The 144179-nt window shown below is 42.4% G+C and overlaps 3 protein-coding genes across 11 annotated transcripts in view; 1 reads left to right on the top strand and 2 right to left on the bottom strand.

The window, feature by feature from the left end:
* The first annotated feature begins 10652 nt into the window (after window positions 1-10652).
* LOC112253121 (GDNF family receptor alpha-1) lies at window positions 10653-116323 on the top strand. 6 transcript variants are annotated; one of them, XM_024425055.2, is made up of 11 exons: window positions 10653-10798; window positions 11037-11095; window positions 26067-26369; window positions 27026-27109; window positions 41790-41921; window positions 99101-99452; window positions 101548-101657; window positions 103302-103436; window positions 109598-109797; window positions 112861-112908; window positions 113854-116323. In XM_024425055.2, exons 2-11 carry the CDS (start codon window positions 11044-11046, stop codon window positions 114007-114009), a joined length of 1572 nt encoding a protein of 523 aa, XP_024280823.1. In that variant the 5' UTR covers window positions 10653-10798; window positions 11037-11043; the 3' UTR covers window positions 114010-116323. The 6 variants fall into 6 exon arrangements, with proteins under 6 accessions (XP_024280823.1, XP_024280821.1, XP_024280822.1 ...); XM_024425053.2 differs by having other exon boundaries at window positions 10688-10798; window positions 10951-11095; XM_024425054.2 differs by having other exon boundaries at window positions 10688-10798; window positions 10954-11095.
* ccdc172 (coiled-coil domain containing 172) lies at window positions 13533-19939 on the bottom strand. Of its 3 annotated transcripts, XM_042323634.1 has the most exons (9): window positions 19582-19939; window positions 19316-19401; window positions 18289-18405; window positions 17987-18152; window positions 17698-17799; window positions 17404-17506; window positions 15473-15560; window positions 15330-15390; window positions 13533-13853 (listed from the first exon to the last, which is right to left on the bottom strand). In XM_042323634.1, the coding sequence occupies exons 1-8, from the start codon at window positions 19658-19660 to the stop codon at window positions 15346-15348; spliced, it is 786 nt and encodes a 261-aa protein (XP_042179568.1). In that variant the 5' UTR covers window positions 19661-19939; the 3' UTR covers window positions 13533-13853; window positions 15330-15345. The 3 variants fall into 3 exon arrangements, with proteins under 3 accessions (XP_042179568.1, XP_042179567.1, XP_042179569.1); XM_042323633.1 differs by having other exon boundaries at window positions 13533-15390; XM_042323635.1 differs by having other exon boundaries at window positions 13533-15390; window positions 18289-18418.
* A 9862-nt stretch (window positions 116324-126185) lies between the features above and the next one.
* The window catches only part of LOC112253122 (attractin-like protein 1), a 385056-nt gene continuing 367062 nt past the window's right edge, over window positions 126186-144179 (bottom strand). For both annotated transcript variants that reach the window (XM_024425061.2, XM_024425060.2), the window contains one exon: window positions 126186-128067. In XM_024425061.2, coding sequence (XP_024280829.1) covers window positions 127943-128067 — 125 coding nt within the window. In that variant the 3' untranslated portion in view covers window positions 126186-127942. The remainder of the gene's footprint in view (window positions 128068-144179) is intronic.

Consider the following 144179-nt stretch of genomic DNA (forward strand, 5'->3'; position numbering starts at 1 on the left):
GGTTTTTTCTTCATATAATTGTACATTAACACAGTAAGAAATAGCATGGTGCTTGTCATGACCAAACCCTAAGTAAAAGATCGAAAAACAAATATGTATCTTTGAAAGACGATACACTCCAGTGTCTATTTAATGCTCTTCTTCTTGTCACACTGCATCACTCAAGCTCCTTCATCTTCTCTCATAAAGCAGAGTTGGAATCTAATAAGGAAGAGACCTTAACAAGATCTTGGAATTTTAATGAGGCGTTGTGGTTTATTCAAATGAGTTCATGTATAGTAGTATAAAGATAAGAATTAAACCAATAACTCACACACATCCTTGGAGGTAAAACAATGCTGGGGGATTTATAGGGATTTGTTTCATCATTACAGGCTATGCACTTGACCACCCTGCTGCACAAGACTCAATGCTAACATGTGAAACATGTTGGTAATGAATACAATTAAGTATACACTTTTTATCTCACATTATCAGCCAACTGAAACACATTAAATGCATATACACTGTATTGTACAGTGATTTGAGATGTTACAAATTATTTATTTGTATAAAAAAACATGAGCTGGCGCACACCCAGAATTTTTTTAAATGTAGAGGTGCTGACTAATGGCGAATAAACTACAAGCTATATTGTCACACCCTGACCTTATTTTTTTTCTTTTTCGGTTAGGTCAGGGTGTGACATGGGTGATGTATGTTTTTTGTCTTATCTAGGGGTTTTGTATGTTTATGGGGGTGTCCCCTATCTAGGAGTTTTTGTATATCTATGGTTGCCTAGATTGGTTCTCAATTTGAGGCAGCTGTCTATCGTTGTCTCTGATTGGGAACCATATTTAGGCAGCCATATTATGTGGGTATTTTGTGGGTGATTGTTCCTGTTCCAGTGTTCCAGTGTTTAGTGTTCACGTTACGGGACTGTTTCATCTTCGTTCCTTTTGTCGGTTTGTTGTTTTTGTTCAGTGTTTAAGTATTCCCATTAAATATGGATTATCATCACGCTGCATCTTGGTCCTCCTCTCTTTCACCCGAAGACATTCGTTACATATATATAAACTTGAGGTTGTCACATCCTGATCCGTTTCACCTGTCTTGTGCTTGTCTCCACCCACTCCAGGTGTCGCCCATTTTCCCCATTATCCAGCGTGCATTTATACCTGTGTTTTCTGTTTGTCTGTTGCCAGTTCGGCTTGTCTCGTCAAGCCTACCAGCATTTTTCCCGTACTCCTGTTTTTTTCTCTAGTCCCTGTTTTCTAGTTTTCCCGGTTTTGACTATTCTGCCTGCCCTGACCCAGCCTGCCGTTCTGTACCTTGTGACACTGCCCTGGATTACTGACCTCTGCCTGGCTGCCCTGGCCCTGAGCCTGCCTGCTGTTCTGTACCTTTCGGACTCTGCTTTGGATTACTGACCTTTGCCTGCCCTTGACCTGTCATTTGCCTGCCCCCTGTTTTTGTAATAAACTTTTGTTACATCAAACGGTCTGCATCTGGGTCTTATCCTGAGGTCTGATAGTACAAACTGGCCATGACTGACCCAGCAGACTCGGACCAGCTCCACAACGTCATCTCCTCCCACCATTGGGAGACAAGAGGAGTTATCCGGACGGATTCCAGACCTTGGCAGAACGCTATGCCTTGAATACAGTGATGGAGAAATTCTGTAGATTATCTGTGAGGCCGCCGGCTGCGACAGTAGCCTCCCAGCCCCCCGGTAACATGGCTGTCAAGAATGGGTCTCTCCAGCCCACCCCGGCTTCCCGGAAATCCAGCATACCTCCTCCAGAACACTTTGCGGGCGTTTCTCTCCCAGTGTTCCCTCATCTTCGAGTTGCAGCCCTCATCCTTCCCCCCTGGACCACTCGAAGATAGCGTATCTCATATTGCTAATGTCTGGGACAGCTCTTGCCTGGGCTACTGCATTGGGGGAACAACAATCTGCGTGTGTTTCAGCCTGGAAGAGTTTGTGGCTGAGGTGAAAAAGGTTTTAGAATCTCCATTGTCCGGGAGAGAGGCTGCCGGGAAGTTACTCCAGCTTCGCCAAGACTCCCGTAGTGTGGCGGACTATGCGGTTGATTTCCACACATTGGCTGCTGAAAGTGCCTGGAATCCAGAAGCCCTGTTCGACACATTCCTTCATGGATTATCAGAGGAGGTTAAAGACAAGCTCTCAGCCCGGGAGCTGTCTACGGAACTCGATTCGCTCATCGCCTTGACCATCCGGATAAATGGGCAACTACGGGAACACAGGAGGGAAAAGAGGTCTAATTCCGGTCCCAACTGCTCGTCCAAGAATCCCACCTTGTCTCCGAGCAACTCCAGAAGGCCCCGGCATCTATGTCCCAGAGAGATTCTGAACTTACCCGAGTTCCTCAGAGAGTCTCCTAGATCTGCGAACTCACCTTTTTTGGAGCCAATGCAACTCGGAGAGCTAGGCTGTCTCCAGCCTAACGTTTACACAGACTTAACACCTAGAGTTGTCTGTATTGTGGAACTGCCGGTCATTATGTATCTACCTGTCCTTTAAAGAGACCAGGTGCATCAGTAGGGACGAGGACTCTAGTGGGCCATACGGAGAGTTTTTCTTCTCCCCTTACTCGCACCCCTCTCCATGCCATCCTGCTGTGGGGGCGACCAGTCTAAATCTCTCCAGGTTCTCATTGACTCTGGGGCCTATGGGAGTTTAATGGGCGCCACCCTGGTGTCTGAGCTGGGGATCCCCACTCATCTCCTCTCAGGTCCCCTGGATGTTAGAGCAGTGGATGGGCTCTCTATACTCAGGGTTACCCACAATACTACTCCTATCCACCTGCTTGTGTCCAGGAACCACAGTGAGTCTATACAGTTTATGCTCATCAAGTCTCCTCAGGGTCCCGTGGTATTGGGGTTTTCTTGGCTCCAGCACCACAATCCCTTTATCAAGTGGACTGCTGGTACTATCGTGGGCTGGAGCCCTTTCTGCCCCGCCCATTGCCTGAAGTCTGCTCAGCCTGCCCCGGGACGTCTTCCTGTGGGCTCAGATGAAGCCTCGGACCTCTCCGCCGTTCCCGAGGAGTACCAGGATCTCAGAGAGGTTTTCAGTATGGCCCGGTCCACTTCGCTTCCTCCACATCGACCCTATGACTGTGGGATCGACCTTCTCCCGGGCACTATACCATCCCGGGGATGGCTGTATTCACTGTCGGATCCAGAGACCAAGGATAGGGAGATGTACATCGAGGACTCCCTGGCTGCAGGGGGTATCCGTCCTTCTGCCTTCCCTGCCGATGTAGGGTTCTTCTTTGTGGAGAAGAAGGACAAAACTCTGCACCCATGCATCGACTACCGGGGCCTCAATGACATCACGGTTAAGAACCGCTACCCGCTACCACTCATCGCCTCGGCTTTCGAGCTGCTCCAGGGTGTCACTATCTTCTCTAAGTTAGACCTGCGGGATGCCTACCACCTGGTATGGCTACGGGAAGGTGACGAGTGGAAGACAGATTTCAACACTGCTAGCGGACACACTGAATACCTGGTGATGCCATTCGGTTTGACCAATGCTCCTGCTGTGTTCCAGGCCCTTAATGACGTTCTCCGGGATATGTTGACCCGGTCGTGTTCGTCTACCTCAACGACATTCTCGTCTTTTTCCGCTCGACTCAAGAACACGTCAAGAACACGTCTCCTGGAGAACCAGCTGTTTGTCAAAGCTGAAAAATGCAAGATCCATCACTCCACCATCTCCTTCCTTGAATACATCATCACTGCTGGGAATGTGCAGGTGGATCCGGGAAAGGAGAGAGCGGTGGTGGCCCCAACCCACGTCCAGAGTGCAGCTGCAACGTTTCTTAGGATTTGCCAATTTCTATTGCCATCTTATCCCGGGGTTAACCTCTTGATTCTAGCCATCCCGGATCTGGGATCGTGAATACAGCCTCAAGCTCATTACCATAACGCAACGTTAACTATTCATGAAAATCGCAAATTAAATGAAATAAATATGCTAGCTCTCAAGCTTAGCCTTTTGTTAACAACACTGTCATCTCAGATTTTCAAAATATGCTTTTCAACCATAGCAAAACAAGCATTTGTGTAAGATTATTGATAGCTAGCGTAGCATTTAGCGTAGCATTCAGCATGCAACATTTTCACAAAAACAAGAAAAGCATTCAAATAAAATCATTTACCTTTGAAGAACTTCAGATGTTTTCAATGAGGAGACTCTCAGTTAGATAGCAAATGTTCAGTTTTTCCAAAAAGATTATTTGTTTAGGACAAATCGCTCTGTTTTGTTCATCACGTTTAGCTACGAAAAAAACCTGTATCCAGGAGTGTAATTATCCCCACAGCTCATTAGCATAACACAACGTTAACTATTCATGAAAATCGCAAATTAAATGAAATTAATATGCTAGCTCTCAAGCTTAGCCTTTTGTTAACAACACTGTCATCTCAGATTTTCAAAATATGCTTCTCAACCATAGCAAAACAAGCATTTGTGTAACAGTATTGATAGCTAGCGCAGCTAGCGTAGCATTTAGCGTTAGCATCAGCAGGCAACATTTTCACAAAAACCGGAAAAACATTCAAATAAATCATTTACCTTTGAAGAACTTCGGATGTTTTCAATGAGGAGACTCTCAGTTAGATAGCAAATGTTCAGTTTTTTCTGAAAGATTATTTGTTTAGGAGAAATCGCTCTGTTTGGTGCGTCACGTTTGGCTACCAAAAAAAACCCAAAACTTTTTTCCAAATGAACTCCATAATATCGACTGAAACACGGTAAAAGTTGTTTAGAATCAATCCTCAATGTGTTTTTCACATATCTCTTCGATGATATATCGTTCGTGGAAGTGTGCGTTCTCCTCTGAATCTCAATGGAAAATGCCTCCAGTTGAAGATTACGCACCAATTTAGACAAAGGATACCGGGCGGACCCCTGGCAAATGTAGTCTTTTATGGCCAATCTTCCAATGATATGCCTACAAATACGTCACAATGCTGCAGACACCTTGGAGAAACGATAGAAAGGGCAGGCTCATTCCCGGCGCATTCACAGCCATATAAGGAGACAATGGAAAACAGAGCCTCAAAAATTCTGCCCATTTCCTGGTTGAAGTTTCATCTTGGTTTCGCCTGTAGCATGAGTTCTGTGGCTATCACAGATAATATCTTTGCAGTTTTGGAAACGTTAGAATGTCAAAGCTGCCAATTATATGCATAGTCGAGCATCTTTTCGTGACAAAATATTGCGCTTAAAACGGGCACGTTTTTTAATCCATAAATTAAAAGAGCGCCCCTATATCCGAGAAGTTAACAGCATCCTGGCTTCCCCCCTGTCAGCACTCACCTCTCCCAAGGTCCCGTTCATGTGGTCCCCAGCTGCTGACCGGGCGTACCTGGTCCTTAAGCACCGTTTTCCCACAGCTCCCATATTGATCCATCCGGATCCGTCCCGTCAGATTGTGGTGGAGGTATACATTTCGGATGCCGGAGTGGGGGCCATCCTGTCCCAGTGTTCTGACCTGGACCTTAAGCTGCATCCCTGCGCCTTCTTCTCCCATCGCCTTAACCTCTTGATCCTACTTGAGACGCAGACGTCCCAACTAGAGCTCTGGAAATGCAAATGCGCTACGCTAAACGCTAATAGTATTAGTTAAAACGCAAACGTTCATTAAAATACACATGCTTGGTATTGAATTAAAGCTACACTCGTTGTGAATCCAGGCACCAAGTCAGATTTTTAAAATGCTTTTCGGCGAAAGCATGAGAAGCTATTATCTGATAGCATGTAACACCCCAAATGACCCGTAGGGGATGTAAACAAAAGAATTAGCATAGTCGGCGCTACACAAACCGCACAATAAAATATAAAACATTCATTACCTTTGACCATCTTCTTTCTTGGCACTCCTTGATGTCCCATAATCAATACTGGGTCTTTTTTTTTCGATTAAATCGGTCCATATATAGCCTAGATATCGATCTATGAAGACTGTGTGATAAACGGAAAAAAATAGCGTTTCATAACGTAACGTCATTTTTTAAAAGTTAAAAAGTCGACGATAAACTTTCACAAAACACTTCGAAATACCTTTCTAATGCAACTTTAGGTATTAGTACACGTTAATAAGCTATAAAAATCATCAGGAGACGATGTAAATTCGATAGCTGGTCGTCTGGAAAAAATGTCCGGAAAAACACCGGGCCAATGCATCAAGTTGGTGGTCGGAGGGAATCGGTTCCCTTTTTCCCGTTCTACCAAGAATCAAATCCGAATCAAATGAGAAGACTCTATACATCCTGTGGAAGCTGTAGGTACTGCAACCTCGGCCTCATTTAATACGGTTCACCTTTAACAATGGGTTGAAGTGGCGCATGGATATTTTTTTCCATTTCCAGTGATCAGATTTTCCTGCGCTTTTCGATGAAACAGACGTTCTGTTATAGTCACAGCCTTGATTTAACCAGTTTTAGAAACGTTAGAGTGTTTTCTATACACACATACTAATCATATGCATATACTATATTCCTGGCATGAGTAGCAGGACGCCAAAATGTTGCGCGATTTTTAACAGAATGTTCGAAAAAGTAGGGGTTCGGCTTAAGAGGTTTTAACGCCACGGAGAGGAATTATGATGCTGGGAATCGAGAAATACTCGCGGTGAAGATGGCCTTGGAGGAGTGGAGACAGTGGTTAGAGGGGGCAGAACTTCCATTCATAGTGTAGACAGATCTCAAGAACCTGGAATATCTCGGCACCTCCAAACTCCAGGCAAGCTCGATGGGCCCTGTTGTTCACCCAGTTCAACTTCACCATCTCCTACCGCCCGGGGTCTAAGAATGTTAAGCAGGACGCGCTTTCACACTGCTATTGACGCTTCTAGACCCTCTGACCCCAAGATCATTCTTCCTACCTTGTGCCTGGCGGCTACCCTCGTCTGGGGAATAGAGAACCATGTCCGTGAGGCACAGCGTTCCCAGCCAGGGGTGGCCCGGCTAACCGGATGTTTGTCCCCGACGCTGCCGGCTCCCCAGTCCTGGAATGGGCTCAGACCCTGGACACTTTTGGTGGCCCACCATGGTTCCGGACATCTCCGCGTTCGTCACCGCCTACATTGTCTGTGCTCAGAACAAGTCTCCTCAGCAAGCTCCGGCTGGCCTCCTTCAACCTCTTCCTGTCTCTCACTGTCCCTGGTCACATATATCCCTGGGCTTCGTCACTGGTCTCTCACCGTCTGATGGCAACACCACTATCCTCACGGTGGTGGACAGGTTTTCCAAGCTGCCCATTTCATTCCCCTCCCTAAGCTACCTTCAGCCATGGTGCAGCACGTCTTCCAGATCCATGGACTTCCGGTGGACATGGTTTCCGACTGTGGTCCTCAGTTCACGTCCCGGTTCTGGAAGGCGTTCTGCACATTCATTTGGTCGTCGGCCAGTCTGTTCTACGGTTTTCATCCCCAATCCAACGGCCAGTCAAAGCGTGCCAATTAGGACCTGGAGACGACTCTTCGGTGCCTCGTCTCAGCCATCCCCACCACCTGGAGCCAGCAACTCGTGTGGGTGGAGTCCTGAGGTCTGATAGCTGTCATTTATTGGGTAAATCACCAACGCTTCTTCAAGGTCATTAATCATCCAACATAAACTTTAACTGCAAAGCTAACATTGGCATTAACTTTGTAGGTTTCCCCATTCAGCTAAAATAAATATTTCTAAAGCCAACTTTAGGACTAGTGCTACCCTCCAGCCACACTGCAGGGAGGGTAGGGTGTCAGCTATATAAGATACTTTTCCATTCTGAAAAGCCTTTTAGTCCCCCATTAGCATAAACATTCTCATGGATATTAGCCAATGAAACGCTCTTATTGCACTGACATGATAGAAGACCCATTATCATGAGCCAGTAGATGCTTGGCAATCCCCAACACCAGGTAAACAAGGATAGACTACACGTTGTATCAATCCACAAACTACTGATCTGGACACATATTCCATGAACGAGACAAGGTTCTGCCACAGTTGACGTCACTAACATTATCTCATGCACAAACAAACATGAAGACATACTGTGCAATGAAATGTCTGTACAAACCTTGAATTATGGCAGCAGTAGTAGCTATATGACTGTGGAAAACAATGAACTCCTCTAACATTTCCGCCATTGGCAATGACATATGCTGCATAAAGTCAACTCTCTACAGCAAGTACTTGACATGAAGACAATGGATGCGGGTTCAATGTGAACAGCTATGGCAGAAGGCCTCTGTCAGTCAGTCTGGTCTCGATGGATAGCTGTGCCTACCAGTGCCTGCCAGTGTTCACACTGAAAAATTGAGATATTTCCTTTTATCTTGTCTTTCTTTCTTTGCTTCCAGGACTGTAATTATATAGGATTTGGAGTGCTTGTACGTTTGTAAAGTGCATGTTTCTGAAGTGATTACTAATCTTCTGCATACTGGTGACTAACTGTATGTGCTGAGTGTTTGCTGAGAAAAAAGCTGAAGACAAGTCTCTTCTTTTTCAATGTGTTATTTCCCCTTCACCTTAAGTGGATTCTGTGATGAGTCAATTTGTGGAAACAAAACAGAAAAACAGATGAGTATAGCCTACTTACAAGTTGCCTTTACAAAGCTCTGAGAAAACTGCCTCAAAAGCATGGTCAGGCAATTTTCCCCTCCTTAATTCCAGTCATGAACAGAGAGGCTTTTATTAAAGGGTAATCAATTTTGTAGACATGATAGACTATAGATATTTACGTACTGTATATTTTGGGGATGAAAAAGCGCACTGTGACTTTTGACTGTGTGGAAGAAATCAATCTTAAAATAAAACGGAAGAACGATTAAAAGGAATATTCATTATTATCGAATAATGTGTTACCACTTGCCGCAACACATAATCTCAACCATAGGTGTCAGCAGCTTGAATGTCAATTAGCTCAGTCTCGGAAACAGGAATTCATCCTTGTGAATGATTTGACAACTGAGCTGCATTTTCTCACACTTCGGTAATTTAATACAATAAATATGAAGGAGGAGTAGAATCCAGGTAGAATGTCATTGGTATTTGGAAAAGGTTCAACCCTGTTATCGCCAACCATTCATCACAGCACTGACACCGGTCATAGGGGCATAGCAGTTTGTGCAATGGATGATCAGATTTTTATGACAATAACCCTTTTTTTGTCTATCCAGCCTGCCTCTTTTCATAGAATGGGCCAACCATATAATTTGAATTCTAATTATATGTGTGCTACAGTCACTGTCTGCAGTGATTCACAGTTTATTTTTGCATTTGTTATCATAAATGTGGTACACACTATACTGATTGCAATTTACAAGACAACAAAAGTATGCCATGAAACAAAGATTAATGCATTGCATTGCCAGTAAATGCAGTAAATATATTGTCAAATAGTAAACTGTCAAAAGATGATAGTTTGTGTGACAAAGACGACAGCTTGTATGTTGCATTTGAATAATTTCATTTTTTTCTAAAATCAAAGAAAACCCCTTTTCTGTCTTAATGAGCTCAATTTATTTTCCAAAACTCTAAATAATTCACGTTTCTCTGATCATCTCCATACATAATGAATGCCACCCATAATGAATTATTTAGCCAGTCATGCTTTTGGACTCAACCGATCCCTTTGGCCATGTGCAGGCAGAGACACAAATGGGTCTTTGATATCTAAAGTAACATGCCGGGGTCTATGCATCATTGCCGGAAAAAGAAAGGCAACATTTACTCAACTGAAGCAAAATAACTAATTGTCTAGAGGGTGAACCTGCGACATTGTTGTCCCAAGTTCTACATAGAATCACTGTGTCTTGTTTTTCATAGATGTGTATGTACACCTTTGTCATGTACACCTTTGTACACCTTATTATGCTGTCTCTTCGTCAACTCCCTTTTCATTGGGGTCAACATGTTCATGGGACAAGCCACAAGCACTCAATACATGTTACGAGTACTTTATGCTACACATTATAATCCACCCACTGTCAGTATTACACCAATAAACCACTAAATAATTTTAGTGCTTGTATTGAGCAATGTGAACAATGTGGAATGCAACTCCTTCAATTCCAGTAAATATGAAAAAAAGTCCAACTGATATTGCAAACAACATGAATATACCCTAACAACAATTCACTCATCCCTGAGGAACAGTATTAGCAGCATAATTAACCTGTAGTTAAGCAAAGATCTACGTTGCTTGTTCTTACTGGTAATTACAGTGATACAGTTTAATCATGTTTACTTGATATATTGTAACACAGAAATGATAGTATTTTCAAGTCAAATGTACAAGTGGTCTCTTCTAAAAAGAATGAAGCATTATCATACATTTAAACATTTTAATGGCAACTTCCAGCATTGACAAATGTAAAGTGATCGGTTGACAATGTTTTAAAATACATGCAGTAACAGTGCCCCCATGGGCTCAGTTAAGGAATTGACTCTAACGTACAGTGTAAAGTGAATATAACTCATGTTCAGTAAATATCTGCCAAAAACAAAATCCAAAACCAACATAATGTCATCTCTGTGAGAAATTGTTCCAGTATTAACAAAAATGAATACATTCTGACTCAAATAAAATAGCTTACTGGTTGTTACAAAATTTCAGAACAAGGCCATGACTGGGAAATTGGTCAGCTGCTACATCAACTCTGAACCCTCCCCAAAGTCCAGTCAGTCATTTAATACACCAACAGCGGTTACAACTCAGGCTGCGGAAAGAAACACAACATCGACAACATGGCAAAAACTACAACAAGACGAGTCCTACTTTGCTTTTGCTCACTGACAGGTAAGAAGGCAAGCCATGATGGGAGTAGAAACTGAATTGAGCCTTCATATTCATTATATGTGTTTGAGTTTATGGTAACAACGTACTGAAACACAGTAGGCTTACATGCCGAGTATTAACCTGTTACATCATGGTACTCATTCTCCCATCAGCAGAACAACTATGGCAGAGACTAGCTTGACACGGTTGTGTAATACCGAATGGTCTGCCAGCTGCCTTCTCATACACTGTTTCTCAGGAGGAAGATGTTGGGAGCAACAGCTGCTCCTCATCCAAACAGCTCTCACTCAGCTTCAGGTATGGAAACCTTCATCATTCATTGAATTGTGTGTAAAATTCTATTAAATATATACAATCAAGGAAACTTGGGCACCATGGTCCACTTTTACCAATGTTGCAATGTTGATCAATTGCTCCAGGTAAATCTAGCTTGACGATGACATGTTTTGATACTTGGATTTCAAACAGATGAATGACATCTCTTTCCATCTGACATCTCTCTCTCCACATGACATATCTTTCCACTATATCTAAAAAGCACAATGTGCTGAAAACGTTACTAGCCAGTGGAGCGATAACTAGACTGCTGTTGTGCTGAACTCGCTGCGAGCACTGACAGACATTCTACAGAAAAAAACAGTTAAGAGTCCCGAGCAAAACACAGATCTGCAATAATAATTATGCTGCTGATAAAGACTTTATTGGCTACGAATAAGCTATGGCAGAGCGAATGGCCTCATTTTGCTCAACCCATAATTACATTGGCTTTACTTTGTGTCTTTCTAAAGGTATTGTGTAAGTAGTTATTGTGTTACTGTATATGTTTTCCTCATATAGTTTGCAAGGAGGTTGAGCACAAGCAGTGTCCAGCTGCAGTAGCCCAGAGTAAAGGAGGAAGCGTTAATGTAAACCCATGAGCAATGAGGTACTCTTTCCTGTAACATCACATCCCTATGAGCTAAAACCTCTGGCACAAATATTCAGTATGCTACAATAGGCTATGCCTTTACATAAAACACAAACAGTTTCAACAAAAAATAGTTTCTACAGAAAAAACTTTAAGGAATAAGAAATTAAAATATAAATGTTTGGTTCTTAAATCATTATTTGCCATATTTCATTATAATTCATTACACAGGCCTATGATTTTGTGTTCTTCAGGAGAAGTTGTCTGTATGAGAAGTGCAGTACAGACACCAGACACAAATGGACAACCCATTACATTGGCGGGAACAAGCTGGCCTTTTGCAACAGCAAGTCCCCTCTGTAAATCTTTTGTAAAGGTTCTCTTTAACTCCACAGAAAGGCGATGGTGCACAGCTTGTACAGGTGGAATATTTAACACTAAAACATCCTCTAATTCTGTTGTAAGGTTTTAAAAGGCACAGGGCAGTCAAAAATGTGATTTTCCTGTGTTTTATATACATTTCCACACTATAGGGTTGGAATATTATTATAAAAAATATATATATTTTATTGTAAGAGCTTTTTGAAAATACTTTTGGCGTGTCTGGTGACATCACCATGCAGTAAATTAGTTAATAGCCCAATACGAAGATTCCAAACCACTCTGCCAATAACAGCTAATTTTCAGTTTTCCCCTCCCAACTCAGACCACTCCCAGACAATCCTAGCAAAATTCTTGCTTGAGAAATTGCCCTTTGCTAAGAAGCTATTTTTGTTTGAAAACAATCAAAGTAAGGTACTTAACTGTCACCCAGAAATTATTTGATATCGAGATAAAAATGGCTGCATTGGACCTTTAAGTCATATTGAAATAAGGACGATGTTTCAAAGTCAATGCTTTTGAAAACTCCTAAGAATGTGTGTCCCTTTGTCTATGCAGAATCCTTAAGAATCCTTACATTCCAACGGACCAGGAATGCCTGACGACCAAGAGTTGCAATGATTTTGAGGCTAAGCTCATTAAGCAGTTCATCAATGAGCTGAAGAGCAAAAAGGCATTGACAGAGACCCAGAATACACCTGTCTCATCTGTGGATAACCATAACAGAGAAGAGTGAGACCAGAGGGGAAAGCTTCAGAGTTAGTCGTTCAATTTGCCAGAGATAAGATTAATTTTCCTCTGCTACGATAATCTTTGCACTATCACTAGTTGCTAACACTCAACATTAATGAGAATAACGAAGAAGCTTGATATCATTGTGCTCAGCAGAACTGAAGTATGGAAGAAATGTTAATGAAATGAGGAGATTAATTGCTTGATGTCAAATGCACTTATTTTCCTCACCACTTTATTTTTCTGACTTGTTTTTCTAATACATGTTTCTGTAGCAACATTACTTTGTGTGTCAATATTTCTCTAATAACCAGCACCTCAGGTTTAAGTGTCAGAGTGGGTGGATTCGTTGCATACATATTCACTTCTACTTTATTTCTTATCTGATGTGCTTCAAATTCAAATAAAAAATGCAGTTGTTAAATGGTCAGACAACTGCAATCTCAAAGGATATAAAATAAGCATTTTCAAATCCCAGGTGATGTGAGGATTATGTTAGCAGAATACTGCCAGTACAGAAGCTGCAAACCACTTAGTCAAATGGCCTGATTTGAAATAATCCGGGTCATGCTCTGAAGTCAACAGAACAAAGACTCAAACGGGATTTGAACTCATTAACTATTACATCATAAGTCAATCAACTGACGGTCAATCAAATTCAGGGATAACATGAAAATGATCTGGAGAAAATACATGCCGGATCCCATAATCGTCAATTATTTTAATGAGTCATTGTGCTGGTACTAGAGTACTACATGAACAAGAACATCCTGGTTGGCCACCATGTGTGGTGTAAAATGGCCCCTAGAGGGCAGCAAAGAATACAACAAGCAATCTGCAAACATTTACAGTTTTAATAGTCTTCTCTCTCTATGGAGATTAATGACATTTAATGAAATGTATAGCCAGGGATCACATTGGAATTTTGTAGGTGGTGTAAAAGTAACTCATGCTATATTTTCTATACATTCAAAATGACATTTCAAGAAATATCACTGACACTGGCGGTTTTGAGGTTGAACACTGCTTCTGTACCTGGAAACAGAGACCATTGACCAGCATCACATTAAAAACATGTTCACCACACCTTAGGCTGACACCATCATCTGATTCATTTGTATTCTCATGGAAAAACAACCAGAAAAGTCCACTTTACAGTGGAGTTCTGGATTTCTGTTCTCTGATTCTACCTGCTATGTTATTTCTTTCGTATTCTTTTCATAGTCCATATATACATATTTTATTGTCAACCTGGTTCAGTCAGATTTTGCAGTACAATGTGATACTGCAACTTCGATAATTTCCACTAGAGGGCAGTTTTCAGGGGTAAAGAATTACAGTTTTTGACAATTGCTTACACATGATTTCTGAAACTATGGCTCCTTTTCTCTAGACTCTACACACAAAACCCCAAAACACACACACAACATGCAAAACGTCACACATCTCTTGCAAAACCAAATACTTCATTCAAAATTATTTTAACTCTTCTCAAAATTGTGTTTTTCCAATAAAACTCTACACACAAACCAGCAAATGATTAGCTCTTGTACACGCCAACTATACACGGATGTGACAAATATAAAACACTACAATCTTGTGTCTTTTGCATGTTCCGTGTGCAGTGGGGTCCACGGCAGTTTGTCATAGCACTCACACGTATGTGTGCACAAATATATACATTATGTATGCATATTCAGTATATATTTACACTATAAACAGAAATGCAAGGGGGGGAAATTAAAATGTATTTCTTTCTCAAAACATTGTATTTTCATCAAGATTACAGGATGAACAGTAACAGACAAAACAAATACAGTAGAAGGTAAACAAAAGGCTTTTCCTTTTCGTCGTCCTCGTCCCCCTCTTACTCTCACTCCTCTTCCTCTAAAATTGGCCTCCATTGTTGTCCAAACCAAGAAAGCCAACATGAAGCCTATTTATAGTGCTCAAGCTCTGATTTCTAAGTGAAGAAATTAGCTATGTGTTTTCACACGTGAGCACTGGGTGTAGGTAATCGGTAAATGAGTGTGGTATTTGGAATGGCAGTGTTTTCCAAATGAAACACAAGACCTGTTAGTTTTGAATGATGTGTCTAATGTAGAGAACTGTGTTTAGTTTTACAATTGCAAACTGAGTGTAAAGCAGATAATATGCTTGCAGTTTTGCAGACTTGGTCTGAAGATTAGGTACATGAGGTAATGGTTTCACTGAGTATGCCTCACGTACCACTTATAGTGTGTAAGCGATTGTAAAAAACTGTAATATACGTTTTAAACAAATGCATGGGATTTGCTCTTGTTCTCTTGATCACTATAACCATATCATCCCGTCTCAACACCCTAGTTCTATGGCTAAAATCTTATCATGTTTTGGTAACGATATGTTCGGTGGGTAAAGCCAAGACCTTCAATGAGCTGACAGTAAAGTAACACAAAATAAGTACTTAGTAAAATACACAGTTTTTAAGACTGCTGGTATAATCAATCTCTCTCCTAACCTCTAACATACCTCTGGAATTTGGACACTATGTGAATTTCCTTGAGTATTGGGGAGTCTTCTGAGACAGTTTCTGCAATAAAAAATTTAATGTTACAATAAGAGCTATTGACATAATTTGAGGCTAATAGATTTGAATAGCTCAGAGTGATTACCGATTGCAGGAACAGGATTTCAGAGCTAAGGGCTTCTCTCAGCAGCTCCAGCTCTCCTTCTTTGTGCATCTCCAGCTCCTTTTTAAGTCTATGACACATTTGAAATGTTAAGTGTCTGAAAAGCTAGTCTCTCATTACACACACGTCAAATGTAACATAAAACAATTATCTAACATGAATTTAAGAGTTGGAGCAAATAGTACAACCAAAAGTTTACCCTACCAGCAAATTGGATCTAGAGATATTATACAATGGGTGGTTCTAATCTTGAATGCTGATTGGTTAAAACCGCATTCCAGCCAGCGTCTATTCCACAAGTTACCACTGGCTAAGTCTATGACATTAAAATTGTATGGTTTGCACACTTACACTTTTAAAAAGACAGCACTAATTAAATGGACATGCATTCAATTTCAAACAATCAATAGCTGAGTAAAAAGCGTGATTAATGAACACACTCAAGAGGAATTATCATAACAGTGAGTGGGCCTCAGCTTCCCCAAAAGCCCCACCCTCAGCACATCCTGTGGACTAATCAGGCCGTCAGTAATGAAGGAGATTTGTGGAACAGAGGGACAGAACATGCTTCCCCCACGTATGATTTAAGAGCAGGAGGAGGCAAACACTTCCTCCCTGGGCCAGATTCTGTATCGATCCATCCTTTTCATTAAGTTCCTAACATGAGAATCGTAGGATATTCTTTTTTGACCAGATAATACAGGCAGCAGATCAAAGCCTTAATTCAAGAGATTGGGGTAATGTTGCTTTATTTAAGCATCCTGATTTGAAGAGTACAAGAATGGCAGGATGGGTGCAGGTCCTTTCAGCACATTTCAAGCAGGATCATTAGCAGGATGAGACAGGAAGACAATAAATGTGCAATGATTTGTGACCCACACACCAAATACCCAGAGTCTTGCTGTTCTGTCAGAATTGACGATAGGATCCTTGTTATGTCTGTAAAACTCAGTCCTCACGTATTTATTGTATATGCTTCCGAGCACATTTTTGCTCTAACTTCTGACTCTATACACACCCCAGGATAAGCCTTGATCTAGCCATAACGGACCACTCTCCTGACACAAACGCTATCCACGAAATTGAACTAGTCAGTGAGGCTCTCCGCAGGCCCCGGACTGGGACCCTCGCCGCGGGCCCCGGACTGGGAACCCTCGTTGCGGGCCCCGGACTGGGAACCCTCGTTGCGGGCCCCGGACTGGGGACCGTCGCTGGAGGCCCCGGACTGGAGACCGTCGCTGGAGGCTCCGTGCCATGACTCATCACTGGGGGCTTCGTGCCCTGGATCATCACTGGATGCTTCGTGCCATGGATCATCACTGGAGGCTTCGTGCCATGGATCATCACTGGAGGCTTTGTGCCATGGATCATCACTGGAGGCTGCGTGCCATGGATCATCACTGGAGGCTTCGTGCCATGGATCATCACTGGAGGCTTTGTGCCATGGATCATCACTGGACTGGAGAGACACTCAGGAGGCCTGGTTCGTGGAGCTGGCACAGGATATACTGGGCCGTGGAGATGCACTGGAGGTCTGGAGAGCAGAGCTGGCACAACCCGTCCTGGCTGGATGCTCACCCTAGCCCGGCAACTGCGGGGCTAGGGTGAGCGTACATTTCTTTATTTATAATGTCGCCAACAAAAACAAGAAACAACAACACGACCGTGAAGCTTACGAGGGCTACAGTGTCAGTAATAAAGACAACTTCCCACAATAACAAAAGGGAAAAAGGCTGCCTAAGTATGATTCCCAATCAGAGACAACAATAGACAGCTGTCCCTGATTGAGAACCATACCAGCCAAAACATAGAAACCTAAAACATAGAAATAAAGAACATAGAACGCCTGACCAACCCAAATAGAGACATAAAAAGGCTCTCTAAGGTCAGGGCGTGACAGCGCAGAAGATTACCTTAAGCAAGTGCTGTCTGTGAGGGGCTTCTGGGTGACCATCAGACTCTCTGCACTTAAGGACTCGGTCATTGATTTAGCCTCACTCAGCTGGCTCTCCAGGTCTGAAATGAACAACTCTTAATGTAAACATTACCTCCACATACCAGTCTGTTTTTCTCTGAAGAAAATGACACTAGGGGATGGATTCAGTTTAGTCTGCACGTTTTACTGTACGCTGTCTTTAGGATTGTTTGTTTTATCTGGTGGCGAGCATTCAAACGTCTGCCTGACAACAGAGTTGGATCAAATCTACCTTTCATAATATGTTCCAGTCCTTGTAGCTCCAAATGGAGACCTCTCTTTTCTTCTTGCATAGACTTCATCTGAGTATTCGTCCGGCCCATGGAATCCATCTCTAAGACAGGATGGAAAAAACAGTACAAGGGGTCACCATAAAGCCTCAGTGTTGGTCAGAACAGCTCATGGTTAGTGTAGCATCAGGTTATATAATGTAAATATATTATCCATTAATAAACTAGCAATACCCAATGAATATAAAATGACCCTACTTCACATGTTAATATAAACAGTGGCTTCTCTACCTTTGTTTAAAGAGCTAACCTCCTCCCCCAAGTTACGTATCTCAGATTGGGTTTGGCTCTCAAACACAGTCTCCCTGTTATTCAAAAGGCTAAAGTCGCTGTTGAAAGTCATGATTTCATTCATGAAATTCTCCTGTTCCTCCTTCGACGACTTCTTTATTTTCTCCTTCAAACATATGAGCACAGCAAAAAAAAGGTAAATAGATTAATGTAGCCTAGATCTATTGAATAACAATGTACTGTCATGTGGTATTTGTTTAACGTTTGAGTGTGCTTGAATGCCCTTGACAAGAATCACTCACCAAGTGTTTCCTGAGATCCCTCTGCTGTCTCAGAAGCTCCCCTGCCTGCTTTTCAACTTGTACTTGATGCTTTTTCATTAGGTCATACTGCAGCTTTGTCTCTGATAGATGCTGAGCCTGGAAGGACACACTTTTAGCAGTTCCATAAAACAAAACAAAAATGATATTTTTGTTAGCCTGTCCCATTCCATGAAGTTTGATACTTGATTGAACAGTTAATATATTGAAATCAAGGGAAAATATGTTCTCATTTTAGTAGCTATACTATAGGCACACTGTATCGCCTAGCCTCAACATTCCCCTCACAATATTTAGGTTTGAGCTGTTTCATAAAGATAGTGTGCTTAAAACACTTAGTGTGCTTAAAACACTTTATCAAACACGTATATGTATGCTATTAACCTACAGCGGCTCAATTTAGCATAATCTTAAATATCAGTAAAATAGATGGAACATATTGGCTGAATGTATATGTGATATTCAGCAGCAGCCTATAGTTCAGAGGTTATTGCATCTCATCTCAATGAATTACTCTTTTGATTTGACCCCTGTAATTGGCAATCTTGTTATGTTCCTTTTTGACATGTACAGGAAGTGCTCAACAATATTATGAAAATTTAATGAATCTATCTTCCACACATAATTCATTTCAAGCATGTTAAAACGTTGCTTGCTATAATGCTAATGTAATCCTGCGGAAACTAGGAATTGATTTTGTAGTGCCATTTGCAATTGATCCACAGTCTCTGATGAGGGCTCTAATAGATTAAGGGTTTTAATCATACAATTAATCACCTCTTTAATGTGTCTCAATATGTATCAATATACTGCACTTAATCTGTCAACACACTCTCTCGGGACTAATTCATGTAGCTATTTGACTGTACAATCACTGTACAACTCTATAGCCTACATTCACTGTTCAATGAAATGTCTGTTCTTATCTCTGTCACTTCAACAATATTGTGTCAGATCATGCTTTGAGGTTCTCTCTCTCATACATAGGTAATGATAACAGCAGATTCACCTGTTCATCAAGTTCCTTGGAGAGACATTCTGATTTTGCTGTCAATGTCTTGACCCTGTCTTGACATCTTGCAATAGCAGCCTTGACTGACAGAACATTGAATAGGGAAACACAACAGTGACCTTCATGACAAACACAACCAGTCACATTCTTTCCCCCAATTCCTGCAAAAGTCAATTGAAAATGAAAAGTAGTATAATTTAGCTAACATTGTGTCAATAACAGCTAGCTTGATATTAGAAAGGAAATTATGGTTGGCAGCTCACCCTCTTGAGATTGTCGCGTTTTCTCCGATATTTGCTGTTCGGTTAGTAGAATTTGTTGAAACAGAGTATCCAAACTCATATCTTTATCGGATAAATATGCTATCTAGCTGTATTAACTTTTTAATTGTTTATTAAATATGACACCAGGACAGCAGTAAAACATACAAGTGTGTTGAGATTCCAGTCGAATTCCCGCCAACAAATGTGCACGTGTTCTATAGCGCGCATGTAGTCCTATGCGCGAGCCTATTTGTAGGCATGAGAGGTCAGTTTACTTTTACCAGAAAACCTTCTAATATCGTGTAACATTTCAAATGATCCTCACCCAAGCGGATGTGTTTCTTAAACCCACAGAAATATGTTGAACCTGGGGGTAGCCTAGGGGGCTTTTCATTGTAGCCTACCACAATGAATACATTATGTAGGCCTAAACATACTGAGAAATGTACCAGTGCAGCCATTCTCTCAAGATCGCTTTCATTCATCACAGTTCTGCTTCAATGAACTATTAGTTCTGCCATCCACAGTATTGTTTGACGTTTGTAAGCACAGTTGGCAATCAATAGCTTTAATTCAGTGTCATTTGCTCCTTCAAGATTTGTCACATAGGCCTATAGAGGCTAATTCTTTACTTTACCCAATTTTCTCCTGAGCACTGCTAGAAAGAATGGTTTGAGCCAGTGCCATGAAGAACATTAAAGTGTGAATGCCTGCCTCCTTATATGACCAGGACTATATCATTCGGACATTCATTTGCTAAATTAATAGTAAATATTGATTGAGGCTTTTCATAAATCCCAGATTGATGTTGCTCACCTTCATGAGGTTGGCAACCTTCCCTTTGAAATTAAAATAGCCAAGTCACCAAATGATATAGGTTTTCCAGACAATTAACTAACACTATATTTTTCCTTCTCAACATGCTTGTAATTTGGTCAAGGAGGATACATATTTTATTTTATTTGAACAAAACTATCATTTGAAAGCTCCCCTTGAAAAAGCCAATTAATTGTAAACTTCATTTACTTTTGGGACGAGTCTATGCGGTTTTGCAATTTAGGACTAGGCCTATTTGTGTTCCCCTTATACATTCACTGAATTTATGTTGCTATTGTCCAGTATAATTACCCTAAACTGTCAAAAAGACCAGGAAAAGATGTTTAAAAAATCCTGTTGTCTTTACCCGTGACTTACTGACAGTGAGTCACTGTAAAAATGTACATTATGTTCCAAAGAAAAATTTGGTTTAACAGTACCCTACTGTAAACTTTACAGTAATGTACTTTTAAACCAAGTTTATTTGGAATATATATATATATTTTTTTACTATAGTTACTATAAAAACAACAGGATATTTTTACATAATTTTCTGGGCTACCTAATAAACTCAGCAAAAAAAGAAACGTCCCTTTTTCAGGACCCTGTCTTTCAAAGATAATTCATAAAAATACAAATAACTTCACAGATCTTCATTGTAAACGGGTTTAAACACTGTTTCCCATGCCTGTTCAATGAACCAAATACAATTAATGAACATGCACCTGTGGAATGGTCATTAAGACACTACTTACAGACGGTAGGCAATTAAGGTCACAGTTATGAAAACGTAGGACACTAAAGAGGCCTTTCTACTGACTGGACAGAACGGACAGCTGATCGTCCTCGCAGTGGCAGACCACTTGTAACAACACCTGCACACGATCGGTACATCCAAACATCACACCTGCGGGACAGGTACAGGATGGCAACAACAACTGCCCGAGTTACACCAGGTACGCACAATCCCTCCATCAGTGCTCAGACTGTCCACAATAGGCTGAGACAGGCTTGACTGAGGGCTTGTAGGCCTGTTGTAAGGCAGGTCCTCACCAGACATCACCGGCAAAAACATCGCCCTGGACCCGACAGAACAAACCCTGGACCCGACAGAACTGGCAAAAAGTGCTCTTCACTGACGAGTCGGGGTTTCGTCTCAGCAGGGGTGATGGTCAGATTTGCGTTTATCGTCAGGGGAATGAGCGTTACACTGAGGCCTGTACTCTAGAGTGGGATCGATTTGGAGGTGGAGGGTCTGTCATGGTCTGGGGCGGTGTGTCACAGCATCATCGGACTGAGCTTGTTGTCATTGCAGGCAATCTCAACGCTGTTTTTTACAGGGAAGACATCCTCCTCCCTCATGTGGTACCCTTCCTGCAGGCTCATCCTGACATGACCCTCCAGAATGACAATGCCACCAGCCATACTGCTCGTTCTGTACGTGATTTCCTGCAAGACAGGAATGTCAGTGTTCTGCCATGGCCAGCGAAAAGCTTGGATCTCAATCCCATTGAGCACGTCTGGGACCTGTTGGATCGGAGGGTGAGGGCTAGGGCCATTCCCCCCAGAAATGTCCAGGAACTTGCAGGTGCCTTGGTGGAAGAGTGGGGTAACATTTCACAGCAAGAACTGGCCAATCTGGTGCAGTCCATGAGGAGGAGATGCAATGCAGTACTTAATGCAGCTGGTGGCCACACCAGATACTGACTGTTACTTTTGATTTTGACCCCCCCCTTTGTTCAGGGACACATTGTTCCATTTCTGTTAGTCACATGTCTGTGGAACTTGTTCAGTTTATGTCTCAGTTATTGAATCTTGTTATGTTCATATCAATGTTTACACATGTTAAGTTTGCTGAAAATAAACGCAGTTGACAGTGAGAGGACGTTTCTTTTTTTGCTGAGTTTACAAGAAGGTAGGCCTTTGCACACTTAGCTTGCTTCTGTGTTTGTTAAATCATCATCTAAGCCTACTCTCGGACAAGCATTTGGTTTATGGAATTTTATTCAGCAGATTACATGGTCGGTTAATAGTTATGCATTATGCAGTCCTTAAACATCTTTTATTAGGCTTACTTAATTCAGAAATGTTACTCGCCAGCTCATTCATGTGCTTCATTGTTTGCACTCCGGCCGACATGCATTTCCTGTTCCTAGGAGTAGATGACGCACCTGATTGGTGCCAATTCATGCCCCGTTTAGAGGAGCCAATTTTGCCTCATGGGTTTAGTTTCTCCCTATTTGTTATTTTGAGATTACATAAATATATAGTCTTTGTGTCATTTGAGTTTATAAGGCCATGGCTATGATGATTAATTTATTAATGTTATTTTACAGATGTAGGCTGAGAGGTTGATGTGCCTAATGTTACCTCTCTAGAGTAGTGAGTTGGTATGACCCAATCCAGGAGGGCTGTCAACAGGTATGTTGTCTTTTTCAGACTTTCAGTTGGGCGTGTTCCCCTGCTCAAACGTTGAATGCATTAACCAATGGTTGCGTGCAACGTAATTGACTGTGTCATCGACTGACAGATTGCTATAACATATGATGTGGTTAGCTGATATGTAAAATATCTATCCAGAAATTGGCAAATCTGGCAGGTGTCAACAACACCTGGGCAGAGGAATGTGCCCATTGTCTTCTGATAGTCGCCTGCCTGTCTGGCAGCCATAATGTTAAACGACATGCTTGTTGCGAGGCCTTATTAAGTGCAGCTTTATGGTTAAAAGCTGTAGTTCACAGTAAAAGTTTTTGCAAAGACAGTTTATTCTACATCCTTTCCAGTTTTTTTTTGGATCCCTTTTGTTGGCACATTAATTGGGGAGGATGGGCTCGTGGTAATGGCTGGAGCGGAATTAATACAATGGTATCAAATACATGAAACACATGGTTTGATACCATTCCATTTGCTCCATTTCAGACATTATTATGAGCCATCCTCCCCTCAGCAGCCTCCATTGCTTTGTAGGCCTATATATTCGAAAGATAGTGGATAAATCATGATAGTTCACTCAGGCCGTTTATTGTTGGAAAAATTCTCCGTTTTGGTTTGCTTAACGGGGTAGCCCATAGACACCAATGTGATAGCATCTGGGTCTGGTCTGCTTAGTTCATTGACTTCAATTGTACCTTAAATAATTAGTGGGTGAGATGTCTCGCTTCCTTTTCCGTGTCTGACACAAAGCTTGCGTTCCCCTGCTTAGATGTTGCATGCATCAACCAATGATTGCAAGCCACGTCATTGACTGTGCAGCTGGGCACTAGATTGCTATAATATGTGGTATCATGTAAACTACCTATCCAGGTGTTGTAAGATCTAACATGCGTCAGCAACGTCTGAGCAGGGGAACACAACCACAAGCAGGGGAACATTCATTAATTGTTGATTGTTTCGGTCAACAGTCGATTGGGTCTAACCATAGAAAATTCCTTTAAATTCCTTCTGTATTTAGCCTAGTGAAGGACTGAAAACGAATCAATAGGGCATGTTTTACATCTCACGTAATAGGATGTGTATCTGTGTTGTTATATGGTCAACGTTAAAAGTGTAGGCCTAATATAGAAACATATGTCAAATGAACCTAATAGGCCTAATGAAATATGTTAAAATGTTCATTATCATAAACCACTCCATTTTTGTGATTTGTATAGCCTCCAATTAATTCAGAGAGTTTCATATTACATTCGCCACGTCTAGGCTATAGTGATTGCATTATTTAGCCTATAATCAGATGCATGTTGAAGTTTTTTAAACCAACAGATGGCGATATTCACCCATGTTCACGTTTTATAGCCGATGTCAAGAGTGGATAGAAGGAGCGCACAGCTGGCTCTACACTCAGCTCTGGTACTGTATGGTACTGTATGGTTTGCACTACAATCACCAGCACGCATCAGATAGACAATTTAGGCTCCGTCTCCTTTTTCATTACACGCTCCAAATGGGTGGCGAAAGCGCATCCTGAGCATAGCAAACACTAAGTCAGCATTAATACACGACGATCTGAATAGATTTTTCAATGTGAAAAAGGAACAGTGACAGGTTTCCGTCGAATTGGTGGGATAGCGTCGCACGTCAACACAGATATTCAATCGATAGTGTACTTGTAGGCTACAGCATATTATCTGTGCGCATGGGGTTGTCTCTTGCTAAAATTTGAGTGTGCTGTTTTGAACGGCCATAGCAGCTTTGGTTTTGACTAAGGTATTGGGTATAGTCACTTAACACGTTGTTTAACCTCTACATGTTGTGAACTCTCTGTAACCCCATGAATAATAGAATATTGTAAATTATAATGGTGTAGCCTTGTCCTAGGGAATGAATCAAGACACTATCATATTTTGATACAATTTAATACAGAATCAACAATCAAAACGTTTGCAAATAGTTTCATACGATATTTTTTCACAAATAAGATATTGCGTATGTATTTAGCCTCACATCGACACTGTATTCCAGAAATAAAATGTGTCTGAAAGTTTGAATTGATCTACTTGTCATCACCGAAATCCACGTTGAAACGCAGAAGTTCCACTGCCTTGCCGCTGCTGCCGGTTTGGGGTTACTGCACTATTGAGCAGTGGGCTACAGCATCCTCGCGCGCTAAGACACACGCGGACATCCTACGAGCTGGAGTTCTGAGAGCACTCACCGGTTCGTTTTGTCTCCTTGTGATCTCTCATCCAAGTCTTTTATTTCGTTTTTAAACGGAATCATTCTGTGGTTCATGGTATCGGTTGTCTGTCGCAAAACATTGGAGTACTTTTGGGTCGGAATGTTTTACGCATGAAGTCAGCTGGATGTGTTCTGTAGCCTATGTCGGACCTCATCCACCCGATATTTTCAATGGATTTGAATAGAGTGGAAATGCCTTGGGAATAAAATCACAAAGTTTTTTTCTATATGTTCTATAAATTCCATTGTAACAAGGCATCACACGGATACAAACGCAATGATTTTCATCACACTTTATGTCGTGCTGCCTCTTTTAGGTAAGTTTTAGTTTCTCAAGGCCTATTACTTATGAATATGACTAATATATGCTATACATGCCTAGTATGTGCATTTTTAAATGGACAATAATAAGAAATCAGAGGGCAGCTGAGATGAGTACATGGGAAACCTATAGTGATCTTTGTGGAGAGAGATGAGCCACCATAATGCGGACCATGCACATTGACTACCGAAAAATCAAATTCGAGCTCATGTAGCCTAATCGAAGTGAACTGAGTTCTAATTCTGTAATAGACACAACTAAACACAGTGGCAATTCATTATCCGTCTCTCATGTATAGCCTATATACACTACTATAGCCTACATTGAAAAATAAAAAGCATAACATGTTTGACCCGTTTCATATTTAATAACTTTACTTGTCCTCAGCTGATTTTTTAAATATTTCACAAATGTATAGGGTATGCGATGCATTGATCACTATGTCAGTGACGAGTAGCCTATATGAGATGTTTTTGTTGTTGTTATTGTCACGGAGTTGCGCACTAAAATACGCTCAGTACAGCGTTAATACAGTATGTTAATCTGTAAAGAAGCTTTCATTTGGTTAATCTCTGAATGTGTATTGTGACTAAATCCCGTATAGCCTACAATATTTAACATTTAAACGACAGAAACATTATTAGTATTATCACTATTTATTCTCCCCAAACAGATGTATTGTATGCCCAGGAGAATGTCCTTTCTGGTCCCAACCGCCTCGACTGTGTCAAGGCGAGTGAGCAGTGTATGAAGGAGCAAGGATGCAGCACCAAGTATCGGACAATGAGACAGTGCGTTGCTGGAGGGAAGGAGAGAAACTTTAGCATGGTGGCTGGACTGGAGGCGCAGGACGAATGTCGGAGCGCCATGGATGCGCTCAAGCAGAGCCCCCTGTATAACTGCAGATGTAAAAGGGGTATGAAGAAAGAGAAGAACTGCCTTCGCATCTATTGGGGAATCTACCAGACTTTGCAGGGTATGCACTTTAGTATCATTGCAGTAGGCTACAACACAGCAATCACACATTGTCAGAAGTCAATCTGATGTTAATCAATGGTTTAAAAAAAAAACATTTCCCAGACCTGCTGTATGAGTAATGTATTAACGGACCATGTAAACTGCTAAAGCAATACCGTTTCAGGGAGAAAACAACACATTATTGGGTGCGTAACTTTCCCGCCCGTGCGTAATGGGAAAGGAGTGGGGTAATGACCTTAAACAAATCTCTGAGAATGAATCGAGTGTAAAGCCCTTTGGCACACGTCATCTTGCAGTAGATCGTACACAAAAAATGTACTGCCTAATGCCAGTGGGGCAGTAGGGGTTCTCAGTTGCTGACCAATATGCCTAATCAACCGTAGCCTAACGAGTAGTAGGGCGTCATGGAAATTGACTGACCTAGATACCCATCTCATGTGTATGCGCATGTGAAGAAATGGCAAGCCATGTTAGCTTACAAACATTTAGTGAAAACAATAACCCACGTGCATGCTCTTTAAATAACCTCTATATATCTTTATGTATGTGTGTATGTATGTATGTCTGTCTAGCTGGTTGTCTGCAACATGTACATGCCTATTAACACTACAAGAGTATGTTAAAAATCACATTGTATTTCAATATTCCTTTCAGGGAACGATTTCCTCGAGGACTCTCCTTATGAGACCATGAATAGCAGGCTGTCTGACATATTCCGGCTGGCCCCCATTATTTCAGGTAAGGGCATGGATTTATTAAGAGTTTACTATGGTGCAACTTATTTAAAAGTTCACATACGGACACTTGGCTTCTTTGTGAAAGTATACAGATGAAATGCTGGCTGTGCATGTTCTTAGTGAAATTGTGTTTCGATTTTTTTTTACAATCCTCACACTTTCCCTCTTTCGCCCCAATGAAATGCATGCCCATTGTTAGTGAATTTGCACGGGGAGCTATAGTTCTGAGTGTTCACTGAGAGCTCAACACGGAGTGTGGTGGTGTGGAGTTGTAAAAATGTAAAAATGCGTCAGGTTGTAGCATAGTTTATTGAGCTTTGTTTAAATTGTACATTGAATTGTGATGGTCATATCAAATCGATCATGAATGCGGGGAGGGGGTATCACATAGGACACCGTTACACGCATTGGTGGAGTGAGTTTATGTTCAATTATGAGCTGCCTCTAGATGGCAATATTTTCCCTTGTTTACGATCGCACAGGTGCTATCCATGGAAGCTATAGCGGCCTTTGACTTTACCTTGGTCTTTGTTGTGAGAAACTACAATCCGGTGCTGGTGAGGTGCCATGTTGTGTGGCTGGTGATGGAGAATAAGAGAGGTTGAGATGAGTTTAATAAGCACATAGAAATGTAACACAGAGATTTGGCTCTATTTAGATTTGCAATCGGATTGTGAATATGAAGGGGAGCTAATCTTTTCATACATATCCTGTCCTAATTTAAATGGCCAAGACTGTAACACTGAGCAAAAGTATTGTTCTTGCCTGCAAAAGGAATCACCTGTTATTATGTCACTTGTGGACATGTGTAAATAATGTAGTAGGCCTACATTTCTCAATTACACTAATCTGACCAAAGGTATTTTTTATTTTTTTATTTTACCTTTATTTAACTAGGCAAGTCAGTTAAGATCAAATTCTTATTTTCAATGACGACCTAGGAACAGTGGGTTAACTGCCTGTTCAGGGGCAGAACGACAGATTTGTATGCTGCGGGGACTTGCTTCCATTCAGCAACAAGAGCATTAGTGAGGTCGGGCACTGATGTTGGGCGATTAGGCCTGGCTCGCAGTCTGCGTTCCAATTCATCCAAAAGGTTTTTGATGGGGTTGAGGTCCGGGCTCTTGCAGGCCAGTCAAGTTCTTCCACATCGATTTTGACAAACCATTTCTGTATGGACCTCGCTTTGTGCACAGGGGCATTGTCATGCTGGAACAGGAAAGGGCCTTACGCAACTGTTGACACAAATTTGGAAGCACAGAGTCGTCTAGAATGTCATTGTATACTGTAGCGTTAAGATTTCCCTTCACTGGAACTAAGGGGCCTAGTCCGAACCATGAAAAACAGCCCCGACCATTATTCCTCCTCCACAAAACTGTACAGTTGCGCTATGTATTCGGGCAGGTAGCATTCTCCTGGCATCCGACAAACCCAGAGTCGTCCGTCAGACTGCCAGATGGTTTAGTGTTATTCATCACTCCAGAGAACATGTTTCCACTGCTCCAGAGTCCAATGGCGGCGAGATTTACACCATTCCAGACAAAGTTTGGCATTGCGCATGGTGAACTTAGGCTTGTGTGGGCTGCTCGGCCATGGAAACACATTTCCCTAAGCTCCCGATGCACAGTTCTTGTGACGTTACTTGCTGACGTTTACTTCCAGGGGCAGTTTTGAACTCGGTAGTGAACTCGGTGGTCCCGTTTTGTGAGCTTGTGTGGCCTACCACTTCGTGGCTGAGCTGTTGTTGCTCCTAGAAATTTCCACTTCACAATAACAGCAGTTAAAGTTGACCAAGGCAGCTCAAGCAGGGCAGAAATTTGACAAACTGACTTGTTGCAAAGATGGCATCCTATGACAGTGCCATGTTGAAAGTCACAGAGCTCACTGGCCATTCTACTGCCAGTGTTTGTCTTGGAGATTACATGGCTGTGTGCTCGATTTTATACACCTGTCAGCAACGGGTGTGGCTAAAATAGCCAAATCCACTATTGGCCATGTAGTGTATATAACCTGGAAGCATAGACAATTATGGTTGTTCCTTTAGTTAATTATTCTTTGTATATTGATCACTAAACAGACAAAATCAAGGGGCAATTTCGTTAAATCATCAATGGCGATAGAGAGACATAAACTGCAGCAACATGATGTGTCCTTGGGCAAAGACCCACATAATGTTTCCAGGACAAATACTCTAATTTCATAAAAGTGGAAATTACACATCAGTCATTATAGATGCCTGTCAGAATACAGCCAAACATCAAAGCTACATTTCTAGCTTCTTAGGAGCATAGTTCATATCAAGGCAAATAACAGCCCCAGATATTTCCCCCTCTGAGCTACCAGAACAGAAAGATTTATAGGAAAGCGCTCAGCATTTGAAGGTGCTCCTTATTCCCCTTTGAAAAGCTTTTTATGTTGATTGACGGTTGCACATTTCTCTCTTAGCTACGTGTCCCACAGATCATCCGTACTTGCTTATCATGGGGAATTTATGGGCCAGGCAGGGTGAGAGGGACACCTTATGGGTGAGAGGGGTGACAGGACGGGTGTCAGGGAGGTTTAGGTCAACACAGTGCCTCCCACAGGCCCTACTTCCAGGCAGCCCTATAAAATGGCTGTCTCTGTAAGGCTGAGAGGACTCATAGATCAGCTGACTGATTCATAGTGGGGAACAAAGGGAGGCATTGTGAGATGTAATTAATCTGTAATAGGCCCCTGCTTTGGCCCTGAGCCTCATAATCTCCAGTGACACTCTGGCCATTCTCCTCAGACCCTTCCTGATTATAGTGAGGTTTATTCCTGATCTTTCCTACACACTGACCCCCAGGTCCCACTGTCCCCATTCCCACCTCCACTCTGGGTACTGTAGGCCTCTGATGGACTGAACCAGACATAAAGCTGGAACAATATCAGTGAAGCTTATACTGTAGGGTACACAGCTGCCTTAAAGCACACTGGCTGTCCTTTATTAAGTCACATGAGAATAGAATAGAGTAGCATTAGAACAGCAGCTCAAATGTGTGAAGAGGATGTGGAAATCCCAGAGCGTGATTGCATGGACACACACACATTTGCCCATACATACACACACACATACTTGCGCACAGCGCGGACATGTGCGTACTGACAGTCACACACACCCTATCAACGATTTTTAATGGAAGAGCTCCACAGGTAAGCAGGCAGGAGCCATCCAGGGTAGTCAATAGCTCAGGAATAAGGCTATATTCCATAATGTCTGGGACAGGGCCAAAGACTCATACTACACACAAGTACACAGACACACACACATATGCACACACACACACACACACACACACACACACACACACACACACACACACACACACACACACACACACACACACACACACACACACACACACACACACACACACACACACACACACACACACACACACACACATTCACTGAGTGTACAAAACATGACATAGACTGACCAGATGAATCCAGGTGAAACCTATGATCCCTCATTGATTTCACTTGTTAAATCCACTTCAATCAGTGTAGATGAAGGGGAGGAGAAAGGTTGTGTAGGTGTGCCATTCAGAGGTTGAATGGGCAAGACAAAGGATTTAAGAGCTTTTGAATGGAGTATAGTGGTAGGTGCCAGGTGCACCGGTTTGAGTGTGTCAAGAACTGCAACGCTACTGGGTTTTTCACACTCAACAGTTTCCCGTGTGTATCAAGAATGGTCCTCCACCTAAAGGACATCCAGCCAATTTGACACAACTGTGGGAAGCATTGGATTCAACATGGGTCAACATCCCTGTGGAACGCTTTCGCCACCTTGTAGAATCCATGCCCAGACAAATTGAGGCTGTTCTGAGGGCAAAAGCGTGTGCAACTCAATATTAGGGAGGTGTTCCTCATGTTTTATACACTCAGTGTACATCCAGTTCTAAGTTAATTACATTATTTTCAAATATTTTCTCCAGGCAGGTAGAATGCTTTTAGCCTTATGTTGAGTCAGGGTGAGTCACTTCCCACTGGGCAAAAACTGGTTGAATCAACGTTGTTGTCATGTCATTTCAAGCAAAAAATCAATGTGATGACTCTGAATTAATGTGGAAAACTGATTGGATTTGCAAAAAGTCATCAATGTAAGGGAATTTCTTTTTTCACCCAACTTTTAAACTTAATCCAATGACATGGTGATATCTTTTTTAATTTAATGTTGAATTCACGTAAATTGACAACTCAACCAAATGTAAATCAAAACTAAACAATGAAATGACATCTGTTCCCAGTAAGTCAGTCTCTTAAAATCTCCTAAATATAATAGCAAAATGTAGATTTCTGCCTAAATAGACATACCCTAAAGTAACTGTTACTCATGTGTAATTACATGACTCTGTATATTTGGAAAGAAAACATCTGGTAGAAGTTACATAGTTCAGAATACACAAGCACACACAAAATAACCTTTTTTGATTTTTTTATGTTAAAAGTCATCTTTCATTGACAAGCTATAAGTGAATGATTGATACCCAGAGCTGGAAACAAATCAGATGGCTTCTACAATATTTGAACAACATCCTAAAAAAATGGGATTGATAGACCTAACAACTAGAAATGAGCAGATGTTTTAGTAAGTGGTGTCAGGTGTGGTCACAGGACGTTTCCAAGTGTCCCTGAACCTCTCCAAAGTGGCTTATGTCTGTAAATTAGATAATTCCAGTGCTATTACATATTTGCAATCCCTACATGCTATTTGTTCAATATAAAAACACAATTTCTACCATTTCAACCTCTCCAAAGTACCTGAACTTTTAGTCTAGGCATATCCACTGTATTGATCCCACATACAAATTACAGTTTTACAAAAACAGTGTAAAAGCAACAGGTATACATAAAAAATATATATAAAAATGTCTTATCAAACCCCAAACTTGGTTACACACGTGTCATTCAGATGTAAAATAGGTGTAAAAATAGAAAAAAGCTGAACTATTTACAAATTGCATTTGTGTTCGTTTTACATCCCAGGTGTAGATGATTGGATTTCACTATCACCGTAGCTTGTGCATATCGTGATAGTCTTTGAAGCAGTCCCTCTCTGCCAGGAAACAAAAAGCAAATTGGCATTTTGGACAGAAGATCTGGCATTTCCCCCTTTTTCCCCCGTGTTTTGTGCAATGCTTGCAGTTCTTCCTTTTGTCTTTTGGCATATGTGTTGGATAGTGGCGCTCACCTTGAGTGGGGGTGTCTTGTGATGGTTGTGAGGTTGCTTTGGGCCCCCAATTCAGCCATTTCCAACACCAGCTGCTCTCTGAAGGCCAACTGGGAGAGAGGGGTTTGACCTTTTGCTTTGGCCATCTGCTTGTGGAGAATGAAAGCATTTACTGTAGCAATGTCCACAAAGTGGTAAGGAAAAGTCTTATACCACTTCCTGGTCTGGTGGAGGACCTGGTAGTAGCCTATCAGAGCATCAGATAGGTTGACACCCCCCATGTTGGCGTTGTAGTCCTTCACAGAAATGGGGACATTCTTCCTTTTCACCCTCCTTGAGACATGGTCGTTATTGAATGCCTTATGCTGTGTGGTGAGCATGGTTCCTTTCCTAGTGTCCTTCCATTTCACAAAAAGCAGCTTGTTAGTCCTGATCAAACCTATGGTCCCCCTCTCGGCTGTCTTTACCTTGTTGTTTACCTTGATCTTCGGGAAACCAATTCTGTTAGGAGGAATGGTGCCACAAGCCCCAATTTTATTTTTTCAAGAGGTCTATGAAAAGTGGATATCGAACCATCAGACAGGGTGATTGACATAGCAGTGGGGGGTGAAGACCTTGACTGGCGGGCGCGCTTGCTGGGGAGGGGTGGCTCCCAAACGTCATCATCCAAATCCTCTGCATCTTCCACTCTGTAGTGAATAAAATACAGGGATATGTTGTTATAAGACACACAGAATTTCAGTTGACTAAATTTACAAAACAACATTAGTGTAAAGTAAAAACACCAGGCCTAAACTTTATCTGTACAGTGACTCACATAGAAGGTGTCAAGCACACACACAATGCAAAAAGTAACACTTTGGAGACAAAGGCAGAGGTCAGAACCACAAATTAACAATGGCCATAAGAGTTCAGTGGTCTCTCCAAAGTTACAAGGATGAAACCTAGAACAGCAAACAGTGAACTAATTTGAAACATAGACAATAACTACTTTGGAATTATATAACATTAAAATGACTTGTTACATAGGTCTATGTAAATTAAATCAAAATCCTCGTAGTCCAAATCGCTCCCCTAATCCGAGTCTGACCAGTATTTTATTCAATGTTTCTATGTCGGTATACTTATTCATAGCTGTCGGTATACTTAATCATAGCTGTCTTCTTTTTAGCTTCCTGTTCAATATTCTTAGTTTTGACCTTTATTTCCCCCCATGAGAAGCCATATTTTATGCTGAAGCTATGAAATTAAAGCCATTAAATCTGTTTACAATGTAATGTAGCGTGCTTGGTGCGTCTCGTCTCTGAGCCAGTTAGCAATAGTTCACATTATGCATAAAAGGTTCTTGGCCTTGCTTAGTCCCACCCAGGTCAACTACATATCCCTGGAAAGCTTATCTCATTGGCTACAAGACTGTCAAGGTGCCATAGTAGCCAATACCCTGTGTAAGCAGGCAAAATCATATTTTTCATGCGCAGCGATATCGTCACTCGGTAGACATTCAATGTTGCCATTAAGTCACACATCATCAGATAGCATTGGCAATAGGCTCATTTCATACTCGCCATGTAGCTTTAGCTCAAACACAGACCAAATCGAAGTTAACCTAGTAAGATGTTTCCTGTTTGGTGTTAACGTTATGTAAAATAAATATTTTGACTCTCTGGGCTGGTGATCAGTAACGGTAGGTCACAGGCAGACATCCTCATGATCTGTGGAGTCCCAGCTTTTGGTGTGTATCAATGTGTTCTGTGTTTATTTCATTTATGTTTCACAACGCTAACCAGAATGTAGCTAGCAGCCATCTTGAAATTAGGTCATCGGCTCGGCCTGTCCTTATACATTTGTTTCCCCATATATTGTAGTAGGTCACACCAAAGATTTTAAGGCACAGATCAATAGCCAAGATACTCAGATTTCTGCAGACACCCTGCTTTTGCAGATAGGAGCTACCGTTCACATTTCAGACTGAATTGAATAAAAAACATCTAATAGGGTCCCCAAATATGGGGACTTTACATTCAAGAGGTTAATGTGGTAGAAGTTGCCACATGAGAAACTTAATCTGAAGAACAGAACAATCAAATTTTTGATTTGATTTCGATTTTCCATTTCAGTCACATTGACAAAAAATACTTTAATAACATCTCGACACACAAATGAATAAAATCAGCAGATAGCGAATTGGGCCTTTTTTGATGCAACACTCATTTACCACATCAGTGACCACATCATGCTTTGAGGCTGTAGCTGAGTTATGTGTTTCTTCTTCTTCTTCTTCTTCTAATACAAGTGGTGCAGCTTGTTTCTTTCCCCTCCATTTCCTTACAGAAATCCTAAGTCTCTCTCAGGGAGAACTACCTGTATTGATGTCTGTGTTTCTACTCGATTAAATGGATCATTAAATGCTTCTGGGTTTCCGGTGTCTGCAGAGCTCATTGCTTCTTATTAGCAAGAAGTGCCATGCTGTTGTCTGTGTGCCAGGTTAGGGTATCGGTAAAACATACTTAGTTTGGAGTGGTTCATGGGTAAAGGGTCACAAAAGCCACAACTGCTTTCATAAGACAGACAAGGTAGGTCATTTCAATCAAGGGAAATGGTTAACTCACACAGAGGTGGAATGCTCATGGATGAAGTACCAGACCATTGAATTTGTTTTGTACACTAATTTGTATGTTGGCATGTTTGCATGTGTGTATGGGTGTATGGGTGTATGTGTGTATGTGTGTATGTGTGTATGTGTGTATGTGTGTATGGGTGTATGGGTGTATGTGTATATGGGTGTATGGGTGTATGTGTGTATGGGTGTATGTGTGTATGGGTGTATGTGTGTATGTGTGTATGGGTGTATGGGTGTATGTGTATATGGGTGTATGGGTGTATGTGTGTATGGGTGTATGTGTGTATGGGTGTATGTGTGTATGTGTGTATGGGTGTATGTGTGTATATGTGTATGTGTGTATGGGTGTATGGGTGTATGTGTGTATGGGTGTATGTGTGTATGGGTGTATGTGTGTATGGGTGTATGGGTGTATGGGTGTATGTGTGTATGGGTGTATATGTGTATGGGTGTATGGGTGTATGGGTGTATGGGTGTATGTGTGTATGGGTGTATGTGTGTATGCATGAGCGAAAAAGCAAACAAGGAATAGAGGACGAGCATTCAATGAAATGGTTCCTTTTCCGCCCACCAGTTTGCCATCGTGTGATGCACTGATCCATAGAGAAGGCAGTAAGAACCAATTTCTCACAGATTCAAGTGGACTTCCATTATTCCCAGGCCATTTGCCCCTGCCCAAGAGGCAAGCAGTGGAGTAAATGGATGAATACACAGCAGAGTTACATATGAACATATTCAGGAACACTCACTGGCCTGGAGCCTTTCATACTGACCTATGTGCATACTTTTCTTTTCCTCGATCTTGAGAACTAGAATAACTAAAGGTTTGTTTGCTGTATGCGTGGCATAACACTGGAGGTTGACTCGTGAAAGTGTAAACTCATTGGAGGTTGACTCGTGAAAGTGTAAACTCATTGGAGGTTGACTCGTGAAAGTGTAAACTCATTGGAGGTTGACTCGTGGAAGTGTAAACTCATTGGAGGTTGACTCGTGGAAGTGTAAACTCATTGGAGGTTGACTCGTGGAAGTGTAAACTCATTGAAGGTTGACTCATGGAAGTGTAAACTCATTGGAGGTTGACTCGTGGAAGTGTAAACTCATTGGAGGTTGACTCGTGGAAGTGTAAACTCATTGGAGGTTGACTCGTGGAAGTGTACTGTAGCTTTAAACTGAAGAAAACTCAAATATGTTATTAAATGGTCTGGCTTATCGCCATGGAGATATAGCTACGGTACAATCACTCTGTTTGTAGATAAAGCCCCTTTAAATGTCAGACTATTGTCATTTAATGTTCAGTGCGCCAATGAGAAAAATGAAACCGGGGGAAAAATGTGACACAAAATGGAATAGTGAGTCTGGTGTGCAGGCGAGACTGGCTGGACTGAAATTGCCTAAATGATGAGGTAGTGGTGAAAAATCAACAAATCTGTGAAGTACTACTATGAATGAAGATGAGTTTCTATATCACTCCATTATTTTCTGAGACCTGTAGATGACCTTTCCCTGTTAAGTTTTGTGGTCTGAGCTGATGTTGTATCAGGATGATGATTGTGAGCTCAGCACATGAACACACAACTTGGCATTTCAATTATTTTAATCGAAGGGTGGCTGTATTTGGGATAAAAGACGATTCTGACATTGTCTCCTAATTTCCTTGTCCTTCTTCTCCCTACTTTTCCCTCTTTCCATGTTTTCTTTTCCTTCAGCATAAATCGTTAGAAACGGTGCTAAGGAAAATACTACAAGTGTCATTCGCTGCTCAGAAGCAATATTTTGTCTGATTCTGTCAAACTGGAGCCAATCCTGTGCTCTCTCTCTCTCTCTGAAGTCCTCGACCTTGAGCTGTGTATGTGTGAAAACATCAGTAGTAGTCCCAACCTTGCAAACAGACCACACAACACCTTAAATCCCCGTACTGACATGATGCTGAGAGCCTGTCAACACAGGTCACTACTGTTGGAATGCCACTCTAATAATGAACTCAGATCCCAGCGGTGTATGAGAACAGACTGCTGCTAGGTGTTCTTACAGAGTGAGAGGAGGGAGAGCCCACTGGGCACACACTGGTTAAATCAACTTTGTTTCCAAATCATTTCAATAAATTAATTAGAACCAACTTGGAATAGACGTTTAATTGATGTCTGTGCCCAGTGGGAGGAATGGGAAAGAGAATAGCATATGTTGGTTGGACCCGGGAGTACCTCTGCTCTTAATGGGGCTCCCGAGTGGCGCAGCGGTCTAAGGCACTGCATCTCAGTGCTTGAGGCATCACTACAGACACCCTGGTTTGAATCCAGGCTATATCCCAACCGGCTGTGATTGGGAGTCCCATAGGGCGGTGCACAATTGACCCAGCGTCGTCCGGGTATGGCCAGTGTAGGCCATCATTTTAAATAAGAATTTGTTGTTAACTGACTTGCCTAGTTAAATTATTATATATATATTTTAAATGGTGTGTTTGGACCCGGGAGTAGCTCTGCTCTTGATGGTGTGGTTGGACCCGAGTAGCTCTGCTCTTGATAGTGTGGTTGGACCCAGGAGTAGCTCTGCATTTAATAGTGTGGTTGGACCCGGGAGTAGCTCTGAAATTAATAGTGCGTTGGTAGAAGTATTTTGTCAGTTTGAACCCTGGTTTCCAACAACCAACCAAAACCCTTCTCAATGGTATTGCTTTGGTGTTTGACTCTCTGTACTTTCCCCAACTTAAAATGTTTGTGTGAGATAAAGAGAATTGAAAAGGACACGTGTTTGAAAACCATCTGCAGCGTTTCCATATCGATATTCCATGTGCCAGCTGACAAACAAATGTCATTAAAATGGCTACTTTGATAAAGCAACTCCCTTTGCCACTGTCTGGTTGTTTGTGTCAAGATGTGTCAATCACAGGCCAAGCCCGGGCCTCTGAAGTCTGGGTACAGCGGTGCTCTGTCTGTCAGAGTTGTGGCCTCAGCCTCCTTAGTGAGCATTGACTGAGATAGCGGTTCTATGTTAACGTTCCCTTACTCCCTCCTTCCAATTTTACAAGGTTATTCTGTTACACTAAAGACTTCCAAATCCTCCTAGAGTGTTTGCTGTCGAAGGGAGACATCGCATCTGAAAGCGAATCAATAGCCAGCCATGTTAAAATAGAAACTTGAGGCTGTGCGTACAAGAAACTATTGATTTGTCTTTTCGCCCTAGCTCTTCCGTTGGACTGGATAAAATTATAATCCCTCTGTTGCAGGGTGCACAATGCACATCGTTCTGGAGAATTGAGGAGTATCCACTGGGTTGTCTTGACTCCTCCATTCTTATCGGCCATATTAGAAAATGTAGAGCAGGGATCATCAACTTGATTCAGCCGCGGGTACATTTTTTGATGAGCGGATGGTCGGCGGGTGGAAACAAAATGAATTATAATTTGTAGACTGCAAATTGACCGCAAGAATCCCAAACAGATATGTTTGACTGTCGAAACGTTGGTTATCAGGTTATTAAATGGTTGCATCTGAACTCCTAGAGTGGCTGGCTAATGATTCTCCTTTTCTTTTTCAAGTGTTCTACTCCGCTAGCCAGCACCTCGCCTAAACAGGTGTTCTACTCCGCTAGCCAGCATCTCGCCTAAACAGGTGTTCTACTCCGCTAGCCAGCACCTCGCCTAAACAGGTGTTCTATTCCACTAGCCAGCACCTCGCCTAAACAGGTGTTCTACTCCGCTAGCCAGCACCTCGCCTAAACAGGTGTTCTACTCCGCTAGCCAGCACCTCGCCTAAACAGGTGTTCTACTCCGCTAGCCAGCACCTCGCCTAAACAGGTGTTCTACTCCGCTAGCCAGCACCTCGCCTAAACAGGTGTTCTACTCCGCTAGCCAGCACCTCGCCTAAACAGGTGTTCTACTCCGCTAGCCAGCACCTCGCCTAAACAGGTGTTCTACTCCGCTAGCCAGCACCTCGCCTAAACAGGTGTTCTACTCCACTAGCGCACCTCGCCTAAACAGGTGTTCTACTCCGCTAGCCAGCACCTCGCCTCAACAGGTGTTCTACTCCGCTAGCCAGCACCTCGCCTAAACAGGTGTTCTACTCCACTAGCCAGCACCTCGCCTAAACAGGTGTTCTACTCCGCTAGCCAGCACCTCGCCTAAACAGGTGTGCAATTTTTCCGCCTCCAGATTATAATGTTTGACTAAAACATAATCAATTCAAACCTTGCTTACATTTGTTCATGATTACGTGTTTCTCTATTATGTGTGGGAACAGATTTCTTATATTAAAATCACTTGGAGCTTAATTCCTTGTGTTTTTACAGTCTTTTATGTCCAACAATGAAAAGAAAAAACGTTTAAAAAAGCTTCTTTTTGATTTTGTTGCTCAGAAAACTTTCCAAATGAAACCAGTTGGGGAACCCTGATGTGGAGATTGATTATATATATATATTTCATTTTTCATTTAGCAGAGGCTCTTATCCAGTGCAACTTACAGTTTTCTCAGTTATAGTAAAAAGCCAGTGCTAGTAGGAAAAAGTAAAGTGCGAGTGTTAGTTCACGAAAGGCAAGGGTGGTTCAAGATTAGATCCCGATGAAGGTTTTAAATATGTTTTTTTATACCGAAGCTTTACATAGCTTCCAGGATGTCTGTTGTAGTCTGTCTTACTTTCATCCAAATGTCTATAGCTGTCCCTCCAAATCACACGGGGGATTTAGCCACAGGTCGTAGGGTCTTTAGCTGCTAAATGCGCATACCGTTCCAGACATTACTCTCACAGCTGCACCCTAATGGCAGAATAATGCCAACAGCAGCATCGGGTTCCAGCCTTGTCCCTGCGTCTAGCTCTATGCGGCCAAAAAATAATTGAGTTAAAGGTGACCAGAATGGAGTCCTGAGAGTTTTCTGATTGGATATAAAGTGGGAGAGTGATTCATCATAGTTAATTGACGCTCCTGACAGCTCGATTCACCAGGGGCATCACATGTGCCAGCTACCTCTAATGCTTTTCTGCCCAGATGCATGCACATTTGCATAATTACCTATACAGCAAACAGTGAGGTGTCAGTCTAAAGTCAGATAAATGTTGTGAGTAACCACGTTTGATCAAATTGTCAACCCCCCACACACATTTAAAAAATATTAATTGGTACAATACAGTTAGTGATGAATTGGTTGGGATTCAATTGATCATTATGCAAGAGCATACATACTGCCAGACTCAGAGATGTTAGCCTTGGGTGGAGCGACATTCCTAAGCCCTCAAATGAAGTGAGAGAATATAGATGTTAATCCTTTTTTAAGGCTGCAGCTGTTTTGTTTTCCAGCCGAGAAGGAGGTAATGGTCTGTTTTTGTGTGTCTGTGACTTCTAATCATGGCTGGAAATGCTAGTAGTCCTCTGATTATACAAGACAATGTGCTGCAGCTCTTGTCTCGAGAGAACAACCCCCCCCAACACTTTTAATCACATTTTCACTCTGTAAACTTCCTGGAAAACAGACGACCATGAAAAGATGCATATCTCCAGTATCCAGCTGTTTTTGGCTTTGCGACATTCTTGATCTCAAGCATGTTAAATGAGGGCATTGATACTAGATTTGCATCTGTGCTGTGTGCCACTAATATACAAACATCTTCAGATGTTCCATTTGGGTATAGTTTGTGTAAGTCCATCAATTGAACGTACAGTATACTTACCAAATATTTGTGTGTACATTTTTGTTTACATTAAAATACCTATCACATTACACATTTAGTAATGACAGGATGCATTTGAAACTTCACCCACAGTAAAACTTTTGTATGACATATTTTATCGTGCTTGTGCATTGATAAGCACACCAAAGAACACCAAATCCGGCAATAACGCTACGTAATTAAAGTTGCACATGGCACTTCTAAAAGCCTATTTCACACCATAGCAAGATAAAGTTTCTTTCATGTTGATTTAGGAAAAAATGAAGACGTGGCACTGACTCACCTATGGATTGATGTCTCACCATAGTCTCGAGTTCAGCGTTCGACTAGCCACATGCGGCATGCACACGCAGTTACAAGCCTGCTAGAGTTAGCAGCAGGCATACGAGCAATATCCACAGTCGTAATACGGATGACGCCTGAGCTGGAATGTGAGGCTAACTGAAGCTGCCTAGCTTTAGAAAACCCTGAGTAGATCTAGCTAGCATCATAGTAGACCACTAGGGTCTTTGATTTGCCACCAGCTACCATAAATTAACAACTTATGAGGGGGATATGAGTGGGTATTGTTGTGGGTGTTCATGGGTAGTATGGGTAGAAAATGCAAAAATACTTCATATACCTGTCTAGTCGCCATTGAGCTGTATCTCATGTTGTGTAATATACACTGAGTATACAAAACATTAAGAACACATGTTTGGTATACTCAGTGTAATTAGCAGGCCAGTGACCTGGGAATGGCATCTATCCTCCATTTCCTTGTTTTTGGTGCTACCAGCTTAACCAGAAACTGGCTGTTGTCAAAAAGCTGTCTCTAAGAACTATACTCCCTCAGCAAAATGCTGCCCAACGCAAGACCTCCTCTCTTCTCCTTTGTATTGTCCCAAACCTTCCACTAACAAGACCTCCCCTCTTCTCCTTTGTACTGTCCCAAACCTTCCACTAACAAGACCTCCCCTCTTCTCCTTTGTACTGTCCCAAACCTTCCACTAACAAGACCTCCCCTCTTCTCCTTTGTATGATAGCAAACCTTCCACTAACAAGACCTCAGCAAGCTGTATTCCTCTTTAACACCTTTCCCTTCCCCGCCTGGTGACTCTCCTGCCTCTGACCTGTCCCCTTTAACCTCTGAGTGTGGCCTGTCCCCTGGTCCACTGTACTGTGAGCTCTGTTCACCCTGTGGTCCTGAATGAAGCACATTTCTTGCAGAGGAAGGGGTCATCGGCGACCCCAGGAGCGGCACTGTCACAGTGCCCACAGGGAGGGGGCCCCAAGTCAGGGGCCGAGGAGTGGAAGACCCCAGTAGAAACAGGAGAGCTCATCCCAATTGGGCAATTCTGGGTAATTAACCTCAAAACTTACAGTATGCACGGCAGGAAGTGTGTGTGTAAAGGTGTGTGCACAGGTGCGTTTGTGTTTGTGTGAGAGATAGAGAGAGAGAGAGAGAGAGAGAGAGAGGAGAAATAAATAAAGCTGGGTGGGTGGGTGGGTGGGGGTTAATAAGGTTTTTCAGGAGTTGATGAGAACCAGTATTATATTACATGGTTTATGTTGATGAGAACCAGTATTATATTACATGGTTTATGTTGATGAGAACCAGTATTATATTACATGGTTTATGTTGATGAGAACCAGTATTATATTACATGGTTTATGTTGATGAGAACCAGTATTATATTACATGGGTTATGTTGATGAGAACCAGTATTATATTTGAAGGGTTATGTCGATGAGAACCAGTATTATATTACATGGTTTATGTTGATGAGAACCAGTATTATATTACGTGGGTTATGTTTATGAGAACCAGTATTATATTACATGGGTTATGTTGATGAGAACCAGTATTATATTACGTGGGTTATAATGATGAGAACCAGTATTATATTACATGGGTTATGTTGATGAGAACCAGTATTATATCATGTGGGTTTAGGCGATGAGAACCAGTATTATATTACATGGGTTATGTTGATGAGAACCAGTATTATATCATGTGGGTTATGATGATGAGAACCAGTATTATATTTGAAGGGTTATGTCGATGAGAACCAGTATTATATTACATGGGTTATGTCGATGAGAACCAGTATTATATTACGTGGGTTATGTTGATGAGAACCAGTATTATATTACATGGGTTATGTTGATGAGAACCAGTATTATATTTGAAGGGTTATGTCGATGAGAACCAGTATTATATTACATGGGTTATGTCGATGAGAACCAGTATTATATTACGTGGGTTATGTTGATGAGAACCAGTATTATATCATGTGGGTTTAGGCGATGAGAACCAGTATTATATTACATGGGTTATGTTGATGAGAACCAGTATTATATCATGTGGGTTATGATGATGAGAACCAGTATTATATTATATGGGTTATGTTGATGAGAACCAGTATTATATTACATGGGTTATAATGATGAGAACCAGTATTATATCATGTGGGTTATGTTGATGAGAACCAGTATTATATCATGTGGGTTATTATGATGAGAACCAGTATTATATTACATGGGTTATGTTGATGAGAACCAGTATTATATTACATGGGTTATAATGATGAGAACCAGTATTATATCATGTGGGTTATAATGATGAGAACCAGTATTATATTACATGGGTTATAATGATGAGAACCAGTATTATATCATGTGGGTTATAATGATGAGAACCAGTATTATATCATGTGGGTTATGTCGATGAGAACCAGTATTGTATTACATGGGTTATATTGATGAGAACCAGTATTATATTACGTGGGTTATGTTGATGAGAACCAGTATTATATTACATGGGTTATAATGATGAGAACCAGTATTATATCATGTGGGTTATAATGATGAGAACCAGTATTATATTACATGGGTTATAATGATGAGAACCAGTATTATATTACATGGGTTATAATGATGACAACCAGTATTATATCATGTGGGTTATGTCGATGAGAACCATTATTGTATTACATGGGTTATATTGATGAGAACCAGTATTATATTACGTGGGTTATATTGATGAGAACCAGTATTATATTACATGGGTTATGTTGATGAGAACCAGTATTATATTACGTGGGTTATATTGATGACAACCAGTATTATATTACATGGGTTATGTTGATGAGAACCAGTATTATATTGCATGGGTTATGTTGATGAGAACCAGTATTATATTTGAAGGGTTATGTCGATGAGAACCAGTATTATATTACATGGGTTATGTCGATGAGAACCAGTATTATATTACGTGGGTTATGTTGATGAGAACCAGTATTATATTACGTGGGTTATGTTTATGAGAACCAGTATTATATTACATGGGTTATGTTGATGAGAACCAGTATTATATTACGTGGGTTATAATGATGAGAACCAGTATTATATTACATGGGTTATGTTGATGAGAACCAGTATTATATTACATGGGTCATGTTGATGAGAACCAGTATTATATTTGAAGGGTTATGTCGATGAGAACCAGTATTATATTACATGGGTTATGTCGATGAGAACCAGTATTATATTACGTGGGTTATGTTGATGAGAACCAGTATTATATTATGTGGGTTATGTTGATGAGAACCAGTATTATATTTGAAGGGTTATGTCGATGAGAACCAGTATTATATTACATGGGTTATGTCAATGAGAACCAGTCTTATATTACGTGGGTTATGTTGATGAGAACCAGTATTATATCATGTGGGTTATGTCGATGAGAACCAGTATTATATTACATGGGTTATGTTGATGAGAACCAGTATTATATCATGTGGGTTATGATGATGAGAACCAGTATTATATGGGTTATATTGATGAGAACCAGTATTATATTACATGGGTTATAATGATGAGAACCAGTATTATATCATGTGGGTTATTATGATGAGAACCAGTATTATATTACATGGGTTATGTTGATGAGAACCAGTATTATATTACATGGGTTATAATGATGAGAACCAGTATTATATCATGTGGGTTATAATGATGAGAACCAGTATTATATTACATGGGTTATAATGATGAGAACCAGTATTATATCATGTGGGTTATAATGATGAGAACCAGTATTATATCATGTGGGTTATTATGATGAGAACCAGTATTATATTACATGGGTTATGTTGATGAGAACCAGTATTATATTACATGGGTTATAATGATGAGAACCAGTATTATATCATAATGATGAGAACCAGGTTATATCATGATGAGAACCAGTATTATATTACATGGGTTATAATGATGAGAACCAGTATTATATCATGTGGGTTATAATGATGAGAACCAGTATTATATCATGTGGGTTATGTCGATGAGAACCAGTATTGTATTACATGGGTTATATTGATGAGAACCAGTATTATATTACGTGGGTTATGTTGATGAGAACCAGTATTATATTTATGTTATATTGATGAGAACCAGTATTATATTACATGGGTTATAATGATGAGAACCAGTATTATATTACATGTGGGTTATAATGATGAGAACCAGTATTATATTACATGGGTTATAATGATGAGAACCAGTATTATATTACATGGGTTATAATGATGAGAACCAGTATTATATCATGTGGGTTATAATGATGAGAACCAGTATTATATTACATGGGTTATAATGATGAGAACCAGTATTATATCATGTGGGTTATATTGATGAGAACCAGTATTATATTACATGGGTTATGTTGATGAGAACCAGTATTATATTACGTGGGTTATATTGATGAGAACCAGTATTATATTACATGGGTTATGTTGATGAGAACCAGTATTATATTACATGGGTCATGTTGATGAGAACCAGTATTATATTTGAAGGTTTATGTCGATGAGAACCAGTATTATATTACATGGGTTATGTCGATGAGAACCAGTATTATATTACGTGGGTTATGTTGATGAGAACCAGTATTATATTACGTGGGTTATAATGATGAGAACCAGTATTATATTACATGGGTTATGTTGATGAGAACCAGTATTATATTACATGGGTCATGTTGATGAGAACCAGTATTATATTTGAAGGGTTATGTCGATGAGAACCAGTATTATATTACGTGGGTTATGTTGATGAGAACCAGTATTATATTATGTGGGTTATGTTGATGAGAACCAGTATTATATTTGAAGGGTTATGTCGATGAGAACCAGTATTATATTACATGGGTTATGTTGATGAGAACCAGTATTATATCATGTGGGTTATGATGATGAGAACCAGTATTATATTATATGGGTTATGTTGATGAGAACCAGTATTATAATACATGGGTTATAATGATGAGAACCAGTATTATATCATGTGGGTTATGTTGATGAGAACCAGTATTATATCATGTGGGTTATTATGATGAGAACCAGTATTATATTACATGGGTTATGTTGATGAGTACCAGTATTATATTACATGGGTTATAATGATGAGAACCAGTATTATATTACGTGGGTTATGTTGATGAGAACCAGTATTATATCATGTGGGTTATGTTGATGAGAACCAGTATTATATTATATGGGTTATGATGATGAGAACCAGTATTATATCATGTGGGTTATATTGATGAGAACCAGTATTATATTACATGGGTTATGTTGATGAGAACCAGTATTATATTTAATGGGTGATGTTGATGAGAACCAGTATTATAGTACATTGGTTTGTTACGATATTGTGCTTTTGCATTTGTTTGTAGTTGATTTGAAGACTGCTGTGGGATGAAATTGTTCTATTCTTTTTTATAATAGGGTTTTGTAACAAATATCAATAAGATTATGACAAAAAGTTACAGTATGTAGACTTCAGTCGATATCATCCAGCCCTAAGATAAATAGTTGTTTAGGTGGTAGCTAAGTCAGGATGAGGGTTGCAGCATCCTTGGGAAATATATTATAGAGCAGATGTGCTCTAAGCTCAAGCCCTGGGGAGCAGAGAGAAAGATTATGGGGAGAGTTGGGTTTCACCACCCTGGACCATTTTACATTCTCATAATATTAAAAAGAGTGTAAATATTTGATATGGTTGTTTAAGTGGCTGTTTGTGGGTAAGGTCAGTGGTGTAGTGGAGGGTAAATTCATGTAAAAGCCGCTACGCACTTTTTTTGTTTTGCACAATCGTTCCCCAACTATAGCAGAAAATACATGGCAAATGTAGGGAGCGTTCCATTCTTTTTACCACTACATCACAGGACACACACAAACACACACACACACATAACACACACACACACACACCAAACACCCATACCCACTCCCAGTGTTGTGCTTGCTCTGTGTTGCTGAAGGGGTGGACATCTCTTCAGTGAGTGTTCAGGGGGATCTGGGGGTCTTAACTCACTGTATGAGGTGGCAAAACCCTGGTTCATTCTCACACTGAGCCATTTGGAATACATACAATTTAAAAACACTCATGAAGGCAAACCTGTAACAAATGCATCACATGGTCACGTACAAATGCATCACAATGTAAGGACTGTGGGGGAGGGCATTGTAAGGACTGTGGGGAGGGCATTGTAAGGACTGTGGGGAGGGCATTGTAAGGACTGTGGGGGAGGGCATTGTAAGGACTGTGGGGGAGGGCATTGTGTGTGGATAAGAATTTTGTTCGCTTAAAATGCTTTTAGATCACAACAAAATCACACACAAAAATACAAATACAATAAATAACCTGAAAAACAAAACAGATCAAAAAAACTAAACAGGCTAAGAAACGGAAATATACTTCATTTAGTAATATGATACAAGTAATTGTTGACCATAAAAAATATCATAATAAAACAATAATAGTAATATTATATGTATTCAGTGTATATACTTTTTTTTACAAGGTATCCTTTGTTTTTCATTCCTGCTAACTCATTCACTCTCCCAAAAACAAACCTAAATCTAAAACTAAACACCTTATTTAGTGTCATGCAATTTGGTGTTTGGTTGTATCGTGGCCCACCTACTCACATTGAATGAATAATTCAGTAACCTCACCACGCAATAAATGAAGGATACAGAGGACCGTTTTCCCTACATGTTCTACAAGAGTGACAAGCGCTCTCCATTAAAAACAGTTACTTTCACGCCAGTGTTTGCCGTCTTATACCGAGACATTGTGGGAGTGAAAACAGAAGTGGTGTTTCCTCTGATTTAATGGGATTAAGAGGCAAAACATGTCACACAAATATAGCCAGTGCTAATATAACCAGTGATTCTACCAGTCTGCCAGGGTATTGAAGGTCCAGTGCTAATATAACCAGGGATTCTACCAGTCTGCCAGGGTATTGAAGGTCCAGTGCTAATATAACCAGGGATTCTACCAGTCTACCAGGGTATTGAAGGTCCAGTGCTAATATAACCAGGGATTCTACCAGTCTGCCAGGGCATTGAAGGTCCAGTGCTAATATAACCAGGGATTCTACCAGTCTACCAGGGTATTGAAGGTCCAGTGCTAATATAACCAGGGATTCTACCAGTCTGCCAGGGTATTGAAGGTCCAGTGCTAATATAACCAGGGATTCTACCAGTCTGCCAGGGTATTGAAGGTCCAGTGCTAATATAACCAGGGATTCTACCAGTCTGCCAGGGTGTTGAAGGTCCAGTGCTAATATAACCAGGGATTCTACCAGTCTGCCAGGGTATTGAAGGTCCAGTGCTAATATAACCAGGGATTCTACCAGTCTGCCAGGGCATTGAAGGTCCAGTGCTAATATAACCAGGGATTCTACCAGTCTGCCAGGGTATTGAAGGTCCAGTGCTAATATAACCAGGGATTCTACCAGTCTACCAGGGTATTGAAGGTCCAGTGCTAATATAACCAGGGATTCTACCAGTCTGCCAGGGCATTGAAGGTCCAGTGCTAATATAACCAGGGATTCTACCAGTCTACCAGGGTATTGAAGGTCCAGTGCTAATATAACCAGGGATTCTACCAGTCTGCCAGGGTATTGAAGGTCCAGTGCTAATATAACCAGGGATTCTACCAGTCTGCCAGGGTATTGAAGGTCCAGTGCTAATATAACCAGGGATTCTACCAGTCTGCCAGGGTATTGAAGGTCCAGTGCTAATATAACCAGGGATTCTACCAGTCTGCCAGGGTATTGAAGGTCCAGTGCTAATATAACCAGGGATTCTACCAGTCTGCCAGGGTATTGAAGGTCCAGTGCTAATATAACCAGGGATTCTACCAGTCTGCCAGGGTATTGAAGGTCCAGTGCTAATATAACCAGGGATTCTACCAGTCTGCCAGGGTATTGAAGGTCCAGTGCTAATATAACCAGGGATTCTACCAGTCTGCCAGGGTATTGAAGGTCCAGTGCTAATATAACCAGGGATTCTACCAGTCTGCCAGGGTATTGAAGGTCCAGTGCTAATATAACCAGGGATTCTACCAGTCTGCCAGGGTATTGAAGGTCCAGTGCTAATATAACCAGGGATTCTACCAGTCTGCCAGGGTATTGAAGGTCCAGTGCTAATATAACCAGGGATTCTACCAGTCTGCCAGGGTATTGAAGGTCCAGTGCTAATATAACCAGGGGGTATTCTGCTACCAGTCTGTCTGCCAGGGTATTGAAGGTCCAGTGCTAATATAACCAGGGATTCTACCAGTCTGCCAGGGCATTGAAGGTCCAGTGCTAATATAACCAGGGATTCTACCAGTCTGCCAGGGTATTGAAGGTCCAGTGCTAATATAACCAGGGATTCTACCAGTCTGCCAGGGTATTGAAGGTCCAGTGCTAATATAACCAGGGATTCTACCAGTCTGCCAGGGTATTGAAGGTCCAGTGCTAATATAACCAGGGATTCTACCAGTCTGCCAGGGTATTGAAGGTCCAGTGCTAATATAACCAGGGATTCTACCAGTCTGCCAGGGTATTGAGGGTCCAGTGCTAATATAACCAGGGATTCTACCAGTCTGCCAGGGCATTGAAGGTCCAGTGGCCCTGCTAAATGTGCTAAAGCCTTATCATTTTGTTTTGATAGGTGTTGGATTCAGCAGGGAGTGTGTTGAGTTCTCTCCACCTCTCAGTGGCTTACAGTTAATACCACTGCCAAGTTTGTGAGAACCAGGGCCCTCAGGGAGGAACGTTCAGATGAATTAAAACTCAAATCCCCTGAATGTTGTTAGACATTGTTAAAGTTAAAGACTTAAAGACCGTAAAGACTTTTTGGAAATATTAATCACATTATTAAAGCAGATTTATTGTTTTAAGTAATTAGTCATTTAATAGCATCACATCCTGTTGGGTAAGTGTACTTTTTGTGTGGAAGTGTTGTAGCATATTCTGATGAGGTTGTTGCTGTTTTAACCATATTAATTAAGTGGACATCTCTGTTTTATCAGAATGGATGATAAATCAAAGTTGCGTACTTTTATATGATTTTGTAATCCTCATACACAGATCATCTAGGGAAATGCCTAGAAAATCAGACCAGTGTCTCTTTCAACACGATTCTAAATGCCATACCTTTCCTTTGTTTTAGACTATTCTCAATAATGAATTAACTTTCAAGAAAATCTCTCACATAGATTCCAGACTGAGTGTAATTATAGTTCTTTGAATCAAATCAAATCAAATCAAATCAAATCAAATTTTATTTGTCACATACACATGGTTAGCAGATGTTAATGCGAGTGTAGCGAAATGCTTGTGCTTCTAGTTCCGACAATGCAGTAATAACGAGCAAGTAATCTAACTAACAATTCCAAAAAAAACTACTGTCATACACAGTGTAAGGGGATAAAGAATATGTACATAAGGATATATGAATGAGTGATGGTACAGAGCATGATATCGAGTACAGTATATACATATGAGATAAGTATGTAAACCAAGTGGCATAGTTAAAGTGGCTAGTGATACATGTATTACATAAGGATGCAGTCGATGATATAGAATACAGTATCAACGTATGCATATGAGATGAACAATGTAGGGTAAGTAACATTATATAAGGTAGCATTGTTTAAAGTGGCTAGTGATATATTTACATCATTTCCCATCGATTCCCATGATTAAAGTGGCTGGAGTAGAGTCAGTGTCATTGACAGTGTGTTGGCAGTAGCCACTCAATGTTAGTGGTGGCTGTTTAACAGTCTGATGGCCTTGAGATAGAAGCTGTTTTTCAGTCTCTCGGTCCCAGCTTTGATGCACCTGTACTGACCTCGCCTTCTGGATGGCAGCGGGGTGAACAGGCAGTGGCTCGGGTGGTTGATGTCCTTGATGATCTTTATGGCGATGATCTTTTGACGATGTTAATATTTGTATTTTTGGAGTGTACATGTTGTACTTTGTCAGGGAAATTAAATTCACCTTATTAGCATAATATAAAGCTAGCTCCAGAGAGAGACTTAGGTCCTGTGTGAATATTCCAAGCAGTTTATACCGGTGGGTTTGTTTGCTGTTAGGCCTTCTGCTCTGCTCTCCACTCTTTCATGTACTGTTTGTTTAGTTTCCGGCCATTTGCGATCGGTACTTAAAACTTCTTATAGCTAGCGACACCCCTCGACAACATTCCGCTGAAAAGGCAGTGCGCGAAATTCAAAAATATTTTTGGGATATATGTAACTTTCCTACATTAACAAGTGCAATACACCAAATGAAAGATAAACGTATTGTTAATCTACCCATTGTGTCCGATTTCAAAAAGGCTTTACAGCGAAAGCACAACATATGATTATGTTAGGTCAGAGCCAAGTCACAAAACACACACAGCCATTTTTCCAGCCAAAGAGAGGAGTCACAAAAAGCAGAAATATAGATAAAATTAATCACTAACCTTTGATCTTCATCAGATGACACTCATAGGACATCATGTTACACAATACATGTATGTTTTGTTCGATAAAGTGCATATTTATATCCAAAATCTCAGTTTACATTGGCGCGTTACGTTCAGTAATGTTTTGCTCGCAAAAACATCCAGTGATTTTGCAGAGAGCCACATCAATACAGAAATACTCATAATAAACATTGATAAAAGATACAACTGTTATTCACAGAATTAAAGATATACTTCTCCTTAATGCAACCGCTGTGTCAGATTTTTTTTTTTACTTTATGGAAAAAGCAAACCATGCAATAATCTGAGTACGGTGCTCAGACAACAAATCAAGCAATACAGATATCCACCATGTTGAAGTCAACAGAAGTCAGAAATAGCATTATAAATATTCACTTACCTTTGATGATCTTCATCAGAATGCACTCCCAGGAATCCCAGTTCCACAAAAAATATTTGATTTGTTCGATAAAGTTCATCTTTATGTCCAAATACCTCCTTTTTGTTAGCGCGTTCAGCCCAGTAATCCAAATTCATGACGCACGAGCAGGCGAAAAGTAAAAAAGTTCCGTTACAGTCCGTAGAAACATGTGAAACGAAGTATAGAATCAATCTTTAGGATGTTTTTAACATAAATCTTCAATGATGTTCCAACCGGAGAATTCCTTTGTCTTCAGAAATGCAATGGAACTTAAGCTAACTCTCACGCGAACGCGTGTCACGAGTTCATGGCACTCTGCCAGACCACTGACTCATTCAGCTCCCATTCCCCCCTCCTTCACAGTAGAAGCATCAAACAGGGTTCTAAAGACTGTTGACATCTAGCGGAAGCCTTAGGAAGTGCAATTTGACACCATAGACACAGGGGTATTCGATAGGCCAAGAGTTGAAAGACTACAAACCTCAGATTTCCCACTTCCTGGTTGGATTTTTCTCAGGTTTTCGCCTGCCTTCTGTTATACTCACAGACATCATTCAAAAAGTTTTAGAAACTTCAGAGTGTTTTCTATCCTAATCTACTAATAATATGCATATATTATCAACTGGGACTGAGTAGCAGGCAGTTTACTCTGGGCACGCTTTTCATTCAAAAGTTAATATGCTGCCCCCTATCCCAAACAGGTTACACAGGATTAAGAGCTGAACAGGTCACCGATCCTCCCAAAAATTCCTAGAGGACTTGGTGGCACAAAATCAGCCACACATGCATGATTTCCGTCTCTCGACCGGTGACTTTTTAAAAAAGAAAGAAAAAAAGAGCATTCTTGAAGACCTTGTAATAATCTTCCAGATATAGAGCATTACGAAAATTGTGGCTGGCATGGCAACCAACAGTCCTGAGGGGAAAGGCAAGCGAGGTGTATATAGTGGTTTTTCACATAACTACTATTGTAAGGACATGGTAAAGGTTGAGGGAAAACAGCAGCTTTTGACTGGGAACATGTTGATATTCATTAAAGATATGTACTCTATGTCTAACATGAATCAGCATAACACCATATGTCATAATGCATCAGTCTGACTCCAAAAGTAGTTTGATCATGAAACACCCATGTCTACAGCCAGTGGTCTCTCTATTGAGCAATAGGATGATGGTTTGCCTACCAACAGAAAGCAGTTCGGTATGCAGACAATGTTTTCAGTGCATTTGAACGCATCAAAGTAAAGTTTAAATCCTCATCTGGCGGGGTTGTGGCTGGCCAGGATTTACAGCTTGTACTTCATACATTATTCACAAACTCTGATTCACCCAGTTAGAGGGAGGAGGTCAGGGAGAGAAGAAGGGACATTGTGTGTGTGTGTGCGTGTGCATGTGCGTGTGTGTGTGGGTGTGTGTGTGTGTGTGTGTGTGTACTTGCATGCACTTGTGTACAGTATGAGGCTTTCCCAGACATTATGGAAGAGAGCCTTATTCCTGAGCTGTGGTCTGCACCGGATGGCTCCTGCCTGCTTGCTTGTGGAGCTCTTCCATTAAAAATCATTGATAGGGCGGGTGCGCTCACACCCTCAATAAACTGCCAGCCATGGCCGCCCATCACTGCATCACTGTGCCTTTCTGCTGACTGAATGATGGGCAAAGCAATAATCCACAAATGTCTTCCAGTGGGCAGTGATTGCGTGGCGTGGCTGGTGTATTGGCTTTTATCCGCGTCCCCCCCGACGGCTGCAGTTTGGCAAGACACCACGGTGATATTTGTGTCTCAAGCTAATCTATTAGCTTCCAAGCACCTTATTGCGGAGTGACCTGTTGAGACAGCAGATGAATGAGAATGGAGAGAAGTGGCCGTCAGCCTACTTTCGCGTTTGTTATTCATTCTTACCGGGGAGTGACTCATTTTGAAGTGTCCTGTATAGCAGGAAATACAGTCTGGCAAGGTGGAGTGGGATTCGCTCTGGAGCTTTGGAAAATATGTATGGGCTGCATGCTTAACTTTTATATTTACATGCAAAGTACTGCTGCTAGGTCTAACTGAGGAAGTCTGAAATGTAAAATGTGCTTAGGACTTTGGTACCAATCACATTTTGTTACAAGTGGAAACGTGGGTGATATCTTTCTGAAGTCACTCACACTCACTTTGAGATTGTTAGTCTTTTTGTATGGAGAAAATCACATCAACAGCTGATGCATATCAGATTAGCTAATTTATTCAAATATCCTGTTGTGTAAGAATATCCATAATATTATTCCATGACCTAAATAGTTATTCCATAACTGAAATGATCTCCCTATGTATTTTTCTCCCGAGTGGCTCGGTGGTCTAAGGCACTGCATCTCAGTGCTAGAGGCGTCACTACAGACCCTGTTTCGATTCTAGTCTGTATCACAACCGGCTGTGATTGGGAGTCCCATAGGGTGGCGCACAATTGGCCCACCGTCGTCCGGGTTTGGCCGGGGTACGCCGTCATTGTAAATAAGAATTTGTTCTTAGCTGTCTTGCCTAGTTAAATAAAAGTTCAATACATTTAAATATATCTATACTGTATACAGTATACACTACCGTTCAAAAGTTTGGGGTCACTTAGAAATGCTCTTGTTTTTGAAAGAAAAGCACATTTTTTGTCCATTAAAATAACATCAAATTAATCAGAAATACAGTGTAGACATTGTTAATGTTGTAAATGACTATTGCAGCTGGAAACTGCTTATTTTAATGGAATATCTACATAGGTGTACAGAGGCCCATTATCAGCAACCATCACAGTTCCAATGGCACGTTGTGTTAGCTAATCCAAGTTTATCATTTTAATAGACTGGTTGAGTATCTGGAGCATCAGCATTTGTGGGTTCTATTACAGGCTCAATAATGGCCAGAAACAAAGAACTTTCTTCTGAAACTCGTCAGTCTATTCTTGTTCTGAGAAATGAAGGCTATTCCATGCGAGAAATTGCCAAGGAACTGAAGATCTCGTACAACGCTGTGTACTACTCCCTTCACAGAACAGTGCAAACTGGCTCTAACCAGAATAGAAAGGGGAATGGGAGGCCCCGGTGTGCAATTGAGCAAGAGGACAAGTACGTTAGTGTCTAGTTTGAAAAACAGACGCCTCACAAGTCCTCAACTGGCAGCTTCATTAAATAGTACCCGCAAAACACCAGTCTCAACGTCAACATTGAAGAGGCGACTCCGGGATGCTGGCCTTCTAGGCAGAGTTGCAAAGAAAAAAACATATCTCAGACTGGCCAATAAAAATAAAAGATTAGGATGGGCAAAAGAACACAGACACTAGACAGAGGAAGATTGGGAAAAAGTGTTATCGACAGACGAATCTACAGTAAGTAGAATGCCAAAGGTCTGCAAGTCTGTAATTGCTGCAAATGGAGGATTCTTTGACGAAGCAAAGTTTGAAGGACACAATTATTATTTCAATTCAAAAGTATTATTTATAACCTTGTCAATGTCTTGACTATATTTCCTATTCATTTTGCAACTCATTTCATGTATGTTTTCATGAAAAACAAGGACATTTCTAAGTGACCCCAAACTTTTGAACGGTAGTGTATATATGAATTTCATATCATCAGGAGTTAAAAAGTTGTCCCTGCCAGCCATGATATGCAGGATCAACACCAGTGGGAGTCGACCAGCTCCACTAGCGTGTAATGGCATCTCCCTTCCTCAGGGTTTTTTCTCCAACTCAATCTGTCAGAGTTGTGCCACAAATCAAGCCCCGGGCCTCCAATGATGAAGCTCACGACACAGTCCATACCTCCACTACATGTGATCTGAATGTTTTTACCACAGAGGAGATGGGTATTTTCACTCCTGCAGAAGCACACTATCCCAGACTAACTCGTACACATCCAACCAACACGGCGAAGGCAATAGGGAGGGATTATTTTGTCACCCAACAGGTTATTTGGACTGTAAATAGGGCAAGGGCAACAACTGGGATTTGTTTGTAAATACAATTCAATTTGATTGACTTCACAGGCTTTTTCCATTTTCTCCCCTGCTTCTCTACCAACCACTCAACTTTCAATCTGAGCAATAAATCACTCAAAAGCCACATTTCTTTTAGCGGTTTGCCCTTTGACCAATTGAGTTGGCTACATAAAACCTCCAATAGCATCTCATGTGACAGCGCTTAGGGGCAAATAGGTTAATTGGAAAAGTCCGGCGTGAAGAGCAACAGCAGGGTCTGTTGTGTGAATATGTCAGCGGGAATGAGAGAGAGACATGGCGACGGGTAGAGTTTCACTGGAGGGAAACCAGAGCCTGTTCTTACTCTCAGCTCTCAGACAATCCTGCTGGATGAGGTCGGGCATCAGTCTGAGGAACCACCTGGTGGTAGATGGCACCCAGTACAGACCTACACACACCAACATGACTGCTTCAATTTGCCCCATGAAATCGCCTGGTGTACAAACCCTGTGTGTTATACTAGAAACACTGTGTGTTCAAAAGTTATACACCATAAAATCTACACATTCTATGCTTGTGTGCGCACACACACGCACACGCACCAATTGCCTTTTAATTTTACTTCAAAGTGTAACTGACTGCAGTCAGACCTTACTATGAAATGCTTACTTACACGCCCTTATCCAACAATGCAGTTCAAGAAATAGAGTTAAGAAAATATTTACTACATAAACTAAAGTTTAAAAAATAAAAAGTAACACAAGATATTTACATAACAATAACGAGGCTATATACAGGGGATACCTGTACCGAGTCAATGTGCGGGGGTACAGGTTATTTGAGGTCATTTGTAAAGTGGCTATGCATAGATAATAAACAGCGAGTAGCAGCAGTGTAAAAACAAAGGGGGGGTCAGTGTAAATAGTACTGGTGGCCGTTTGATGAATTGTTCAGCAGTCTGATGGCTTGGGGGTAGAAGCTGTTAAGGAGCCTTTTGGTCCAAGACTTGGTGCGCCGGTACCGCTTGCCTTGCGGTAGCAGAGAAAACAGTCTTGTATGACTTGGATGACTTGAGTATTTGATAGTGTCAGGAAGCTTGGCACCAGTGATGTACTGGGCACTACCCTCTGTAGCGCCTTACGGTCAGATGCCGAGCAGTTGCCATATTACAGTATCTATTACAGTGTACATAACATTTTACTGCTAAAGTACAAAGTGATACATCAAAATAATTGTAATCCCTCGCGGGACGCATTTAGTCGGCTGGCTGTAGTTTGCCTATCTCTGGTTGTAGTTTGCCTATCTCTGGTTGTAGTTTGAATATCTCTGGTTGTAGTTTGCCCACCCCTGGCTGTAGTTTGCCCACGCCTGGCTGTAGTTTGTAGCTAACCTTTATTTGGTAGGAAAAAGAGAAGAGAAGCAGTAGGCTGTTTAAATACAGCATGAACTAGAGTGAGGAAGGAGGCAAGGTGCTGTGAAAAGCCCTGAGATGTCTGCACTACAGCAAGCAGCAACAATCAAACTAAGCTTGCGACCGAACCACAGCAACGCCAGCCTGGCAGTACCGACAGGCTAAGTATATAATCCTCCAGCAGCACAGTGTAGAGCGGACGCAGCACAGCCAGGCCGGCTGCCGAAATGTCGACAGGCCTCACACTGCTGCAGAAGCCAAGTAAAGGGAGTAAATGCATAGGTACTCCACCTGCACGAGAGAGCCCTCTCTCCATAATGACCGTTTCGATTGGTCCTGGGGTGAAAACAACCTATTAGATTCACTTTGGGGAGATTTGATGTGATGTCAAAAGTGTTAGTGATATTTTGGGGGTAGAATAGGATGATATTAGATGCAGGCATTTTAGGAAGACTTTAAAATACAATGCAAGTTATGTAAAGGGTTTATTTAAAGAGTATCACACTATGAATCAGTGGGAGTAAATGGTGACTATTTGTCCACTAATGAAGAGATTGAAATGAATGAAGTTAACCGGCGTTTCGGGCTGTGTGTCAGTTATTTGTTTGTTGCATGTGAAGTAATCTGTTTAGACTGACGAGTTAGAGGAATAGAGATGCATCTTTTCACTGTTGTGTGAAACACTGTCCCTCTATTTCCCTCTTTCTTTCCCTCTCTCTCTTTCCGTCTATCTTTCTCTGTCTCTCTCTCTCTCTCTTTCCTCCCCGCTCTCACACTCACTAGGTTTGTAGTTTAGAAATGAGTTTTTCCCCCGGTGTATTTCCATATAATTAGATTGTTCTCTCCCACCTATTCCATAGTGTTTGGGAAAGATAGTCTAAATGGATAGTGTTTAGATTTTGGACAGATTTAGTCTCTCACAAATAAGTCCACACATACACACATGGACTTTTCTCTCTCTCTCTCTCTCTCTCTCTCTCTCTCTCTCTCTCTCTCTCTCTCTCTCTCTCTCTCTCTCTCTCTCTCGCTCTCTCTCTTTTCTTCCATCTTTCCCTCTCTCTTTTTCTCTTTCTCTCTCTCTTTCCATCTTTCTTTCTCTGTCTCTCCCCCCTTCTCTTTCTCTATCTCACACACACAAACACACACACAAATCCCCAATGCCTCTTTTAAGGTTACTATAACATCCGCTTGTCAGTCAGAATGGGCCAAAGTTTGAGCTCCTATAGCCATTAAGAGAGACACTGTTATGCCAAGCTCACGTTGGACTATTTGATGTGAGTCTATCTGTACTATTGTGTCATTAAAAAAAAAACACTTCAAAGTAGTTGAGATGAATATGACTCACTAACTCACTTTGACGACAGGAAAACACGCACATCTGGAAAACGCTTACTTGTTGCTGTAATGCAGCAAAGCGTTCTATTTCATTAGCATTTCATTTGCATGTATGAGGGAGGTGGAACGAAGTGGTGAAGCGTACAACCTCTGGGGGAAATGTCTTTTGGAAGCAAGCCGTCCTATAGCAGGACTTTACTTTAACATCAGATGAGTCCAGTTTTCTCCCTCACACTACTCTCTCCAGCCCCAGGTAAAACGGCAAACAAGGTTATCTTTAAACTGTATTTATTTATGTAAATACTTTATTTAATCTGACATAACTTTTAGTTTTCATTTCAATAGTTACTGTAGACAAAATATATATATTTCCTAAACAACACAATACTTTCACTTTTGTCAGTCAATTCTGTATATTTGGTGTGACCATAGGTTTGCATTACCCACCATAGGCAGACATACAGTACCATGGGCCTCCTCTTAAAGCTCTATCCTTCTCCCCTCTGTCAAGCAGATTCCACAAAGCATATTTATGTCACGTAAGCATTCGTTATAATTTAGAACAAGTTATTTCAGAAAGTGGTCAGCGTGCCTATAACCTTGTGATAAGTGATAGGTGGGAGAATGATTAATAGCAAACCATGACCTAAAGCCAGATAGTGCCTATGTATTAAAACATATCCCTACAATACTCCCAGATTGGGTCATCAATCATTCATAAAGACCACTGTAAGACAGTGCCAGAATTTGCATTTACTCTTATGGTGTGTTTTTCTTCCCTTTATGTCTGAAAGACAATTGCCATGGTGATACAGGTATTGGTAGTCATAGCTGTTTTTATTCTGGTAGAGAAGAGTCTGACAGCCACACCAAGTCTTTTTTTAGGGGTTAGATCAGCTTTAATATTGAGGATAGATTGTAGCTTTCATCAATGTAATTGTCTGCATCATTTCCAATCCCCCATATATTTTTGAGGGGTAAATATACACCTAGTCTTACTTTTAGGACCTCTTGGTTTTTGGCCACAGTAGTAGATGAGAAGCCAGTCAGTGAAAGTTTAGCTTAGGGGTGGGTCTGTATTTTACCAGCGTTATCAGAAGAGGTATATGTTTATTGTCTGTGCCATTTTTGGTCTGTTAATGATCTGAGTCATGAACACAAGACCTCTTGCTTTAGCTCCTCTGGTTTTTCAGCACGGAAGTAGTTCAGTATGTTAACTTAACAGTTTGTTTGGGGAGGGTTTCGGTTATGTATTGTATATGCCATGTGGAGCAGAATGATTTGGCAGGGAATATCTGCCCCCCCCCCCACCTCTTCCTCTCTCGCTCTCTCTCCCACAGACACATTTCTCCCTCATACCCATATTTTACACACTGGGCCAGATGCAGGCATTGATTTTTCAGAGTGCTATCTAAGTTGTCAAGGCCATAGAGAAGTGCTTTTGCCAGGGGGAAGTTATGTATGTTATTAAGAAAATGCCCTGGAAAGGAAGGTTATTTTTTTCAGTAGGGGAACCAGATGGATTAAATATCTGGTAGAGTTCAGCCAGTAGGGGAACCAGATGGATTTAATATCTGGTAGAGTTCAGCCAGCAGGGAACCAGATGGATTTAATATCTGGTAGAGTTCAGCCAGCAGGGGAACCAGATGGATTTCATATCTGGGAGAGTTCAGCCAGTAGGGGAACCAGATAGATTTGATATCTGGTAGAGATCAGCCAGCAGGGGAACCAGATGGATTTAATATCTGGTAGAGATCAGCCAGCAGGGGAACCAGATGGATTTAATATCTGGTAGAGTTCAGCCAGCAGGGGAACCAGATGGATTTAATATCTGGTAGAGTTCAGCCAGTAGGGGAACCAGATGGATTTAATATCTGGTAGAGATCAGCCAGCAGGGGAACCAGATGGATTTAATATCTGGTAGCGATCAGCCAGTAGGGGAACCAGATGGATTTAATATCTGGTAGAGATCAGCCAGCAGGGGAACCAGATGGATTTAATATCTGGTAGAGATCAGCCAGTAGGGGAACCAGATGGATTTTATAACTGGTAGAGATCAGCCAGTAGCGGAACCAGATGGATTTAATATCTGGTAGAGATCAGCCAGTAGGGGAACCAGATGGATTTAATATCTGGTAGAGATCAGCCAGTAGGGGAACCAGATGGATTTGATATCTGGCAGAGATCAGCCAGCAGGGGAACCAAATGGATTTAATATCTGGTAGAGATCAGCCAGTAGGGGAACCAGATGGATTTGATATCTGGTAGAGATCAGCCAGCAGGGGAACCAGATGGATTTAATATCTGGTAGAGATCAGCCAGCAGGGGAACCAGATGGATTTAATATCTGCTAGAGATTATCCCACTGGCAATAATAATGTATAAGCATTTATGACAGCTGAAGAAGGAGGGATTTTGGTCCTGGCTCTGGCGTGTCTGTAGCAGGAAGCATTCATCCCGGTGCCTCTAAGCCCCAGCATTCATCCAGCAGTGTTTACACCACAGCAGGTCAAGCCTTTACTATTCACTATGGGGGCTTAGCCCAGACAGCCCCATCCATCTAGCACAGGGCTGAGTAGTGCTGCCATACCAATGATTAAGTGACATGGCCACAGGCATTAGCAGGCACATGTACACTTGAACATGAAAGTATGCATGGACTGTATGACTAGACAAATCCTAGATTGATAAACACTTGAATAGGCAATGACTGATCACACACACATATGCACTTCCATAAATGGAGACACATACTGTGAAATGACATGCAACCGGTGTCAGATTACCTAGGAGGTTGGCAATGACATCTGTCTTTGACCTCTAGGTTATATGATGATTTTGCTGGGCAGTGCAGTATTTTTTCAACTGGTTTTCATCACTCTTAGATCATGCCTCCTGTGACCCCAGTTGAACAGACTGTTCACCTCATTTGATTCCTTCACAGTAATCTTTTATATTGGTTGAGATTGTTTTATTACTGCTAATGAGGCAAATTGAAAGCCTAGGCCCCAAGGGTGTATGAGTAGGCCGCTGGCGATGGTAAAACAGAACATGTAAATGTTCATAGGTTATTAAACATTGATTTCGCTTGGATTAAGAGGCACTAAGCGCTATGAATTTAAAATGTGTCCTGTAAAGCTGTTATAAGCCGAGTGGAGAGAACTAATGGAAACATTATTTATGTGTACACACAGACTTATACACACCAGGGTTGGGCTCAATTCTAATCAAAGGCAGTTAATTCAAAAAATAAAATAAAAAAATAATAAAAGGGGTATTTATTTTCAATTACTTCTCAATAAACTACAAAGTAGAAGCTATTAATTTCAAAAGTTAAACATTTTTTAAATTCAAATCACTTCCTGAACTGCCTTCAATTTGATTAAAACCCAACACTAATACACACTCACACAAGTACGGCCAGACGAATTACCAGGACGTGTACACCGAGCATGCGCTGACCAACTGGCAAGTGTCATCACTGACATTTTCAACCTCTCCCTGTCTGTAATAGTCTGTAAAACCAGTCTGTAATACCAACATGTTTCAAGCAGACCACCATAGTCCCTGTGCCCAAGAAGACTAAGGTAACCTGCCTAAATGAATACAGACCCGTAGCACTCACGTCCGTAGCCATGAAATGCTTTGAAAGGCTGGTAATGGCTCACATCAACACCATTATCCCAGAAACCCTAGACCCACTCCAATTTGCATACCGCACCAACAGATCCACAGAGGATGCAATCTCTATTGCACTTCACACTGCCCTTTCCCACCTGGACCAAAGGAACACCTATGTGAGAACGCTATTCATTGACTACAGGTCAGCGTTCAACACCATAGTGCCCTCAAAGCCCATCACTATGCTAAGAATCCTGGGACTAAACATCTCCCTCTGCAACTGGATCCTAGACTTCCTGACAGGCCGCCCCCCTGGTGGTGAGGGTAGGTAGCAGCACATCCGCCACGCTGATCCTCAACACGAGGACCCCTCAGGGGTGCGTGCTCAGTCCCCCTCCTGTACTCCCTGTTCACTCATGACTGCATGGCCAGGCACAACTCCAACACCATCATTAAGTTTGCTGATGACACAACAGTTGTTGGCCTGATCACCAACAACGATGAGACAACCTATAGGGAGGAGGTCAGAGACCTGGCCGTGTGGTGCCAGGACAACAACCTCTCCCTCAACGTGATCAAGACAAAGGAGATGATTGTGGACTAAAGGAAAAGGAGGACCGAACACGCCCCCATTCTCATCGAAGGGGCTGTAGTGGAGCAGGTTGAGAGCTTCAAGTTTTCTGGTGGTGTCCACATCACCAACAAAGTAACATGGTCCAAGCACACCAAGACAGTCGTGAAAAGGGCACAACAAACCCTATTCCCCCTCAGGAGACTGAAACGATTTGGCATGGATCCTCAGATCCTCAAAAGCTGCAACTGGTATGGCAACTGCTCGGCCTCCGACCGCAAGGCACTACAGAGGGTAGTGCGTATGGCCCAGTACATCACTGGGGTCAAGCTTCCTGCCATCCAGGACCTCTATACCAGGCGGTGTCAGAGGAAGGCCCTAAACATTGTCAAAGACTCCAGCCACCCTAGTCATAGACTGTTCTCTCTGCTACCGCACGGCAAGCGGTACCCGAGCGCCAAGTCTAGGTCCAAGAGGCTTCTAAACAGCTTCCACCCCCAAGCCATAAGACTCCTGAACACCTAATCAAATGGCTACCCAGACTATTTGCACCCCCCACCACCACTTTTTTTTATTATCTATGCATAGCCACTTTCAATAACCATACCTGCATGTACATAATTACCTCAATTACCTCAAAACCGGTGCCCCCGCACATTGACACATTGACTCTGTACCGGTACCCTTGTATATAGCCCCACGGTTGTGATTTAATGCTGCTCTTTAATTATTAGTTTTTATTATCTCTTACTTTTGTTAGGTATTTTCTTAAAACTGCATTGTTGGTTAAGGGTTTGTAAGTAAGCATTTCACGTTAAGGTCTACACCTGTTTTATTCAGAGCATGTGACAAATAAAATTTGATTTGATCCTTGTGTTGGGTACGCTCTACATCTCTGCTTCCCAGAATCACATAGGCTACACTAGTATGCTTTTTCACACTGGCATTTACCACATACAGGCAGGTATACACACAAATGAGGATCCATTGTCTCACACACACATAAATAATCAGTACATGAGCAGATTCCCCAATTAGCCACGCAGTCAGATAAAACGGCACCGAGTGAAATCAAATATCCCTAGGGCCAACATATTTAACACATCCACTCAAGAAGGCAGAGAGAGAGAGAGAGAGAGAGAGAGAGAGAGAGAGAGAGAGAGAGAGAGAGAGAGAGAGAGAGAGAGAGTGGGAAATTAAACAGGAATATTTCCATTAGGAACAGACTGTATCCACCTGGAGCCATCACAGTAGTGTAGCAAAGAGGACTGGATTCTCAAGGTCAGAACATGCCTAACGCATTTGTCATCCAATAGCATGTGAAATGCCCTAATCACCTTCACCTGCGGAGAAACACATCCACGGTCAATACATCCATGTGAGAGACACTACGTGAAAGCATGTATGGTATAAAACACAAAGGACAGGTCAATATGAACTGAAAGTTATTTTTAAGACATGCGCTAGTTCAGGGTCGTAGTGATGATGGCTGTTGCTTCAGTTGTGTGCCTGTTTAGGTTGCTGGATGTAAAAGAAGATGTCGTATGTAAAAGTATAAGTGTTCATAGCTTAAGATAGTTATTTTCTTAGACCAAAACAGATTCCACTGAATTAAGAAAGGGCCTAATATGTAGTGTAGCAACTATTGCAGATTACGAATTAATATTAGGATAGGTTTGCTCTCTAACACCATCAAAAGGATTTCTTTGGAAACATTTACAGTTTAAGTCATTTAGCAGGTGCTTTTTATCCAGAGCAACTTACAGTAGTGAGGGCATACATTTTCATTCTGGCCCCCTGTGAGAATCGAGCCCACAACCCTAGCATTGCAAGCACCATGGTCAACCAACTGAGCCACACTTGGCCAGAGGGAGATGATTTCAGTTCAGATGAAAAGGCTGATTAAAAGTAACATCACTTCCTGGAATTCTCCATGGTCTACAGAGCACTTATAGAAAAGAACATGAGCACACGCAAAGTGTGTGTGTGTGTGTGTGTGTGTGGTGTGTGGTGTGTGTGTGTTTGCGTGTGTGTTTGCGTGTGTGTTTGCGTGTGTGTTTGCATGTGTGTGTGAGAAGACAAACATACTGTACAGTACCCGAACAAAGTTTGGACACACCTACTCATTCAAGTGTCATTCAAGGGTTTTTGCATCCCAAATAAATGCTTCACAGAGTTCAAGTAACAGACACATCTCAACATCAACTGTTCAGAGGAAACTACGTGAATCAGGCCTTCATGGTGAAATTGCTGCAAAGAAACCACTAGTAAAGGACACCAATAATAAGAAGAGACTTGCTTGGGCCAAGAAACATGAGCAATGGACATTAGACCGGTGGAAATCTGTCCTTTGGCCCACATTTAAGTGTTTTGGTTCCCACTGCCGTGTCTTTTTGTGAGACGCAGAGTCTGTAAACGGATGATCTCTGCATGTGTGGTTCCCACCGTGAAGCATGGAGGAGGAGGTGTGATAGTGTAGGGGTGCTTTGCTGGTGACACTGTCTGTGATTTATGCAGCGATACGCCATCCCATCTGATTTTCGCTTAGTGGGACTATCATTTGTATTTCAGCAGGACAATAACCTTACACACCTCCATGCTGTGTAAAGGCTATTTTATCAAGAAGGAAAGTGATGGAGTGCTGCATCAGATGACTTGGCCTCCACAATCACCCGACCTCAACCCAATTGAGACGCTGGGCCAATTGTGAGTCGCCCTATGGGACTCCCAACCACGGCCCGATTTGATACATCCTGGAATCCAACCTGGGACAGTAGGGGTGCCTATTGCACTGAGATGCAGTGCCTTAGACCGCTGCGCCACTCGGGAGCAGAGTTGGACAGCAGAGTGAAGGAAAAGCAGCCAACAAGTGTTCAGCATATCTGGGATCTCTTTCAAGACAGTTGGAAAAGCATTCCAGGTGAAGTTGGTTGAGAGAATGCCAAGAGAGAATACTTTGAAGAATCTCAAATATAAAATATATTTTAATTTGTTTAACACTTGTTTGGTTACGCCATTGATTCCATATGTGTTATTTCATAGTTTTTATGTTTTCACTATTATTCTACAATGTAGAAAATAGTAAAAATAAAGAAAAACCCTTGAATGAGTAGGTGTATCCAAACTTTTGACTGGTACTGTACATACCGTCAGAGCACTGTGAACAGAGGTACACACACACGCATGTGCACACACACACACACACACACACACACACACAGCACATCATAGCTGAGACAACAATTTATACTCTGGTTATTTTATAGTAAATATGTTCCGCCACTATAATGTCAACAGTGAATAATGCATGTAATTATTTTAGAAAAGCCCCAGGTTAATAGACAGCTGATGAATAAATGAAAGAACATTTTACATCAACTTCGGGAAGAGATTCAGCTGTTTAATAATTTTTGAGGCCAATGAATGAATTCCATTGTGTGCTCAAATTGCAGTATGTGGTTGTTTTGAATTTAATCAATTCACAAGGGCTTTTAATATTTATGCCCATCGAGCAATAATGTTTTGGCAACACTTAAAAGTGAATGAATTCACTCACTGTTCCATCATTGTCTTTTTCAATTGAAATAAAGTAATTTTCTAATAATGATGTTGAGACAAGCTAAAAGATGAAGGGTATGATATACAATGAGCCATGATGGAAAAAAACACATGAAGTTTCACTTAATATACCATATGTCTTAATATATGTCTTAATATACTGTACAACTTAATATACGTCTTAATATACAGTTGAAGTCGGAGGTTTACATACACTTATGTTGGAGTCATCGTTTCTCAACCACTCCACAAAGTTCTTGTTAACAAACTATATTTTGGCATGTCGGGTAGGACATCTACTTTGTGCATGACATAAGTTATTTTTCCAACAATTGTTTAAAGACAGATAATTTCACTTATAATTCACTGTATCACAATTGCAGTGGGTCAGAAGTTTACATACACTAAGTTGACTGTGCTTTTAAACAGCTTGGAAAATGTCAGAAAATTATGTCAAGGCTTTAGAAGCTTCTGATAGGCTAATTGACATCATTTGTGTAAATGGAAGGTGTACCTGTGGATGTATTTTAAGGCCTACCTTCAAACTCAGTGCCTCTTTGCTTGACATCATGGGAAAATCAAAAGAAATCAGCCAAGACCTCAGAAAAAAAAATTGTAGACCTCCACAAGTCTGGTTCATCCTTGTGAGCAATTTCTAAACGCATGAAGGTTCCACGTTCATCTGTACAAACAATAGTACGCAAGTATAAACACCATGGGACCACTCAGCCATCATACCGCTCAGGAAGGAGACGCGTTCTGTCTCCTAGAGATGAACGTACTTTGGTGCTAAAAGTGCAAATCAATCCCAGAACAACAGCAAAGGACCTTGTGAAGATGCTGGAGGAAACAGGTGCAAAAGTATCTATATCCACAGTAAAACGAGTCCTATATCAACATAACCTGAAAGGCCGCTCAGCAAGGAAGAAGCCACTGCTCCAAAACCACCATAAAAAAGCCAGACCACGGTTTGCAACTGCACATGGGGACAAAGATCGTATTTTTTGGAGAAATGTCCTCTGGTCTGATGAAACAAAAATAGAACTGTTTGGCCATAATGACCATCTTTATGTTTGAAGGAAAAAGGGGGAGGCTTGCTAGCTGAAGAACACCATCCTAACCGTGAAGCACGGGGTTGGCAGCATCATGTTGTGGGGGTGCTTTGCTGCAAGAGAGACTGGTGCACTTCACAAAATAGATGGCATCATGAGGCAGGAAAATTATGTGGATATATTGACGCAACATCTCAAGACATCAGTTAGGAAGTTATAAAGCTTGGTCGCAAATGGGTATTCCAAATGGACAATGACCCCAAGAATACTTCCAAAGTTGTGGCAAAATGGCTTAAGGACAACAAAGTCAAGGTATTGGAGTGGCCATCACAAAACCCTGACCCCAAACCTGTAGAAAATTTGTGGGAACTGAAAAACTGAAAAAGCGTGTGCGAGCAAGGAGGCCTACAAAACTGACTCAGTTACACCAGCTCTGTCAGGAGGAATGCGCCAAAATTCTCCCAACTTATTGTGGGAAGCTTGTGACAGGCTACCCGACACGTTTGACCCAAGTTAAACAATTTAAAGGCAATGCTACAAAATACTAAATGAGTGTATGGAAACTTCTGACCCACTGGGAATTTGATGAAAGAAATAAAAGCTGAAATAAATCATTCTCTCAACTATTATTCTCACACTTCACATTCTTAATATAAAGTGGTGATCCTCACTGACCTAAGACAGGGAATTTTTACTTGGATTAAATGTCAGGAATTGTGAAAAACTCAGTTTAAATATATTTGGCTAAGGTGTATGTAAACTTCCATCTTCAACTGTACGTCTTAACACACAACTTAATGTACTTCTTAATATATAACTTAATTTACATCTTAATATGCGACTTAATATACGTCTTGATATATTACTTTATATGCGTCTTAATATATGTCTTTATATACGTCTTAATATACATCTTAATATACATCTTAATATACTTCTTAATATACTTCTTAATATACGTCTTCATATACGTCTTAATTTTCATCTTCATATACATCTTAATATACATCTTAATATACTTCTTAATATGTGTCTTCATATGCGTCTTAATATGCATCTTTATATACGTCTTAATATACATCCTAATATACCTGTCCACTCTCCAGTGTAATTTCCACACACACATAGCAAACCTATGCAATTCTAATGTGTGTACATTTATTTTGTAAAAAAATGTCATGTGTGTGTGTTCGCTTCGCATGGGTGCATGGGTGTTTGTGTGTGCACACACATGAATGTATTTTCGTTCCCCTCTGTGTCTGTTCACTCTCTCCCCCTACCCGCTCTTGCCCACCTGCCAGTGCTGATGAATGGCCTGGTCATGTGAGTCCATTTCCCCCAGTGCTCACCTGTAAGTGTTTCTGGAAAGAGAGGGACCCATTCATCCCGTCCACACAACAACTCCACACAGATGCTTACCACAGACGGCCGATGGCACCTTAATTGGGGAAGACGGGCTCATAATAATGGCTGGAACAGAATAAATGGGATGGTATAGAACTCATCAAACATGTGGTTTCCATGTGTTTGATTTCATGTCGTTCTCTCCATTCCAGCCATTATTATGAGCCATCCTCCCCTCAGCAGCCTCCTGTGCTGCTCACATACATCAATAGCCCAGCTGGCACTTGCCTAACATGGGAAGCCTGCAGAGCTGGACTTCCACTCTACATCACAGCTTTCTCTGTGTCTGTCTGTCTCTCCAGGAAAACTCAAATCTGCAGAGCAATAAAAAAAAGAAAGCAGCATCCAACAGGTCAGATGCAAGACTATATATTATGTTTCACAGCCGGAGGTTGAATGAGGAAGTTAGTGTCTGGGAAACATGGGACAGTTTTATAAATGTCCATGGGCCAATTATTATTTAAGTGCTTCTCAGTACTGGAGAAGTGAAAATATCAGTCACAAACGGAAGCATATTTCTTATCAGTCAACATTCATTTGAGATGAGATGGCCATCAATCTCCACTAATATGGTATACTTAATAACAGTGATGAGAATGTTGCTGACTAAATTGTGTAACAAACACAGCAGTATGTGGTTCTGGACTCAGATCCTGAGTTGTCCTTGACCACATGACATGACCAGTAAGCCTTTGGGCCCTACTGTGGTTCCTATGTGCGCCCATGCATGGAGCTCTTATCCTTCGTCTTAACAGCAGTAGGTTGGGATGAGAACACCTTCCTTCCTTCAGGGTGAGGAATGTGGAACATCTGGACAGTGTCTCAGTGACAGTCCCCACAGTTCTCACCTTTCCCTGTGGTCACAGGGATCAAAACAGGGTCACAGGATGGGGTCATTTCCCGAGCAGCTCCGTCATAGCCAATCCCCAGGTTCCGTTGGGAGACAGGACTGTGTTATTTAAACAGAGTGTCAGGGATGGAGCTCTGTTATGGAGTGTGATGGATAGACCTAAGCTTTTTACTGACTGGGATGTTCTGTGTGTACATTCTCATTTCAAACAGATAAGGATCTATATAAAACAAAACCTGGTATACCTTCACGGTGAAGTCTGTGTAACATCAGCCACTACTTCATCAGTGTTCATAACAATAAGCATGCTAATGCATTATATATTAGTCACATATGAATGCAGCAACAGTATCCTACTTATCTGATCTCAAGTGGCAGATGGATTCAAGAACTGGGGATTCTGACTGAAGTAGATGTGGTTTTTGTTAGTAGTGTTTCTTGTGTCTAGGGTGGTTTGGTTTTCCCAGAGGGTCGGTTGTATACAACCGTTCTTAGCCCATTTTAAAGATCAGGTGAGACTTTTACGCTGCCAAGTGAGTCTCTCCGCTCATGTACCTCACCATGCCTGAACAACACACAATGCAAAGTGGACCAAGTCAAGCGAGGCCCCTGTCTGTTTGATGTTGTGTTCCAAAGGCAGAGGGTGGTGACAGACAGGAGTGGTTTGAACATAACTGAGAGTAAGAGACCTGGGAAGGTTCCGGCCTTCAGTCACAGCAGGGGGGTTCCTCCTCCAACCCAGAGGGGATCACGCCAGCTTGCCTAATGGTCACTGCAGGAACACTGATCAAAGGAACCTCTCCCTCACCATACGTCACCACACTGTGGCAGGGTAAAGCTCAAACTCTGTGTGAAATAAACATGTTGAAGAGGGTGTTTATAGTTTGTAAGTTTACTGTTTGGCCTTTAAAAGTGGGGCTCTAAGAGAGCTTAGAAAGAAGCTGTCTTAGGTTTTATAATGTGCTTTGTAATACCACCATTTAAATTCAGGTTGCTCTGTGCCAAGGTCTGTAATTCCCCTCTGTCTTGCTTTTGAGCTTATTCGTAGCATATACTCTGGAACGATTCCACTGTCTGATTGATCTCAAACTTGACCTGCGACATCTTGACCTTCCACCACTGCGATGGAAATGGAGTCATAGTTTAACAGCATTGGGTGAGTGTAAAACCATAGAGGCACCATAAAACAACACAACAATTATTTTATCGGTACAGTACTTTACTAGCCAGGGTAATTTCCTGGGTGTCAGATATGAGGTTAGTGGCTGTAGAGAAAGCTCAGCAACTCTCAATCTAGACCCTTATAGAGAAATGCTGCTGTGTTGATATTACTGTTGGAGAGGCCTGCAGATATGAGTGTGTGGACACACTCACACACATGCACACGCATGCATGCACACATGCACACACGCACACACCGGCCTTTACGGCCGCTCTAGCTCCCACCTCACTCAATGACAGCTCATTCCAAATCAATAAGAGAGAGCTGGTACAGAGCATGATTTCCCCCACAATCAACCAGAAAAGAGATAGTGAATCAATAATTACTGTCCTTGTAATGGGACTACAGCCCCTAGAACGCATTGATGTCCCCAGATCTCATAGCTAGGCTCTTCAGAAAGCGAGAGTTTAGACAGTTGAACCATTATACTGCGCTTGTCATTTCAACAAACGGCTTAGAAAATAGAGTGGCTGACATGTTCAATCATGTTTAATAATCTCCAGCACTGCTTAGAAATCAGTGATCACTCTGGGGTGTGGGAATCGACTCTTTGAAGTGTGCTACATGAATACAAGTGTTCAATGTGGCCTCTGTTGTAGCTGCATGAGTGAGTGAAGATATTGACCAGGTGATAGGATTGTTTTAGGTTGCTTTGTTGCATTCACATCCTGCATGTTAAGACCAGACAGAGCCAGCATACAGGAGCTCTACAAGACTAAGACGTGACATGATAGGCAACCACCATCTCCCTCACTTCAAGCTGTCGGGAAGGCGAACAGTTCTGGACTGTCCACTTGTCTGAAACGTCATTACCAATTAATACTTTTGCACATCTTGCACAGTTACTTTTGTTTTGTGGATGTAAAGAATGGGAATTAGGTTTTGTGGATGTAAAGAATGGGAATTAGGTTTTGTGGATGTAAGGAATGGGAATTAGGTTTTGTGGATGTAAGGAATTGGAATGACGTTTTGTGGATGTAAGGAATGGGAATTAGGTTTTGTGGATTTAAGGAATGGGAATGACGTTTTGTGGATGTAAGGAATGGGAATTAGGTTTTGTGTCAGTGTGAAAATGGAACCAAGGAGGCATTGGGAATGTGTCTGCTCTGTGCATGCTGAATAAAATAATGGACATGGGGTTCTGCTGTGAGTTCTACAACGCTGTCACTGAGAGGTTTACCAGACGAATGGACTTCATTTACAAGTAAAGGTAGACCTAAATGCATTTTCCTTTGCCATTTGCAGGCTAGGCTTCTGTTGAATCATGAGAATGGACAACATCTCTTTGAATCCATTTTCATTTCGTTTTGCTAAGATTTTTGTCATTTCGATTGTTGATATGTACATTTCGTTAGAACCTTTTTTATTATATATGTGTGCGTAATGATTTTTGTGGCCGCCGCACATTGAAAGAATTGTACATCCATTGTGAAAGGCTATGAAGTTTGCGTTGCAAACTATTCCAATGAAATGTGTCCATATATTGGTATTTTAGTGCCACCTATTGGTTGTAACTGTGGATGCCACATCAGTTTAAGGGTGAGCTGAGCTGAGCAGTGAGTCATTTTTACATTTGGTGAAAGTTATTAGTCAATTTTGGTTAATAGCCTATGTCACTCTGGTTGTTGGTGTTATCTGTTGTATGGTAAACTTGGTATATTTATAAATCTGGCTTTGATAATAGCCAGTGCTTACCCAGCCACCGACCTCACCACACGTCACTGGTGTGTGTGTGTGTGTGTGTGTGTGTGTGTGTGTGTGTGTGTGTGTGTGTGTGTGTGTGTGTGTGTGTGTGTGTGTGTGTGTGTGTGTGTGTGTGTGTGTGTGTGTGTGTGTGTGTGTGTGTGTGTGTTGTGTGTGTGTGTTTGCGTTGTTCAGTTCCAGGTATGCGAGTGCCACGTTATGTAGACGCCCAAATGAGCACAGCTACCCCAGGTAATACCCACACAACATGTTTAGGCAATGCACATGTGCAAAATCCTCATCCACTCAATGCAACGAATATCAGTTAGGCCAGGGTTTCCCCAACTTGGTTAGGCAGGGCAGCGCGTTCTATGCTGACCCTGTCCATTAAACAGTCATTGCAGTCAGGAATGTCCGTGCACATCAACAATTTGAGTGGATGAGGATTTTGGGGAGGAAGGGACACCCTGACACTTTCCTGTGGTTTTGATGCAGTTTTAGCGAATGTTGTAATTTTGAGCATAAAAACCACCAGAATTACTGAGAAGAAACATTAGATAACAAAAAATATATATATTTTTTTATATTATTATTATTATTATATATTTTTTTACCTAATTCACACAAATCTAAGTAAAGGGATGGGAATCAGAATATGTACATATAAGCATATGGATGGACCATGACCGGCCGGCATAGACGAGATGCAATAGATGGTATAAAATACAGTATATACATCACGGATGTATATACAAGATATGTAAACGTCATTATTAAAGTGACATTAATAAAGTGACTAGGGATCCATTTGTTAGAGTGGCTAATGATTTCAAGTCTGTATGTAGGCAGCAGCCTCTCTGTGTTACTGATGGCTGTTTAACAGTCTGATGGCCTTGAGATAGAAGCTATGTTTCAGTCTCTCGGTCCCAGCTTTGATGCACCTGTACTGACCTCGCCTTCTGGATGATAGGGGGTGAACAGGCAGTGGCTTGGGTGGGTGTTGCAGATTAAAGGAGGATAGATTCTTTACATTTTGAGACAGTTTTATTAAATAGCATATGGGTGTTTAAATATACATCACTAGGCCAAGCCACTTAGCTCTAAGTACATACCAACGCCCTTCTGCTTTGTGGAGATGCTCTGTGGGCTCTCTAGGCTTCTCTCTGCCTTAAACCCAGAACTGCATTGATGAACTCGAAAAATAGACTATTCTCTTGCCTTTAATCTTGTGTTGTTTCTCTTGTTCTCTTGTCTTTTGAACACACAAGGCTAAGATGAGCTGTCAATAGGAGCAATCAAGCAAAACAAGGTCCTTCAAATAAACCCACCCTTCACCACTTTAGTCTCACATGACCACACGTCCAAGAATCATATTAAATTTCAGAATGACCGTGTGAATGCCAGAAATTGAGGTTCGAGTAAAAGGGTGAATTGTCCCTGAGTTTGTTTTGTTGGATTCCTTTGTACAATAACAATAACATGTTCCCTTCAGCAAACTCGCAAACAAGATATGATACTTCCTGCAGGTCAAATCAGAGGCTTCACTTTTGCCCTAAATCTTACAACTGCACAATTTTAACAGTTGTAAAATTCCAAGGATCTCAACCCCCGTAGTCTAAGGATCTCAACCCCCGTAGTCTAAGGATCTCAACCCCCGGAGTCTAAGGATCTCAACCCCGTAGTCTAAGGATCTCAACCCCGGAGTCTAAGGATCTCAACCCCGTAGTCTAAGGATCTCAACCCCGTAGTCTAAGGATCTCAACCCCCGTAGTCTAAGGATCTCAACCCTCGTAGTCTAAGGATCTCAACCCCGTAGTCTAAGGATCTCAACCCTCATAGTCTAAGGATCTCATCCCTCGATCTCAACCCTCGTAGTCTAAGGATCTCAACCCTCGTAGTCTAAGGATCTCAACCCTCGTAGTCTAAGGATCTCAACCCTCGTAGTCTAAGGATCTCAACCCTCGTAGTCTAAGGATCTCAACCCTCGTAGTCTAAGGATCTCAACCCTCGTAGTCTAAGGATCTCAACCCTCGTAGTCTAAGGATCTCAACCCTCGTAGTCTAAGGATCTCAACCCTCGTAGTCTAAGGATCTCAACCCTCGTAGTCTAAGGATCTCAACCCTCGTAGTCTAAGGATCTCAACCCTCGTAGTCTAAGGATCTCAATCCTCGTAGTCTAAGGATCTCAACCCTCGTAGTCTAAGGATCTCAATCCTCGTAGTCTAAGGATCTCAATCCTCGTAGTCTAAGGATCTCAATCCTCGTAGTCTAAGGATCTCAACCCTCGTAGTCTAAGGATCTCAATCCTCGTAGTCTAAGGATCTCAATCCTCGTAGTCTAAGGATCTCAACCCTTGTAGTCTAAGGATCTCAACCCTCGTAGTCTAAGGATCTCAATCCCTCGTAGTCTAAGGATCTCAACCCTCGTAGTCTAAGGATCTCAACCTCGTAGTCTAAGGATCTCAATCCTCGTAGTCTAAGGATCTCAACCCTCGTAGTCTAAGGATCTCAACCCTCGTAGTCTAAGGATCTCAACCCTCGTAGTCTAAGGATCTCAACCCTCGTAGTCTAAGGATCTCAACCCCCGTAGTCTAAGGATCTCAACCCTCGTAGTCTAAGGATCTCAATCCTCGTAGTCCAAGGCTGTTGTTCCGTTTCACTATTTGCTGCTCCCTCGTACATAAACCCTCCCCTTCCTCTCTTTTTCCTTCTTTCCTTCCTCACATGACACTTTCCCATGGAGGATAGCAGGCTATTCATCTCTACTGAGCCCTAGTAGTTCACCCCTCATTCCTTCCTCCCCCTCTCCTCCTCTGAAGGATCCTTGCAGAGCTCCAGCGTTGATGAGGTGGCCACTGCTGCAGTTATATCATGGTAACTTATATTATTGGGCTGTGGCACGGCTCATCCCAAAGGCAGTGCTTCATTTGTAAATTGGGAGGTGGTGGAACGAAAAGAGAGCCCAAGAGAGGGGTGATCTGGGAGGCTCTGAGGTATGGGAATGCACCTTTATAATAAAGCATTGCATGCATTATCCTCGCTTTTGCATACTGGCATAGAGCAGTAGAGTAGAGTTGAGGCACTTGCAGAAGTTGCACACATGGGGAACATTTTTTGTAGCCAAGGGTCTGGGAAAAATGTGGTCTTTAAAAACTAATTTCATGCAATTCTACGTCATTTTAGATGACTGGAGACTTGAGCAGAATCTTTTTTAACACCTCAATAATGATCAAAATGACAGGCTACTTTGACACTGACAAACTCCAAATCTGATCAATTAAAACAACCTTGTCTTGAATACATCAATAACCTAGGTCTAGGTGTGTGGAGACACACATATTGTACAGTATGAGGAGGGAAGTATAGTCCTAAAAAAGCTTTCCAGTTTCACTGACTCACCCAGTGATGCACAGCTCACTCACCGCTCATGCCAGAAGCTTATCTCTCTCCTGTTTTAATTTGTAAAACAATGCTGTTCAGTCAATAGGCCTATTTGGATGTTGATAACTTGGTAGCTTACAGAGAGATTAGTATTTTTTCAGCAGGATCCATTTGCTTTCCAAACTGTGTTTTCCTGTGATTTTATTTGAAATATTACGAAAGGCCTGTTTTGGCTGAATGCTGTTCACTGACAGATTTGCCTCGCGTTCTCGACTGTAGGCATGCCTTGTGATTGGGCTACACACAATCCACAGCTAGACTATTTATGTTAAATAAGCTATTGATCCTCTGTGGCTAAATTATAGGCCTACTACTGGTGTAGTATTCAGAATGATTTCATTTATTTCTGAACAGACAGCAGTAATTTGGCAAATATATTTCAATTTATCAGGGGTGCTGCGGCACCTCCAGAACCCTTTGCTCGGCTATAATTCTATAAGGAAATAAATGATGAAGTGCAATGCTGGAAAGATGACAGTTACAGGGTCATGTCTATCAGAGCAGAGGGAGCGAGAGAGATCATAAAAAGTTAATCTCCTTCTAGTTCTGTGAGAGATACAGGTGAGCTTCTATCTCTCCACATCATTGATCACGCGTTGGTCTATATAGGCTACAGTGTAGGGCAAACCATAAATCCGGCCTGGCCCAACACAAATCAATTATTAGAATATAACGTTTTTTAGGGGGCAGCCAGGAGAATTACAGAGAACTAACTCTGATTACTTTTATTCGAATTTTTACATTGTAATCAGTGAAAATATTTTTCATGCCACGAGAGGTATCGGATCCTGAGAAGTCCCAGATCCTGTTCCAGCAGGATCCGGTTCAAATGAAGCACTGCACAGAAGCCCACAAAGCTTGGGGCCAAAGTTCCACACTCTGAGACTAAACTCTGACGAACAGACAAGTCTCACAGTGCGAATTTAACCTGAAAATGAGAGAGATTATTATTTTGCTGGACACTTGCCTGTTGTCATTATAGTAGTGGTGGTGTGGAGTGTTATGGATGTTTGAATCATTTACACATCTCACAGAGACCAAAGAGGTGGGCTTGGGTCATTGGTAGGTTTTAATGGCTGCATTTATTTATTTATTTATTTCACCCCCTTTTTCATGGTATCCAATTGGTAGTTCACAGCCTTGTCCCATTGCTGCAACTCCCGTACAGACTTGGGAGAGGCGATGTGATTACCTACTAGCGAAGCTCTTTGTGGTCTGATCTCTCAAAATGACCATACAAGATGTAGGATCTTAATTTGAGCGAATTTGCTATAGCAGGAAAATAATGTTGCAGTAACAGGAAATGTTAATTATTATGTGGATTATAATTAATGGGCATTTTTGTAGGGGTATGATAAAAAGAAATGGTAAGGGAATATCAAGTCTGAAACTTCAAAGTGGAATTGACAAACTTCGGAAGCCTTTTTAAAGCTCAAATACTGCAGTGCAGGAAAGTTCTCTAGCAACAGGGTGATCAAATTAAGATCCTACATCTGTATATGTGATTGGCCATTATATCTCTTTATGGTTCAACTCTCTTGAGACAAGCAGATATGAATAGTTGAGGTGATTGGTATTATCATCTCTCAGCTCCTACTCAACAGTAGTACATATATTCCTGGGATGTCAGAAATATGGGATGTCTGTTCTTTATGTGTTTGCAGATAAAACGTCCCCCGCTGTAATGTAACGTAACCTCTGCTGTAATGGCCTGTATGAAATCCCCATAAACCACCACTCACCTGGTCATGGCTCAACCGGAAAGCACCACCAATCCCTGAAGAGACTGCCACTGAACTCGTATATTGTTGCTGTTTCTATATATGACATAGATTTGAGTTACCTTGGAGATGGAGTCACAGATTACATAGTTTAAAGATTATTGTTTTATATACCTTTGATTTAACATGTACGGAGCTTGATGACATTTTTTTTATTTATTTTTTGAATTTTTTTGAATTTTTCTCCCCAATTTCGTGGTATCCAATTGTTGGTAGTTACTATCTTGTCTCATCGCTACAACTCCCATACGGGCTCGGGAGAGACGAAGGTCGAAAGCCATGCGTCCTCCAAAACACAACCCAACCAACCCGCACTGCTTCTTATCACAACGCGCATCCAACCCGGAAGCCAGCCTCACCAATGTGTCGGAGGAAACACCGTGCACCTGGCGACCTGGCTAGCGTGCACTGCGCCCGGCCCGCCACAGGAGTCACTAGTGCGCGATGAGACAAGGATATCCCTACCGGCCAAACCATCCCTAACCCGGATGACGCTAGGCCAATTGTGCATCGCCCCACGGACCTCCTGGTCGCGACCGGCTGCGACAGAGCCTGGGCGCGAACCCAGAGTCTCTGGTGGCACAGCTAGCACTGCGATGTAGTGCCCTAGGCAGCTTGATGACATTTCTGTTCAGTTTTCCTCCCTTATAAGTTTGAGACGGTTGAATGGATGTTACCTCACTGGTAAAAAGTTGGAGGGAACTCATAACCTTAGGGTGAACATTACTTTGAAACGAGGTAGCAGTTCACATATGTGTGATAGTGTCAGTCTAGCCATTAAGAATAAGAAGCCAATAACTACATGTATTTTCACTGTAGAGTGGTCCCTCAGAGCTGCTTTTCTCCTTCTATCAATCCGTTGTTACTTTCCCACCTTCCTTCCCCTAATGGATAGAAAGCAACACACACCCTGAGTTACTCAAACCCCAGCCTTTTAAAAGGAAGCTACACAATAAGTCCAGCTCTTCTAGTACATGGTAACAGAAGCTTAAGGACACAAAATGCTCAAAGTGCTACAGAGTTTGTTTTCTGAGTGATCACAATGACCTTAGTAAATGTATGGATTTCTTAACCCTGCTTTTAAAAACAGTCAGACAATGTGATTGAGCTTTGCCTCAACATACAATGACTTTTCTAGTTTTTCTAGATAATGACAGGGGAAGTAATTCTGTCTCAATATGGCCCTGGGCCAGGATGGTTGCCTGTGAAGTCATTAGGTAATCTCATTTAGTAATGACCTCATGGTTCGTTTATGTATCTTTCACATTCACAGAGAGGAGTATTGTGAGAACAACACGATGTGTCCCTGACTTCCTGTGTCATGTCTTTGTTTGTTTGTTTTTTAAGAAAAATAGTTTTGTGCATAGAGATGGATTCCAAAAGTCTGCGCTGTGAAATTAAATAGCGGGGAGGTTTCAGAGGGAAGAGAAAATGTTGTGCCTTTGTATTCTGATCTGATCTGTGCTCTGAGACTCGCTGCCGAGTGTACAGCGGCACATATTCACGGGGGGTGAAATATCTCCTGCAATTAGCTCTCCTATCCTCATATCTGCTCTGTCGGTGGGAGCCTTACATGGTTAATATCCTCAAACAGCCTCCTCCTGATGCCCTGCGCTGCCATCATGTCTGCTTAGCTTTCTGCTTCTCTCTCAAACACACTCCTTTTTTCCCTCCCGCTCTCTTTCTCTCTCCCTTTCTCTCCCCCTCTCTTTGTTCTTCCTCATCCCGCTCTCTTATCCTCCTTTGTCAGCAGTCTTGATGGAGTCAGTGTAGCACTCAGTTCTCCTTATATGGATACTTCTAGAAACCTTCTATCTGCTCTCTCCATATGCCTGCCAAACCTAACAGTTTTTTTCCCCCATCAACATTATTCAGCTCCACCTGCCAGGAGTCTGAGAGTAGGGACTAATCCATCTTCAGGGCAGACTTTGGCACGCTGGATGTTAAATTAAAAACGTATCACCCAAAGAACTGGGTCATATGCACAAGGTATTGAAGACACAGTTTAGAAAATAAATATCATCAATCACAGGCTCCAGTCCACAATGCTTTGTGAATACAGCTCCAGCCTGATGCTGCATCACCATAGCCAATTATAGTGGTGACAGTTTGGAAAGTTTGTTTGTTGTGCAGCTAAAAGTCTCCAAATGTCACTAGTTTTAGGACGCTGTCCCAGAGGAGAACCTTTGGGCAGTCTTTCATCCGATATTTGGACACTGTCAAACGAATGGGATGGATGTGATCATTGCAAAGCAGCATATTAATGCATGGCGAGAGAGCTGGATTGTTATTTTCCAATGAAAAGTTACTGTACATCGAGCCCAACAATCGAGATCAATAAACTCAGCGACTCAGAGACAACAAGGGTCCAAAGGTAATGTAGATTTAACATTTGATTTATTGATCATCCATCCATGTAGATTGTGTCACCAACATGATTCTTTTGAATAAGTATTTATGTTGAGCTTATCTCCAATTCATATCCTATTATTCTTTATACATGAAAAGTTTAAAAGGCATTTGAATATCATTTGAATGAGCTGTTCTTGCATTAGTTCAACTTTGACATATAGTCTGTGTTGACTAAAAATACAGGGACTGCCAACCCAAGAAGTACTATAACACATTATAATTGTTGTGTCACATTACAACATGTAATTTATTCAACACCATGTAAATCTTAGCTGATCTGTGTTTTAAGCGAGGCTGTCTGAACTGTTCTGTAGTGGGCGATGTGACCTCGAGTCCCCTTCCAACAGTAATAGGGGCTCAATGTGACGATTGGCCAATGCAGACGAGGCGCCTTCATGTGACTGTATCAAACTAAGGCCTAAATTGAGCCATTTCACATGGCAGTCAACTCTGAGCTACAATAAACCTTTATGATCCAAACATGACGGGACAGGCTATCCTATTGTCATTACATTACAGTAGCTACATACTGCCATTCCTTTATCCATTATGAAAGGTGGTACTGAGATTGATTTCAGTACCGTCAGACCATATCATAAAAGAAGTGCTCCACGTCTTTCATCTCACACTGCCCGAAAAATAGATTGCAAAAAACGTTCCTAGGACAATGTCAAAATTACTGTATTTTCACATGATTAAAAAAATATAGGAACACATTTCAAGGAATGATTTTGATTTACTTCTAGGCAAGCCAGTTAAGAACAAATTCTTATTTACAATGACTTACTATACACCAGCCAAACCCAGACAACACTGGACCAATTGTGTGCCACCCTATGGAACTCCTAATCACAGCCAGTTGTGATACAGCCTGGATTCAAACCAGGGTGTCTGTAGTGATGCCTCTAGCACTGAGATGCAGTGCCTTAGACCGCTGCGCCACACGTGTCCTAGGTTACATCTATAAAACGTCCAACTGATATGACAAACTTTGGTATGTTATATTATCATGTTGATTTTAGCCATGCTAGAAGCCTCAAGAAAATCATACGATTCAGACAGATGTATTCTCAAAGCCCTCTTACACTTTCCTACAGATAACCACCCACAATTCATGGTCTGAAAGGGCACCAGTAGGGCTAATTATCGTCCGACATAACATCCCCTGGTCTTACTGCATTGTAACAAGTTCATTGGCACTTTGGTACCACTATTGTAAATCATTATAAAAGGCCTGGAGATATAGTGTTGAATACAGTACATTCACAGCATTAAAAAAAGGCAAGTTAGTTGAACAAATTCTTATTTTCAATGACGGCCTAGGAACAGTCGTTCTGCCTTGTTCAGTAGCAGAACGACAGGTTCTGTCAGCTCGGGGATTTGATATTGCAACCTTTCGGTTACTAGTCCAACGCTCTAACCACTAGGCTACCTGCCGCCTGCAGCCTATAATTTGTGTTTGTGTAGTAGAGGCTTGTAATGCGGCGAGAAATAAGCAGGATTTTTTTATTGATATATTCTCATCTATCTCTGTGCGGTGGCTGATGGTTTCTCATAAGGAGTGGGCTGTGGGGCTGTGTGGGCTGGCGTGCTGGAAGACTGTGGGGAGAAAGGGGAAAGGGCGGTAGTATTTGTAGACATTATTAAAGGCCCCTCTTAGCCTGCTGTTTCCTTGTGGCTCACTCCCAGAGGAGGTTCTCCTTACCACCTGATCTCCACACAGCCTGGTTGGTCATGAAACAAGTCACAGTAGAAATTAATTACTGTGTAATGCAATATCCGAGAGGAACAGTGTCTGTCCTCGCAACGAGGACCCTCACTCCCACAGGGGACCAGGGAACACAGAGAGTACGAGGGAGGGGAAAGGTCCAACTTGAAAGAAGGATAGTGGAGAGAAAGAGGGAAGGAGCAAGAGAGAGGGGAAAGAGGGTGGCAAGAGAGTGAGGGAAAGGGGGGAGAGAGAGTAGAGAGAGAGAGCGGGCAAGAGTGTGAAAGCGAGAGAAAGGGAGAGAGAGAGAGAGACAAAGATATATTTAGAGAGAGAAAGAGATAGAAAGAGAAAGCGGAAAGAGAGATATATATATATATATATATAGAGAGAGAGAGAGAGAGAGAGAGAGAGAGAGATAGATAGAGAGAAAGATAAATAAAAAGAGAGTGAGAGAGAAAGAAAGAAAGAGAGAGAGAGAGAGAGAGAGACAGAAAGAGAGAAAAACAAAGAGAGAGAGAGAAAGTGAGAGAGAGAAAATATATACAGTCGGAAGTTTACATACACCTTAGCAAAATACATTTAAACTCACTTTTTCACAATTCCTGACATTTAATCCTGGTAAAAAATTACTGTCTTAGGTCAGTTAGGATCACCACTTTATTTTAAGAATGTGAAATGTCAGAATAATAGTAGAGAGAATGATTTATTTCAGCTTTTATTTCTTTCATCACATTCCCAGTGGGTCAGAAGTTTACATACACTCTATTAGTATTTGGTAGCATTGCCTTTAAATTGTTTAACTTGGGTCAAACATGTCGAGTAGCCTTCCACAAGCTTCCCACAATAAGTTGGGTGAATTTTGGCCCATTCCTCCTGACAGAGCTGGTGTAACTGAGTCAGGTTTGTAGGCCTCCTTGCTCGCACACGCTTTTTCAGTTCTGCCCACAAGTTTTCTATAGGATTGAGGTCAGGGCTTTGCAGAGGTGGGACCAAGTCATTGTTTTACAAGTCACAAGTAAGTCTCAAGTCTTAGGACTTGACTTGGGACTTGAGTGCTAAGTCAAGACAGGCAAGTCCGAGTCAAGTTTCAAGCCAAGACCGACAAGTCTCAAGTCAAGTCTCAAGTCCTACATTTTGAGTTTCGAGTCCATAATGTGCTCTTCACCAAATGTAATACGATTTCATATTTTTAACAAGAGTAATAGTTAGTATATTACATTTACGCAAATCATGAATGCTTTTAAAAATGTATATATTTATGACTTTCCAAATGTGCGCTGCACATCTTTTTTTAATAGCATCGTTTTTATTATTTGGACTTGGGAGGGTATCAAGTCAGTTTGAGTCAAAAGGCTCAAGTCCAAGTTAAGTCACGAGTCATTGGTGTTAAAGTCAAAGTCGAGTTGCAAGTCACCATATTTGTGATTCGAGTCTGACTCGAGTCCAAGTCATGTGACTCGAGTCCACACCTCTGGGGCTTTGTGACTCCAATACCTTGATTTTGTTGTCCTTAAGTCATTTTGCCACAACTTTGGAAGTATGCTTGTGGTCATTGTCCATTTGGAAGACCCATTTGCGAACAAGCTTTAACTTCCTAACTGATGTCTTGAGATGTTGCTTCAATATATCCACATAATTTTCCCGCCTCATGATGCCATCTATTTTGTGAAGTGCACCAGTCTCTCTTGCAGCAAAGCACCCCCAAAACATGATGCTGCCACCCCCGTGCCTCACGGTTGGGATGGTGTTCTTCAAGTTGCAAGCCTCCCCCTTTTTCCTCCAAACATAACGATGGTCATTATGGCCAAACTGTTCTATTTTTGTTTCATCAGACCAGAAGACATTTCTCCAAAAAGAACGATCTTTGTCCCCATGTGCAGTTGCAAACCGTGGTCTGGCTTTTTTATGGCGGTTTTGGAGCAGTGGCTTCTTCCTTGCTGAGTGGCCTTTCAGGTTAAGTCGATATAGGACTAGTTTTACTGTGGATATAGATACTATTGTACCTGTTTCCTCCAGCATCTTCACAAGTTCCTTTGCTGTTGTTCTGGGATTGATTTGCACTTTTCTCACCAAAGTACGTTCATCTCTAGGAGACAGAACACGTCTACTTCCTGAGCGGTATGACGGCTGCGTGGTCTCATGGTGTTTATACTTGCGTACTATTGTTTGTACAGATGAACGTGGAACCTTCATGCGTTTAGAAATTGCTCCCAAGGATGAACCAGACTTGTGGAGGTCTACAATTTATTTTCCGAGGTCTTGGCTGATTTCTTTAGATTTTCCCATGATGTCAAGCAAAGAGGAACTGAGTTTGAAGGTAGGCGTTGAAATACATCCATAGATACACCTCCAATTGACTCAAATGATGTCAATTAGCCTATCAGAAGCTTCTAAAGCCATGACATCATGTTCTGGAATTTTCCAAGCTGTTTAAAGGCACAGTCAACTTAGTGCATGTAAACTTCTGATGCACTGGAATTGTGAAACAGTGAATTTTAAGTGAAATAATCTGTCTGTAAACAATTGTTGGAAAAATGACTTGTGTCATGCACAAAGTAGATGTCCTAACCGACTTGCCAAAACTATAATTTGTTAACAAGATCTTTGTGGAGTGGTTGAAAAACGAGTTTTAATGATAGTTAATACTTGTTTATACAGTATATACTGTATATATAGGGAGAGAGAGAGAGAGAGAGAGAGAGAGAGAGATCCATTACAGGGTTTGTAAGTTATAATATTTGCTTCCCTGCCATGTGGGTTTATTGCACTGGGACACAGTCAGGAGAAACAGGGAGTTTAATAAGCGTCGCAGAATAAGGAAAGAAGTAGATGAGTAAATCTGGGGGCTTCCCCTCTCCGTCCCACTCCTCCTCTCATTCATTTCTGCTTATCAGGCACTTTCAGTAGGAGACCATTAAAGTGGCGAGTGGAGTAACTCAAAGCAATGATAATCAAGAAGAGACTGAGTAGACGCTTTATAATTACCACTGCATTGAATACTGCGCCATGAACCTCAACATTGATGAAACCGATCACAAATCATCATAGCTGACGTCTCCTCACACCCATTTAGAAGTTCATCACACATCTTCACACTAATTTTAGTGGCTACCAGTATGCACATGACTCACCGCAAATTATCACAGCAGTGTACAACCCATTAAAATCCATCACAGCGATGCCACAGACATCATACTGTCTTTCATACAGCAAAACCAAAGAATCAATCAAATGTATTTATAAAGCCCTTCTTACATCAGCTGATGTTACAAAGTGCTGTACAGAAACGCAGCCTAAAACCTCAAACAGCAAGCAATGCAGGTGTAGAAGCACGGTGGCTAGGAAAAACTCCCTAGAAAGGCCAAAACCTAGGAAGAAACCTAGAGAGGAACCAGGCTATGAGGGGTGGCCAGTCCTCTTTTGGCTGTGCTGGGTGGAGATTATAAAAGAACATGGCCAAGATGTTCATAGATGACCAAAACCCCTTATAATTCATCAGATCTTCAGGAAACTCCATTGAGACCCTTCATCACCGACTTAGCCCCATGACACTAGGTTACTGCAGCAATGTCAATACTCATCTCAATGACTAATGAATGACCCTGACACTAATCCCTACAATCTAAGTTGACTATGGACACTCAGTACATCCCATCATATGATTCCCTAGCTCAACAACATCCTCCTTCATCATTCACTGCCTGCCCACAATGGACTAGAACCACTCAATTGATACTCGATCAAGCACCTGAAAAACTCTCTTTACTTCTTGCATCCAATAATACCATCTCATCAGTGTGTAGCCTGCATCTTAGAGACTGCTGCCCTACGTACATAGTCATTGAACACTGGTCACTTTAACAATGTTGACATAATATTTTATCCACTTCATATGTACAGTGGGGCAAAAAAGTATTTAGTCAGCCACCAATTGTGCAAGTTCTCCCACTTAAAAAGATGAGAGAGGCCTGTAATTTGCATCATAGGTACACTTCAACTATGACAGACAACATGAGAAGAAAAAAAATCCAGAAAATCACATTGTAGGATTTTTTATGAATTTATTTGCAAATGATGGTGGAAAATAAGTATTGGGTCACCTACAAACAAGCAAGATTTCTGGCTCTCACAGACCTGTAACTTCTTCTTTAAGAGGCTCTTCTGTCCTCCACTCGTTACCTGTATTAATGGCACCTGTTTGAACTTGTTATCAGTATAAAAGACACCTGTCCACAACCTCAGTCACACTCCAAACTCCACTATGGCCAAGATCAAAGAGCTGTCAAAGGACACCAGAAACAAAATTGTAGACCTGCACCAGGCTGGGAAGACTGAATCTGCAATAGGTAAGCAGCTTGGTTTGAAGAAATCAACTGTGGGAGCAATTATTAGGAAATGGAAGACATACAAGGCCACTGATAATCTCCCTCGATCTGGGGCTCCAGCAAGATCTCACCCCGTGAGGTCAAAATGATCACAAGAACGGTGACAAATGATCACAAGAACGGTGACAAAGCCTACCATCAGTAACACACTACGCCGCCAGGGACTCAAATCCTGCAGTGCCAGACGTGTCCCCCTGCTCAAGCCAGTACATGTCCAGGCCTGTCTGAAGTTTGCTAGAGAGCATTTGGATGATCCAGAAGAAGATTGGGAGAATGTCATATGGTCAGATGAAACCAAAATATAACTTTTTGGTAAAAACTCAACTTGTCGTGTTTGGAGGACAAAGAATGCTGAGTTGCATCCAAAGAACACCATACCTACTGTGAAGCATGGGGGTGGAAAAATAGTTAGACTCAGGAGGAGTGCACCGCTTCCAAGTATATTTCTCGCTAATGGAAGGCCAAAAAGATCATCAAGGACATCAACCATCCGAGCCACGGCCTGTTCACCCCACTATCATCCAGAAGGCGAGGTCAGTACAGGTGCATCAAAGCTGGGACCGAGAGACTGAAAAACTGCTTCTATCTCAAAGCCATCAGACTGTTAAATAGCCATCACTAGCCGGCTACCACCCGGCTACTCAACCCTGCACCTTAGAGGCTGCTGCTTTATATTCATAGACATGGAATCACTGGCCACTTTAATAATGTTTACATATTGTTTTACTCATTTCATATGTATATACTATATTCTATTCTATTCTACTGTATTTTAGACAATGCCACTCCGACATTGCTCATCCTAATAGTTATATATTTTTTTATTCCATTATCTTATCTTCAGATTTGTGTATTGTTGTGAATTGTTAGATACTACTGCACTGTTGGAGCTGGGAACACAAGCATTCCACCACACCCGCAATAAAATCTGCAAAATATGTGTATGTGACCAATACAATTGGATTTGATTTGACTTGAACCCGATTGAACATCTACATCTACTGAATGGAAAGACCTGAAAATAGCTGTGCAGCAACGCTCCCCATCCAACCTACAGAGCTTGAGAGGATCTCCAGAGATGAATGGGAGAAACTCCCCAAAAACAGGTGTGCCAAGCTTGTAGCATTATACCCAAGAAGACTCAAAGCTGTAATCGCTGCCAAAGGTGCTTCACAAAGTACTGAGTAAAGGGTCTGAATACTTATGTAAATGTGATATTGCATCTTTTATATATATATACATTTGCAAAAACATCTAAAAAACTTGCTTTGGCTTTATGGGGTATGGCCTGATCACCGACAACGACGAGACAGCCTATAGGGAGGAGGTCAGAGACCTGGCCAGGACAACAACCTATCCCTCAATGTGATCAAGACTAAGGAGATGATTGTGGACTACAGGAAAAAGAGGACCGAGCAAGCCCCCATTCTCATCGATGGGGCTGCAGTGGAGCAGGTTGAGAGCTTCAAGTTCCTTGGTGTCCACATCACTAACAAACTAACATGGTCCAAGCACCCCAAGACCACCGTGAAGAGGGCACGACAAAACCTATTCCCCCTCAGGAGACTGAACAGATTTGGCATGGGTCCTCAGATCCTCAAAAGATTCTACAGCTGCAGCATTGAGAGCATCCTGACTGGTTGCATCACTGCCTGGTATGGCAACTGCTCGTCCTTCGACCGCAAGGCACTACAGAGGGTAGTGCGAACGGCCCAGTGCATCACTGGGGCCATTCTTCCTGCCATCCAAGACCTTTATACCAGGCAGTATCAGAGGAAGGCACTAAAAATGGTCAAAGACTCCAGCCACCCTAGTCATAGACTGTTCTCTCTGCTACCGCACGGCAAGCGGCACGGGAGCGCCAAGTCTAGGTCGCAAAAGGCCGCTAAACAGCTTCTACGTCCAAGCCATAAGACTCCTGAACATCTAATCAAATGGCTACCCAGACTATTTGCATTTCTGCTACTCTCTGCATTTCTGCCCCTGCTACTCTCTGTTGTTACACCACTGCTACTCTCTGTTGTTATCATCTATGCATAGTCACTTAATAACTCTACCTAAATGTACATATTACCTCAACTAACCGGTGTCCCTACACATTGACTCTGTACTGGTACCCCCTGTATATTGTCTCGCTATTGTTATTTTGCTGCTGCTCTTTAATTACTTGTTACTTTTATTTCTTATTCTTATCCATATTTTTTTAAACTACATTGTTGGTTAGGGGCTCGTAGGTAAGCATTTCACTGTAAGATATTTGGCCCATGTGACTAATACAATTTGATTTGATTTGTATTGTGTGTAGATTGAAAAACACTATATATTTTCGAATAAGGCTGGAACGCAACAAAATGTGGAAAAGGTCAAGTGGTCTCAATACTTTCCCGAATGCACTGTACACTGAGTATACAAAACATTATGCTCTTCCTATGATGTAAACTGACCAGGTTAAAGCTACGATCCCTTATTGATGTCACTTCAATCAGTGTAGATGAAGGGGAGGAGACAGGTTAAAGAAGGATTTTTAATCCTTGAGACAATAGAGACATGGATTGTGTATGTGTTCCATTCAGAGGGTGAACGGGCAAGACAAAATATGTGTCTTTGAACGGGAGTATGGTAGCAGGTGCCAGGCGCACCGGTTTGAGTGTGTCAAGAACTGCAGCGCTGCTGGGTTTTTCACGCTCAACAGTTTCCTGTGTGTTTCAAGAATGGTTCAAGAACACCCAAAGAGTCCATGCCCCGACGAATTAAGGCCGTTCTGAGGGCAACAGGGCAGGGGTGCAACTCAATATTAGGAAGGTGTTCTTAATGTTTTGTACACCCAGTGTATATACTGTATATATTCGGGACTGACTCAGACATTGCACATTCTGATATTTCTTAATTTCTTTCTTTTTACTTTTTGGATTATTTGTGTATTGTTTGTATTGCTAAGTATTCCTGCACATCGGAGCTAGAAACACAAGCATTTTGCTGCACATGTGATAACATCTGCAAAACTGTGTATGCAACCAATAAACTTTGATTTGATTTGATAACTTTCTGCATGCCCTCTACGCTTGAGTGATTCAGCACTGTCTGTGACTGATATTAATTCACCTTGAGCCCCTGTGTCTCTACAGCAAACTGTTCCCCAAAGCTAGCAGATGGGGACGCATACAGGATTTGTGTGGGAATTTGTTTTTTAATTTCTCCCTTCTGTTCAGACACATCATTATCTATCGATCAGCCAATTATTTACCCTCAGGTTATATTGCCAGTCACCCGCATCAGGGCTGGCACGCCCACTGAGATGCAGGTTATATGGAGGGAGGTCAAGGCTGTACAGGTGAAAAGGTATACTATCCATATGGAAGGTGTAATTACAGTCTACTGTAAGTAGGTTGAAGCCTTGGTTTAATCAAGTCCCTCCATTAAGGTGTTAGAGGGATGGGACTCACAGTCTGCCAAACCTGGCAAGCTACACGTAGAAAAACAGGATCCAAAAGGGTTCTTCGGCTGTCCCCACAGGGGAACCCTTTTTGGTTCCAGGTAGAACCCTTTTGGGTTCCATGTAGAACCCTCTGTGGAAAGTTATATTCAAAGGGTTCTACTATGGGGACAGCCGAAGAACCCTTTAAGGTTCTAGATAGCACCTTTTTTTCTAAGAATGTAGAGTAAGGCTCCTTGTGGATTTGTGATTAACCCCACCTACTGCTTACCATTTAGTCAGTCCTCTCTCCAATGCAGATGTGGATATAAAATGAGAGAAAAAAATCAGAATATGATTGGAAATGTCACACTGTATTTAACTGGTTGGTGTCAGAGTTACACCAATAACTCTGTGGAAATACAGAGATAGGATAACGATCATAAAGAGACAAATAAAGATGCCAAAGATATTTTGGCAAGTCCATTATCCATAACAATCTCTCCAGACGGATCATCCCCCAAATATTCTGCCTTGTTTTCTTATCCTGTGGATTGGAGGAGGAGACAGAGGTCATTACTCGACCTAAAGTCCCGTCGTAATTGAAATTAGGGAGGGGGTTGGAGGTAACAGGCGACATGATAATCAATTTGAGGCTGTATCGGAAACAAGAGCTGCTGGGGTGCTCCAGCTCCCTATGAAGAGACCAGATGGCCCCAGCCGTGTGTGGGCCTGTGAAGGGTGGAGGGGAGGGGAGGGGAGGGAGGGAGGGAGGGGAGGGGTGGGGAGAGACAACGGGAGGGAGGGAAGGAGAGCATGTGCAGGAGGGCTTTTTAGGGTGTGAGGATTTTTAGGGTGTGAGGATTTTTAGGGTTGTGTATGCGTGTTTGCATGAGAGACAGTGCCATCTGCCAGCAAGACACTTGGGGTTCAGCAGATGTGTTCTCTGACACTGGAGGAGCCGCAGGGAGGGATGAGGAGAGGATCTCGACACACTGCAGTCTACCTCTGTGGGAGGGAGGAGACAGACGGCTGGGTGACTGGACAGCTGCATGGCACATGACACCCACATACGCACATACACACCGTACCAAAAATGCGACACACACACACGCACATGTCCACACATACTAATACATTATACATACTCACATGCTCACACAGATAAACATTGAGCCTGTTGACACAGATACAGATCTCTTGATACAGATCTCTTGCCCCAGAGCTCTGGTTTTTGCCATTGGGCCCTGAGGGGAAATGCCCTTTTGGGGACACAGGAGGGGGTGAAGGTCTGGTCAGGGCTGTCCTCATTTGGGTGGTGTCTGGCTGACTGTGGTGAGCTGTTATGGCCAGTGACAGACAGACGGACAGACTGACTGACAGACAGACTTCAGGGCCAACAGGAGAGGCAGCTCGCAGGAAGCTGTAGAGTACTTATTTCCAGAAAGAGTTAATGTGTCTGGTCATTGAGCAGAGTAGAAGATAGCAGCACAGACAGACAGAGTGAAGGAGAACTTTCAGATTTCAGTGAAAGGTCACCGTGAGCCCCGGCTGGCAGACCAGCCCGGCCAGTCATCTGGGATTGGCCGCAGGGACCGGCCCGGTACCCTGACTGCACATCTACGACCTTTAGAGAAGACACTTCCTCTCTACAGCAGTGTGTTAGTGTCTTGACTGAGGAGCGGGTATCCTACTCTAGTCTTCACAGGCTTTAGTATCTACCAGTTTTCACTCTTTCCTGGAGCTAAGATTATCAAATGAAATCAAAGTGTTCGAGAGTCTTACTCCCTCTTGGTTTATGGGTGTTGCTGCTGGTGGCAAGCACATACAAGCCTGAAAACTAGCAGACACTGTGGTCCTCGATGACACGAGTGTGACACCCCTGTAGAGCAGAGTTGTGACAACCCCTAGGAGCAGAGTGTAAAGGCTGCCTCTTAGTTTGGTATAACACCACCTCTGTTACCATGGAGAAACCACTGGACCATCCACTGTCCTCATCAAGAGACGTGTTGAATCTTATTAACACTATTTTCGGAGCACGACACGCACCGCTCATCCCAAGCCGGATTCTACCAACCAACCGCTCCTATTTTTAATTGGCGCTCATTAAAGAAAAATGCTGTTATTGCTCCATTTTCCTAAAAAAGTATCTCGAAACGGTAATTAACGTGGCATCTGTAAGAAAGCTGGCAATTAGCGAGACCTGACAGATGAGTAGGCCGTGGTGCCGGATGCTTTGATGACTCTGAAGTTCGGGAGAGCTGCATATTTGTTTTGCTTTAAAGGCTGCGGAGAGGAGGGGCACTGTTTGATTTAGGGCTAGAAACAGGGTAGCAGTAAATGGGCTCCTTGCTATCAATCAGCAGCGGCCAGGAAGAGATTAATATACAGTTGGCAAGGTTCCTAAATGATTAATTATTATTATTATTATTAATACATTATTTACTGTACATTTGTAACGGCTTTCTTCCGTCGAAGGAGAGTCGGACCAAAATGCAGCGTGGTTAAATCGATACATCTTTAATGATGAAGAAACACGATGAAATACAAAACAAGAAACGGAACGTGAAAACCTATACAGCCTGGTGAACACTAACACAGAGACAGGAACAATCACCCACCAAACACTCAAAGAATATGGCTGCCTAAATATGGTTCCCAATCAGAGACAACAAGAATCACCTGCCTCTGATTGAGAACCGCCTCAGGCAACCATAGACTTTGCTAGAACACCCCACTAAGCCACAATCCCTAAACCTACGAAAAAACCCCCATACATAAACACAACACAAAATAAACCCATGTCACACCCTGGCCTGACCAAATAAATAAAGAAAACACAAAATACTAAGACCAGGGCGTGACAGAACCCCCCCCCCAGGTGCGTACTCCCGGCCGGGTCCGGGTGGGCGTCTGTCCATGGTGGCGGCTCCGGCTCGGGACGTGGACCCCACTCCAACCAAGTCTTAGTCCCCCTGTAACACGTCCTTTGATTGGCGACCCTCGCAGCCGACCTTGGCCTAATAACCCTCACTGGACCCCACTGGATTGAGGGGAAGCTCGGGACTGAGGTGAAGCTCGGGACTGAGGGGTAGCTCGGGACTGAGGGGTAGCTCGGCACTGAGGGGTAGCTCGGCACTGAGGGGAAGCTCGGCACTGAGGGGAAGCTCGGCACTGAGGGGAAGCTCGGCACTGAGAGGATGCCTAGTACCGAGAGGAAGCCCAGTACTGAGAGGAAACTCAGGCAGGTAGTAGGCTCTGGCAGATCCTGGCTAGCTGGTGGTTCTGGCAGATCCTGGCTGACTGGCGGATCCTGGCTAGCTGGTGGTTCTGGCAGATCCTGGCTGACTGGCGGATCTGGAAGATCATGGCTGACTGGCGGATCCTGGCTGACATGGGAGGCGATCTCTTCCAGCCAGTATCTCCTCCCAAGTGTAACAACCCTTGCCATCCAAAACGTCTTCCCATGTCCATTCCTCCTTTCGCTGCTTCTGCTGTCGCTGCCTGTCACCACGCTGCTTGGTCCTGGTGTGGTGGGTGATTCTGTAACAGCTTTCTTCCGTCGAAGGTCGGACCAAAATGCAGCGTGGTTAAATCGATACATCTTTAATGATGAAGAAACACGATGAAATACAAAAACAAGAAACGGAACGTGAAAACCTATACAGCCTTTTTTTATTTTTATCGATACATGTTTAATGAAGACAAAACACGATCAATACAAAACAACAAACGGAACGTGAAAACCTATACAGCCTTTTTTTATTTTTATCGATACATGTTTAATGAAGACAAAACACGATCAATACAAAACAACAAACGGAACGTGAAAACCTATACAGCCTTTTTTAAATATTTTTTTAATAAAAAAATAATTTATTATCTTCAATACCATTCATTCTTTACAACTCATAATTTTCATACATACTCAAATAATGGTATTTTAATTTAACTAAACAAAAACCCCACACAAAACCTCAGGGGAGCATCTTCCCTCCCCGTCACCCTACAAACTACCCTTCCCTATCTCCCCGTCCCAAATCTATCCCCTTGCAAATCTAAATGACACCCAGCCCTAAACCCCCCTTCCACCTCTCCCGAGCAGCGTGCTGCCCCCACTTCCTCTCCTCCCTCTTCATCCTCCCCCTCAAATCTCCTTCCACCCTCCTCACTACCCCTTCCACCCCCCAATCTCTCCCTGTCTTCACCATGTTCTTCCTGGCTTCCCACAGCCCCCGTTTAAAGAGACTCATGAGAAGCCAGAGCAGAAACCTGTCCCTATCCGTCCCTCTCGCTCTCCCTACACCTCTCTCTAACCTGGCCCACGTCAATACAAAATCCCCCCTTACCAAACCTAACAACACCCGTGCCCTAGCCCATACTACTCCGACAAAGGCACAGTCCCAAAAGACATGGCGCACAGTCTCCTCCCTGCCACAAGAGGATCTTGGACAGGTGGGGGATTGCACCAAACTTTACCGGTACATGATGGAACGTACCGGCAAACACTTATGGAGGCTCAACCAATTCAGGTCCTTGAGCCTGTTGTCCAGACCCCGCGCCTGCACTCCCTCCCAGACCACTTCCGAGATGCCCACTACAGGCGCCGGACTCCCTGCCTTTCTGACCTCCTCGTACAGGTGCCTGTGATCTAAACCTACTCGGGCAACTTCAACCTCAGGGTGCGCACGCAGCCACTTGGCCGCATGACCAAAGTGCCACGGCAGCTGTTCCGCCCGAGGACCCGTGTTAGACCACACCATTACGCTTCTCGCCTGATACGAGAAGAACACCCGCAGGAGGTAACCGGACGGGTGTATCACTGGATGAGCAAGCTCCGTTAACAAGAAAGAAACAAAAATTGTGTCCAGCTTGAGGGGGAAATGTGGTACCCCCCTACCTCCCTCCCCGATGGGACAGATCTTGCGTGCCCTGGCGACCCACTCGCACCTGCCACTCCACATGAACTGAAACACAAGCCTCACTAGAGGCCTCCTCAGACAAGCCGGCAATGGGTAGATGTACGCCAAATACAAAAGAGACGGCAACACATCCACCTTTAGGACCAGGACTTTGCCCATAAAAGACAAAAACCTAGCCTTCCACATTGCTAGCTTCCTCTGTACCACTGCGAATACGCATGTTCCAGTTTAACGTCGCTGAGCCGGAGGTCTCAAAATGGACCCGAGAATCCTCAGGGCCCCCTCACAGAGATATAACCCCCCAGGCACATCCGTTCTACCGCGCCATCTTCCGAAAAACTTGACGGAAGACTTTGCATGGTTCAGAACCGCTCCCGACGCTTGGGTGAAATCCCCAAAGATGGCAAGGGACCTTGTCAGGCACGAGTCCTTGCACAGTAGCAAGGAAGTGTCGTCGGCGTACTGCGTCATCTTAACACGCAGCCCACCACTTCCAGGGATCAACAAGCCTTCCACCCCTGTGTCTGCCCTAATGCCAGCCCCCAGAGGCTCCATATACAGAACGAAGAGGAGAGCCGAGAGTGGGCACCCCTGCCTGACCCCAGACGAGAGGTCAAAAACGTCACCCAAGTAACTATTTACACTAACTCGGCACCCCGCTCCGACATATAATGTACGAATCCATCCTATGAACTTCTCCCCAAATCCTAATCGACCTAACACTCTGAATAAAAAGGATCTATTCACGCGATCAAAAGCTTTCGCCTGATCTAGCGCTGCTACCATTAAAGGCAGTCCTCTATCTTCAACCCAAGCGATGGAGTCCCTGATTAACTGTAGGTTCCATCTAATAGAGCGGCCCTCTACCCCGCACGTCTCATCCTCATGGACGACGTAGGGAAGGGCTGTGCGCAACCGGTCTGCTAAAACCTTTGCAAGTAGCTTGTAATCTACACACAGCATGGTCAACGGCCGCCAGTTGCCAAGGTCTGTTACTTCCCCTTCTTATATAAAAGTGACAGCACACCAGCCATTGATCCCCCGGGACCCCCGTCTCAAGGATGGCCTTCAAGACTTCGAGGACCACTGGTCCAAGTATACCCCAAAACTTGAGATAAAACTCAGCCGGCAGCCCATCCATCCCAGGCACCTTCCCTTTTCCCATCCTCCTAAGAGTGCTCTCAACCTCTTCTAGTGAAATCCTCCATCACTTCTCTAATGTCCTCCGGCAACCGCCTGGACAAGTGTTCTAAAAACACATTTCCCTGCTCTACATCTATTTCCCTTTCCTTAAATAAACCTTGGAAATGATCCGTTGTCACCCTGACCATATCCTCTGGTTCTCTAACTATACTACCATTTTCTTCCCTAACGCCATGCATTACCTTCCTACTCTGTCTGGCCCTAACCGACTTAAAGAACATAGCAGAACAAGTCTCATTGTGTTCTAGAAAGCCACTATGCGCACGCTCCAGGAAAGCTCGAGCCTTCCACTCCTGCAACTCCCCGAGCTGCGCCTTTAGGGTTGCGGATCTCTCCCAGTCAAACGACCCGCCGAGGTTGCCTGCCTCGTACTCGAGTTCAATTAACCTTTGGATACGATCCACCTCCCTCCTCTCCTCCCTTTTTTTTTTCCTCTTGCAATACCCTATTATAAAAGCCCTAATCCTCACCTTAACTAATTCCCACCACTCTAACACCCCCTCGCACATGGACCGGAGGCCTTCAAGCCTCCAAAAGAAACCATAAAACCCGTCAACAAAAGCCTGCTCCTCCAGCACATCCCGATCTAACTTCCAGTACCCCCTACCAAAGAGGCAGACTGGCGACCCCACCTGCAGGAGCACCCCGTCGTGATCCGAAAAGAAAACAGGCAACAGCCGCCCAGACAACTTACCCAAAGACCTGGGTACAAAAATATAGTCGAGCCTCCGCTCAACCCCCCTGGAGTTGCGCCATGTAGGACCGGCCATTTTCGGAGTAGTGTGCAGACCACCATCAACCAGACCATGGCAAGCCATTAGCCTGGTGATGGCGCCTGCACTGCTATCCACCCCTATTCCTAAATCTGTATTAAAATCCCCCCCTATCACTAATTTCCTATTTGTGACACACAGGGGCGTCAGACAGTCCACCATCTCCCTCCTGTCTGCCACCACCTGTGGCCCATACACCACCACTAATCTAAATTTACAATCCCTTATCGTGACATCCACCCCTATAACCCTCCCCTGCATTACCACAAAAGAATCCTCCACTTTTACCTCCCTGTGCCCACACAAAATCCCTACCCCGATGAGTGCACCCCCAATACCCCAAACCGACTCCCCCTTGTCCCACTCCCTCTTAAACCTACTAACATCCCCTCCATCCCTCAGGTAAACCTCCTGTAAAAAACTAAAATCAAACCCCACACCCTCCAAATAACTAAAAACCGCCCTCCTCTTAACCAAATCCCTTAAACCCCTTACATTTAAACTAACAAAAGTAAAATTAGACCCCATGAAATAATAAAATAAAAACATGTAATACACTCAAATTCTAAACCCAGACAGAAAAAAAAATAAAAACAGGAGACTCACCCGATGCTCCCCTGCTCCATATCTACCGGTGAGAACACCATCCGTACTCCCGACATCCCCCCCCTTCCTCCATCTCACCAACCCAGGATGCAGGAATAGTGTTTGGCTCCGGGGTGCCCTGCACCCTGGGTCTACCCCCACACTCCTCCCCCTCCCCAGTGCTGCAGCTGGTTTGGAAAAAAAATCGGGAGGCTGAGTCCCCAAACAAAAACTCCCCACCTCCACCTGTACCCAGTCCTGAGTCTTGTTAGGTGTGTCCCCACCCAACAGAAGTTGAGGGCCTGGGGAAACCAGCAGCAACCCAGAGGTTTCTCCCACCCCCATCACTCTCTTGGCCATCCCCTCCCTCTCACTGTCGGCCAATCGCACCCTCCTCTTCATTCTCTTCTTTGGTGATGGCGGCAGTGGAGAGATACCACCCTCCCCCCCCCGCCAGCTCCTCCACCATACCCCTCATCTCTTCCACCAGGGCACTTTCCCCCCAGTCCACTTGCTCTTCCACCGTCTCCTTCTCCAACACTCCTCCCTCGCTTTCTTCTCTCTCATGCTCCTCCACTCGGTTGCCTTCTTCCGCCACTTTTCCTGGTTCTCCTACTCCCGTGCCTTCTGTTTCCTTCTCTCTTCCATCCGCCGCTTCTTGCTCCTCCTCCTTCCTTGCGGCCTTCCCCTCTGGACCTGTACTCTGGTCATGAGGCGTGCTTCCTTCCCCTCCTCTTCTTCCCCCATCCCCGCTCCTGCTCCCCCAGCCGCAGACGCATATGACCTCTGACGGGCCGGGCACCCCCGCCACAGGTGTGCTGACGAGCCACACCCGTGGCACGCCTTAGGCTTGTCACAATCCCTCGCCTCGTGTTCCTCAGATCCACAAAATCTGCATTTTTTTGTGCTGCACGGAGCGGATATGTGGCCGTAGGCCATACAACGCCTGCAAAATGGGGGCTGACGTGCATAAAACAACATCCCCCTGTCAGCCCCTAGGGAGAACATAGCAGGAGGATGGAGGTAGCCACCATGTCCCTTTGGGTCCTCCCTGAGGAGGGCCTGGAAGCCTCTCCTCCCATTCCAAAACCCAAGGGAGTCTTTGAGGTGCCTTGCTGAGGAGACGTTATCCATGTATCTCCCCAGAAAGGCCCTTACCTCTTCGTCCTTAACGTATGGGTTGTAAATGTTGACAGTTACAACCCTAAAGTTGTTCTTCGCCAGGCTTGTTATTTCATAGTGGCTCATCGGCCTCTCACCTCCCACTGCTCTTGCCCTTCTCAGGATATCATCGTGTTTCTCCTCTGTATATAGTGCCACGACGTATGCTCCCTCCAACGAGTTGCCTTGGAAACAAAACACGTCCTTCACCGTCAGCTTTAGAATCCCCATCAATATTATCCTTCCAAAAGTTTCCCGTCCTAAAGGCTCCAATTCCTTTTCCTTCCAAGCAAACCGAATCGTGTTGGCCAGCCCAATCCCAGGGACCGACCGTGTTGATGTATTTTGCACCATCTCCGCAAGGAGAATGGCGCTCATTCTCTTCTCTTCCAAAACAAGGAAAAAAGAAAATCCAAAGTGACTGAGGCTATTTGGTGCAAACTAACACAGAGACAGGAACAATCACCCACGAAACACTCAAAGAATATGGCTGCCTAAATATGGTTCCCAATCAGAGACAACGAGAATCACCTGCCTCTGATTGAGAACCGCCTCAGGCAACCATAGACTTTGCTAGAACACCCCACTAAGCCACAATCCCTAAACCTACGAAAAACCCCCATACATAAACACACCACAAAATAAACCCATGTCACACCCTGGCCTGACCAAATAAATAAAGAAAACACAAAAGACTAAGACCAGGGCGTGACAACATTGCTTATTTTTCCATCCACTCCAGTATAAGTTTAGTCACGTGATGCTTAACTCTCTCTAGCACTCCTGTTCATATTATAGACAGTTTTATAAAAAGAGTTTACCAACCCAGAGATGATGGAAAATTACTAACCCTGTTGTCCTTTTCATGACAGGCGAGCCCGCGGTGACGAGGGAGAACAACTGTCTGAACGCGGCCAAGGCCTGCAACCTGAACGACACGTGTAAGAAGTACCGCTCGGCCTACATCAGCCCCTGCACCAGCCGCGTCTCCACTGCGGAGGTCTGCAACAAGCGCAAGTGCCACAAGGCCCTGCGACAGTTCTTCGACAAGGTCCCGCCCAAGCACAGCTATGGCATGCTGTTCTGTTCCTGTCCAGCCGGCGACCAGTCGGCCTGCTCTGAGCGCCGGCGCCAAACCATTGTACCAGTCTGCTCCTATGAGGACAGGGAGAAGCCCAACTGTCTCTCCCTGCAGACCTCCTGCAAGACCAACTACATTTGCAGGTACACTAGGATAAACAGTTGTCACAGTGCACAAGATTGTACACAGGCATCAAACATATAAGATGGCTAACAATCACATAGTCTCACGTGTCAGACTCACACCACATACCAACCATTGTCAATGTATGGATAAAACTACATTCCAGTCAACAACAGTTAATTTTCTCAAACCCTTCCCGATAGCATCCTCTGTAATATAAAGAGGTGCTGGAGACAGATTACACATTCTAGCTCGGCACCAAAATGGAGGGGTGTCTAAATAAACAGTGTGGAGGTTGCTATCATGCTTTCAGAGGTGTTGAGAAACTTACCTGTCCCTGAGAAAAACACCATAAACAAACCTATTAAGATAACTGGAGGGAGGATCTTGGGAGATTGCATCGGAAATAAACCATCACTATTCACTAATGCATGAAGCAAACACTAAATCTACCTACAATAACTGAGAGTATTCAAGTTAAGCAGTGAAACACTCTGCTTTTCTTTCTGAATGCTCGTCTTTTCTGAGACAAGTGATTCATTTAGCTGTCATGTAGCAGTATTCTGGTTAGAATTACTGGGCGGCGGAGTGGATGTGTTTGGGTTAAGTGGCATCTGTTTCATTGGCAGTAATAGAGGCCATATTGAAATGCAGCGGAACGGACTGGACTCAATGAGTGACGTCTGACATTGTCTCTAGAACCACAGCACTCTGTCTGGGATCAAATGGAGGCATTAGTGCAAATAAATTGGGTCCATTTGGATTCCAGCCTCAGGGCTGTGCATTCTCTCTCTCTATCAGGCTCTCGCTCTCTCTCTCTTGCTGTCTCGCTCTGTCTAACTCTCTCTCTGTCTCACTCTCTCTCTCTCTTGCTTTCACTCTGTCTCACTCTCTCTCTGTCTCACTCTCTCTCTCTCTTGCTTTCACTCTGTCTCACTCTCACTCTCTCTCTGTCTCACTTTCGCTCTCATGCTCTCTTTCTCTCTTTCTCTCGATCGCTCTCTCTCTGTCTCACTCTCGTGCTCTCTCTCTCTCTCTCTCTCTCTCTTGCTCTCACTCTGTCTCACTCTCTCTTGCGCTCTCATGCTCTCTCTCTCACGCTCTCACTTCTCTTTCTCTCCCTCTATTTCTATCTCCCTCTGTCCGTCTGTCTCCCTCTTTATATCTCTTCCTTTAGCTAAATGTTCTTGTTCTCACTCTCTTCCCCTTCTCAACAAATGTGTAACACTAGGTGGTAGTAGGTTTTCCAGCTGTATCATGAGCTTGGTATCCAGAGCTCCTCTCTGTTTGTGGGAGGGATTATAAGACCAGGCATACCTACCTGCTGGCTGCTCCATCACCCTATGAGAGTGGTATTGCTAGAGAATGTCCAGTCATCTGGTGATTTTCAGTACCTATAATGTTCTCTTTGAAGTAGAAAGAAGAATCGATATAAGTTTAAATATTAGACATGTAAAAAACAGAACAGTAAGCAGAATCCATGTGGATGAGGCAAGGTAGACCAATAAGACATGACTGGTCTGGGCCATTGCTGATCTTGTGAAGGCTACTGGACATGCACATGCATGAATCATACATAGACAACATTGACCTGAACTTGTGAAGACCTTTGGACAGGAACATTAGCTAATCAGTTATAGGCACCATTAGACCTGCAGTAGGAGTGTGCATGTCACGCCACCAATAGAATCTATGCCCCAGTGTCTGAGCCAATAAGAGAATGGAAACTAAGCAAGACAACAAGATTCATAAAGTGGAGTGACGATCTTATGTAAGGGTAAGACTGTATAAAAGCCAAGTACTAAGAATGGATTCAGTTCTTCCATGGAATTGCTCGGCTTTGCTACTTTTTGTAATAAAGTCTGTTTGAATTCACAAGCTCCGGTATCTGAGAAATATTTGATTCAATATTTCCACGACAGTATCACAGAGTGGAATCAACAGCTCTCCCTCTCCTCCAACTAGCCCAGGAACAGATTGATGAGTACTGTGTGTGTGCGTGTGTTTATAAACCGTACCAATCAGTACCATTGCTTTTGCTTTGTCTATTTGACAGTCACAGTTAGTCTTATAGGGGAGATGAGATAGTTCAGAGGTTTCACTGTTGTCTTTCAGGTCCCGTCTGGCTGATTTCTTTGCCAACTGTCAGTCTGAGCCACGCTCCCTCTCTGGCTGTCTTAAGGAGAACTACGCTGACTGCCTGCTGTCCTACTCTGGCCTCATCGGTGAGTTTCTCCCTTGTTTCTATTAGTCAACCTTTCCTCACACACATTGATGGGTCTCACTATGGTCTTTCATTTTCTCACTGAATCCTCATACTGTCCCCTGAATGGCTCTCCTACCTGTTGTTATAGTCATGTGTCACAGAGTCCCTTCACCCCCCTCCTATCCTCTCTCCAAAGGGGTTATTCCACTGTCCCCATAGGATAAGCCTTTTTGGTTCTAGAGAGAAGCATTTTTGGTTCCACTGAGAACCCTTTTGGGTTCCATGTAGAACTCTCTTTGGAAAGGGTCCTACATGGAACTCAAAAGGGTCCTACATGAAACTCAAAAGGGTTCTACCTGGAACCAAAAGGGTTCTACCTGGAACCAAAAAGGTTCAAAGTGTTCATTTTCTAAGAGTGCAGCGCAGCACAACCCAACATCACACCACTTCATCCTGCCCCTCCACATCATTTCATGAAATTAGCTCATTGTTCCAGAGGAAACCAAGGAAGCCAAGACTCATAGTTGCAGACAACGCAGTAGAGCGAAAGAATGAGTGTGTGAATGACAGGAGGTTGGTGGCACCTTAATTGGGGAGAACGACCTCGTGGTAATGAATGGAACAGAATAAGTGGAATGGTGTCAAATACAACAAACACATGGTTTCTATGTGTTTGATGCCATTCCATGTACTCCGTTCCAGACATTATTATGAGCTGTCCTCCCCTCAGCAGCCTCCTGTGGTGTGAAAGAGATAAAGAGAGAGGGGGAATGTGGGAGAAGATTTGTCTCCTTTATCTTCCCCTTCTCTCTGCTTCTGTGTGCTGAGGGAACCATCCTAGCTCAATCCATCACATTTTCCTGACTAGCACAGCTGTTACAGATAGTCCACACAGCAACCAACAAAATGCCAATTCATTTTGCCGCAAAACAAAAAGGGCTTGTTTGGACGGACGCCAGTAGGGGAACAATGCATTAAGGGAGCAAGAAATCACTGACTGTAGCTATTTAGTTTTCTACAAAGCTGGAGAAACCTAATTCTTCTCACTGCCTTTGGAAATACTTCATATTGTCACTTTTGAAAATACTCCATTATGTTTTCAGTGTTATGTGTTGATGAGAGAATTGGATGAAAATAGAGCTGGAAGAAAGCTTTTGCTAACAGTTGCAGTATGATAGGGATTCACCATTCACTCTTTCACCATACCTCATAACCAGCCAATGACCAGCCAAGAATACCAATAGGTTGTGGCTCTGCCACAGAGGATACCATGTCTATAGCAAACCAAACAGAACAAAAAAACTTCCTTTAAAGGCCCAGTGCAGTCAAAATTCCGTTTTACTGTGATTTGTATAATACTGTACAACAGCTGATTAAACTAACATTGTTTAAACTAACACAGGACCTTCTAATCAGCTGTTTTGCATGGGCGGGAGTTTTGGCTTTACAAAGAGAGTTTCAAACCTCACTGCCAATAACAGCTAGTTTTCAGTTTTCCCCTCCCCACTCAGACCACTTCCAGACAGTCCAGCTAAATTCTTACTATTCTTGTCCAATTTAATGGACATCTTAAGGTACTTAATTGTTACCCGAAAATGATTTGATATTGATATAAAAACAGCTGCATTGGGTAATTTATTGTATTTCTTCCCCCTCCCAACAGGTACCGTGATGACGCCCAACTACCTGCGGTCTCCTAAGATCAGTGTTGTCCCCTACTGTGACTGCAGCAGCAGTGGCAATGGCAAGGAGGAATGTGACAAATTCACAGAGTTCTTCACAGACAACAGCTGCCTCCGTGAGTGACTGACCGCGCATCTCCTGTCCTCTCCTCTCATCTTCATTCTCATACCATTTTCCTGTCTCCTCCACTCTTTCATTGCAGGTCTCCTGACAATTATTCATCCCTCTCTCATTGTTCCTTCCTTCATCCTCCCTCTCTCAAGTGATGCTCCATTTCTCCTGTGAGCTTTTTGGCGAAAATCAGAGAGAGAGGAGGAAGAAACAGAAACAATGATAAGGCTGTGTGTGTGTGTGTGTGTGTGTGTGTGTGTGTGTGTGTGTGTGTGTGTGTGTGTGTGTGTGTGTGTGTGTGTGTGTGTGTGTGTGTGTGTGTGTGTGTTGTGTGTGCGTGCGTGTGCACATTAATAATAATAATGTTCTTGTGTGAGTGACTAGTTCCCCGGAGTAGCTCTCCTGGATCAGCGATAGCCAGGGCCCAATTTTTCAAAAGTGATTTATCCAGATTTTGCCTATCGGATATGATTAAATGCATAGAAATAGAATGAATAGAATGGTAATCCCCATTCAAGCCAATGATTTGTCCGTTCTATTCATTATTTTTCTATGCATTTAACCCTGTCCGATAGGCAAAATCCAGATATATCACTTATTTTTTTTAAACTGGGCCCTGGGCATTGTCTTCTAACTTGGTGGCCCTCCTCTCACATATCAGACAGCTTTAATTAACCACCCCCCCCCCGTCCCACCCCTCTCTCTCTCCATCCACTCCCCCGCCACAGCAATTCCTTCTTTAATAAATACAGCTCCTTCACTATCACAAGGTGCCAGGCCTCTGGAGATAGCAGATCCATGGCTGTGGTGCCTGTCTTTGTGCAATCACAGCTCAACTTCCTCTTCTGTGTTATTGGTATGGCATTGTCTCTCAGCCCTTTTCAAAGCCAGTAGGATCCACTATAGTCACGCTCTCACCGACCCTATGGGGAAGTTTGTTTTCACTGTATTATAGAGATAGTGTTATATATAACATTTTGTTCCTAATGTGACAATGTGCATGACACAGCACTATCACAACAGAGCAATTTCTTTAGGGGAATTTCAGTGTCATTGAAGTCTATTTGACCTACTGCTATTGAGAAGGATTTGGGTTTTAGCTTTGAGAAAGAAAGCCATTGAGTTGGAAAGATAGGTTTCCTCCCACAATGTACCAAAGGTCCAGCATACACGTCTGCAATTAGACCAACGTCAGTTTGGCAGAGAGGAAAGGGAGGAGTGTGGACATCCGTCCAGCGTCATATCCGTTCATTTCCTGACGTAAACATTTCGCAAGTGAGTAGTTTGCATTCGCCATGACGTTTGTGTTACAGGCTGACAACCACTGACTGGCTGTGGCTAAAATTAGCCTAGATATCTGCGTCCGCATTGTGTCTGCCAGTAAACACATTCCGCCTTTGTCATGTTTCCGAGGGGATTATTTTGTCCCTACCCAAACTCTTGATTTTTTGGGAGAGCTGTCTGTCTGAAGAGCACCTTCCCTGAATATTTGTTCTCCTGGCAAGAAAATCTGACATGATTCCCAGAACTAGTACTGTCCTTAATAGGAGTGCTTTGCTGTCACTACACGTCTCTGTGCTCCTCTAGACATCCAGGAAGAGCCTGTGAAGCTTGTCCGGGTTAAACTGTGTCCAACTCTCCCTCTATTCCATTTTACATTCATATTTTAGTCATTTAGCAGACGTTCTTATACAGAGGGACTTACAGTTAATGCATTCATCTTAAGGTAGCTAGGTAAGACAACCACATATCACAGTGTTAGTAAGTACAACTTTTCGTCAATAAAGTAGCTATCATCAGCAAAGTCAGTGCTAGTAAGAAAACAGATCACTTCCTGAAAATCTACACATTTGCTATGAGGGTGAAAGAAAAATTAGCTGATTTTAAGCTAATTTCCTACAATTCTACACATTTTGCCAAGTGACAGACAGAACCATTTTCAGTTTTGTAGCTAATCTCATGCTATTCTACACATTTTGCCAGGGCTTATGACCTCCAGGGAGTTCCTAACTGTCGTGTTCATATGCTATCTGGGGGTGCACCCCCAACGCCTGCGGGCCTGTTCAGTAATCCGGCCCTGAGTGCAAGTGTTGAACATAGACTAAAGGTAGGGTGGTGCAGTTCCCCTTTCTGCTCCATAGACAAGCACCAGGATGATGAAATGGATGTGAGCTTCAACTGGGAGCCAGTAGAGAGTGTGGAGGAGCGGGGTGACATGGAAGAACTTGGAAAGATTGAACAGCAGGCGGGAAGAGTTTCAGGGGTTTGATGGCACAAGCGGGGAGCCCAGCCTCTGATCCCCTCAGAGTACCAAGGCATGGCTAAATCCCCTCTCTCTATCTCTCTCTGAAACTAATAAAAACTCATTGTTGTGATTGTGTTGTGACTGTGACGTCATGTTGTAAAAAATTTCACAGCATGAAAATGATCCCAGTCAATAATCGAACGCACGTCTGTGTGGATGGCAGATGTTTCTCTCACCCCACCTCGCTCTTGATTTATCTAGCTACAGTAACTTGCAAGTTTAGCTGTAAAGTTGAGATGGCTTGTTCTCAGAGGTATGCATTTTTAACTTGTTTGTATAGCTAGCTCACTAACTAACAAATATATGCACTCTCAATCAAAAACGTAGTGCCCAAGTCTTTGCAATCGCAAAAATACTCTCCTCACATCAACCCTCAGCGCTTTGACCGCGAGTCCGGGTATTTATATGCCGACCTTATGGCTCAAAAAGCTTCTGATTGGTTAGAGTCAATACTCCTGGCCACCATTAATTGGCAGATGTGTGAAGCAAATGTGTGTGCCCACAGAACAATTTTTCGAGATCGAGGGAGGGTTTGTGAGAAACATCCGCACGAGCGCAGCCATCCACATAAAGAGTTACGTGTGCAATTATTGAACTGGGAACATTTTTACAGCATGACGTCACAATCAGAATACGATCAGAACGATTGGGAACTATTTCACACTGGGAAGATTTTTACATGACATGTGGCGGTCTCGGGGCTACCCATGCAGCTCAGGGGGAACATGTCCGCTCTGTCCGCTTACGGAAAGCTCTTTTGGAAGGCATTAGAAGACAAAGCGTAGCTGCTGATTTGCTTCATCTAATGCTAAGCATACATTGTTCCCAGTTAAGGATCCTCTCCTGCATTTGCCTCTAGGTCAGCAGAGTAAAGTACTGTTGTTCTCTTGCACCATTCTTCAATCCAGTACAGTGATGGTAGTTCAGTATTTGTCATACAGCTTTATTCAGCCATGACAAAAGGCATTACAGGGTTGTTACGTGACCAAAAAAGTTGGAAGTGAGAAAAGAGAAGTAGAGTTACTTCTGCTCGATGGTACATATAGAGTGGTTGGTGGTTCATTTGCTGGTAGCAGTGGCATTGTGAGAAAGAATATCCCAATGGAGAGGTCACACTGAGTAACCGGCAGCATTATCAGCAATCCATAAGTGCCCAGGGGGCATCCACCCTGTGTGCTCCTGAGAAATCACCTAGGAGATCAGTAATGGTCCTATTCTTCTGACCAACAGCCTGAGTGGAACTCCAGTGGGCACATTGGCAAGGCTCCTTTATGCCACGTCTAAGCACTCACTCTTAGTTCAAAAGATCAGAGATTAATGTTAGCTCTCTCCTATAAAAACCCTCTTATCGGAGGAGACACGCTTTTAACTATGTATAACTAGTATATCCAATCCCTATACTGATCGATTGTATCTTTGTTCTGTATGACTATGCAAAACAAACACCAAAACTCTTGACTATTGCAATAATGTCAATGTTAATTGTTAAATAAAGACTACAGTGCCCGATTATAAATTCATGTGCCCGATCATAAATTCAGAGCGTTGTCAGATTGTCCGTTCGTAAATTCGGTGCGTTTCGCTCTCGGAGCGTTCAGAGCGCACACTGGACGCTCTGGCTGAGGAGTAGGGTTAATCTGAGCGCTCTGATGTAACATCAGCAGTCAAGCGCCCAAGCTAACTGGCTAACGTTGGCTAACTTGCTAGCTACTTCTAGACATAAATGAGAGAACACCTCACTCTGACCATTTTACTTGCCCTAGCAGAACTGGCTAGGCTGTTTTCATGTTATCCAGAGCGCTGATGACTGTAATTGCAGCTGGCAAAAATGTAATTACGCTTTTTAGCCGATGTTTACTGACAACGGCCATATTCAACACGTGTTGAGCGTTCGTAAATTCATCAGTTATTCTGCTCTCTGGCACACTCGGACGACAGTGCTCTAAAATCGGAGTAGATAACTAGAGCGATTTTACGAACGCACCTTCAAACTTTTTTTACGTTGGCGAGAAGGGTCGAGAGGGGTGGACACGACACACTTCTACATTATTCAAAATATTGCCTTCTTGCTAGATTAATGAATACAGCCATAGCAAAATGGGCCTATTTGTTTGGTTCAACAGACGGCCATGCGCACTAATGCCTGTCTGTCAGTGTTTTGGTTGATGTAAATGTCACTAAGTGATATGATATCATGGTTACCCATGTGCTGTTTGCACTTGATGAATGGAAACAGAAACGATTAAGTGGCAGATTGTGCAGATTCCAGGCTGTTTGCACACAGTGTGATATTCCCTGTGTTTAAACATGGGATTTATCTCCTCTTGGTAAGACAAACACTGCATTCCTGTGCAGCTGGAACAGCCTGCCGGGCCTTCCTGGGTGTCTGGATTCTAACATTGCTCAGTGTTTGCAGAGTAAAGGTCCAGTGTTAAATCACACTCTCGTTTGTCAGCAAGAATAAGACACAGGGTCCAGTTTGTACACTCACACTCTTAGTAAAAAGGGTTCCAATAGGGTTCTTCAGTTGTCCCCATAGGATAACCCTTTTTGGTTTGAGGGAGAAACATTTTTGGTTCCAGGTAGAACCCTTTTGGGTTCTATGTAGAAACGTGGAAATGGTTCTACATGAAACCCCAAAAGGTTATAACTACAAACAAAAGGGTTCTACCTGGAACCAAAAAGGGCTCTTAAAGGGTTCTCCTAATGGGAACAGCCGAATAACCCTTTTAGGTTCTAGATAGCACCTTTTTTCCTCAGAGTGTAGTCGATGCCTGTAGGAATACACTCATCCTATTAGGAGTGAATTACAGTATGTATTCTCAGGGGCTTGACTGGCAGGTTATACATGTTAGTATTTCTCAAGTGCTGCTGATTCCTCAAACTCCACTGAAAGCCCTGACATTGAGCTAGAGCTAAATAGGAGCTAAACTCATGTACATTATCACAGCACAAGCATTGTGCCTAAATTTGAAACTAGAAAAGCACCCTTCCAAACTAGAAAAGCACCCTTCCAAACTAGAAAAGCACCTCATCAGCCGTGACAGACGACACCGTCTAATGCGGTGTCTCTAATTAGTCTTTGTTGAGAACAAAGCTCCATAAAAGACCTTATCAACAAATTCAATACACTCATCAGGCCGCCGCTGTGCTAGCACAAAGTATTAGTGCACTAGGAAAGGCTCAGTGGCACACCCGCTTTCTTCACCGCAAGATAATGAAACCAGCTTTAATTGATTCCCTCACAGCCAGCATTTAAGAGGTGTGGCCCTATACAGCCTTAGACGATTCAAGCCCAAATGAGCTGACAAGTAAAAAATAATAATAAAAAGCATGTCCGTCCTTTTCCAAAGTGTTGGCTCACAGTTTAAATGGATTCAATGACCCAGGGAAGAAATAGTTGAATTATTCTGTGAGCGGTGCATAACGCTGATCCATCTAGCTTCAGATCTGCCTGTCTGCTTCACTTCAAAGATAGACCAGGAACAGTGTATGCACTCTAATGTGTTGGGTAAAAGGCCACATCATCACTTTGTTATTATTATTATTATGGCCTTAGCTAATATATTCATATCCCCTAGCCAAACTTAAGCACACTCACTAGGTTTGTAGTTTAGAATTTAGTTTTTCCCCCGGTGTATTTCCATATAATTAAATTGTTCTCTCCCACCTATTCCATAGTGTTTGGGAAAGATAGCCTCATGATACCCTTTAGGGGAAATGGATAGTGTTTTACACCAGTAATGGCTTTATGAAAAGCTTTAGATTTTGGACAGATGTAGTATCTCTACATGTGGACTTTCTCTCGCTCCCTCTCTCTACAACATTGATGTCTAACACAGTGTCTGGTCTTTCTGTAGGCAATGCAATCCAGGCATTTGGGAACGGGACAGATGTGGGAGTTTGGCAGCCCATGCCACCGGTGCAGACCACCACCTCCACCACCACTCCTTCCCAGAAGGCTAAGGACCGGTCCCCCAACTCACTGGATGTCGCCACAAACACCAATCACCTCAAGGCAGGGGATGAGTCCCTCTACCACTTCTGTGGAAGCTTGCAGGTGAGGTTTCCAACAGCTGTTTTCATACCGCATGGACCTCCTGTCCTGAAGGCCAACGGCCAAGCATCTATTCTGAGGGAACTATTTTAGCTAGGCGCTGGATTAATTTAAGCATTATTGATTTGATTTGAGAACTGATACTGCCTAATTTCAGCAGAGCCTGAATTAACTGTAAAGGACTAACAGTTGCTCTGCAGTATAGGAGTCTGAGGCACACAGATGGAAGTGTTTGTCTATCAGTGGTGTACACACTGAGTGGAATCAGTCCTCCTCAAAGACAGAACACTCTCCTTCAGTGAGTGAGTCAGCACGTCCTGCTACACACTGCAATTCAAACAGCATATAGTATATTTTATATATATTATATACTCCATCACACAAACATTTCACTCCTACACCTGTTGTTTTATGAAGCATGTGATAATAACATTCGATTTGATTCGATTTGACACAGCATACACACACTCTAGTGCCCTAGAGAATCCCACATTGCCGGCATGTAGTCTTCATTCACCTCAGTAATAAAGGCTTGGTGGTGTCACCGAGTGACAAGGTGACGCGTGGTCACCCACACTGATCTGAATGTCACCGGCTGCCACCCATCTCCCATTAACACAGATGACTGCCTGCCTGACTGCCGGCCAGCCGACCCCTCGCCTGATGAGGTCCTCCGTCCCTGGCTGCGTCCCTGGATGCTCCGCCAGCGCCATTTGAAAGGGCATTCATATGCTAATAGGACAAATTAGAATAGATTACCCCAATTGATCTGGACGGGGGATAAATAGTGTTCAGGTCCAGGGGTGGAGTGGGTTATCTTTGTGATGTTGTCAGGGTGACTCCTGGCTTAGACAACCTGCTGGAGATGGATCTGTCAATGTTACAGACACTGATGTTGTATCAGAGCTCAGAATGGTTGATGGGGCTTTCAGTGATGATTTACATGAGCTGAGGTTAAGATGAACATCTAAGATTGGAACTCGATCAGTGGGAATTTAGTCTTTCTGGTCAAAATACAAAAGGCTTCCACAAAGCAAACTCAGCCACTAAAATGTTTAGAGTTGGGAAGCTCACTGTGTTATTGTTGTTAACCAACAAGGCTACTGTTATAGATTCACACACTCTCTAATCAGAGGAAAGCTCTCACTTCGCAAGGAGTTCCAAACACACACAACACACACACAAATACTTACAGTACTTACACCCAAACACACACACACACACTGTTAGCCCTGTTTGCACTGGAGCATGTGTTGAGCAGGGACGGCTGTCGGAGGCAGACAAGCTCTTTCTAATCACACAGGGGACGGGCCTGTAAGAACATTCACTCGTCTCTCCTCTCATCATCGATTAGAAACCCTCTGTGCTGGTACTGCCAGACAGCTTTAGCACTCGTCCAATGACTCAGGGCCCCACTAGACTACTAGCCAAAAGACAACTTCTCCCTGTGTGAGGATCTCTATGTGAGCAGCTTGAAATATGTGCTTTTTTCTGCTTCCTTTTGTTAATTTTCTCAAATCTAATTTAGCATCACTGTGTATTCCTCAAACTGCCAGGATTTCTTTTCTTTTACCGTAAGCTTCAAACTGAATTAGGAAGGGTTCTTTTTGTCTTGTGAGAGGGTTTTGCCTCACTTTGCCTCTCTTTGTGTGTATTGAAAGTGGCGCAGTCGGAAAGCCTTTTGTCCCACGTCGGAGATTAAAGTCAAAAGGAAGGAGAGTCTGTTGTGTTGCTGCTGAGCCCAGTAGGGCCTGTAGCGCTCCGCAACCTGGGCCTGAAAGTTAAGAGCAGCAAAACAGATCATTCAATGTGGTCCCCAGAAGTGATTCAGTTTTACTTTTGAATAGTTAATGAGTAAAACATATGAATTCAAGTCAGCATTCCGGCATCCACATCCCCAGTGGGTGAAATTGGATGCAATGACGTCTTTTGTAACGTCTTGGTCAGGTTGTATACTGATTGTATTAGAAGGTTTTTTACTTGGTAATCTGGTTGCAGGTTATTAGTATTCAACACCTTACACATACATGTAGTCGTAAAGGATGCAAGACTGATTCTCCTCTGTTCCACATGAAGTCCCGTAGATGATGCATGGTGGTATATCTGAAACAATAACCGCATGCCCAGTCAAGCTGATGGATGGTTTAGGCCAACGGGAGAGAAATGAATTGTGGGACAGCTCTGGGTTCCGTTCAGTGAGCAATGACAAACATCTGTCATTTCCCTCTGCTGTGTCCCATCCAGCTCCCACTACAGCCAAATCCACACACCCTCACACTGTCTTCTACACTCCCACATTACATTGATCAGGACTAGCTATCAGTCTAACTGAATGCCCCAGTCATATGGTGTTGGGCTAGGCATTATACTTGCAATTCTGTGTTGCTTTGATGTTTGGTTGGTCGTAATGTGTTTTCTTCACAAAGTACAGTCCTCTAAACAGAGTATGAATGACGGATATTATTCTTAGTGGCAAGACAAGTTTGTAATACTTCAGACTCACACACACAAACACACACAGTTTTCTCTAGCTCTTACTGAATTTAAAACTACAAGTAGTCTATTGTAAAGCATGAGAGTGGCTGGCTAACAGAGGGCACTGAACACAGGCGACTCATGTAGATCCTCACTTCTGTTTTACTGTTTTCCTTCAAGGTCTTTGTCCACTTGAGACCCTGTAAATACCAGATGAAACTGGATAAGCCTGTGTCTCAGGATATTAAATGACCTACAGCAGCCTTGCTCTTATTCAAGGCAAATTATAAATAAAAAAGATTAAGAAGAGGAAAATCTCAGAGTTTACTGTGACTGGAGACATATCCTCATACAGTCTAGTCTGGGAAATACAGGAAGTCCCATCGCTTTCAAGTCATCTGTAACAAACTGGATCTAAATGCTGTATAAGGATCAACGGCGACATGTGCTTCAGCAGAGATCCTTCCAAAGCAACAAATCACTGATGTTTGAGCACGGCAACAAATTCAAACGGCACACACTCAGCACACACATGAACACACACAGTAGGGTGGTTTTGACCATATCTCTCCATCTCTCTTGGTTTTACAGGCTCAGAAACTGAAGTCCAACGTTTCAGTCGATGGTGTGCTTTGCGTGGTAAGTGTACAGCATATCTACATAGTTTGATTATCCTGATTACTCTTGTTTGAGGAAAAAAAAATATTATACTAAGTTTAAGCCAGAACTATCAACTAACAATTGATTATGACTAAGGCCAGGAGTTTTTCCTGAACACATGACCTAACCAGAAAAATCTGTGTGGATCCTAGTTCATCATTGATCTATGTAAAATTACATGTATGAACAGTAGTGTCGATTTTCAATTACAAGGAAAGACTATGGTAATTACTACTCAGACCCTGATCTCATGCCAAAGGTCACAGGCCTACAGACAGAAGTCAAGGCGACCCCTCTTGCACATGTGCTCATGGTCTTTGTAGTCCTCTACGCTGATGTAAGCATTGCTTATCTAGTGCCTTTTAAAGTTCAGTAAATGTCATTGTACATAATAAAGCAGCATTATTCCATAGAGTGACATTTAAGGAGGCGGTGGCAGGTTCAAACAGCCTGAGAAGAGATGGCCCCTTTTCAGCTCAACGTTTCATTAGTGCGTCAAATACCTTTTTTATTTTTTATCTCATCTCCAAAGCAACACATGGATATGATAGAGCCAACTGGCATTTTGGTTCTCAAAACAACCTTTTTTTTCCATTCTAATGGGCCAATTTAATCACACACTTTTGTGGTGTTATTAAGACATTCTTATTTGATTTGGATTATGTCAGTTCTCTAATTGTTTATTTTTCTTTATTATAGTGTTTTGCGAGTGTAGCCCCAAGAGAGCATGAATGTGGACAATGTAAATGCAGGGGATATAGATGCAGCCGGGATTTGTCAGATTGCTTCAATTTGACAGTTGGACAAAAGTCTAAAAGCAAGCAAAGTGATGGCACAAATGTCCCCCCAGAAAAAAGCATTTGATCAGGCCTAAGTTAACTTGTTCTATCGCTCCTCTGACATTCTCTGTCCCTCCCTCCACAGGACCCACAGATCGACGACTCCGGAACCTCCAACTCCATCGCCAGGAATTCAGCCGGTCTGCCATCATCTAATACACACCTCTACTCACTGCTGCCCCTGCTGGTCGCGCTGCTACACTGCACCCTGGCGGCGCTCTACCCCGCGGCAGTCTTGTAGCCATGCTACCTTTCAAAAGCATGGACAGACTAAATTTGTAAAAAGACAAAATGATATTCTCTGTTCCCAGTATACCTGTTGTATTTTTATTTCCCTTCTCTCTGATTATTTTTAAACTCTAGTTTGAAGAGGCTTACGTTGAAGCAGTGTGCTAAAGTGATCTCAATGTAACTCAGTTTCGCTGTGTTTCTCCCGTTTCTGTTTTACAAAGGGAAAAGCTTCTGTGTCGGTCACTGGGCGATCATGAGAATATAGGATGCATTGCTACATTCCAATACACAATGGCGGGTGGCTTTTTGTCAGTTCCTGGTACAATGGGATTTACTGTATTCATAATGGTACGGTCATTAGGCAGGCGCTTTTATCCAAGGGACTTTGTGTGTTAAGGCTGAGGTCTTTGAAGAGGCAAAAAATCCCCATCACTTTGATGGCAGTGGTTTAAATGAGGTAGGCAGCTTTTTAGGTGTCAATATATCTCATCTGTGGTGTGTGTGTGTGTTTTGATATGGTATCATTTGGAGATGGAGATGGGCATGTAGTTACGAAGGCCCAGAGGACAGACAGTATAGATGGCTAGACCACCATGGAACCTTTCATCTAGAATGGTCTACAGAACTCATTATTCTGTTGGGACGCCACCATTTTGTCACTAACTCGGCCCTCTGCAGCAAATCACTAATTTCAAGAGCTCACTGACATTGCAAAAAACACACACGCAAAGACACATGCAGTACACACTCACATGTCAAGGTTAGTTTCTTCCTAACATGTACAATGAGCTATTTGGGGGATATGGCGAATGTACATTATGGAGTCAAACATTATTTTGGTCTATCAAAGCTGTTTGACATATTTTCTCTATACTGGATGAAAGGGGGGGAATGGATGTAGGGTTTTCTCCGGTAGACAGACCATTCCTACCTGAATGAATTTATACTCTCTGCTCTGTAAGCGTCGTAAAGCGCTCTGGAGCTGTTGACAACAGCCGTACAGATGACAGCGTTAAGAGTTGTAACAGATCACGTGACAGATGGATTCTCATACTTACCGCTTTGTTGTGTACACTTTAATTACACACAACCATTCAACACACTAGCATCAATTTGCTCTCAATCTATTGTCATGTTGCCTTCACAAAAAAACTGTCAATCTTATTGGAACAAAGCCTTGTAAATCTTATACGATTGGCATCTGAGTCAAGCTGATGCAGAACATGTGACTCTTGTACGTAAATTGTAGCATTTTGTATGTCTCCTGAGAATCGCTGAGGAAGTATCAACCTTGTATCATAACCATATGTAACTTCTCAGATGTAATGTGCAAGTTGAAAATGTCAATTCATTTTGAGATACATTTGAAATAATAATTTCCTCATGTGGACTACCCAGCACACAGTCACTTCACACATACATGTGGCATGTGTGGCAAATTACTTTAGCTACTGGACATTTTAAAGCATTTATGACATGCTGCTTGGGTTCGTGTGGCTTTTCAAAACAATGTATATTACATGTTATTTACTAGGCATTAAAATTAGATGTGTGTACTTGATTGAAACAGTACTTGGATAAGAAATGTCTATTTCTATCCTGCTCAGGAGCATTGTGAGCTATTTAGATCAGATTCAAATTCCCCATAAAATACATCACATTAGAGAATAGCATTTTTGTTTTACAGCAAGCTACATATTTTCCCCAGTACATATGATGGAACTATTGTAAATGATAAGATATCGATCTAGCTCTCCTGTTATATTTCCTGAGCCAACAAATATTCTACCATAGTTTCATTCATGCATTTGCCTGAATATGATATTGTTTTTTGGTATATAACATCTTATTCTTTCTATCTTTTACTATTTGGGCCTTTATTTATTACACGTTGACGTCCCGCACAAGTAAGGAGCATATAGGACCGTACCCAGAGGTTAAAGTACAAAAAAATCACATGGGTGATAGGAAATGCAATAAAGGATAAAGACAAACATTTTATCTATGAGGTCTGAGGCAGCTGGGTGGTTTAACACATTGGTATCTGTAGTCAGATTGCTGATATTTCACAGTGACAGAGGATGAATGTGTTGGAATTTGTGGGTGAGGGAGGATAATAAGCCCACTAAGAGGCAGGTGAAGAAATAAAATACCCTAGAGTATTTGTATTCATTTACATCACATTGGTTGTTTAACTAGAAGAAACTAATTGCAATGTTTATACAGATTGAAAACAAAGAATCCCTAAGCTATCCACAATACTTCTTAGCCTGTGAAAATGTACAATCTAAATAAAATTATAATTAAAATGTTGACTCATCCAACAGTGAGGTTGTTTTTTCTGTTGCTTAGGGGTTGTTTTGTGGCCTGTTATAACTCTGTTTTGCTGGCTGAGAGAGAGACAGAGAGAGTCTGCTTAATTAGACACATGTGTAGCCATTGTCTGGTACCTGTGGATGTGTTGTGTGAGTGGTGGAATCTGGAGCTGTGCTGAAAAGATTGGCCATGTTGACACACAACAGTTTATCTATGACATGCTGAGAGCAGGACATCAGCCTTGGCTTTACCATGTCAGCTAAACAGCTCCAATGTTCCCAGGAAAAATGTTCAACAATGTCAAATGAAAAATTAGCTTCGCGTCATGATTTAAACACAAGAAAGTTCTGAAAATGTTTGACCGTTCCCTGGGCCTAGATTATTCTCAGAACACATCTGGTCAAATTCAAGGTAATCCCACCTGAAATATTCTAGGAACGAAACATGGAATGCAAAAACAGATAAATTCAGATGCATAAACACAGAAAACGTGACAGAAAGGAGAGTAAATGTCATGCATGCACTTTTCCACAGGGACGCAAGAAAATAGTATCCAATGGCTGTAGTTATGGCCTTTCCCTGGACGCAGGAGGGGGTTGTTTAGTTGCAATGGGTAGAAAGACAGCCAACGGGGTTGACCTTTCCAATCCCTCAGATTAGAGAAAGCTTCACAATTATTACATCAAGTTGTTCAGTTTTATTTTCAGAAATCAACTCAAAAGCCCCGTTTATACCTGGTTCTAACATGCGTCATTTGTCCTGTTCTTCTCCTCATTCCGATTGTGCCCACATTTTTAGACAGGTGTAGACGATTAAAAATCACATTGTGAACTGATTTTGATCAGATCTTATAAGTGTACAGTGAACTGGCATGATCAGGACAATATCAGGACGCATGTAAGCGGCAGGTATAAACAGGGCTAAAATGTCACTGCTGTGGTTGTTTCAACAGTATATCAGTTGTCACCTGGTACTTCATGTAAGTCTGTGTTTCTTGCAGGTATTTTCTTCATCTCAAGATGGACAGAAATAACAAGTATGGGATAACTTGTGATACAGACATTGACAGAACGCAGCAGCAGCATCAGCAGCTGAGATAAACGTACATTGAAATGGGTCTGAGTGATGTTGAAAATGAGCACTGAAGATGTTCATGCTACCTTTGTGGCGAGTATCAGGTCTTACCATTAAGTTATTGAACTTGGATTGATATGTATCTTTTATATTAATCCGGTCCACATTTGACATAGTCATTTATCAGACACTCTTATCCAGAGTGACCACCTAGTCAGCTAAGGGATTTGAACCAGCGCCCTTTCGGTTACTGAACCAATGCTCTTACCTGCTAGGCTACCTGCCGCCCAGACAGTTATATCATAACAAGACATGTTACATATTGTACATACTGTAGTCAGACATGGGTAATCTCTCGTGGACAGATACACGTAACATTGATCAAGCATCTAACGCAACTAGTCAAGATTTCAGTCCTGGGTTTCTGAGACGAATATGTATCAGTTGAGGTTGAATGGAATGTGTTCCAAATAATACCAATGTTATATAACTCCCCCCCCCTGAACGCACACGCACAATATTTCCAATCATATAAAAGCGAAAAATAGTTACAAATGGCTAAAGGTGGATAATGCCTTTTCAGGCAAAAAGATAAAAGGTATAAATGTCAAACAAATGCAATACACAACCTTGAAATGAAAAAGCCCTCTGGCAAAAAAAGGGAACAGTAAATAAAGATATTGAGCATTAGTTCTCGTAAATGTGGGGAATTAGATGTTTGATAATGATTCACATTGGAGATGTGCTTACTAAGAAGTGTTACCAAATCTATTGGCCTAGACCTTGAGGAGGCTTCAATATAGTGCTGACCTAAAGGAACCTTGGCTATGGAGATGACCTTTAACTGCACTTCAAGAAAACACTGGACTATCAGCAGACGTACCTGAAGACATCTTTCAGGCAATTAACAAGGCTAAAATGGTCTAACAAAATAGTATTGTAAGAGACTGGTCTAATGAGGAGATTGGTGAACGTGATGAGCTAGCTTTATAAGGAAGTCGTATTGAAACTCATTTTGTATAAAGCTGGCCTTGCACAGGACGTGTCTAATCTAAAAAAAAGTTAGTATTGGAAGAAGCTATTACAGTAGTTATTACAGTAGTTATGTGTCCCTGGGCAGAGTTAATATTGGAAGAAGCTATTACAGTAGTTATTACAGTAATTATGTGTCCCTGGGCAGAGTTAATATTGGAAGAAGCTATTATAGTAGTTATTACAGTAGTTATGTGTCCCTGGGCAGAGTTAATATTGGAAGAAGCTATTACAGTAGTTATTAGAGTAGTTGTGTCCCTAGGCAGAGTTAATATTGGAAGAAGCTATTACAGTAGTTATTACAGTAGTTGTGTCCCTGGGCAGAGTTAGTATTGGAAGAAGAAATTACAGTAGTTATTACAGTAGTTATGTGTCCCTTGGCAAAGTTAGTATTGGAAGATGCTATTACAGTAGTTATTACAGTAGTTGTGTCCCTGGGCAGAGTTAGTATTGGAAGAAGCTATTACAGTAGTTTTTACAATAGTTACTACAGTAGTTGTGTCCCTGGGCAGAATTAGTATTGGAAGAAGAAATTATGGTACACTATTTTAGTTGAGATGAAGACAACAGATAATATTGAGTAGCAGAAATAACCTCAACATTCATTCTGACCACACTGTCTGTCTGCATTGTGCCTCAGGCCTGACCATTCCCAGAGCACCGCAGCAGGAGAGAGCTATCACTTACAGCAACGCTGTCCCAGTGAAGATCACCATCACACCAGTGGTAAAATACTGTTTAATGAGCTCCCAATTTATGCCAGTCCATCTGTGTCCAGAGGCATACACTAGAACTATGCACTGAGTGTGTGTGTGTGTGTGTGTGTGTGTGTGTGTGTGTGTGTGTGTGTGTGTGTGTGTGTGTGCGTGTGCGTGCGTATGATATTGGCACAGCTAGTGACATTAATTTGTAAAACATTTTGAAAAAAATAATTCCACTTTGATATTATGGGGTATTGTCTGTAGGCCAGTGGCACAAGAAATCCCAATTTAGTCCATTTAAATTCAGGCTGTAACTCCACAAAATTTTGAAAAAGTCAAGGGGTGTTAATACTTTCTGAAGACACTGTATATTATTTCAACAACATCTATTACAACCCTGAAATTTAGAGCGATTTGGTCAGATATTGCTCCCTTCATCCAGCCTTACCATGTCAGTCTTTGCACTAAACTGATCATAAAGATTGCTGTTATTAGTGGAGACCACACCCATACTCTGAATAAGTCTGCAAGTAAATTCTGAAACTGCTTAATAGGTTTTAAAAACTGAAAAGTCGTCATGTGATCGTCAAACCCTTCAAGTCCCCTTACACAAGCATTAATTCACATCTATAAAAACATGTCACATGTGGGTTGCTGAAACCCCCACGGGCAGTTAATGGCATGTGGACAAATGGTTTATGAATACTAATAAATGTTAAGGCTGTAATTATTCCACTGTTTTATAATCCCTAATGAGGCTAGTTTACAACCGTACTGTATGTCCCTTCAAATGATATTGTAAAGATATACTGACCTGGATGAATCTTGCTCACAAATGAACTTGTATTCCACAGTTCACATAACAATGTAACATTTAAAAAAATGTTAGCTGTTCTGGTCTATTAATGATCTGTATTATGTCATGTTTCATGTTTTATGTGGACCCCAGGAAGAATAGCTGCTGTTTTAGCAACAGCTAATGGGGATCCTAATAAAGTACCAAAGACCAATGTTATTGTCATGCATGGTAGCTCTTATGGGAAAATGTATTACTAATTGATTCAGATGAAACCCTGTCCAACGGCATGAACCAGTAACACTACTCAGTTTGGTCACACTTTATTTGGATAGTCCATCTATAGATGCTCTTCAGATGGTCAGACTATCTACAAACTACCTGTTGATAAGCAACTGCATGCTAAGGTTATGGTTAGGGTTAGAATAAGGGTAAGGGTTAAGTTTAGGGTTAAAGTTAGGGCTAGGGTTAGTAGATAGTTAGTTGAAATGTTACTGATAGTCTGTAGAGCAGATGGAATATCCAAATAAAGTGTTACTGAAAGTCTTGACATAGAAGTCCCCCTCCCACACAGACCCGAAGACCCAGACTTTCCCATCACTCTTCCCAATCTCATCAGATACTAATTTGTCATTATATTACATTTTTTCCTTTTCTCTTTGTTCTTGGTCTGATGTGAGGAGAAGGCCTCCTTTTGTTGTGGTGAAGAGCATGAAGTAAAACTGGTCAGGTTTGTATGGGATAGAACACAGAACCATTCTTCTGAGGCCACGGGGGTCCAGGGGACAACCATGTGCTTTGTAAGAGGGCCGGCCCTGCTCAGTCATTTACAGAGTGGAAATGACCCACCGCATTTGGAACATAATGGCGTAATGATGTAAAGATTGAGTTCTGGGTGTGGGATCAATTATGTGAACGTGGGTCAGTTGACCCCGAGTCTTCACAATGAGGTGAGTGTGTTCGGCCGGTCACAATCCATTTAAAGCAGGGGTGTCAAACATTCGGCCCACGAGGGGGTTAAAAAATATAATTCCAGCATTCTCAAAATGGCTTGACATTAACCAGGTTTCCATCCAACCTTTTAATGTGAGTAAAGTTGGATAAAAAATGTCTTGACAGACCTGATGGAAACAGAAAATTTAACAGTATTACATTCCAAATGTTGACAAAACTAAACATGCTAGAAAAAGTTGGATCGTTTTGTGACGGTAAAATTAATCACGTGAGAAATGGTGGTGGAAACGCCATTACAAATATTTATTTAATAACCATAATTTCGAAGTAAATTTGGAGTCACGCGATGATATGTTGTGTGGTCCTTCCACTATGACTCGGGAAAGCGTGCAGTTTTTTAGGGTACTTATAAAATAAGTTATGATGAACTTCACAGGGTGGTGAAAGATGATGAGCTTGATGCTCCTTTCCAATAAATATCGAGGGTCTTGTTCTGGTGACATGATGATCGATGCTTGGTCGCCATTTGACAAATAAAAAAATGTATTGCACTTTTGTCCATAATAATCTCATCATGTAGTTGGCTATACCTGCACTGTATCTGTGAGCTGTTGAGCTGTTGAGCTGTTGTGAGCTAGAGCGCAGGTGCCTGTACCAGTGTGGACACATTTGCTATACCTATGCAACATTTTCTGTGACAAAACCATCAGTAGGCCTAGAGTTGAAAATGCAATGGAAACCCATTAAACTTGTATTTTTTTATTCGGTACAAAGTTATTTATATCTGCACTACGTATTTACTGTTTACGAGCAGACTTTTATCCCCAACAAGTCAATTTGATGGAAACACAACTATGATGGGAAATTGTGCATATTGTTTTTATGCAGATTTTTGAATATTTGCATGAAAATCTATCACCAGGTGGATGGAAACCTAGCTATAGACACCCTGAAGAAAACCTAGCTATAGACACCCTGAAGAAAACCTAGCTATAGACACCCTGAAGGAAACCTAGCTATAGACACCCTGAAGAAAACCTAGCTATAGACACCCTGAAGAAAACCTAGCTATAGACACCCCGAAGGAAACCTAGCTATAGACACCCTGAAGAAAACCTAGCTATAGACACCCTGAAGGAAACCTAGCTATAGACACCCTGAAGGAAACCTAGCTATAGACACCCTGAAGAAAACCTAGCTATAGACACCCTGAAGAAAACCTAGCTATAGACACCCTGAAGGAAACCTAGCTATAGACACCCTGAAGGAAACCTAGATATAGACACCCTGAAGGAAACCTAGCTATAGACACCCTGAAGGAAACCTAGCTATAGACACCCTGAAGAAAACCTAGCTATAGACACCCTGAAGGAAACCTAGCTATAGACACCCTGAAGAAAACCTAGCTATAGACACCCTGAAGGAAACCTAGCTATAGACACCCTGAAGGAAACCTAGATATAGACACCCTGAAGGAAACCTAGCTATAGACACCCTGAAGGAAACCTAGCTATAGACACCCTGAAGGAAACCTAGCTATAGACACCCTGAAGGAAACCGAGCTATAGACACCCTGAAGGAAACCGAGCTATAGACACCCTGAAGGAAACCGAGCTATAGACACCCTTCAGATGCTAGCTAGTGCGCTAGTCCAGTGTCACTTTGATTATGCCTGCACATCATGGTTCAGTAGCCCCAAACATCTAAAGAATAAGCTACAGACCAGCCAAAACAAGCTTGTAACAATTCTACTTAAACTCCCCTCTCATACTCACCTGGAGGTCAAGCATTTTAAGCAGATGCCACTGAACTGTCATTGTTACAGTACACTTAAAACTTTTCATTTGTGTTTGCCATGCCAGTTGGCCCAGATATAGGTCAAGTTGCCATTTTGTGTTTGTAACATTTTCAAAACATTATCCATGACTAGGGTTGCACATTTTGGGGAATATTCAGGTGGAAACTTTCTGTTGGAATTAATGGGAATATGTGGGAATTAATGGGAATATTTGGGAATTAACGTATATATATATGCAAATTAATATTAATACCTCTTAAATGTAGATGTTTTTTGCATTGGATAAATTTACCCTAACATATGGAGACAGAAACATAAACATTTGACCTTATCATAAGTAGACATAATTGCAAATGATTAAATCCTTCCAATAGAAATAAAATAACATTATAATATTTACAAATTGAACTTTAATTAAATGAGTTGACTCTTCACATGGGATATTTTCACTAAACAACAAAAGAAAGGGAATATTGAATGATCCCCAATGATCCATCGCATCTCCCAAAACGTTTTCAACATACAGTACATCTGTAAAATGATAAGTCTAGAAACTAAAGTTTTGGTTGTCTTGATGTTGGTGGGATTTGGATGATGATGGAGGCAACAGGGGAAAGAGCCTCAGATCCACAATGTTGGCACGACTGCCATATTGCATCTCTATCCCAAAGCCCTTGCTTGGAAGTGTACTTCACCTGACTGCCAAGAACCTTGCCCTCATCAGGCCAAGGTGGCGAGACACGGTAGTGATGACACCATAGGCCTTGTTGATCTCTGCACCAGACAGGATGCTCTTGCCAGCATACTTGGGGTCCAACATGTACACTGCGGCGTGTATGGGCTTCAGGCAGAAGTCTTCATGCTTTTTGATGTATTTTAGAACTGCAGTTTCCTCTGCTTGGAGCAACAGTGAGGTGGGCAGGGTAGTACGGATTTCTTCTCTTACATCTGCAAGCAGAGTCTGAACATCAGACAGGATGACATTGTCTCCCTCAATCCGTGTAATGGCTACTGCTATAGGTTCCAGGAGTTTCAGGCTGTTTACCCCACTCTCCAAAAATACATAATCCAGGAGGATCCTCTTGATGGAGCTGTCTATATTGGCAGACTGTGATATGGCCATTTCTTGGGAGAGGCTCCATCCCCTCCAGGACACGGTCAAACATGATGACAACATCACCCCAACGCATGTTGCTGGGCAGCTTCAATGTGGTGCTCTTATTCTTCTCACTTTGCTTGGTGAGGTAGATTGCTGCTATAACTTGATGACGCTTCACATACTTAACCATTTCCTTGGCTCTCTTGTAGATTGTATCCATTGGTTTCAGTGCCATGATGTCCTTGAGGAGCAGATTCAATGCATGAGCGCACAGCCAATGGGTGTGATGTGAGGGTAGGACTCCTCCACTTTAGACCAAGCAACCTTCATGTTCACAGCATTGTCTGTCACCAGTGCAAATACCTCCTGTGGTCAAAGGTCATTGATGACTGCCTTCAGCTCATCTGCAATGTAGAGACCGTTGTGTCTGTTGTCCCTTGTATCTGTGCTCTTGTAGAATATTGGTTAAGGGGTGGAGATGTAGTTAATTATTCCTTGCTCACGAACATTCGACCATCCATCAGAAATGATTGCAATAGTCTGCTTTCTCTATGATTTGCTTGACCTTCACTTGAACTCTGTTGAACTCTGCATCCAGAAAAAGAGTAGATAAAGCATGTCTGGTTGGAGGGGTGTATGCTGGGCAAAGAACATTCAGAAATCTCTTCCAATACACATTGCCTGTGAGCATCAGAGGTGAACCAGTTGCATACACAGCTCGAAAAAGACATTCATCAGCCTTTCTCCGACTATGTTCCTCCATTGAGTGATTCCAGGAGGACAATGAGCTGTTGCTATTGATAAGGTGTCTGATTCATAATCTTCACCTCAAATTGTTGTATAGGGACTTTTGTCAGAGGTTGCTTGTTGTGAGCACTGAGTGAACTTTATGCACTTGGCCAGATAATTCTGCATCTTTGTTGCATTCTTCACATATGATTGGCACAGTATTCGCAAATGTACACAGCTTTTCCTTCTACATTAGCTGCAGTGAAATGTCTCCACACATCAAATAGTGCCCGTGGCATTTTCCTGTTAAAGACTAGAATTTCTTTTGTAAAAAAAAAAAAAAATCTATTCCATGTACAGATAAATAGTTAAGCAGTTAGATGAATCAATTCCTTTGTAAGATACATGTTTTAAAATGAAATATATATGGAAACAGATGAATGAACACTCCTCAGTAAGCTAAAACCCACATGGTTGCAAAAACGAACTAGCAGAAATTGTTAACAAGTTAGAAATGATTTAAACACACTTTGCTGTAGGCTACTATATACCAGTTAACAACAAATAATGTATGTCATATAAGATAGTCACCCAACCAGCACTGTAATCAAAACTTACCAGAAAGCATGTAGTCCTTGGCTCAGACAGTGTAGTAGTGTGGGCTCAATAGCATCTCATTAGTGTGCAAGATCTTGAGAATCAGCTGCACATGTGATGGAAGTATGCACTGTACATATAGAGGGTTGAAATTCCATTGAATTAGGGATAGTTTAACCAAAATATGCCACAAGACCGAGAATTGCCTTATGTGTATCCCACAAAAAAGATTCACTGTTATAAGCTAATTTGGATGAATTTAAGCAAAATCCCCCAAATTCCCAAGCTTAACTTCCCATTGAAGATTTTGGGAAAAATTACGGATATTTAGCGGAAAGTTTCCGATCCTTTGCAACCCTATCTGTGACATGTTTGATCTATTGTAAAAACCACACAAATAGCGTCTGGCTATCTGGGGAACAAAAGAGCAGTATTATTTCAACTTGGTCTGGTCCACAGAATTATCACGGACTCGGCAGCCAGGTACCTATCTTACAATTGTTCATTTGTTAGAGATGTCCATCAGCATCATACCATAGCCAGAGATTCTAATATTCACTGTTAGAAATAGAAGAGTATCTGATAACACATTTTTATATACCGGTGCTGTTGAGTGGAACAAACTATGTCAAAAGCTGGCTAATGTGTGAACAGTGTAAATATTTTTAAAGCCCCCGCCACACAGTATATTTCAAACTCTCCCTAATGGAGAAGACAGCATGTACATTGACAGTATCTCATTGGATGGTGCACTGCTACCTTATACACTACCTCAAATCTTTGAGATCTACACTCCCCATGCCCATCGAAATGTCTTCACAATTCGCCGACTATTCAAGCACACAAACATTAGACATTCAATGTAAGTGTTTGAGGAAATATAACTAGTCTTAAGAAACATTCAAAATCAACACACGTTCTTCAACTGAGCGATCAAACCAAGACATCATTCAGGGGAATCTATCAAGGTGTCCGATGTCAGTTTCTTTATGTACTCTATGCTTGTAAATCAATCATATTGACATCCTGAGCATCAAATCAATAAAGCTTGAGACTTGAGGCAACAAAATACGAAGGAGCGATTTCTAAATTACAGTATGAAGAAGCATCAAAATGTTTATTTGCAACTTTACACAATATGCCCATATGAAGAAAATAATGAGGTGAGCCGCTCTTCATTCATACACATTTCAACAGATCGGTGTAAGATACATTACATGTAGTGTTCACCTAAACGGAAAACATCAGATCTCTCACATTTATACATTTCTTATGTACATTTAAAAGCGTAAACCATTTATTAGGCTACGTTTACACTGATTTACAAGACAGAACAAAATGCGACAGAATATGGGATGCTTCGGATAAAAGTGTAAACACAATGAACTTCAAAGTGATACAGAGAAAACAGTCAAACTGTCCAAATGCCAAAAATAAGTAAAAGAAATATAAAAATGGAAACAAAAAAAGATTTCTTCATATGATACTGTGGGATGAAGGAACCACAGGACCCACACCCTGACTGAGGTTATTTTCCAATACTTCCAATTCTTCCAATTCATGCTTCCTTCCTCTCTTCCTTGAAGTAATCCCAGAGAGTAGGAAAGGAAATGAATGTAGCATTTTGGAACAGGGCCTGAGAATGTTATAGGCTGAATCGAGTTGCATGATTGAAGCTGAGTAAGTGTGTAAAACAAATTAATGGACCTGGATTTGAGGTTAAATTAATATTTTTTTATTTTATTTTTAAAATTATTTTTATTATTAACATACTGTACAAGAAAACATTAGAACTAAGTACCTTTTATGATCGTATTGTCTTCATCATTTCATTAGAAACACAATCATTCACAATAAAAGATGGCAAAATAAAACAATATGAGTAGTAATTAAAATAGTATTTTATATTCTAAATCTATAATTAAATAAACCTTGAAATGTATAAAGGATATGTGTTGACGGATAATGAGAAATATGTTGAAACATCACAGCTATGAAACATGGAAAGGTCATGCATTTGAATGACAGAATACATGTCATGCCATTGCGCTTTGACAATGACCTTAACATAATAAACACAGGCAGGTTTCGTTTCTGATATACAAGTTCTCTTTCTTTTTTTTGCTGTTCTTTGCATCCAACTACTTCATTGGCCCGTGACATACTCTACTGCTGGTAGGCTAAGTCAAGGCTCTTGGTGCATACTGTGAGGAACTCAGTGCAGAACCGTCTTTCAGCACAGGATATACTAACTCAGAGTGAGGCCATCATATAGTCAAGTCAAGTTATTCTAGACCCATAGGCTGCTCTGTTTATTTAGCATGGATTGAATTTGGGCAGATCGTACATTAAAAGAAAACATAACAGAAAACACGAGGGAGCTTTTTTCACTCTAATGTCTTTGTATCAAAATGAGCACATATCTCACCAGCAAGAGACCCGTGGCATTGTTCTTTCAGACTCACGTCACATGACAGTCAAACCTCAAGTGGCGACCTGCTCCTCCTAAACTCTTAAGGAGATGTATCCACAGGGAGGAAGTGCAGACTACAAACTTCCTGGCTGAGAGCCAATGGGATGTGCAGAACACCCCCAGCTGGGCTGGGCAGAGACCCAACCAGGGAGCAGACAAGTCACTCTGGATAAACTCCATTACAGAGTGTGGAGGTGAGGAGGCACACGTAGTGGACACTCAACGTCACAATAAAGGGCTTCCGTTGTCATCGGGTTTACTTCAGCACGCCGTGCTGTTGAGAGACGGGTAAAAAGAGAGCAAGAACTTGTCAGAAAACAGAAGCGTTTGCGGTCCTTTCAGGTGTATTCAGGCTCCCCTTTTGGTCAGGCGTTTCAAACACAGGTCCCCTGATGCGTTACTGCGTGCGGTTTACGGTTCTTCAGGCCATGGTACTTGTCTCTGAAGTCTCCAGGTTTCTGCTGTGAGGTGTCGATCAGGGCACTGGCGATGGCAATGCCTACAAGGAGGAGGGAGAGAGACAGAAAAATGAAGGTGAGCTTCAAAGTAAACAGCAGCGTGGCAGGTAAAACACAGTGACCAGTAATGAGCTCACTGCCTCCCGCCGGCTTAAACCCATTCCCAACTCCCTAGCACCACTTCCCCAACTCTAGTCCAAGCCCTCACATATCAGAGTTCAGCAGGATGCAACGACAGCCTACAGGTCACTGAAGCATAGCTTTACACCCCTCTGGGCTGTTATTTCTCTCAATACAACAATCTGATTGGTCAGCTATTTTCTCCAAAAGGCAGACAAGTAGAGAACACAATGACAGCAGATGTTCCTGCGTTCTGTTGGCATGCTGTAATTCATATGGATTTTCAGCATGGCTTGCCCTCTGTACAGCAGTAGGCTTGACTAGTATACTCATTAGGACAGGGACTAAATCTTCTTGTATGCAGCCAAAAAAAACGAAACAGAAAAACAAGGAAAAGCGCACCAATTTGGACACAACATGCTTAAGCATTTCACACACCAGTGATTCCTGGGCTATTGCAGAGGGAAAACCAATTGTGTGTGTGTGTGTGTGTCTCTGTGTGTGTGTGTGTCTGTCTGGTCCAGCCACAGTGCTCCCTTCATTGCAAAAATCGCTTCAGTGCCCTTTCCCACCGTCTTTCGCTGCCCGCTGCCACGGACAGAAGGCAGGCCTTCAGCATTGATTATAAAACAAGATGTACGACTTAAACAGGGATGGATGGAGGGATGAAGATGGGGGTGGAGGAGAGAAAAGAGCCTGGGCCCGACACGCTAGTCTACAGTCTGACGTGTCTGGTTGGTGGAACCATCCCAGACCAGATTACCCGTCAGCCCCTTCACTCCAAATCCCAACTAGATCCTTCCAACAGTTACCTGACACTTTTCTATAGCAATCACTACATGTAACAGTGCAGCTAATATGTCTGACCCTTGAATACCACGGGATTGAAAGCCACCACTACTCTTGGGTAGAAACCACCACCATGTGTAACCCTTGAAAGACAAACTTTATACACTTTAAATATATATTTTTTAAACTCTACTTTAATTTTTTTTATCAAAAACTAAAAACATTTCATGAAAAAGTTGTCTTTCTAGATGCCAGTTGAGGTAACTCAACCGAAGATGAACGCTAACTACAAAATAGCTTTTTGGTCATGACAGAGTACTATTTAAAGCCAATGGTTTCTGGATGACATGAGATATCCATCTCAAATTCAATTAATTGGACAACATAATCAAATCAGGATACAGATGAGTGGAGGTGAAGGGCGCTCCCTACTAATGAAACCTATAAATGGGATTGTTTTGTCAGGTGAGGTTCCTGGACCATTAATGTACAAAGTGCTTCCGAACAGGAAGGGACCCCAAATGCACAGAAAATTAAATCAAACAGGAGAGTGAGAATCCTTGTTGAAACCTTGTCCTAGGTTGATATCTTCACCTGACAATGTGGAAAATGTGGTTGACAATGTAGACCAGATGTGCTAGCTTCATCCCAAAGGCAGTTCCTATAGTAACGAAATTGAATGCATACTGTTTTTCACATGTTAAATAACTACTTATTAATAGTCCTTTAAAACCCCGTCACCAAACATTTCGGGACACATACTATCTTAGACTGGAAGTCAAGGAAAGGTTTGCATAGAGGATCCACTCTGGGTCAATCCGCTCTGGAGACAAGATGATGTTTCTGGTACCCTCAGAACAAAACTGGAGAGGACCCAGCCTGCACTGTCGGCCAGAGAGAGACAGAGAGCCCAGAGGCTGGATGTTCATAGACACTCTGCCTGAAAACAGAACACCATACACTAGCATTTCCTTACATTCCCAATAATGGTGACATCATTCCAAAAGAAAAGGGGATTAAGGAAAAATGTTTAAGTCATATCTTTATTTTGTGTGCTTAATCTTTCCTCGACACACTCAGCAGCACGTTAGTTTAATGCGCTCAGGAAAAGCCCAGGCCACCGGACCACGAGGCTGTGATGGGGAACGGGGCACCATTGGTGGCAACACGGCAGAGAGAGAGATAGAGAGATGGAGCAGAACAGGAGAGATAACGGGGCCCTGATTGTGTTTTTTCTTCATTTTCCTCCACTGGCTTGGGGAACGCCAAGGGATTTATCAACCACCTGGGACTGGAAGACGTGTCTCTCCAGGCACCACAGCTAAATGCAAATCGCTAGTCGCTGGGGGTTGAGGGTGCCACCACAGACTCTTACCTCAGACCGTACTTGTTCAATAAATCTCCTTCACACCTCCATCCTGCTCTCTCTCTCTCCTGCTTCCTTTCCCTCTTACTCTCTCTGTCATGGTTGGTCCACATCTCCTCCTGAATAGGCAGATTATCGTTGATGAGAAGGGGATTGCTGTGTTTATATTGAGACTATGTTTAAACCCCTGAGAACATGCTGGTATCTGGCAGGCATATGTCCATCCATTTGTCTATCTGTCAGTCTCTGTCCCTTCAGCAAATTGGAGCATGTCTGTCGGATATTTTATCCATGTGCCAATCCAGATCCAGCTCCAATCTGTCTGAGAAGCCCGACTTTTAGAAGTACACACCATTCCTCAGACATTTTATTAAGTTGAAACCAACTTCCCTACATTCAGGGGAAGTTCCTCACTAAGCAGCTAGTCCCAGTAGGTTGGAATCAAAGTTAGCACATTCCTACAATAACTCCCCACTCAACTATTAGTCTGAATGAATTATTAGGTTTGGTTAGAGCCATCCCTACACTGACTTAGGCAGAATAAGAAGGGAGTATGTGTGTGTGTGTGTGTGTGTGTGTTGGTGGAGAGACGGAGGTGCACCTTGTCTCCTCGGCAGAGCACTTTAAAGCAATGTCACACAAGGGCTTAGAGAAGTGGACTTCGAGAGAGGCCTGTGGAGAGGAGGGTGTTTGTGGGTATGTTTGTGTACATGTAGGCAGATTGTCTATACCAGATAACAACCTATACAACAAAAACATATACTACTTGTAGCAGAAACTACAGTTGAAAGGTGACATTTCGTCCCTGGTGTTATGTATGGATATCATCGGTATATGTGCCTTTTCCTATGAAGATGAACCCGGTATCCACCTGTGCCATCCTGGGAGCCTCAGCTCTGCTGTTAGCAGCATTACAGAACAATGTGTTAGAGCACTGGACCAGATAGGGCTGCTCTACCCAGCACAAAAACTCCAGCACCCCAACATCCACACACTTCCCAAAATCATAAAAAGCGTCAAGATTCTAAGAGGCGGATTACTATGGAGTTTTAAACCACCACATAAAGAGAGAGAGGAGACTCAGTTTGAAACTGGCGCTTTTAAATATTAAAACAAGGACTGCATGCAGGGGATGCCTTTCACTACACAAACAATTGTATACATTCCTCTTCCCCGCTTCTAGGAAGGGGGTCAGATAATGGTGACGCTACTAGGGGAAGGAACGACGAGAGAGCAGACGAAAAAACAAAGAGAGGTAAAAATAACTTGTGCTCATGAAACATTCCTCTTGAAGTGAGTCCACAGAGAGCGCTGGGAACGGGCTGAGCGCGCCTAAAGTGACTTCACTTCCACACACACACTCAGATCAATAGTGGAACAGCTCTGATCCTAGAAGGGCCTCTCCAGAGAGAGAGAGGAGAGAGAGAGACACAGAGAGAGAGATAAAGACAGAGAGAGAGAGAGAGAGAGAGAGGAGAGAGAGAGATAAAGACAGAGAGAGACAGAGAGAGGTGAGAGAGAGATGTGAACGATCTGAGAGACAAGGCAAGAAGGGCATTCTATGCCATCAAAAGGAACATAAATTTCAACATACCAATTAGGATTTGGCTAAAAATACTTGAATCAGTAATAAAGCCCATTGCCCTTTATGGTTGTGAGGTCTGAGGTCCGCTCACCAACCAAGACTTCACAAAATGGGACAAACACCAAATTGAGACTCTGCACGCAGAATTCTGCAAAAATATCCTCCGTGTACAACGTAGAACACCAAATAATGCATGCAGAGCAGAATTAGGCCGATACCCACTAATTATCAAAATCCAGAAAAGAGCCGTCAAATTCTATAACCACCTAAAAGGAAGCGATTCCCAAACCTTCCATAACAAAGCCATCACCTACAGAGAGATGAACCTGGAGAAGAGTCCCCTAAGCAAGCTGGTCCTGGGGCTCTGTTCACAAACACAACCTACAGAGCCCCAGGACAGCAGCACAATTAGACCCAACCAAATCATGAGAAAACAAAAAGATAATTACTTGACACATTGGAAAGAATTAACAAAAAAACAGAGCAAACTAGAATGCTATTTGGCCCTAAACAGGGAGTACACAGCGGCAGAATACCTGACCACTGTGACTGACCCAAAATTAAGGAAAGCTTTGACTATGTACAGACTCAGTGAGCATAGCCTTGCTATTGAGAAAGGCCGCCGTATGCAGACATGGCTCTCAAGAGAAGACAGGCTATGTGCTCACTGCCCACAAAATGAGGTGGAAACTGAGCTGCACTTCATAACCTCCTGCCCAATGTATGACCATATTAGAGAGACATATTTCCCTCAGATTACACAGATCCACAAAGAATTCAAAAACAAATCCAATTTTGATAAACTCCCATATCTACTGGGTGAAATTCCACAGTGTGCCATCACAGCAGCAAGATTTGTGACCTGTTGCCACGAGAAAAGGGCAACCAGTGAAGAACACACACCATTGTAAATACAACCCATATTTATGCTTATTTACTTTATCTTGTGTCCTTTAACCATTTGTACATTGTTAAAACACTGTACATATACATAATATGACATTTGTAATGTCTTTGTTGTTTTGAAACTTCTGTATGTGTAATGTTTACTGTTAATTCTTATTGTTTATTTCACTTTATATATTCACTTTATATATTATTAACCTCACTTGCTTGGCAATGTTAACACATGTTTCCCATGCCAATAAAGCCCTTGAATTGAAAATTGAATTGAATTGACAGAGAGAGAGAGAGAGAGAGAGAGAGAGAGAGAGAGAGAGAGAGAGACAGAGGCAGAGAGAGAGAGAGAGAGAGAGGCAGAGAGAGAGAGAGACAGAGGCAGAGAGAGAGAGAGAGAGAGAGCGAAGCAGAGAGAGCAGAGAGAGACAGAGAGAGAGAGCGAGAGAGAGAGACAGAGAGAGAGAGACAGAGAGAGACAGAGAGAGAGACAGAGAGAGAGAGAGAGAGAGAGAGAGAGAGAGAGAGACAGAGGCAGAGAGACAGAGAGAGAGAGAGGCAGAGAGAGAGAGAGACAGAGGCAGAGAGAGAGAGAGAGAGAGAGAGCGAAGCAGAGAGAGCGAGACAGAGAGAGAGCGAGCGAGAGAAAATAAAGCAAGGGAAGGAGGGTGAAATAGTCTGTTTCATTCAGAGAGGACTTTATCTACCCATTCTCTTCCTTTCCCTCTAGTGTGTAGTGTGCATTTGCACTCCCAGCGATCTCTCTGATCTTCTCTGACCCTTTTCTCACAAACCTCCCAGAACTTCCAGTGACACACACATGAAAGCGTAGTACCCAGGGAAAAACGAATCTACACAAAACTGTATTGTCCAGCATCATCATACATACTATACATGTTTCTAAGTGATAACACAGTGTGACAATTCTGACTATTTTCTACATCACAGAATAATCCTCTCCACATTAACCAGACTGGGGCTATGTCGTTAGTCTTTGAAGTTAGGATGTTACTGGGTTAACATCTGACTATATATGCACTTTTAAATGCGTCTAGTATTTTAGAATATTCAGAGGAGGAGAGTGATGGTTCCTGGGCACATGACAAGGTAGTTAATGTATCACACACTGACACATTCAAACACAAACTGAAAAACACACCTATGCACAAACACACACCCACATGCACTCACATACTAACTGGTGTAGGCATCTATCCCTGACCAGTCTGCCCACATCAGATGGGATGTGATAAATAGACGGGATGTGCTAAACAGATGGGATGTGCTAAACAGATGGAATGTGCTAAATAGATGGAAAGTGCTAAATAGATGGGATGTGCTAAATAGATGGAATGTGCTAAATAGATGGGATGTGCTAAACAGATGGAATGTGCTAAACAGATGGAATGTGCTAAATAGATGGAAAGTGCTAAATAGATGGGATGTGCTAAACAGATGGGACCAGCTAAATAGATGGGATGTGCTAAATAGATGGGATGTGCTAAATAGATGGGATGTGCTAAATAGATGGGATGTGCTAAACAGATGGGATGTGCTAAACAGATGGGAAGTGCTAAACAGATGGAATGTGCTAAATAGATGGGATGTGCTAAATAGATGGAATGTGCTAAATAGATGGGATGTGCTAAACAGATGGGATGTGCTAAACAGATGGAATGTGCTAAATAGATGGAAAGTGCTAAATAGATGGGATGTGCTAAATAGATGGAATGTGCTAAATAGATGGGATGCTCCTTGCTGTCCCCAGTCCACCTGGCCATGCTGCTGCTCCAGTTTCAACTTCCACCTGACTGTGCTGCTGCTCCAGTTTCAACTGTTCTGCCTTATTATTATTCGACCATGCTGGTCATTTATGAACATTTGAACATCTTGGCCATGTTCTGTTATAATCTCCACCCGGCACAGCCAGAAGAGGACTGGCCACCCCACATAGCCTGGTTCCTCTCTAGGTTTCTTCCTAGGTTTTGGCCTTTCTAGGGAGTTTTTCCTAGCCACCGTGCTTCTACACCTGCATTGCTTGCTGTTTGGGGTTTTAGGCTGGGTTTCTGTACAGCACTTTGAGATATCAGCTGATGTACGAAGGGCTATATAAATAAATTTGATTTGATTTGATTTGGATGTGCTAAACAGATGGAATGTGCTAAACAGATGGAATGTGCTAAATAGATGGAAAGTGCTAAATAGATGGGATGTGATAAATAGACGGGATGTGCTAAACAGATGGGATGTGCTAAACAGATGGGAAGTGCTAAACAGATGGGAAGTGCTAAACAGATGGAATGTGCTAAATAGATGGAAAGTGCTAAATAGATGGGATGTGCTAAATAGATGGAATGTGCTAAATAGATGGGATGTGCTAAATAGATGGGATGTGCTAAACAGATGGGATGTGCTAAACAGATGGAATGTGCTAAATAGATGGAAAGTGCTAAATAGATGGGATGTGCTAAATAGATGGAATGTGCTAAATAGATGGGATGTGCTAAACAGATGGAATGTGCTAAACAGATGGAATGTGCTAAACAGATGGAATGTGCTAAATAGATGGAAAGTGCTAAATAGATGGGATGTGATAAATAGACGGGATGTGCTAAACAGATGGGATGTGCTAAACAGATGGGAAGTGCTAAACAGATGGGAAGTGCTAAACAGATGGAATGTGCTAAATAGATGGAAAGTGCTAAATAGATGGGATGTGCTAAATAGATGGGAAGTGCTAAACAGATGGAATGTGCTAAATAGATGGAAAGTGCTAAATAGACGGGATGTGCTAAATAGATGGGACCAGCTAAATAGATGGGATGTGCTAAATAGACGGGAGGTGCTAAACAGATGGGACCAGCTAGATAGATGGGATGTGCTAAACAGATGGGACCAGCTAAATAGATGGGATGTGCTAAATAGATGGAATGTGCTAAATAGATGGGATGTGCTAAACAGATGGAATGTGCTAAACAGATGGAATGTGATGGAATGTGCTAAACAGATGGAATGTGGTAAATAGATGGAAAGTGCTAAATAGATGGGATGTGCTAAATAGATGGGAAGTGCTAAACAGATGGAATGTGCTAAATAGATGGAAAGTGCTAAATAGACGGGATGTGCTAAATAGATGGGACCAGCTAAATAGATGGGATGTGCTAAATAGACGGGAGATGTGCTAAACAGATGGGAAGTGCTAAACAGATGGAATGTGCTAAATAGATGGGATGTGCTAAATAGATGGAATGTGCTAAATAGATGGAATGTGCTAAATAGATGGGATGTGCTAAACAGATGGAATGTGCTAAACAGATGGAATGTGCTAAACAGATGGAATGTGCTAAATAGATGGAAAGTGCTAAATAGATGGGATGTGATAAATAGACGGGATGTGCTAAACAGATGGGATGTGCTAAACAGATGGGAAGTGCTAAACAGATGGGAAGTGCTAAACAGATGGGAAGTGCTAAACAGATGGAATGTGCTAAATAGATGGAAAGTGCTAAATAGATGGGATGTGCTAAATAGATGGGATGTGCTAAACAGATGGGACCAGCTAAATAGATGGGACGAGCTAAATAGATGGGATGTGCTAAGTAGATGGGATGTGCTAAATAGATGGGATGTGCTAAATAGACGGGATGTGCTAAATAGATGGGATGTGCTAAATAGATGGGATGTGCTAAACAGATGGGATGTGCTAAACAGATGGGATGTGCTAAACAGATGGGACGAGCTAAATAGATGGGATGTGCTAAATAGATGGGATGTGCTAAATAGATGGGATGTGCTAAATAGACGGGATGTGCTAAATAGACGGGATGTGCTACACAGATGGGATGTGCTAAATAGATGGGATGTGCTAAACAGATGGATTGTGCTAAATAGACGGGATGTGCTAAATAGATGGGATGTGCTAAATAGATGGGATGTGCTAAACAGATGGGATGTGCTAAACAGATGGGACCAGCTGAATAGATGGGATGTGCTAAACAGATGGGATGTGCTAAACAGATGGGACCAGCTAAATAGATGGGATGTGCTAAACAGATGGGACCAGCTAAATAGATGGGATGTGCTAAATAGATGGGATGTGCTAAATAGATGGGATGTGCTAAACAGATGGGATGTGCTAAACAGATGGGATGTGCTAAATAGACGGGATGTGCTAAATAGATGGGATGTGCTAAACAGATGGGGCCAGCTAAATAGATGGGATGTGCTAAATAGATGGGATGTGCTAAATAGATGGGGCCAGCTAAATAGATGGGATGTGCTAAATAGATGGGATGTGCTAAATAGATGGGATGTGCTAAACAGATGGGATGTGCTAAATAGATGGGATGTGCTAAATAGATGGGATGTGCTAAACAGATGGGACCAGCTAAATAGATGGGATGTGCTAAATAGATGGGACCAGCTAAATAGCCATTTCCAGTGTCCCATAAAGCCCCTGAGGCATTCCAATCCCTTCCCTCTTCCTGGTTTCACAGCACTGCTTCAGGACTTACTGCAGAGTGACACTTCCATTACTATAGTTCCATGTATGATATGCATATCAAATTCCTAATCACCCCAATATTACCACATAAAACTGTCTGACCACTGCACTACAAAAAGAGGGCTAGCAATGTTAACCAATCACCGCACTTTGACTGCATGAAATGGTTCAATCAAGCTCAACGTCAACTAACTTTTCACTCGTTCCACATTTCTTGAAAAATTTGATGAAAATCGCAAATTGACATGCAAAATGTCAGAATTACCACAGCAAAATCAAAATCAAGCATTTTTGGCTGCAACTATCACAAAAAACTGTGTGAAATCCTCAAGGGACTGACTGTACAGTATGCATTTACCCAGCAGCAGTAGCCAGTACCGTAGCCTGCACTTACTGGCTGAACTTATAAGCTGCTACTATTTTCCCAGTACTGGTGGCTTTTAAGGCTCCTCTAAATGTAATATAAGCAGCTTTTCCCAGCATGAGAACCCGCTGCCTTGCAAAGTGCTTAACTTCTACCGTCTTTTACAGGCTTCCTGCTGCAGTCACTTTAACACCTGCTCGTATTTCAGCTAGTTTATTATACCTGCATGATGAGCTGACAGCACTCTCTCAGAAAGACTTGGGCTTCAGGGGAAACAGGAGAGAAAAGGAGAGGAATAAAATAAGCGAGAAAGAGAGAAACTGAAAAACAAAGAAAGCGAGAGGCAGAGAGAGAGTGAATGAGAGATAGTGAGATATAGTGAGTGAGTGAGAGATATACTGAGTGATATAGTGAGTGAGTGATAGAGAGTGATAGAGTGAGTGATAGAGTGAGTGAGTGATAGAGTGAGTGATAGAGTGAGTGATAGAGTGAGTGATAGAGTGAGTGATAGAATGAGTGAGTGATTGAGTGAGAGTGAGTGATAGAGTGAGTGAGAGAGTGAGTGATAGAGTGAGTGATAGAGTGAGTGATAGTGAGTGAGTGATTGAGTGAGTGATAGAGTGAGTGATAGAATGAGTGAGTGATTGAGTGAGAGTGAGTGATAGAGTGAGTGAGAGAGTGAGTGATAGAGTGAGTGATAGAGTGAGTGATAGAGTGAGTGATAGAGTGTTAGAGTGAGTGAGAGTGAGTAAGTGAGTGATAGAGTGAGTGATTGAGTGATAGAGTGAGTGAGAGTGAGTGAGTGATAGAGTGAGTGAGTGATAGAGTGAGTGATCGAGTGAGTGATAGAGTGATAGAGTGAGTGAGTGATTGATTGAGTGAGTGAGTGAGTGATAGAGTGAGTAAGTGAGTGATGGAGTGAGTGATAGAGTGAGTGAGCATGAGTGATAGAGTGAGTGAGTGAGTGAGTGAGTGAGTGAGAGATAGAGATAATGTGTGCTTGTATGTTTAAGGGGAAAGAGTGACAGAGGGAAAGACATATTTAGCTGGGTGCTGTCAGTGATACTAGTTCTAAAGCAGTCCCTAGCTCATCTCTGTGACACTGTGTGCCATTCAAATGGTTATCTCCCTATTCATCTATCCACAGCACAGCGGCATATTCAGCACCTCTGAAATATCACGTATCCTCTTAGGAGAAACAGGAGGTCAGCTGGGCTCTGCTGGAAAACCTATTGGAGGGAACAATCGATCCAACAGCCTGCTAATTCCTCCCGGTCTAACAAGTTTCCTTCTCTCTCTCAAATCAAAGCCCCGAATAGCTAGTAGATCTGTGTCCGTCAAACAAGATGGTACACAGGTTTCCAAATGTAACTGCCTGAAGGAGAGAAAGGCAGTCTGACAGAGATTGGGTTGTAGAGGAGGTGGGGCTGAGATCTAACAGGGAAAGAGGATAGGTAAGGGAGGTTGGGGGGAGGAGAGGAGAATTTTCACCTCTCTATGCTGTCATGCTTCAGCCCAGCAGCTGTCTGGGCAAGGTGGAGGTGAGGAGAGAGGGTTGAAGCAAGAAGGCAGGGAGACAGAGACAGAGAGAGACAGAGACAGAGACAGAGAGAGAGAGAGAGAGAGAGAGAGAGAGAGAGAGAGAGAGAGAGAGAGAGAGAGAAAGAGAGAGAGACAGGGAGAGAGACAGGGAGAGAGACAGGGAGAGAGACAGGGTGAGAGAGAGACAGAGAGAGACAGAGAGAGACAAGGAGAGACAGGAGAGGGAGAGAGAGAGAGAGAGAGAGAGAGAGAGAGAGAGAGAAAGAGACAGAAAGAGAGACAGAGAGCAGAATTAGGCCGATATCCACTAATTATCAAAATCCAGAAAAGAGCAGTCAAATTCTATAACCACCTAAAAGGAAGCGATTCCCAAACCTTCCATAACAAAGCCATCACCTACAGAGAGATGAACCTGGAGAAGAGTCCCCTAAGCAAGCTGGTCCTGGGGCTCTGTTCACAAACACAAACACACCCTACAGAGCCCCAGGACAGCAGCACAATTAGACCTAACCAAATCATGAGAAAACAAAAAGATAATTACTTGACACATTGGAAAGAATTAACAAAAAAACAGAGCAAACTAGAATGCTATTTGGCCCTAAACAGGGAGTACACAGCGGCAGAATACCTGACCACTGTGACTGACCCAAAATTAAGGAAAGCTTTGACTATGTACAGACTCAGTGAGCATAGCCTTGCTATTGAGAAAGGCCGCCGTATGCAGACATGGCTCTCAAGAGAAGACAGGCTATGTGCTCACTGCCCACAAAATGAGGTGGAAACTGAGCTGCACTTCCTAACCTCCTGCCCAATGTATGACCATATTAGAGAGACATATTTCCCTCAGATTACACAGATCCACAAAGAATTCAAAAACAAATCCAATTTTGATAAACTCCCATATCTACTGGGTGAAATTCCACAGTGTGCCATCACAGCAGCAAGATTTGTGACCTGTTGCCACGAGAAAAGGGCAACCAGTGAAGAACACACACCATTGTAAATACAACCCATATTTATGCTTATTTACTTTATCTTGTGTCCTTTAACCATTTGTACATTGTTAAAACACTGTACATATACATAATATGACATTTGTAATGTCTTTGTTGTTTTGAAACTTCTGTATGTGTAATGTTTACTGTTAATTCTTATTGTTTATTTCACTTTATATATTCACTTTATATATTATTAACCTCACTTGCTTTGGCAATGTTAACACATGTTTCCCATGCCAATAAAGCACTTGAATTGAAAATTGAATTGAATTGACAGAGAGAAAGACAGAGAGATTGTTAGAACACTGTATATATATATAATATGACATTTGTAATGTCTTTACTGTTTTGAAACGTCTGTATGTGTAATGTTTACTGTTAATTTTTGTTGTTTTTCACTTTATATATTCACTTTGTATGTTGTCTACCTCACTTGCTTTGGCAATGTTAACACATGTTTCCCATGCCAATAAAGCCCTTGAATTGAATTGAATTGAATTGACAGAGGGAGACAAAGAGATGCAGAGGGAGACAAAGAGATGCAGAGAGAGACAGAGAGAGAGACAGAGGCAGAGAGAGAAAGAGAGAGACAGAGAGAGAAAGAGAGAGAGAGAGACAGAGAGAGAGAGAGAGAAAGAGAGAGAGACAGAGAGAGAGAGACAGAGAGAGAGACAGAGAGAGAGAGAGACAGAGAGAGAGAGAGACAGAGAGAGAGACAGAGAGAGACAGAGAGAGGCAGAGAGAGAGAGAGAGAGAGAGAGGCTGAGAGAGAGACAGAGAGAGAGAGAGAGACAGAGAGACAGAGAGAGAGAGAGAGAGAGAGAGAGACAGAGAGAGAGACAGAGAGAGACAGAGAGAGAGAGACAGAGAGAGGCAGAGAGAGAGAGAGACAGAGAGAGACAGAGAGAGAGAGAGACAGAGGCAGAGAGAGAGAGAGCGAGGCAGAGAGAGAGACAGAGAGGCAGAGAGGCAGAGAGGCAGAGAGAGAGCGAGAGAGCGAGACAGAGAGAGAGAGAGCGAGGCAGAGAGAGACAGAGAGGCAGAGAGAGAGAGAGAGCGAGACAGAGAGAGAGCGAGCGAGAGAAAATAAAGCAAGGGAAGGAGGGTGAAATAGTCTGTTTCATTCAGAGAGGATTTTATCTACCCATTCTCTTCCTTTCCCTCTAGTGTGTAGTGTGCATTTGCACTCCCAGCGATCTCTCTGATCTTCTCTGACCCTTTTCTCACAAACCTCCCAGAACTTCCAGTGACACACACATGAAAGCGTAGTACCCAGGGAAAAACGAATCTACACAAAACTGTATTGTCCAGCATCATCATACATACTATACATGTTTCTAAGTGATAACACAGTGTGACAATTCTGACTGTTTTCTACATCACAGAATAATCCTCTCCACATTAACCAGACTGGGACTATGTCGTTAGTCTTTGAAGTTAGGATGTTACTGGGTTAACATCTGACTATATATGCACTTTTAAATGCGTCTAGTATTTTAGAATATTCAGAGGAGGAGAGTGATGGTTCCTGGGCACATGACAAGGTAGTTAATGTATCACACACTGACACATTCAAACACAAACTGAAAAACACACCTATGCACAAACACACACCCACATGCACTCACATACTAACTGGTGTAGGCATCTATCCCTGACCAGTCTGCCCACATCAGATGGGATGGGATAAAAAGATGGGATGTGCTAAATAGACGGGATGTGCTAAATAGATGGGATGTGCTAAATAGACGGGATGTGCTAAACAGATGGGATGTGCTAAACAGATGGAATGTGCTAAATAGATGGGATGTGCTAAATAGATGGGACCAGCTAAACAGATGGGATGTGCTAAATAGACGGGATGTGCTAAATAGATGAAATGTGCTAAATAGATGGGATGTGCTAAACAGATGGAATGTGCTAAATAGATGGAATGTGCTAAATAGATGGGACCAGCTAAATAGATGGGATGTGCTAAACAGATGGCACCAGCTAAATAGATGGGATGTGCTAAATAGACGGGATGTGCTAAATAGATGGGACCAGCTAAACAGATGGGATGTGCTAAATAGACGGGATGTGCTAAATAGATGAAATGTGCTAAATAGATGGGATGTGCTAAACAGATGGAATGTGCTAAATAGATGGAATGTGCTAAATAGATGGGACCAGCTAAATAGATGGGATGTGCTAAACAGATGGCACCAGCTAAATAGATGGGATGTGCTAAATAGACGGGATGTGCTAAACAGATGGGACCAGCTAAATAGATGGGATGTGCTAAACAGATGGGACCAGCTAAATTGATGGGATGTGCTAAATAGACGGGATGTGCTAAATAGACGGGATGTGCTAAATAGACGGGATGTGCTAAATAGACGGGATGTGCTAAACAGATGGGATGTGCTAAATAGATGGGACCAGCTAAACAGATGGGATGTGCTAAATAGACGGGATGTGCTAAATAGATGGGATGTGCTAAATAGATGAAATGTGCTAAATAGATGAAATGTGCTAAACAGATGGAATGTGCTAAATAGATGGAATGTGCTAAATAGATGGGACCAGCTAAATAGATGGGACCAGCTAAATAGATGGGACCAGCTAAATAGATGGGATGTGCTAAATAGATGGGATGTGCTAAATAGACGGGATGTGCTAAATAGACGGGATGTGCTAAATAGACGGGATGTGCTAAACAGATGGGACCAGCTAAATAGATGGGATGTGCTAAACAGATGGGACCAGCTAAATAGATGGGATGTGCTAAATAGATGGGATGTGCTAAATAGACGGGATGTGCTAAATAGACGGGATGTGCTAAATAGACGGGATGTGCTAAACAGATGGGATGTACTAAATAGATGGGATGTGCTAAACAGATGGATTATGCTAAATAGACGGGATGTGCTAAATAGATGGGATGTGCTAAATAGATGGGATGTGCTAAATAGATGGGATGTGCTAAACAGATGGGATGTGCTAAATAGACGGGATGTGCTAAATAGATGGGGTGTGCTAAATAGATGGGATGTGCTAAATAGACGGGATGTGCTAAATAGATGGGATGTGCTAAACAGATGGGATGTGCTAAATAGACGGGATGTGCTAAACAGATGGGATGTGCTAAACAGATGGGACCAGCTAAACAGATGGGATGTGCTAAATAGATGGGATGTGCTAAATAGATGGGATGTGCTAAACAGATGGGACCAGCTAAATAGATGGGACCAGCTAAATAGATGGGACCAGCTAAATAGATGGGATGTGCTAAACAGATGGGACAGGCTAAATAGATAGGATGTGCTAAACAGATGGGACCAGCTAAATAGATGGGATGTGCTAAATAGATGGGATGTGCTAAATAGATGGGATGTGCTAAATAGATGGGATGTGCTAAACAGATGGGATGTGCTAAACAGATGGGATGTGCTAAACAGATTGGATGTGCTAAACAGATGGGATGTGCTAAATAGACGGGATGTGCTAAATACATGGGATGTGCTAAACAGATGGGGCCAGCTAAATAGATGGGATGTGCTAAATAGATGGGATGTGCTAAATAGATGGGATGTGCTAAATAGATGGGATGTGCTAAACAGATGGGACCAGCTAAATAGATGGGATGTGCTAAATAGATGGGACCAGCTAAATAGCCATTTCCAGTGTCCCATAAAGCCCCTGAGGCATTCCAATCCCTTCCCTCTTCCTGGTTTCACAGCACTGCTTCAGGACTTACTGCAGAGTGACACTTCCATTACTATAGTTCCATGTATGATATGCATATCAAATTCCTAATCACCCCAATATTACCACATAAAACTGTCTGACCACTGCACTACAAAAAGAGGGCTAGCAATGTTAACCAATCACCGCACTTTGACTGCATGAAATGGTTCAATCAAGCTCAACGTCAACTAACTTTTCACTCGTTCCACATTTCTTGAAAAATTTGATGAAAATCGCAAATTGACATGCAAAATGTCAG

The sequence above is a fragment of the Oncorhynchus tshawytscha genome, linkage group LG06 (assembly GCF_018296145.1).
Source record: "Oncorhynchus tshawytscha isolate Ot180627B linkage group LG06, Otsh_v2.0, whole genome shotgun sequence".
NCBI classification, from domain to species: domain Eukaryota; kingdom Metazoa; phylum Chordata; class Actinopteri; order Salmoniformes; family Salmonidae; genus Oncorhynchus; species Oncorhynchus tshawytscha.

Bases quoted from the DNA above. Each gene is read 5' to 3' on its own strand.
- ccdc172 (XM_042323634.1), bottom strand. From the start codon at position 19,660: ATGAGTTTGGATACTCTGTTTCAACAAATTCTACTAACCGAACAGCAA. The intron at 18,406-19,315 runs GTGAATCTGCTG...GTGTCCTTCCAG, and splicing joins CCAAGGAACTTGATGAACAG to GCTCAGCATCTATCAGAGAC. The intron at 18,153-18,288 runs GTGAGTGATTCT...ATATGTTTGAAG, and splicing joins GGGATCTCAGGAAACACTTG to GAGAAAATAAAGAAGTCGTC.
- LOC112253121 (XM_024425053.2), top strand. From the start codon at position 10,999: ATGGTCTGCCAGCTGCCTTCTCATACACTGTTTCTCAGGAGGAAGATG. The intron at 41,922-99,100 runs GTAATTAACCTC...TTTTCATGACAG, and splicing joins TCCCAATTGGGCAATTCTGG to GCGAGCCCGCGGTGACGAGG. The intron at 103,437-109,597 runs GTGAGTGACTGA...GTCTTTCTGTAG, and splicing joins CACAGACAACAGCTGCCTCC to GCAATGCAATCCAGGCATTT.